The sequence below is a fragment of the Diceros bicornis genome, chromosome 20 (genome assembly GCF_020826845.1).
Source record: "Diceros bicornis minor isolate mBicDic1 chromosome 20, mDicBic1.mat.cur, whole genome shotgun sequence".
NCBI classification, from domain to species: domain Eukaryota; kingdom Metazoa; phylum Chordata; class Mammalia; order Perissodactyla; family Rhinocerotidae; genus Diceros; species Diceros bicornis.
Window position 1 is genome coordinate 26,122,487 of NC_080759.1, and position 144,179 is coordinate 26,266,665.

General features: G+C 36.0%; 1 protein-coding gene across 1 annotated transcript; it reads left to right on the top strand.

The window, feature by feature from the left end:
• Positions 1-28,344: 28,344 nt before the first annotated feature.
• On the top strand, positions 28,345-110,280 carry FGF10 (fibroblast growth factor 10). The gene is made up of 3 exons (XM_058563480.1): positions 28,345-29,380; positions 103,644-103,747; positions 108,611-110,280. Exons 1-3 carry the CDS (start codon positions 29,041-29,043, stop codon positions 108,806-108,808), a joined length of 642 nt encoding a protein of 213 aa, XP_058419463.1. The 5' UTR covers positions 28,345-29,040; the 3' UTR covers positions 108,809-110,280.
• Positions 110,281-144,179: the final 33,899 nt, after the last annotated feature.

Genomic DNA, 144,179 nt, shown 5'->3' on the forward strand with positions numbered 1-144,179 from the left:
GGTCTCAGAAGCTAAAAACAACTTAAATAACTACAGTACTAGAATGTATAAGATTTGGAAGTATGCTTATATTAGTGTGGCAGTTTAAAAAAAATGGTTACATTTCTTTGAAACTCCTTCCATCCAGAGGTAGAGTCTTTGTTCCCCTTTCTTGAATCTGGGAAGCCTTGTAACTGCATGAACAAAGAGAGTGCAACAGAATTGATGCCATGTAACTTCCACAACTAGGTCATAAAAGGCCTTCCAGCTTTTGCTAGGTTTTCTTGGGATGACCAACCTGGGGGAGGCCAACCTTCAACTAAGAAGTGTATGGTGCTCTTCTGAGATTGCCATGCTGGAGAGGCCACATGAAGATGTTAATGTAGACAGTCTCAGCTGAGCCCAACAGTCCCAGCCATCCCTGCCAAGGTGCCAAACAAGTGAATGAAGTCATCTTAGGCTCTAAAGACCAGCCTATTGGCTGAATACACTGCATGACTTTATTTGGTACCATAAGGAGCAGAAGAGCTGAGTTCTGCCTGAATTCCTCACCCGCAGTGCCATGAGATATAATAAAACAGTTGCTTTAAACCATTAAGTTAGGGGATAGTTGATTACACAGAAATATAATTGAAACAACTAGTAATCAGGACAAAGGACTAGAAATTAAGAGCTGAGGCATCTATCTTTTCTCTTGAGGGAAGTGCATGAGCAAAGGCAAATGGAGCTGTATAATATACAATATAGGCTGTGATAAGGCTAAGTCTTCTCTGTAAAAGCCGGCACTGGGGTGATGATAACATCATTGTGTTCTGCTGCCTACCTAATAGCTCCGTAAAAGGGAGGCACTTCAGAAAACACATGAGAAGGGCTGCTTGATTTTCTGTCCAATACCTGATCTATCCGCAATCATCCTATATCTACCTAGTTACAATGCAAGAAATTCAGAGTAATCCTAGACTGGCCCCTTTCTTTCAATGAGCACAGTAAATCCTGTTGAGCCTACCTTTAAAACATGCCTCAAATCCATCCACTTCTCAGCATCTCTACCATCACCACCCCAGGTCACCATCATTTCTTGTTTGATTTATGGCAATATCCTCATAACTGGTTACTTCACTTGATCTCAGATCCTTTCCCTGCTCTGCTTAAAATTTTCCTTTTCTTTCTTTCTTTACAATATCCTCACCATGGCCTATAAGGTCTTGACTGATCTGGTCCCTATCAACATTTGTAATCATATATCAAGCAGCTCCACTGTTCATATGCCATGTTCTAGCCACACCAGTCTTTTCCAAGTTCATTGAACTTCCCAAACTTTTCCTTGTCACAGTGGGTTTATGCTTGCTGTTTTTGGTCTAGAACATTCTTCTCATGTCTAACTCCTTCTCATTTTCACATTTCCTGATATTCTCTGTTAAAAAGCCATTTTTATGTCCCTCATAATACTAATTTAAACATCTATCATCTTACTTATTAATCTTTATGCTGTTTTCCCTATTGACAAAAAAACCCAGGCAGAGACAGAGATGTCATCTGTCCTAATCCACCACTGTATCACCAGTACACCATGCCATAGACAGAACAGATGCCCAATGAATATTTTTGAATACCAGAGTAGTTGAATGAGTACTTCAAGTTCTGACACTTTACTACATCTGTAAATAATAGAGTGATCTGAATAGAGCCTAGAATTAGCTAAGAGCACAGATTCTATTGCAGAGTGCTGATCTACTTAGCTAGAGCATTCTCGATAAATGTTTTCAGTTGTCATCAACACAGCTCTCCTTCATCTATTAATTCAAGCATTTGTTGAATGTCTGCTTTGTGCCTGATTATAGGAAAGCATAATACAATGCACACATGCCTCACCAATCTATGACACATCTTAGGTCACAGTAATATTAGTACTTGAATATTGCTGTTTCCAACTTCCCATCTGCTCATTTAGGAACTCAAATGCCTTGACCTCCCCAGTGCTTCAGCAACAAGAAGGGTCTTACCTGCACTCCAATATCAGTTGGGACTGTAACTCCCCACTGTTCTCTATTACTCCCTGCTCCACCTTCATCACTGCTGGTCTGGTTACCTCACACAAGCCTCTGGTCCCATTGAGGTGTGTCTGCTTACCTTTGCATTTGCAACATTAATGCTCTCAATGCTAACAGTACCGCAATATGTCAGCAGTCTTTGCAATGTTCCATTCCACTACATTAAGCTCAATAGGGAGAGGATAGGGCTCCATAGCAGGATAGATTGGGCATCTGTATTAGTAAGAGCAGACTCACAATTATACCAAGTAGACTCAAAACTGTAAAAGGCTCAAAACAATAGAAGTGTTCTTGATCATGTGACAGTACCAGGTAGGAGAACAGGTTGGTGGGGCAGCCATCTCCCATACAGTCATTTAGGGACCTAGACTGATGAAGATTCTACTATCTTCAGCATGTGGCTTCCAAAGTTCCCTTTGGAATGTATAATACAGAGGTCTCCATTATAGGTAGCATGAAGGAGAAAAGAGCATGGAGTAGCACCAGGTGGGATTCTTACGAGCCAGGCTTGGAAGTAGCACTATCACTTTCTATCATATTCTATGGGATAGAACTCTGTCACATGGTAATACCTAATGACAAGGACGGCTGGGAGATGTGATACCTACCTGGGAAGTCACCTTCCAGTAATAATTCATGAACTTGTGAAGGATAATAAGTTACGCCTGCCACAGCCCACAGTGTTTCAGAACATAACAGACAGCTCTTCCACTCCACACTGAAAGCCCGTCATGTCCCCAGGATCTACACATGCTTCTAGGGTAGTTAGATCGGGACTGGTTTCAGGACTGGGCACCACACCATACCCAGACCTACTATTCCACTCTTATCTTTAGTTCATGTGACTGAATCTAAAAACTTATGCAAGAGTTCAAGGTTCTCCTAGTACCTTGGCTTTTCGAGCTTTCTATTGAACCATGTTACATATGTATGCTTAACATTTTGGACAAAGTACAGTTTTCCAAAATTCCATTCAGGAACTCAAGAATTTCCACTCCCCCAGGGAACTCCTCAACCCTCAAAAACGTCACTGGGAGCAAATATACATTTTTTGGTAATCGTGTTGCTTAAAACTATCCTCCAGTCATACATCATACCTCATCTCCAATCCTTCTGGGATCCTTGTTAGGAATTTGAGATGAGCCTGAATATTGGTTGGAATTTATGTAGTCATAGGAGCTAAAGAAAGAATTCTAAACGAGAAGTAAAATTTGAGCAAAGACTGACAAGAATTAATTAATTCATTTATTCATTCATCAAATATGTATAGCTCTGAGGTTCAGAGAAAGAAAATGACTTTCCAATTTATAAACCAGATACAATATTCTTTACATAGACTATAATCTGCCTTATGGTAGGTGCTATTTGTTATTTTCTTTGTCACCTTCATAGAATCGATTACAAAGCCTATTATTTGACTAAAAATTTAAATGTACATCTTAGAGTTCAAAAATAATCCTTGGATGCTTTATACTCTGATTTCAGTGATGAAGATCTTCTCTTAACATCAAGATCAGAAGTAAAATTAGAATAAAAGCAAATAGATTATAGGTATTTTCAAGATGAATTCCAGAGACAACCAAAAATAATGCTGAAAATAAGGATAATATATTTTAGAATTGTAACCATAAGCTAGAGTCCAAGGTTCATGAAACTCAGTCTTCAGAACGCTAGTTAAGCAATGACAATTGGGAAAGTCAATAAGCAGCAACTCGCCAATCCTCTTCTCTAAAGGAAAGCCTGGACAGGCTGGAGTTTGAGGGGCTGCCTCAGAAGGTAGAAGTGCCTCTTGCTTGCATCTGTGGATAATGGCATCAGAGTTCAAATACCACTTGTGTTCCAAGAAGAGATGCCAAAGGTCAATTTGCAGAAATGTGTCCAAATGTACTGTCAAACCAAAGAAGCCTGAGCGTCAAAAGCCAAGGCAGCCAAGAATCCAGGCAAGGCTATACCAAGATACAATGCATCAGAATTAGAAACTGGGAGGTAATGACTAAGATCTAATGCCTTTGGCTATCCTTGTTCTAGGTGGGATATAAGGCAGAAAAAACCAGTATACAGTCATGCTTCACTTAACAACGGCAATATGATCTGAGAAACGTGTTGTTAGGCAACTTTCTCGTTTTGTGAACATCATAGAGTATAGTGAAGGGGAACAAAATTCCACCCCAAAAAGTGTCTCTTTAACATAAGGATTAATTTGTTCCCTCCCCTTTAACTGCCTAAAAGAATTCAGATAAAAAAATATATTTCAGAACCGAGCAATTACCTTAGCATAACATGAATTAGGTGGTAGACAGGGAGGAACCTAGAAAAGCCTGTTTGTTGGGCTCCCCTCTGTGTGTTTCTGTTTGTGTGTGGCCAAACACTTGTTTTCCAAATGTATGCTCATTTTCACCTACCTGTGAATTGCCTTCCTTCCCTTTGAAGTCCCTGACTCTCTTCACCCCCAACATCTTCTTTTGTTTTTAGCTGAGGATGGTATTTAAGGGGAGGGCTTCACCCATTTTGGTGAGTTACTCAGTTTTCCTGAGTTTCTCCCATGTATATATGTTATTAAACTTTTGTTTGTTTTTCTCCTGTTAATCTGTCTCATGTCAATTTAATTCTTAGACCAGCCAGAAGGACTTAGGATAGAGGAAAATTTCTTCCTACCTGACAATACTTACACAGACTTAGATGACATGACCCACTATACGCCTAGGCTGTATGATACTAATCTCATGGGATCACTGTCATATATGCGGTCCATTGTTGACTGAAACACCGTTATGTGGTATATGACTGTTTTTAAAGGACCTAGGGACCTAGGAGGGAGCAGACAGCAAGCAAATTGGCTTTAAAAATTAGCTAGGTAGAAATTAATTGGTAGAAATTAATTCTACCAGAGAAGATTTCTAAGAATGTGAAATAAGTGGTAACAAATGTAACTTGATTTTAAAAAAGCTGATAGCTCTTGGCTCTTGCTAAACATATTCTTTATTGACTCAATTTTCAAATAGAGTTTTGAATTTTAACCACTAAATTCATTGGTGGAGAATAAGCAATTATTAACAGTAGATTTATATAAAAATCTAAGAACCTCAGCAGAACACTAAGCCATTAATCTCCTTCGGAATTAATTTAATTAGTTGTCACCTAGCAAAGCAGAAGGCTAAAGAGTGAAGGTTTGATTATGACAGGGTGAAAATTTAATAGCAGTATTTTTGGGGTGTAACTTGCTTAGACGGGGTTTCCCCGAAACAGACTTAGGTACAAGAATTCACGCGCAAGTGATTTATGAAGAAAGTGCTCCCACGAAAAACCAGTAAGGGAGAGGGAAAAGCAGGACAGGGAGAGGAAAAGCCGAACAAGAACGCAATTTCAGTAAAGCCCTTTGCCCTTGGAGGAGGGCTGCAACTTGATTCCACCAGGGACCTCCGGAGTGTTGACCATACCTCTGAGTTACCCTGTCCCAGGGCAAGAGAGCTGCCTTTCACACCCTTGCATTGCACCAGACCAACATCAGCTATGAGTCACCCTGAGCAGACAGATATACCAGGCACTTCTAGCTCTTTTCACTGGCGAGCGAAGGGAGTTCTCTTTTGAACAGTCCTAGGACAGGCTGTGGGAGCAGAAGTGCAACAAACTTAGGGTCAGGACTCAGTGAAAGAGTGAGAGGCATCTGAGGGAAACCGGGCAGAAGATGGATAAAGGTGGTGGTGTTACAGGTGATTTTAGTTTATGTATATAAACTTTATTCCATCAAAAATATTTTTTACACGACAATATGATCAAACACTCTTTAATAAGAAGCAGTATTTATCACAACTGAAGCAACGTAAGGATATAAAAAGGGAAAAAAAAAATCTAAATCTCCCACAAATCCTCCATTTCTCTTCCCTCAAGTCATTAACGTTAAAATTGTTAGTTGTTTATTCTTAACATCTTTACCTATATTTATATAAAGATATGGACATGTATGTAAGATTTGTTTTTGTTTATTAAAAATGGCTACAGTATACACAGCGCTTGTTATCTTTCCTTGCCCACTTAACAATATTACGTGGCCATTCTTCCAGATAAATATATATATATATATTCAACTCATTTTCAAATAAGAGAAAATATTTGATATATGGATAACTCAAAATGTATTAAACTATTTCCCAATGAATGATGAACGTTAAAGATGATTCTTTTTCTATGTCACTATAAGTAATGCTACACTAAAAAATCTCGTACCTATGTCGTTATATGCCAGTGTTTTATTTCTAAAGGATAGATACCAAAAAGTGGAATTTCTGGGTCAAAGAATATATAGATTTCTAATTTTAAACGGTAAAGAGAAATTCAATTGATGATCTTGCTTCCTATTTTTCTAAGAAAATAGAAGCAACCGGAAGAAAAGAACCTTCACAAGCTGGCTCGAACAAGTTCACCACTTGCCAGGCTCTGTATCACGTTCCATGTCCTCTCTCCCATCGCAAGTGAACTGTACATTTTCCTCTCTAAATCCAGTCTCTCTGTCCATATACATATCTCATTCCTTGCCTACTTAAGGGCATTTTTACTCCAGCAATTCTCTCCTCTTTCTCTCTCTCCTACACGAACTCAATTTTTCCATTTTCTCAAGACAAAAAATCTTAGTGCCATCCTCGACTATTCTTTTTCTCTCATGCCACACACAAATCAGCAAATCAGGTTGATTATAGTTTACTATATATCCCGGATATAACTACATCTCACCACATTTAATGTTACAATATTTGGTCCAAGCTATCATTTTTTTCCTGGATTATGGCCCTAGCTACCAACATGAGCTCTCTGTTTCCACCTTTGTTCTCTTAAAATCTATTCTCAACACAGTAGCCAGAGTAATTCTTTTTAACATAAGAGAGATCAAGCCACTCTTCTGCTTAAAAATTCCAATGGTTCCCTGCTTCTCTCAGAGTAAAAACCAAAGTTCTTACACACATGCACCCCCAGCCGCTACATAACCTGCCAACCCCGACTCTCTACCTCTCTGACCTGAACACTCTTTCATGTGCTTCTTTTCCTTTCATTTATCTTGTTTTGTAAAATGTCTGCTCAAATATTTTGCCCAGTTTTAATTGGCTTATTTGTCTTTCCTTATTGAGTTGTAGTGTTTCTTTATATATCCTAAATACCACTTCTTTGTCAGATGTATATTTTGTGTACATTTTCTCTCCGTCTGTGGTTTGCCTATTCATTTCTTTAATTGTGTATTTGGATAAGCATAAATTTTAATTTTTGAAAGTACAATTTATCAATTTTTATAGTTATTGTCTTCCGTAAGCTTAGAAACTTTTGCTTATGCACACTTCATGAGAAAGTTCTCCTATATTTTTTTCTAAAAGCTTGATGATTTAAGCTTTTGCATTTAGGTCAATAACCTATCTTGAATTAATTTTTGCATGTGATGTGAGGTAAGGGCTAAGCTGCTTCTGTTTTGAATTAATAAATTTTATCTTTAGAGCAGTTTTAGGTTCACAGCAAAATTGAGCAGAAAGTACAGAGAGTTCCTGTCAGTCAGAGGACTATGCAACAGTTAGCAATCTCAGGGCAGGACTGCAAATACTTCTGCACGTTGCTTCTTGGTATCAGAGTCACCAACGAAAACAACGCAGCCAAGCACTGGATGGAATAATGCTTTACTTACATAGCAGAGAAACAGATCAAGATCAGCTTCAATATTGGGTGTGGGTATCCCCTGGCCAACAGGTCTCTCTCCCCAGCCACTGCAGGACAATTAGCTTATTCACATCTCTCTCTAGCCACAGTAGAAGGAACACTGACACCTCCCCCATGGAGTCTGAAATGTATGAGACTGCATTTCTCAACAGCTCCCATATACTCCCTGTGCCCACATATGCAAAACTCTTCTCCACTATCAACATCCTGGCACATTTATTACAATTGATGAACCTACATTGACACATGGTTATCACCCAAAGTATATAGTTTACATTAGGATTCATTCTTGAGTGTTGTACATTCTATGGGGCTTGACAAATAATGACATGTATCCACCATTATATTATTGTACAATAGTTTCACTACTGTAAAAATCCTCTGTGCTCTGCCTTTTCATCCCTCCCTCCACCTAAAGCCTGGTGACCACTAATTTTTTTACTGTCTCCATAGTTTTGCCTTTTCCAGAATGTCATATAGCTGGAATCACACAGTATGTAGCCATTTTGGATTGGCTTCATTCCTTAGTAATATGCATCTGAAGTACCGTCATGTCTTATCATGGCTTGATATAGCTCATTACTTTTTAGTGCTGAATAATATTCCACTGTCTGGATGTACCAAGTTTATTTATCCACTCACTACTGAAGTACACCTTGGTTGCTTGGAAGTTTTTGCAATTATGAATAAAACTGCTATAAACATCCATTGTATGTTTTTTTGTGGACATAAGTTTTCAATTCATGTGAGTAAATACCAAGGAGCATGATTGCTGGATCACATGGTAAGAGTATGTTTAGTTTTGTAAGAAACTGCCAAACTGTCTTCCAAAGTGGCTATACCATTGTGCATTCTTACCAACAATAAATGAGAGTTCCTGTTGCTCCACATCTTCATCAGCATTTGGTGTTGTTTGGGGTCCTGGATTTTGGTCATTTGAATAGATGTGTCATGATATTTCTTTGTTGTTTTAATTTTCAATTCCCTAATAACGTATGATGCTGAACAAGTTTTCATATACTTACTTCCCCTCCGTATATCTTCTTTGGTAAGGTGTCTGTTAAAGTCTTTTGCTCATTTTTTAATCAGGTTGTTCATCTTCTTACTGCTGGGTTTTAAGAGTTCTTTGTTTATTTTGATAACAGTCCTTAATCAGATGTGTCTTTGGCAAATATTTTCTTAAAGTCTGTACTTATCTATTCACTCTCTTGACATTGTTTTTTGCAGAGCAGAAGTTTGTAATTTTCATGAAGTCCAGCTTATCTATTATTTCTTTCACAGATCATGCCTTTGGTGTTGTTTCTAAAAACTCATTGCGGGGGCTGGCCTGATGGCGCAAGCGGTTAAGTGCACGTGCTCTGCTGCAGCGGCCCAGGGTTCGCCAGTTCCAATCCTGGGCGCGCACCGAGGCGCCGCTCGTCAAGCCATGCTGTGGTGGCATCCCATATAAAGTGGAGGAAGATGGGGATGGATATTAGCCCAGGGCCAGTCTTCCTCAGCAAAAATAGAGGAGGATTGGCAGATGTTAGCTCAGGGCGGATCTTCCTCACAAAAAAATAAACAAATAATAAAATAAAACAAAAACTCATTGAGATATCCAAGGTCATCTAAGTTTTCTCCTATGTTATTGTCTAGGAGCTTTATGGGGCTTTTTTGTTTTACATTTAGGTCTATGATGCATTTTGAGTTAATTTTCATGAAAGCGTAAAGTCTGGGTCTAGATTCATTTTTTTCACGTTGACTATCCAGTTGTTCCAGCACCCTTTGTTGTAAAGACTATCTTTGCCCCATGTATTGTCTTTGCTCCTCTGATCAGTTGACTATATTTATGTGGGTCTACCTGTGGGTTCTTTATTCTGTTTCACGTACCTATTTGTCTATTCTTTCACCAATACCACATTGTCTTTATTACTGCTAGCTTTATAATAAGTCTTGAAGTCAGATGGTGTCAGTCCTCCAACTTTGTTCTTCTCCTTCAATATTGTGTTAGCTATCCTGGGTCTTTTGTCTCTGTCTATAAACTTTAGGACTAGTTTGTTAATATTCGCAAAATAACTTGCTGAGATTTTGATTGGGATTGCATGGAATTATTATTAGATCACGTTAGGAAAACTGACATCTTGACAATATTTAGTCTTCCTATCCATGAACATGGAATATTTATCCACTTATTTTGTTCTTTGATTTCATTCATCAGAGTTTTGTAGACCTCACGTAACTCTTGTACATATTTTGTTATATTTATAGCTAAGTATTTCATTTTTGAGGATTCTAGTGTAAATTTGTTTTTAATTTCAAATTTCACTTGTTCTTTACTGGTATATAGGAAAGCAATTGACCCAGAATATGATCTGTTTTGGTGAATGTTCCATGTGAGCTTGAGAAGATTATTTAGTCTGCTGTTGTTGTATTAAATAGTTTATAGATGTCAATTATATCCAGTTGATTGATGGTGCTGTTGAGTTTGACTATGTCCTTATTGATTTTCTGTCTACTAGATCTGTCCATTTCTGATAGAGTGTTTTTAAAGTCTCTCAAATATAATAGTGGATTCATTTATTTCTCCTTGCAGTTCTATCAGTTTTTGCCTCAAGTAGTTTGATGGTCTGTTGTTAGGTGCATACACATTAAGGATTGTAATGTCTTCTTGAAGTATTGAACCTTTTATCATTATGTAATGCCCTTCTTTATCTCTGATAACTTTCCTCGCTTTGAAGTATTCTCTGTTGGAAATTAATATAGCTACTCCTGCTTTCTTTTGATTAGTGTTACCATGAGAGAACTTTCTCCATCCACTTACTTTTAATCTATATGTGTCTTTATATTTAAAGTGGGTTTCTTGTAGACAAAATATTGTGTGTTTTGTTTTATGATCCACTCTGACAATCTGTCTTTCAATCGGTGCATTTAGGCTATTGACATTTAAGGTGACATTGATGTAGTTGGATTAATATCTACCATATTTGTTAGTTTTTATTTGTTGCCCTGTTCTTTGTTCCTATTTTTGTCATCCATACTATTTCAGATCTTTTGTTGTTTTAATTGAGTATTTTATATGATTCCATTTTCTCTCCTTTCTCAGCATATCAATTATACTTATTTTTTTTACTTTTTTAGTGTTTTCCCTATAATTCGCAATATACATTTACAACTAATCCAAGTCCACTTTCAAATAACACTATAGCACTTCAAAGGTAGTGCAAGTACCTTATATTAACAAAATATTCTTAATTCCTCCCTCCTGTCCCTTATATCATTGCTGTCATTCATTTCCCTTATAAATAAACATACATTAGCATATATATTCATACATACATAATCAAATACATTGTTGCTATTATTATTTTGGACAAACTGTTATCTGTTATATCAAGAAAAAGAAAAATGGTTTCATCTATCTTCACTTACTCATTCTCTAATGTTTTTCCCTTTTTTATGTACAGCCTACATCATTTTCCTTCTCTCTGAGAACTTCTTTTACCGTTTCTTGCAAGACAGATTTACTGGCAACAAATTCCCTCAATTTTTGTTTGTCTGAAAACGTGTATTTCTCCTTTACTTTTGAAGAGTAATTTTTCAGGGTACAGAATTTTACGCTGGTAGCTTTATCTCTCTCTCAACATTTTAAATATTTCATTTTATTCTCTTCTTGCTTATATGGTTTCTAAGGAGATGTCAGATGTTAATTCTTACTTTTTCTCCTCTACAGGTAAGATATTTTTCCTCTCTGGCATCTCTCAAGATTTTTTTTTTTTCTATCTTTGCTTTTCTGAAGTTTGAATATAATATACCTAGGTGTAGATTCTTTGGTTTTTCTTCTGATTGTTGTTCTTTGAGCTTCCTGAATCTGTGGTTTGGTATCTGACATTAATTGGGGGAAATTTTCAGTCATGATTGCTTCAAGTATTACTTCTGTTCCTTTCTTTGTTTTTTCTTTTTTATGCGTATGTTACATCTTTTGTAGTTTTCCTATAGTTCTTAGATATTTTGTTCTGTTTTTTCATTATTTTTTCTCTTTGGATTTTAGTTTTGGAAATTTTTATTGTTACATTGTCAAGCTCAGCAATTCTTTCCTCAGCCATGTCCAGTCTACTAATGAGCCCATCAAAGGCACTCTTCATTTCTGTTACAATGTTTTTGTTCTCTAGCATTTATTTTTGATTCTTTCTTAGAATTTCCATTTCTCTGCTTACATTATCCATCTGTTCTTGCCTATTTTCTACTTTTTTTCATAAAATCCCTTAGCATATTAATCAGTTTGTTTGCTTTTTAATTCCTTGTCTGATAATTCTAACATTCCTGCCATATCTAACTCTGGTTCTAATGCTTGTTCAGTCTCTTCAAACTGTTTTTTGCCTTTTAGTATGCCTTGTAATTTTGTGTTGGAAGGCATGATGTACTCACTAAAAAGAACTATGATAAATAGACCTTTAGTAATATAGTGGTAAGGTGGGGGTGGGGAAGAGAAGCATTTTATAGCCCTATGATTACATCTGAGTCTTTTGGTGAATCTACGCTCCTAGACTATGAACTTCACCATTGCTTCTCAATTCCTCACCACCTGCCTTTAGGTGGGACAAGATGGTTAGAGGCAGCTAGATTTGGGTAATTTTTCTTCCCCTACATGAAAAGCTAGAGCTGGCTGGAGTTGGATCTATCCTTTCCTCTGGTTAGATTAGTTTCTGATAAAACCTAGAAGGTTTGGCTCTGGTAAAATAGTTTTCCTGAGAGAAGGTCTCTTTAAGAAGAACAGAATGCTCCGAGATATTTCAAAATGGTTCCCTTTTCCCTCCCCCTGTGGAAGCATAAGAAGATTTTTCTTCAATATTCACTGTGGGGACCCAGTAGATCTCCTAGAAGTAAATTTCACAGAAGTGTAGGCACTTTCTTATAATGGGTCCCCATGGAGTTTTAAACTCTCATAGTCATCCACACTGGGCCTCCAGTAATTCGTCCATTACATTCCTATTTCTGTACCCTGGCACTGGTTCCTGTGGAGATTTCTGCTCACGGATTTCTGCTCTGTAAGTTGTGATTCTCTGTATCTGCCTGTCTCTCCAGTGGTTTAACCTGTGACCTCACTTCTCTGACAGATCTAAGAAGAGTTGTTGATTTTTTAGTTTGGTCAGCTTTTTACTTATTAGGATAGAGTGGTGACTCCTAAGCTACATACATGCTGGACTGGAAACCTTCAATCTCAAGTTTCTTTTTATTTTTAATCTGGGTGCCCAGTTATTACAACATCATTTGTTGAAAATATTTCTCTTTACCACTGGATTGCTTAGGAAACTTTGTTGAAAATCAAATCACTCTACAAGTATGGATCTGTTTCTGAGATTACTAGTCTTGTTCCATTGTCATTCTTTTTGTCCGTCCCATGCTGTCTTGATTATGCAGAATTATAGTAAGCCTTTAAATCTTCAAATTTTGTTCTTGAAAAGTGCTTTAAATATTTTAGGTTTTTTGCATTGCTATATACATTTTAGAACCATTTGTACATTTTTACAAATAAATCTGCTAAGATTATGATTGGGATTGCATTGAATCTATAGATCAATTTTCAGAGAAGTAACATCTTAAAAATACTAAGTATTCCAATTCATGAACATGGTGTATCTCTCCATCTATATAGGTCTTCTTAATTTCTCTCAAGAATGTTTTGTAGTTTTTAGTGCAGAGGTCTCATACATCTACGGTTTAATTTACCCATAAGTACCATATATGTTATGACATGATTGCAAATGACTTTTTTTTTTTAATTTTCCAATTGTTTACTTCTAGTATGTAAAAATACAATAGGTTTTTTTATATTAGCCTTGTATCCTGCATCAGAGTCAAATTTAGTTATTATTTCTAGTATTTTTGGAGATCCCTTAGGATTCTCTATGTAAACAATTATATCACCTATAAATTAAAGGCAATTTTATTTCTTCCTTTCTGATCTATGTATCTTAACATTTTTATTTCTTATCTTATTCCAATGACTAGAACTTCCAACCAATGTTGAATAGAGGTGGTGACCATGGGTATTTTTGCCTTGTTTCCAATATCTGAGGGATGATGTTTAATATTTTATCAATGTGTATGATGTTAGCTGTAGATTTTTCCACATGTCTTTTATCAGGTTAAGGAAATCTCTGTTTATTCCTAGGTTGCTGAGAATTTTTATCATATATGGGTGCTGAATTTTCTCAAATGCTTTCTCTGTGTTTATTGAAATGATCATATAACTTTTCTCCTTTATTCTGTTAATTTAGTGATTTACATAGATTTATTTTAAGTAGTAAAACAAACTGGGATTCCTAAGATAAGTCCTGCTTAGTCAAAATTTAACATGCTTTTTATGCTAATACTTTATTAGTTATTTTTGTGTCTATATTCACAGTGGAAACTGGTTTCTAGTTTCCTTTTTTTGTAATGCATTAGTCATACTTTCTATTAGTCTCATAACATAATTTGGGAGCAATTTGTTCTTTTTTACATGAAATGTTTAGTGTAATATTGGGGTTATTTCTTCAATAATGTTTCTTAGAATTCATCAGTGAAATCACCTGGGCCTGTAGTTTACTTTGTGGTGGTAAAATTTTCTGTAACAATTTAATTCTCTAAGAGATATAGGGCCATTGTTCATATGAGTTTGGGAGACACTGAGCTTCTGTGAATCTATAAATTTGTGTCTTTCACAATTTTGACCACTATTTCTTCTCCTCCTGCTTCTCTTCTTCTTGTCACAAACCTGGGCTGCCAAAGAGGAGTGCGCTGAACTTAACCACTAGGCCCTGGGTTAGTGGTTAAGTGGGGGCAAGACCCCTCTTTTGAATGTCTTTTCTCTCTCTGCTTAGACTTCTTACCTTTTTAGTCATGTGAGCATATTTTTCTTTACCTTAATTTACCTCATTGAGTACAACTCCTTAAAAATCCTTCTATGCTAATTCCAACATTTGGGTCATCTTAGTATCTGCTGATTAACCTTTCTTTTGTGAAAGGGTCACATTTTCCTGATCCTTCACAGGTTGAGTGAATTTGGGTTATACACTGGACATTGTGAATGATGTGCTGTGGATTCTGTTACATTCTTCTGACTGGTTAATTTGATTGGATTCAAAGTAAAAATTCTTCAGTAGCTCAAATCTCAGCTCAGTTATTTTATTTTTACCTAGGATCTGTTGCATACATGCATGTTTCAGTGGTTAGCCAGATAATTATGCAGAGCTTATACAGAAAAACTGGAGCCCCCATTCTCTGGCTCTCTGCTTTCCAGAATTGTCCCTAACTTTCCAATGGTCAAGCTCATCAGATGGGCATTTTGGTGTTTCAGACCAGAAAGCCTGCGATTTTCCATCAGAGATGCAGTCATCCCACACGGTTGCTGACTGTATCTTGCTCCTCCCACACAAACTCTGCAGCAGTTCCAGGGACTACATCTACATATGACAATGGCTGGCATAAGAAAAGAAACACCTCTTTTCGTTTATCAGTAAGGTTGCCAGAAGCCTTCCCTTATGCCAGAACTATGTCACATAGTTCTAAAAACAATCCTAAAAACAATCACTAGCAAAAACAATGGTATATTATGCTTGGTTCAGTGAATTATATGGCCTTGAGGAGGAGGGTGGGTTCACCAAATAAATTAGAGACTCTGTCACAAAGGGAAAGGCTGGTCATAGTTCTTACACAGGCAGCCAATAGTGTCTACTACATAAATCTCTGCATTGCAAAATACCAGGAGACACTTTTCACATAGACTAACACAGAAATAATGGGCCCTCAGAATTATGCAATGTGGTGCTGTAAAAATTAATTACTAGATACTTTTACAAAATAGGACTGGGTAATCCATGAAGTAAAAATTAGCTTTATTTCCATCTAACTGCAGAGCCACTAAAGTGGAGTGAGATGAGTGCTGGTTAAGAATTTAAGGAGTGGACACCCTAAGCATGGCTATACAAGGAACAAGGAGAGCCTTCTATGGGGCAGTATATAGAGTAGTATACAATCATATTGAGAAAATATATGGACAAAGGGAAATCATTAGACAAAATTTTCTGAAAAGTCTATGGTAAGTTTAAAAAAAAAAAAGCAAATAAAGTGTATTAAAAATGAGAAACACCAGGTGATGATAAAAGCAAACTTCTCTATCTAAAGACATATTCCTAGAGGAGTACAGGATCAAAATAGGCAGGGCTGAATTCAGTTAGTTCAAGAGTGAGATTGATATTGAAAATTAAGTCATCTTTCCACACAAAAGGAAGGAACCCCAAGGAACATTGCCTTGGGATAAACTCCTAGAAATTACCTGGTGAAAGATTATATCATTTTTCTGCTCATTCGTGTAGTTTTTTGATAGTTTCTCATCAATTAATTCTTGTTGGCTGAGACCTTCCAACTTTCCATCATTCCAGTGTCACTGAGGACTCTCAAATACTACAAATATCAATAAATAATCCAACAAATGGTCTCATCCCATCAGGATTGTCTCTTGATATCTCTTCTTAGTCAAGTACTGTGGACTTGACTTCCAACCTTTTCCTATCCTAAGTACCTAGATTTATCCTAAAGTCTTTTTATAGAAACCTGCATAAAATTTTTTAAAAATCTATTTAGTCAGAGTTTCCTTTATCCATATTTGCATTTAGTCTATATTGCTCACTCTATTACTTACTTTCTAACAGTAACAACAACTTTACATTCTGTTTGCTGTAAAGGATTGGTTAGTGAAAAGAATATTGGAAAGGTGGGGCACACAGCTTCTACAGGTTCTGTTACTAATTAGCTGAATAATCCTGGGCAAACAATTTTTCCTATGTGGACCATAGTTGCCTCAGTTGCAACCGTAGGGAGAAAAAATGAAAATAGAGTTTAGTATTAGATGGACCTTTCAGTTCTTTCATTCCACGATTCTATGAAATAATTCAAGTGATAAGATCAGGCTTTCAATGTTAAACACCATCTGTTTTTATTATTGCCATAGTGCAATGCTAGTAAAATACATCTTTCATTATTCTGGGTCTCATAGGTTAGAGAATTTTACAGTAAAAGGAATCTATCCCTTTGCCTAAATATTAGCCCTATTAGTGTCAGAACCAAAAATATCATCTAGGTTTCCTAACTTCCAGGTTTAGTGTTCTTCCTTCTTTTCCTATTCACTTGAAAATGTAATCATTACAAACTATATAAGCCTGAAAAATATTCTGAATTATTCTTTTCTCCCCACATGAACATTGTAGAAGATACTATTAGTGGAGATAATTAAAACACAGGTTATCAAGCATTTGTCATTTTGCATCTCACTTGCATCCTGGATAGACTCAGAATTCTCTAGCAATATAGAGGTCTCAAAAGTGAAAGCTGAGAAATTATATATTGTCCTATAAGACACAGTTCCATAAATACACATTTGTCAGAAAATAAATCCAGAATAATATTCAGCAGCACAGAACACGCACAACATCTGCTGAGGCAAAGACTGGTTTGAGTTTCAAAGTATTGCCCAATTTAAAACACATTATCTTCCCATTCTATAAATTTTAAGACCTTTTTAAATGAAAAATCATTAAAATCTACTGTTTAAAGATTTCCTCCCTCCCAAACAAAAGCATGTTACTTTTACTAACTTTAATAATATCTATATAATAGTGCTGAAAATAAAACATTATGAGAAAATAGTGGTGATTTATGTAACGGGTCTTAAAATGGTATCACTTTGGGAAAATGTGCATCAGAGGAGCAACCACTCCCTTCTGTCAGGATCCTCCTACCCACGCTTCCAGCCCCTTCCACGGGCAATTCACACACTCTTAGAAGTGAGAATAGTGCCTCACCCACTCCTCTCCACCAAAGAGGAAAGTGCTGGGGCTCAGGCTCTTAGTCTTGCAGCTGCTTTGATGAAAGGCAGGGATCTGGATCAGAGCCCCTTCCATTGGCACGCCAGGGGAGCTGCTCTCTCCATCCCCCTTCACTGGGCCCTAGTAGAAAACAGCTTGTGTGACAAAATATTTCACCTTCCCCTCATCCCTTCTCAATTGTAATTTAGTTCCAGCTTCTCCCCTTTCCTCATGGAAATTGAGGGATATAGAGCTTTCTCTTTCTCATCTACCAACATAGTGTCAGCCACAAATTTCCGATTTTCCTTAACAGTCACTCAGTGGGCTGGCTTTGGAAAATTCACTTGGTAATAAAGACAATTCAAACAGGAAAAAAAGGATTTCCTCCAAATGACAGAAGCAAATGTTTTTAAGACAAAAAATGATGTAAATGCAACTGGCTCCCAAAACTTTATACAACAATTAATTTCTTCCTAAAACATTTATCTGCTGTCATGTGGATACAGCCTTGTGTATTTTCAGTAGGCCTAAAAGGGTGGTGTTTATCAATAAAACATTCCTAAGTACCAAAACTAATTATACTTTACATTGCTAAATCTGGAATTTGCTTTATTTAAAAAAAAAAAATCTGAGGTTTCTATCTTTACCAAATATGTGGCTTCTTTGCTGTCTGTATTTCATTTCCCTTGCTTATTTACTAAAACATAAACTAGTCACTTTTTCCCCCTGGCTTTCCTTAGTTATAATTTTTTTTAACCTCATGTACAATTTTATTTTGGACTTTGATAATGGGAGATCTTGTCCTTAGGTTTACCATGTTTGTTCTAATTTAAAATTTTACTTAATTTAAAAATGCATTAACAAAAATTCAACTGACAAACTCAAAATACGAAAACAGAATTGAAAATGACAGCAGAGATTGTTACCTAAAGTCTAACTCTTAAGTAATGAGTAAATAGGGATTTTTTTCCTCACTGCCCACTTTGTTCTCTAAAAAAATGATTTGGCATCATGCCTCAGGTCTTTAGTGGTCAGATTGGGATCTTCTATTAAGACTCCGCAAGGAACGAAGCTCCAAATGCTCACTGGGAATGTCCTCAAGTAGCTTGAAAAGTTTTTTCTCCACTAATTGTGTAGAATCTATGTGCAGCCATCCAGCCTTACGTTTCTAAGCAAAATACCCAAATTATTTTTCATTTTGGCATAAAACTAGCTCAGGAGTCAGGTCTCTGCCCCAAAGGAAAGAAGGAGAAGGGTAACTTGACACAGAGCACAGCCCCCAAGTTAGGGAAAAAGGCTCTCTTGGCTGTTACTGTTGTAGTATCAGTAATCAAACAGAAGAGGCAGTTGTGCAGAACAAATGTCTGCATTTAGCAAAGGAATAAAGCAGAGAACATGATTGTATTTGAGTATGCATTCAGAACCCAGAACTTTCTGGAAGAAATAATAAATTCAGGCACCTGAAAAAGAAAAATACAGATAGACATCAATGCAGATGTACCACTGTCCTTACCCCTAGATCCTTCCAACACAGATACCCTCAAATTTTGCCAACTGGCATTTCTGAGGTTCAAAGTGCTCGGTCTAGGTACTCAGCACTTTTCCATTCAACAGGATTGTGTCGGAAGATGAGAGTGAGTCCTGGCTCTGCCATTTGAGCAGGTTACTTCACCTTCTTGGACTTCAACGTATACATCCACGGTCAATACTCTTTTCCACTTCCTCCTCTATCTTGTTTGTCGATGACAAAGAACTCACATGTCTATTCATGTAACACTTGAATTTCTTTGATAAATCAAATATTCATAGTTGCCTTCCAATTACAACCGGCTACTTTCCCTGGTCTACTGAGCAATTCTTTTACTAGGGTTTTTTCTATCAGTCTAGAAGTTGACCTCTAAAGCAGACAGAATCCAGCACTAATTCATATAAATAACATTAATCTGTTATAAGTAAATATTGAACTAGCGCAAAAGCTGTTTACATACTTGGAGGAAGGTGGTCAAAAGGTACGAGCTTCCAGTTACAAGATAAAATAAGTACTAGGGATGTAATGTACAACATGATGACTATGGTTAACCCTGCTGTGTGATATACAGGAAAGTTGTTAAGAGGGTAGATCCTGAGAGTTCTCATCACAAGGAGAGATTTTTCTTTTCTTCTCTTTTTATTGTATCTCTATGAGATGATGGGTGTTAACTAAACCTGTTGAGGCAATCATTTAACAATATATGTAAATCAAGCCATCGTGCTGTACACCTTAAAGTTATACAGTAAAGCATGTCAATTATTTCTCAATAAAACTGGAAAAAATATAATGAAAATGGGCCACTTTAAGCTCTTGGCCATCTCCCTAATACATGCTTTGGATATAAAAAAAATGTTTTTCAATCAATTCCAAAGGATCTGACAGGCTTTATTTTTTAATAATCCAAAACAAAACTAGATGTGTAGCAAGAGGTGCCTGCAGAGGTGAGGGATGTGTGTGTGCTTGTGACAGAAATGTGAGAATGAGTAAAGTGACTTGCCACAATTAAGTTTCTAGTTGCACAAAATACGAGATTAAATTGTTTCTCATATATATTTCTCTATTTTTAACCACAGCAAATATAGCTAAAACAGTAAAAACAATACCAGCTAAATAAAAAAATCCAGAAAATATTGCTATGATGTTGCTAGTGCTATAAAGTAGGAAGAATACAACCTAATCTACCCACAAACGAGCATGACTTTGGTTAAAGGCAAAACCGTATTTCTTTCTCACAATTTAGCCAAAGAGATATTTCTAAGTCCTTTCTCCCTCTGCCTATAAAATTTATATATAACAAACCAAAATATCCAGGCCTTCACTGATAACTGAAATAGGAATATGAAAGCCAGAATGCAGCAAGAAGGGGCCATTATAGATTCTTGCAGAAATTAAAAATTTTATAATGATGCATTTTTGAACTGTTATCCTGAGAGCAGTCTCCTCATCCCTCAGCTAGGATTTAAGTGATTTCTTGAGATGTTCTCCTAATTTAGGGATAGCCTAGTATGTTCTCAACCACAAGGACATGCTCTTCTAAATGCACACATTGGAATAAACCCTGAGAATTTTCCAAACAACATGCAAAACGCCCTGGAGATTCTGAAATGTTCTTTTTCTCCCCTCCTGTCCCACAGCCTCAGCAGGGGCCACCGTTGTTCTTGAAAGTATATTACATCCTTTAAGTATGTGAAGTCTGAAATTCCTGCCATTTGCTAGTTTAGGGCTTACGTAGTAGCTTATCACTACTAGTCCGATCATCCTGGACAGCTTGCTTCACCTTCTCAGGCCTTTTTCTTCTTCTTCTTCTTTTTTTTTCCACCTGTAAAGTAAGGGCAGTAGGACTAACAAAGTTCAAGTCTCTTCCGGCTATAAAAGTTCGAAATTTTATCATTGTTCAGGGTGATAAGGTGAGAGGATAAAAGAGAAACCTTTGATCTGAGTTCCATAAAGTCTAGGCTATATTGATCTCTGTCAGAAGTTATCTGTCTGGGAAATTTGTGGAATTGTCTGGACAGTGATCAACCCGCAAAATTATCTGTATATGTATTTCATCTTGGGAGTTGTGATACTATACCCGGTTTTTATGCCTAACTGTACAATTCAAGGCTGCCTGCATCTCTATTTCTAAAGAATTGTCTTTAGGTAAAAACAAAATAGGCTAGAAAATAATACTATTAATTTCCCTCCTTCCTTTCTATGCTAAATTATAAGCAAAGGTCAGTATAACAAATTTACTCACAAAAATTTAATTATTTTAAAGGTTAGTAAAGATTTACATTAGGAAACATTTAAATTTTTCATAGTAAACTGAAAAGAAACAAGCTTTTTTTTTTTTTTGGTGAGGAAGATTGGTCCCAAGCTAATGTCTGTTGCCAATCTTCCTCTTTTTGCTGAGGAAGATTGTCCCTGAGCTAACATCTGTGTCAATCCTCCTCTATACTGTATATGGGATTCTGCCACAGCACGGCTTGATGAGTGGTGCATAGGTCCACAACCGGGATCTGAACCTGTGAAGCCCAGGTCACCCAAGCAGAGCACACAAACTTAACCACTACGCCACTGGGCCAGCCTCCTAAGCAAGCTAATTTTAATATAGAGCTTTTGCTCCAGCTTTCCACAAAAGCATGTCATTTATGAACACAATTTCTACTTTCTTGAATTCTTTTTCTAAAGTCATTTATGTAAATGTATTTTATTGAACATTTAGCAATCAAAATGTTTTACTCTTTGGTTTTGGACCTCAAAATCATTCACTAAATAACAAACTTCTGTAATAATCAATCAAAACTCAATACTAGATTCTGTATTTTTTTAGGACAAACACCATGTATAATTATCTTTTGTACCGCTCAAAGAATATAGCACATCGAGCAAGCACTAGATGGATGATCTACAATGCACTTTATACGAAATTGCACTCTCTTGTGATCTTGCATATATACAAAACCCATTTATATTATGTACTGGTTACTTACTGTAGGAGATGAATACTGCACCGTAGTCGGTTCCTGACTAGGACACAGGATTTACCCCGACTGATTCAGGTGAAGAGACTTAAACAAAGTTACCAGTTACAGAGGTGTAGGTAGGTGAAGGAACAAGCAAGAGATGATGACGGCAGATCAGCAATAGAGAGGAACTGTTAGCACTCCTTGAGCCTAAGGGGCGAGTGGAGGAAATATTGCAGGGACTCCGGTGATAGCTGGAGCCCTGGAGGAGGGGTCACCCAGAAGGAAGTGGGATCTGGAGGGACACAGCCACAGCCAGGAAAGTGACACTGACACAAAGAGGAGGAGGAGAGGAAGAAATACCCAGAGTTCTCTCTCCTTCTGTGCCCTGATCCTCTGAAGATCCTGTTCTTCCACTGACAAAACCAACTGCAAGTCGTCTGCCCAAGTGACACTGGTGATGCACAGATGGCAGCATAGAGCTAAGCAGAGAAGGGCAGAAAGTGGATCTGGGGACCAATCCCAGAAAAGCCAGCACTGAGAATATTGCATTCCTCTAACACAATAATATTTCTGTCAACAGTAATTCACAGATAATAAATCTTCTTTGTCAAAGTCTATTTAACAGAGGCACAATTTGTCAAATAGGGAGAATGGTTATCAGGCCAAATTTTATTTGATAATATGTATGTTTTAATACGAGGCACACAAGACAGCAGATGGATTAGGGAACTCTTACTGGGAAGGAATTAAAATGATAAACTAGAAGGCATAAAATATGCATCCAGGAGTCTGAGAGCAGAAGGAAAGGAGGGCAAGTCAGGTTGAGTTGGCAGAAAGGATGCAGCGAAAATCCTCAGACTGTAGGAGAAACTGTGAGGGATTGTGCCAGAGGCATAAAACAGGAAAAGATCGAGTCTTGATCCTTCATGAAGCCGGAGAACAGAAATCACTGTTTCCTTCGGCTCTTTTGTGGGGAGTAGGACAACCAGAAGGAAATCTCAGGGGCTCTTCTTTCTCCTCCCAAATTTCTGCATTTGCCTTCTGAGTCCTAAGATAACCCTATTTTGTCCATCACTAACAATAAGGTGCCCCAAATCATTCATTCATTCATTTATTCGTTCATTAATGCTCCTTACAAGGTGAGAGCTCTGTCTTATTTATAGGCAAAATCCTGCACCATGCACAGTGCCTAGCTGGCACATATTAGGTATTAATAAACATTAGTTGAATAAAAACCAATTAAGGGAATGGATGAAGAAAGGAACACACTATAAATATCTGTTGTTGTAAGACATTGCAACTTTAAAGAAAACTTTATGACCTGCCAATTAATTCACAACCAAATGACTGATATCAGAATGTTTAAAATTTTGATTTAGGATACAGGACTAAGAAATGTAGAGGGCTTGAAGTGGAAGGAGGCACAGCTCTACAAAGGGACAGCTGAGAGCACAGAAAACAAACAGAACTCTTCAGAGACTTCACAGCTTTGTCAAGGGAAGGTTCTGTTTACCATCAGCTGGGAGGAGACCAACAGCAGCTTTGTGGAAATAGGTTTGCTGTATTTGGTGTCAAGATGCAGAGTTCAGTTTCCAGAAATTTTTGGTGATTTATTGTATGATTTAAACATTCTTATATAGAATTTTTTTTCCTTTTCCCCATGTTGGACATTTTTCCTTCACAATAATAGATCATTAAGTCAGTTTGAAAGCTAGAGAATAGAAAATTTGCCTTAGTTTCAAACTTAGAAAAAATTTGTTTAAGCCAATACCTATGCTTTGAAATATCACACCGCTTTACGTAAATTTAATTTTAGAATACAGAAAGCAGAATCAAATTATAAATCTACTTTTCTAGAAGACGACATAAATTTTTTGGAGGAGAACTTATAGATTCAGATTATATAGAAAAAAATCCTTGAATATTCTGAAAATACATGGTATACATTGCTTTCTAATTGCATTCATTTCACAAGCTTTGGTAAAATAGCCCCCTTTGCCAACTACATATCAATATTTATTTGGCTAATCAACTGGTACATAATAATTCAGCACTAAACTATTTTATTACTTTTCTCTGGCTAATCTCTCGCTGCAAGGATGTATTGGTTTTCCATAAGGGTTTTCCTTCTAACCTCTCTTATCACTTCCACCCTGGCATCTCAGACATATTAGAGTCGTGAGTGATCAATGATAAGCAGAAGACGAGCAGGGAGGGGGACAGAGAAAACAGACAGGACAGGTGTTACAAAAAAATTAGGACAATGGCCTACAGTCTAGCACCTGATTTCTAAACTCTGTTCTACCACTCAGTGACCTGGGTATCAGTTCATTCATCTATAAAATGGATTCATTATTGCTAAGATTCTCACTGGCTTTAAAGTATTGCATTACTCTCTGTGAGGTAAGGCCTCTTTTCCTTTCACTTGAAACCCCTAGTTAAAAAACAATAAGATATCACTACTTTTTTTGCCCCATTTGTCACTGACTATAAGCATCATGTCTACCTGCAATCTGGGAAGATCACAAGCCCCAACAATGCTTTAAAGCTGGCATCTTTCATATCCAGAAGGGAAAGTGGGCTGGGACACATACTCATAAGGGCTGCAGGCTTCAAAAATGAGGCCTGCACATGTCTATTTTGTAGAACACCCTGACTGACTTTTATAATTTTATTTATTTATTTATTTTTCCCCCAAAGCCCCAGTAGACAGTTGTATGTCATAGCTGCACATCCTTCCAGTTGCTGTACGTGGGACGCGGCCTCAGCATGGCTGGAGAAGCGGTGTGTTGGTGCGCACCCGGGATCCGAACCCGGGCCGCCAGCAGCGGAGCGTGCTCACCCAACCGCCAAGCCATGGGGCCGGCCCACCCTGACTGACTTTTGACCTGACTTAGTATTATTTGAAGCAGCTTAGTGACACTGCCAATAACATCACACATAATAGAACACACATCTTGTAACTGAACCACAGATAGTGCCAAGCATAAAGAATCCAGGAAATGCATACTTGAAATGTAAAGTGCTCAAACAGAATAACTAGTGAGGGATCTGGAAGTACATATGAAAACTGCTTCTCTGTGGTTAAATAGCCACCTCTCAGGATTCTTCAATGGCTGCGGCCATGGTCTTGCTTTTTAAAAGCCTCAATAATTTTTCAAGACATCACATTTAACAAAAGGCCACATCTATTTCCTCCAATAAAGATTTAGCCTAATACTACTGGATATGTTTAGGGCATAGAAATAAAGCATGCCTTCCAGAGGTTGGAAGAAAGAGAAAAACAGCATTTAGAATTAGCAGATATCACTCTAATCTGAAGCTTGTACTGTCCTTTTCAGTCGTTGCAGAGAAACAATTAATAAAGGAACCCATTAAGACCTGATTATTGCTGCTAAAAAAGGAAGGTAGAGTTTCAGTCCTTTGAAGTAACTGAGAATGATTCAGTCCTCATTACAGAGATATAATCTACATTCATACATTTATGTTAGTGATTCAAATCTATTGGGAGAGATTGAATTCCGTTAAATAGTGCATCTTTCCTGTGCAACTTTTCTCAGGCTTTCTCGGGCTAACCTAAGAGATGACCTAACAATGCAGAGCAGTGGAGTATTTAGGGGTTCAACTGTGCTAGAAAAGAAAGGCTGTACAGAAAAGAAAAAGAAGAATGAGATATAATCTAAAAAGCTATGTTAGCTTCTCCTCTGGGCTGTTTTGTAAATGCCCTTCCTGTCATCACACTGTACAGAAGAGCAGCAAAAAGGCTCCAGAACTTATAAACACTGCACCTGCTGCAACCAGATTTTAATATGGAAGTTTTGAAGATGTGTTTTTCGCCATTTCAGACAGAATAAAAACACACAATTTCTAACTTAAAGATCTGAATCGTTTCTTCTATTGGAGCAGAAAGTTGATAGATGTGTGTGTATGTTTGTGTGTGTGAGAGAGAGAGGGGGAGAGAGAGAGAGAAAGAGACACCCCCCATCTTGGGGGGGGTGTCTATTGTGAGTTTAAAAAGAATTAAAAAGATCTCAAGCTGGCACTAATAGTGTTGATACCCAGTGTAAAAAAACCTCAAAATAATACTTCCTCTGTTTTGTAACTTTTCACGGCAGAACCTTTATTGTACGGTGTCATCAAACCCAATTAAAAAAAACATGTAGTTTTAACTAGTTGTCAATTCAAACATTTTGGATTCTGCTGAACAATTGGGCTGAAACTCTAGTCCCTTAGAAACACAATACTCTCTTTCAGGCATTTGTCAGCTCAGATATAAAACTCTGAACTAGAAAATTGAAATTAGCACTGTGAGTTCATTTTTAAATACTCACGCTTTAATGAAAGAACAAGACCTGTTTGACGTATGCTGTTTATTTACTTAACTCTCCAGTTAATAGCTACAGAATTAGAGCTAATTATATTAAATTTAAAAATCTACTGTACTATTCACCATATTATCAAAATCTTTTGAATAAGCATTGCAATGGGTTATAAATAATGCAATTAAAATCTTGATTCTAGTATTAAATGGTTCTATTCCAAAGGCTCTGACTGCACAGGAAAATGTAAGAGGATGCATGTAAAGTCATTTTTCAGGTCACTAAACATACATAATCAGGCAATCATTCCTTATGCCCATCTCTAAAGCGAGATTTTTAATTTCTCTGTATTTTCTCCTATTCACAATGAAGATTGAGGTCAAATGTATGTTACAGGGATTCTGGCTTGTATATACACAAGCTGTTCTGATTAGTTCCGTCCAAATTACAGTTGCAGAGGTCAAACTCCCAAGTTCACCTTGAAGTGATTCTCCCTCTTAGAAGAGCAGCCTAAATATTAGGTTGAACCATATGAAATTGCCACTTTCATAGGTCAAAAAGCATAAAATATTGGCAATTTCATATGTTTCAACGTAACAGGAATGTCCAATTGCCTTCCAGAACGTAAATATTTCATACCAATATATCTTTAGGAACTCCTTCCTGTCAAGCTTTCCCTAGTTTAGAGGAATTCTTAAAGAAGTGATGCTCTAGGAACTTTCTCTTACTCAGATTGAAACGGATTATCACAGTTTTTCCTTCTTTGTGCCTCTAAATTCTTGGCAAAGGCTTGCTGGCCAGGGACTTGATTCTGTCTATACCTGGGTTGTGAGCAAGTTTCTAATCGCAATGATGGAGTTGCGAGGTGGTGAGTGAGAGAGAAGGAGAGTAGTAGTGCAGTTATATTATAAAATAGAGCCCTTCAAACATTAAATTTGAAGATGATAGAAAAAAGAAAACGCCCCTTTATGGCAAAGTGCAAAGGAAATTGCACAGAAAAGAAAACAGCAGAATATTCAGCCAAATTATGCGGTTAAATCTTCGCAATCTCAATAAAGCGCGTTCGCTTTGAAGTGCACGCGTGTTTCAGTAAACGACTCATGTTAGCAATTACAGATCGGTCATTTCGGTCCCCAATTTCATTTGCGCCGAGAAAGGCGACTTTTAAGGGTGACGATAAATCTCCCTGAGCTTAAAAGGCGGGGAGGGACAAAGTGTGAACTTTTTACTTCGGCAACGGAAGCGAAAAATCAGTGATTCATTAAAGCAGAGACCTCCGTGGAAGCTGGCAGAAGAGGAGGAAAGGAAACTAATTATGTCTTCTTTTTCTGTGCTCGCTCCGACCAGTTTATAGTCTGCTGCTTTGGAGGGGTTATTCTCAGCATCTTCTGCTTTCTCCCCCAGCCCTCCCCTCCTTCTGAGAGTGAGAGGGGGAGAAAATAAAAGTCAGCCAAGCTCGAGGCTCCAGGTGGCTCTCAAGTACTTCACTGCCAAAAGCAAAAAAAAAAAAAAAAATCCTACGCTGGAAAACAAGTGAGAAAGGGGCTTCCCGGAGGAATCTGGGTCAGGCTGGAAGGCAGCAAAATTCGGAAAGCACGAGGATGCAGCTCGCGCCGGTGGCCAGCGCAGCGAGCACAAGGACGCCTTAGCGGGAGCAGCAATTAGCCGGAGCCGGAGGCGCCGGCGGTGGCGGTGGCTGCGGCTGCGGCAGCGGCGAGGAAGGGACCCGGGGCAGCCCCCGAGCTCCGCGCAGAGGCATCGCACTCTCCTCTCCTCGCTCCCCTGCTCTCCCCCCTCTCGGCCCCCACCCCCTCCCTCTCCCTGGCGTTCCCAGCAGCCGAGGGTTTCAGATGTCCCACCGCCGTTTGACCCCCTCCCCCCGCTTCTCCACCCCTGCAAATGAGGTTTGACCAGCAGAGGCAGAGCCCACCTCTGGCTTAGAATCACTGACATTTAGACTCCAGGCTTCAACCTGTTTACAAGCTGGCTTTCCAAAGGAAGGGGGGGAGGGAAATAGAGCCAAACAAAACACCAACCGCCATCCCCCCCCCAACAAGAAGTGACTTTCTGGAGGCTTCAAATCAACAGGCACCACCAAAAAGAGAAAGCAAGAGAGGGAAGAAAACAACGGCGACCAGGCAGCCGCCTCCAGTTCTGACAACCCCAGAGGGACGCACTTTTAGAACTGGCTAGCAGGCTGGGGCTCTGTGGAGAGGGACCAGAAGGTGCCAACCGCAGAGGGGCGCAGACATCTCCCCCAGCCTCCCACCCCAACCCCTTTGGATTTTGTTCACCGTGCTGTCATCTGTTTTTCAGACCCTTTTTTGCATCTAACATGGTGAAGAAAGGAGTGAAGAATAGAACAAAGTAACTCCTGGGGGAGTGAAGATCGCTCGTGACCAACACCACCACCGCCACCACCAGCTCCTGTTGCTGCGGCCACCCACGTCCACCATCCACAGGGACACTCGAGAGCGCGGGGCAGCGGATCCGAGCAAGGAGCGAGGAGAGGCAGCCGGCCCTTCCGAGGAGTTATGGATGTTGGTGCACTCACTTCTGGCCAAATCCGCGCCCAGAGGGAGCTAACCAGCGGCCGCCACTTCCAGCTGTCTCCTTGCCTCGCACCAGGTCTTACCCTTCCAGTATGTTCCTTCTGATGAGACAATTTCCAGCGCCGAGAGTTTCAGTACAATGTGGAAATGGATACTGACACATTGTGCCTCAGCCTTTCCCCACCTGCCCGGCTGCTGCTGCTGCTTCTTGTTGCTCTTCTTGGTGTCTTCCCTCTCTGTCACCTGCCAAGCCCTTGGTCAGGACATGGTGTCACCAGAGGCCACCAACTCCTCTTCTTCCTCCTCCTCCTCTTCCTCCTCGTTCTCCTCTCCTTCCAGTGCGGGGAGGCACGTGCGGAGCTACAATCACCTCCAAGGAGATGTCCGCTGGAGAAAGCTCTTCTCTTTCACCAAGTACTTTCTCAAGATTGAGAAGAACGGGAAGGTCAGCGGTACCAAGAAGGAGAACTGCCCGTACAGTAAGTAACAAATGCGCGCTCCCCTCCTTCCAATTATCCACCCCCACCCCACACGGGGGGAAAATCTCTTCCAGATGTGGCCAGCTAAATATTTACGTCCCCAACCCCTGTAAAATGATTAAGTGGAATACTTTCACACTAAATCACCCCCCCCCCGCCCCGTATACATTGTGCTGCCGCACCCCCACGGCTCCGCACGCAGCCTCCACACCCCCTACTCCTTGCCACCCTTTCCGCCCTGTCTCTCTGGCTTGTCACTCGCTGGACCAAGCAGGGCGCCCGAGAGTTGTTGCAGTGCGTAGATGCCCCTCTCTGTCTCCATCGCCCTTCCCCATCTCATCCCAAGGTCTCCTTTCCCTCTCTTTTGGAAAAGGCTCAAGTAAACACATTTTATTTCTTTTCGCTGGCAATCTTATTAAGAGTTTTGGGACAGTTTCCTCAAGCTGAAAATAATTATCCGCTGTCAATTTTAGGGGCTTTATGGGAACTTTATTTTTAAAAAGAAAGTCAATTCCACTCGCTCCCCACCCCCATCCCTTTACCCCACCACCTCTCTAGATAGGAGCGAAAACATTTTTCTGGTTTTGATCTTTTTTTGGGGGGTGGGTCCCTCATGTTGGTTTGAGTGATTGCAGTCCATGAAGTTAGCTTTTCAGGCACCACCGCTGCTATTTGTCTTCTGCCTGCCTTCCCTCTTGGTAACATGATGCTCATGTCTGCATTGTCAATAACATATGCGCTGCTTTGTGGTGTCCTGTTGTACTCCTTCTTCTGAAACCTCTCATATTGCAGAGCCATACTACTACAGCATTGTAAACATCTGGGACTGGATTCACACAGACCTCACACAAATTTCATTGTCATCTTTTATTTTCAAAGTAAAAGTCATAAGTCTGTTTCCATGGCTGTAGTTTATCCCATGGGATGAGATTTTTCTCCTCAGTACAAATCATGCCCTGGATCCCTGGATTTCTTTCCTTTTTCCTTTCTCTCTCTCTTTCTTTCTCTCTTTAGCTCTTTCTCTTCCTTCTTTCTTTCTTGCTGGGGTGTGGGCTGGGTAGGAGGAGGGAGAACTAGAAGAGGAGGGGTGGATATTATGTCTCTTCTTGATTCAGTCCAGCAAAGCCAGATTACTCTGTTGGCTTCCTTTCCTAGTTACTTTCAAGTGGTGAGACTTATTCATCCTCTGTTGATTGCTATTTGAAAGGATCCCGAGGCTATGTAACAGGCACACTGAAGACAGTAGACAATGACATTTAAACGTCTTTAATGACCATTTAGCATTATCTCAATGGTACTTCCATGTCACCTTTTAAAGGGACCTTTTTGTGTCAGTTGTTTGGGAATTCCAAGCATATATTTGCCAGCTAACTGAAATACAGGGGTCACACATTTCAAGATTCTTTGGCCCAAAAAGTATCTAGTGCTAATGGGAAAGAGAGTTAACTAGAACTTAGCATTTTCTTTTTAAATAAAGATTTACAAGAATTAAGACTTAGTTTTCTTATTTGGGGACTCACATATATTCAACATTAACTTCTGTTCCTCCTCAGCTGCTGCTGCCATTTACTAAAATTAGCAATATGTTTACAAGTAATACAAATATTTGTAAGAGTATTTTAAAGTATTCCATTTTGTGTTTAATACTACAGATGTTAAATAATCCATTACCCATATTTTTTTCCATGCTGATTCATAGAAAGTGGCTGAAATAATGTCATTTATGATGCAGATTTTTTTGCTTGAAAGTCATTTGTTACCTGAGCTCATTAGATGCTATGTATAGATGTCATGTTTGTTGATTAAAAATTTAATACCTTTGTTCACTTCAAAATAGTTGTGGTGTCATCCAAGTAGGACAATGGGGAAGAAGTGGTGCAAACACTTACAGAAGAATGAGCTCAGAGTTTAAAAAAAATAATTCCCACGGACTGAAATTCTTCTTTGTATTTTTAGTTCATAAAGATAAAGAAATATAATAAAATTTCAGAGTGTTAACCTTGAGCAAACTTTCTTTTTTTTTTTTTGACACTAACTTGATTTTGCTATTGCTCCATTTTAAGTGTCTTTATAATGTGATGCAAGGACTAATCTACAATTAAACTACTATTTTATTTACGCAACTTAAATTACTATTTTCTAAAATAATATTACTGTGCAATTAACTATTTAGTAAAATGATTTCCAGGGTATACATTGAATTACATTTTTATAATAAATTATGTTTTTACAATCATGGTTTTACAATATCTGCAAAGAGAAAAGTATATGATTTTTATTGCATAAAAATGAGTGTGGAAAACTTTCATCCTAACTGTCCAAAATACGTTAATATCCCTTCTATATGATAAAGTATATTAATAGTTCTTGTTAAGATTATAATATAATATATAGTAATGCAATCTTAATCAATGGTTGAAGATGAAAGAGGCAGGGCTTGCTCTGTTCAATAACATCAAACCATAAATAATTTAGGCTTTCCAAGAACATCTGTATCAAGACATAGCAAGTGAAAAGTAGAGGTTGAAAAAGCCTTAATTTCACATGTGGCCAGGTAATCAGAATGCTGCTACAATTTCCAGCTGGACTGATTCAGCTGAACTACATGGTATCATTAAAATACTGTCTAAATGTTGCATAATTACATGTGAACAAACTTCTGCCATGCCTACAGGGTAACCAGCCAGCCAGCCCACCAAATGGTAGCCTGTTAAATATTAGGGTATCTAACCTCTGAAGAGTGTCAGTTCCTTGTCCAAAAACCACATTTCAGTAACATTTTCCTAAACAAGTTATTAATTATTCCAAATACACAAAGCTGTTCTTTTGAGGTTTGCTTATTTGAAGCTTAATTTTCTTTGTTACTTTTGACCCTAGTATTATTGCTGCTAAAATACAGTAACAGCTTACCTAAGAGGTTACATGTTTGTGATGTCCTGGGTAATTAAACAACTGTTTTACTGGCTTTTTGCCAGTAACAATAGGAGAGTAGGGAAATCACCGGTAAGCATTGCAAAATCATTTTTGACTTCTATCTCCAAAGCTGGTTCCCAGAAATTGGATGGTTCTAAAAATATTACATGTGCTGAAGAAAATCTTCTCAATTTGGGTGATTATTATAATTCCTTTTTTTTTTTTAGAGCGGATGTATTTTTTGTTTGCTTCTTTTCCATTATATGAGAGTAGAATAAAGGGAGCGGAGATGAACTATGTTTCTCCTGCTAGAAGTCTGAGAAAGCTTGAATAATTTAGAATAGCTGTGGTGTATCTGTCACTAGATATGCTCAGGCTCATTTAGATTTGTTTTATCATTCTTTACATCTAGAGCTTTGCCCTTGAAACATTACCACTAGGCTCCAGTTCTGGCCTTCTAGCAAGGCTGGATACAGCTGTTAGGTACCCTTACAACTGGGACTGGTGGACTTATTACTGGACGTGAGTAAAACAGCTGTGGGCATCTCTCATGGTAGTCACTGGTAAAAAGGGGGAGTCTAGTGAAAAGAAAATGTGTCTGTAAACTTGAGACAGCCAAGGATGGATATTCTCAAAATGGAAAGCCACAGTGCTTATGAGTCTTTCCGGCAAAGGAGTATGGGAGACAGAGAAATCAGTATGGACTGAATATGTAGTATGTACCCCACTTCTTTAAATATATCTCATTTAACACTCATAATAGTCCTATGACTTAGATATAACTATCCACATTTTTCAAATATGAAAATTAAGCCTGAAAAAAAGTAAAGTACTGAAGGTCCTTCAACTAGAAATTGGCAGAACTGGGATTCAAGCCTAAGTCTATTTGGTTATATCGTTCTTTATTTCTTCTACCTCTCTGCTGCTGGCACCAGTGATACCAATATATTAGAATTAGACACCCCAAAACTCTAAAAACAATTATCCCAAACCTTAATTACTTCTTGCTATGAACACCTATAGTTCTTCAGAACAAAATTGGAACAGTAGTAAAACAGTAAAATGACAGTGCAACAGAAATGAAATATGTTAAAGGTGTCGCTGCAGGTGGCTGGCTACATGGTATCAGACAATGGTAGTGCATTCTCTAGTGAAATATCTCTTTTGATATTATGTTTGGGAATATAATTGCTTATGGACACACAAAATACACAAACATCAATCTCTCTTATTTTAACAGAGGGCATTAGAAATACGTGACTAAGAAAACTCCGTGAATGTCATTATATATAGTAATTGTTTACAGCTGAGGGCCAAATGTTTAATTGTTCCCATGTGTAATAAAATAATTTGATTGTAAATAGCAGTGTGACATTGGGCTGTTGCAGAAACTTCTGATATATGACTCTAAAAAGGGCAAAATTTTAGAGACCTAAAGTGATATAAATATATATTAAGAAAGCTTTAAAATGAGTCTGCAAATCAAAATGGTACTTCACCATGTAAAAATGACAGATTATTGTTTAGGATTAAAGGTTTGCATTATTACTTTTTAATCAGGACTAGAGTTTATTGTAGGAAGTTAAATAAAGTGAGAAAATAATTGTTGGAATTGGAAAATAGGGACTCAAATATTTTTATCGCCAATGAATATACAACAGTTTTCTGGGAAGAAAACCTATATACAACTTATGGCTTCCACTGGTGTCTTATTTAAGTTGTGGTTGTTTCTAGAGTTTGGTTGCATAATTTATAACTGGCAGCATTTAATCATGAGCATTGAGGATTTATGAAGGTGGAAGGCACTGTTTTTAATGTTTACGTGACACTGTCCTGTTACCTTTACTGCATTCCTACCATATGGACCCTCCACTTTGATGGCTTTATCATAAAACCTTTAAAAATGCACAATTACAGAGAGTTTCCTCTTCATAAACCTGATTTATAACCATCTACTAGAAGAAACCCAAGAAAACAGTTAGCAGAAATGACATGCCGATATTGGAGTATGAGACTTCGGAGACACCAATCTCTAGGTCTTGGGTATTTTAGTAATCTATTACTCAAAGGTATAAACCACTCTTTAGAAACAAGTGTTTTCAAAATGATGTTTAAGCACAGAATTTAAAAGAAGAGGAAGAGGAAGATGATGAAGAAGAAGAATCATGTCTTATAGAATGAAGGAAAGCCCATTGTATGCGTATTTTCTTCTACATTTCTACTATCCAATTTAGAGCAAAAAGCCTCATTCCAGTTCATTTCTTTAGTGTTTAATGAACTTATAGTAGAACATGAATGAGCACTTTAAATTCCCACACAATTACCTTAATGTTCAGAGGCAAACCCCATTTATTATCCAAACATCTGACTTTGCACAAGCCAAAATGTTGGAACAAAGTTGACAGCTCATTTGAAATGGAGCTAATGTTCCTCACATTTATGAGCTGCCTATGAATATCTACATCTTTCCTAAGCCTTAAATGTCTGTATGCTTATCCAAAACTATAGTACAAATGGTATTTCTTTATTATGCTTCAGAAGGAAAAGTAATACATGTGTATTAGTTCAAAGTGATTTTAATCTATCTTAACATTAATTTTGTGAACTTTGCAATGAAGAGTAATTCAGATGATGTTTTTAGTGTTACTGTTCCAACATTTGTCAGCATTAATAGTTGATGTTTGCTTAGTGTAAGTAAGCAAAATATTAGCATTTCCCTCCTAGAAATTAAAGTTCTCTTTTAATTTTCCAGTAAGATGGGGCATAAGATTAATGTTTATGTGATTTTAATGTAGTTTTATTACAGTCTAGAAAAGTAATAAATCTCCTTTTGTCTTAAGTCCATTATGCAGACATATCTTAATTTTTCGTGATACATTACAATGATTTAAGATCATTTACGTTTGCCATTTGACCAATCATGTCTATTACTTGATTTTGCAGATTAAAAATATTTACTTTTCATAATCGGCACTCTGTTTTCACTGCCTGTTACCTTTACCTGTGCCAGTCAGGCAGTATAACAAGTGATAACCTAGAAATGTGCCTTTAAAATAAGTGAAAGAAAATATACCTGCATCTTGGGAAGCCACTGGTGACACTCTGATACTAAATTAATAAATACAAAATGTTGATGCTTTACAGAATCAGTTTAAAACCAAGTATTTAATTAGTACAGATTTTAGGCAAATAGAACGTTTCAAGATATCTAACAGACAGCTGGGTCATCCACAAAATAATGGCCTTAAAGGCTCGCTTGCTTTTAAATCAGGTCAGTTGTGTTCTTTCTTTGAACACTGTGTTCTAATTGGAACAATAAATCAAAGAAGACACTCAGAGTAGATTCCCATGTAAGGTGGACAACGGACAGTGCCTGTTTACTGCTGCTAACACGTGCTTCCAATTACCGTGTGATAGATTCATAGTGCTGGCAGTAAAGCATTGCCTCATTTTATAGTTCACCTAATAATTCTTCAACCTAAATCTGTCCACCTTTACCTATATCTAATCTGTCAGTATGCGTGTTATCATTAATGAGGAATTTTCAAATGTTTGGCATGCTTCCTACAACGAATGATGACAGTGAGATATGAATGAATCATTTAATTAATCACAATAGAAGAGGTCAAGTATTGATTAAGTTGGTGTATCTCCAACTTCAAGGGATTATCAACCGAATATAACCTAATATTTTTACTACAACTATAACTTAATTATGAATAGTATGGCGTAACTGCAACTCAGTTCTAAATAGGAATGGTTAACTGCAAAATTAACGACTTTTTTAACAAGGCATTTTTCTATAATCATTATTATTTTCTTTCAAGGACCTTGTGTTAACGTGCTTTACTGATAAATGTATGTGTTAGCTCATCCTTAACCTTGTTTGAGACATTGCCTCTGTTTGAGGATAACTTGACATATTCATAGAGTCTTTACAATTCAAGGCCCATCAATTTCTTTCTAATATTTCTGTCTTGAGGCATTTATACTTCTGAAATATCAGCCATCTGTGACAAACTTGCCTCTGAGGCATTGTGAATCTCTAATACTCTATCACCTCTTCACCACTCCATTATTTTCTTTTCCTTTTCTTGTTTTCTTCTTCTTTTTTTTTTCCTTTTCCCTGGTTTCTAAACCCCTTACATACCATGGAGGCCAGGGAAAGTCATCTATTATCATTGCTTAGCATCCCATGTTACGTTTATAGCCAGCAGCTGAGACCTTTTTGAATGTGTAGCATCCAAAACAGATAGTTTATATTCTATGCATAAAAGTCTTCAGCAATGTAAATTCAACATACTCCATCAGGAGCCTCTCCTCATTTTGAATCTCCAGTGAATTCTCCCTTGTCCCAGCACTCAGGCCAGTTTCTTATAACTTTGCCTTTAGTGAAGTGGGCAAACCACAGATAAACACCATCTGAGAATGGATGTTGATTGTCTAGCTACTAAGTCATCTTTCTGCACTTTTCCTCCAGGTTAAATATTCTGTTCCCAATAACTCTCACTGCAGGTTCATGTAACCTTTCTTTTAAATTGTTTTAGGACATGCAACACTTACTAGCTCTTTATCATTTTCCTTACCTTTTTCCTGTTGTCTGGACTCCTATGAGAAAGAAAGTGAAGACGAATTAGGAGATCAAATAATTATTTATCTTCTACTTTAGTCGTCATTTATTTCAAAGAAGATGAATACTAATTTGGAGACCTTTAATATTTTCAATTTGCAGAATTTCACTTAGATTATAAAGCTTCTCTGAACCCCCCTGTTAAGTGTAGCTCTTTAAAATGAAACCCATGTTCTCATTAATGCTGGTTATCACTGGAGAAAATGTAAAATATACACACATGTATATTACAGGCTGACCAAATATAGAAAAACACATATCTTTATTAGAAAGATACTGAGTCACAGACAGAAGTTAGAATATGAATTAACAGCATACGTATGTTCACATACTTCTTTCAAGGAAAAACCTTTTGGCACTGATTACTGAATTAAATTTATTTTTATTATATGCAGAATCTGATGATCTACATATGTTAAATTGACAATTAAAAGCCAAGCTTCTTTTTACAATTGGTTTCAAATTATATAGATATAGATATATTTCCAAAGCCTGGATAGCTTTGATTTATTGATAGAATTATTAAAAGAAAAATTAGTATTCTGTAACACAGGGAAGATGGTAACACATGATACTAATTTACATACTATTTATGATCTAAAGTGAGATACATTTACAATGTTATTAATATCAACAATTACTAACTTAGTAAACCAGATTTCTAGGGCATTTTTTGGAACATCTCTGTAGAAGGATATGATTCCACAAATGTGAAGAAAAAAGTGCTAGGGATGTTAATCAGATTATGGTATAAAAACTTGGCGAACAAAACTACAGAAGTGCTTTAAAGCTGAAGCAAGAGAGATGGTAAAGCACGTATAATTAGAATGTTTGAAGCTAGAGGAAAAGCAGAAGAGGCCACAGAGCATTTAGACACAGACTGCGAAAAGAGGAGGAGATGCTTTGCTGGAGTGATGAAGACATGGGGTTTGAACTCCAGGAAAGAGATCAAACTAATGAGTAACACTGCAAAAGGGCTGACATGACAAGAAAGGTGTGGGGGAAATATAACCCAAGGCCTGGCATTTGACTGGATGTTAAATTAACTGAAATGAGAACCTGTGATCTACAAGGAATCTCAAAGAAGTAATCGCAGACACAGTATCAAAGTAAGGAAGGCTTATCCAAGTCCCTGCTACACAGGCAGGAGGATGGAGAGATTAGAAGTATGGGCTTTGATTAAAAGTGGTTACAAGTATGGACCTGGATTGAAAGTGAGCTTTGAAGCCACAGAAGTGGCTGCAGTTCACGTCCCAAACTGACAGACAATAGTCCTTGACTTGGGCAAGTTGTCATCAGTAAAAAGAGGATATTAACAATACTTACCTCTTTCCTACATGGTAAAGATTAAATGAGATCACTCATTCATTCAACAGAGATTTATTGAGTGCCTGCTTTGTGTCAGATACTGTGTGACACTTAAATACAGTGCTGAAAAAAGAGGCGGTTTGGCTCTCACAAAGCTTCACTCTACAGACAGTGTCAAAAAAAACCCAAACAACTAAACAAAGAGATATATGATGAAAAATTGGGGTGAATACTAGGGAGGAAATAAGTAGGGTACTTTAACAGAAAACAATTGGGAACCACTCTAAACTTCATGGCTAGAGAAGCTTTTCAAAGTGGGGAGATGAGAGGAAGTGAACAGCGTGGGGAGAGTTTGGTGCCTCCTCCAAGAAGTATAGGAAAGTCATACCAGAGCCTGGGAGTTGTTAAGAAATTTAGAGAAGTCGGAGTTAATGCATGTAACAGCTTAACAGCACCTGGCATAAGAAGTCCTCATCAAATGGGTATTATATAAAGAAAAAGTAAAAATGATGCTTCCCCTTGTTTCAGGGGAAAACATCAGGAAAGCAACTAACATTTTTAGATGAAGTGGGAATTAAAAGTATTGGAATTAAAGAAAGAGGCAGGAATGAGGAATATATCTGTCATTTCTTAAGAAGCAAAATGTTAGAATATCTGAAATTCATAATGTTCGGAAGTTTTGGGGAAAGGGCAAAAGTCTGGTTCATTAAGAGAATACTAGGAGATATTTTAAAATTGAAGATAGCTTGAGGAGAAAGCGAAGAGCTGAAAATAAAGAACAGAAGATATCAAGTGTATCCAAAGACACAACTATAAAAGAGAACAAAAGAAAGAAAGAAAAAAAAAAATAGGGGCAAAACAGGTAACTGGAGAATGGAAGAAGACAGATTATTGCATAAAAGGCAAAAAAAGAAAAGTGACTCCATTTTTAAATATTTCAAAACAAATCTTATCTTTCAAGTCATGATATGGTTTTGAACCAGGATTATCACAGATGCTCAGCTCTCAGTAAACTCTGTAGTTAAGTTTCTTGTTTCTCGTCCCATGACTGTGACCTTTTTGGCTCATACCCTCAAAGGGTTTGCAATCTAGAGATAGACACAGGAGATCTTCACAGGGAGTTAGAAGATGATATAAGGCAGTTTACACTAAATGCCAAAGATGCAGGGCAGAACTAAAGTAAACAGAAACTTGTAACTGAGGGAGGGATGATTGACATGGGGAGGGTCACACTGAGGATAAGGGACTCCGGCTAGACATGGACTTAGATAAAAAGAGAGGAGTAAGAATATCCTAAAAGAAGGCATGGCAGCATGTGGGCACAGAACTTTCCATGAAGTTTTCAGGAAACAATGGGTAGAACAAAGGGGTAGAGCAGAGTTTACAGACTGAGAGGTATCTTATGAAATACAAAGCAAAATATACCAGAATGTGCTGTGAGGTGAAAGGGAAGTATGTACATATCCTTACATTTGAGGACTTAAATTTTCTGCTAAAACATTACATTAACACAGTTTTTATTTAAAATCAGCCTTCTTTTTTTATAGCTTTTACTTTTGGAAGTAAAGAAACAACAAAGAGAAAGCAGAGAAATATTTGAAAAGGGTATAAACTAGAGTATAATTGACATAACCTAAGTATATTAAAATTGTAGTTAGATCAGCAAAAGCAAACAAAAACAGAATTCATTTTATACTAGGGACATGAAAAAGTAGTTCTTCTGGTCTACACCAATGCCATCATCTTTAGCATTCCCGATTGGCTAAATGACCATTACTTAAAAATTTAAAATAGTCTCTATTGCAGAAGTTCTTAACATACACACATCACTGGGAAGGGGTTTTGTAATTTCCCAGCAGATTCCCAAAGAAAACTACTGAGGCGTCAATGTTACTCGTTCCAGTTGTGTATTTTTTCTTGTCATTCCTGTTCTAAATTGTCTTAGATTTACTTGGTATAGGTGATTAAGAAAAGAAACAAAGTAGACTACAGCTCTTTTTCTTGCAAAAGAGTAGACTTAAGTATTTTTAAAATAAACTAGGAGCAGGATACAGACAGCATCTATGCAACTGCACCCACTATTAAGACCATGAGCTTTGGAGACAAACTTCTTGATGTAGAGTCTGGGTGCTAAAGCTGCGTAGCTGTGTAGGCTTGGACAAGTTACTCCCTGGGTCTTGATCTCTGCAAGTGTTAAGTGAGGATAATAATATCATTATTGATGATGGAAGGAAGAGTTTGTAAATTTACAAATGAAACTATAAATGTAAAGTTCTCAATATAGAGCCTGGCACATTTCAAGAGCTCAAAAATGTTAGCTCTCACTGCTGTTCTATGCTATGGCTACTGTGTTGTTTTTAATTATCCCATTTTCTAAAAAGATCTCCAAGTCATGGGATAAGAAAACTAGACAGAAAATTGACATCATATCACCTTACTTTAACTTCTAGTTTATAAAGCATTTTAAAGTTTTCATCAATTGATTCTGCAAAAAAATTGTGCGGAGTAGGTAAAATAGTCATTGTTATACCCCTCATACTATATTTATAGGAGAAAATTTAGTCTAAAAGTTATAGTGGCAGACTGAAGTTATATAGTTAGCATAAGTGAGTCGGGATTCAAACCTAGGCCAGTCTCAGCTAGGGTGACCTTCTGTCTTGGTTTGCCTGGGACAGTCTCAGTACCCACCTCTTGTTCTGGCATATTATTAATAGCACCCTATTCACCCTCAAAGTATCCTGTTACAAAATCACTCTAATCTGAGCCAGTCTAGTCTGTGTAAGGCACAAATATATACCAGCCAGTTCCTGTTAAATATTTGTTTCTTCCCATTGTCCTCAGAATAATTCCTTTGCATGTCATGTAAGGCCCTCATGGTTTGTTCCCTACTGACCTCCCCCCTCATCTTATTTCTTACTATATTCCCCATTATAACACACTGAGTTGATTTTAGTTCCAGAACATGCCTTGTCCCCTCATGTGCAGCCTTTGCACACACTATTAAGTCTGGCAGGAGTGATTGTCCTGCCCTGATCCCCTTTCTTTCTGGTTCCAGTTAGATGTCATCTCTAGGAAGCCTTGCTGTCCACTCTATTGTCCCCACAAAACCTGCACTCCCTAAACACCTTGTATCTATTATTTTAACACAGTCTCACACTTGATTAATTTACCCATCTAGTTTCCTCATACACAGAAAGCTTGTTGAGGGTGAGGACTGTATGAATCACACTGACCTTTGCACTGGAAGCCCTTCATACAGCTTCTGGCATATAATGAGTCATTCTATATATTTCTTAGGTAAATTGCTGTTTTTAACTGCGTGTCCTTGATCCAAGTCACTTAGACTCTCTTTGGTTCAGTTACCTGGTCTGGAAAGTGTGATTAATATACTATCTAGCTGAAAAAATGTGGTTGGGGTAAATTATCTTTTAAAATTCCATTCAGTTCTAAGTTCTACAATTCTGAGAACTTAGAAAATAAATTAGGGCCATCATTACTTAACTGAATGTTAAATTCTTAAATTTACACAAACTTCTGAATGGAAATATTGTACGACACTTGAAATGGATTGTTTCCCATATTTCTCCAATTTGCCCAAGGTTATTATTGACTATGTTCAGTGGAGTTAAATAATGACTTTACTCCCTTTTAAAATTGATGCTGGTTATGAGATAGTTATTTATGGTTTCAGAGTTGTATTTGGGTTTTGGGGTAATTTGGTGACAATTAAGAAATGAACAAGTCTTGGTAATTCATTTAGAGAAGAAGAATTATGTACTGCAAAGAGTGGGAGTAAAGGGATATGGTTCATAGTCTCGACTATGTCAAAACATTTGCTGTGCAATCTTCGGCAGGTCATTTACTTTATCTTGGCCTTAGAGACTTAATCTGGGAAATGAGTGTATTGAACTAAATTATTATTAAAATATTTTTGTTCAATACACTCATTTCCTAGATTAACGACCAGATTCCAGGAGCCTACGTATATTAGGAGATAATAACTTTAGTATGTTGAATAATAGCCACCAAAAGATATCAAATCCTAATCCCTAGAGACTGTGAACATTACTTTACGTGCTAAAATTTTTGCAGATGTGACTAAATTAAGGATCTTGAGATGAGGAAATTATTCTGCATTATCCAGGTGGGCCCTAAATGCTTTCACTTGTTCTTGTTATAAGAGAGAGACAGAGGGAGATGAGGCACACACAGAAGGCAGAAGGCAATTTGATGATGGAAGCAGAGAAAGAGAGACGTAAAGATACAATGCTTTGGCTTTGAAGACAGATGAAGGAGCCATGAGCCAAGGAATGTGGCTATAGAAGCTGGAAGGAGAAACAGATTCTTCCCCCACAACCTATGGAAGGAGTTGGCCCTGTTGATACCTTGATCTGGGCCCAGGGAAACTAATATTGGGCTTATGCCCTCCAGAACTATGAGAGAATAAATTTCTATTGTTTTAAGATATCAACTTTGTGGTAACTTGTTACAGTAGCCACAGAAAACTAATACAGATTTTGATACCTCAGAGTAGGGTGCTGCTCTAACAAATCCCTAAAAATGTGGAAGTGGCTTTGGAATTGGATAATGGATATATGCTGGAAGAATTTTGAGTCACATGTAAGAAAAAGCTTAGATCGCCTCAAACAGACTTCCGGGAGAAATGTGAACATTAAAGATACTCTGGAGAGGCTCAGAGGGAAGTGAAGAGCACAGTAGAGAAAGCCTATGTCATCTTAGAGAACACATATATCTTCATAAACAGAATGTTTGTAGAAATCTGCATATTAAAACTGCTTCTGATGAGAGCTAGAGGAAACAGGGAGCATGTTATTGGAAACTGGAGGAAAGGCAATCCCTGTCATATGGTGGCAGACACTTAGCTGAACTGTGTCTCATAGTTGTGTGGAAGACAAAACTTATAAGTGGTGAATTTGGAAATTTAGATGAGGACATTTCCAAGAAAAGTGTTGAAGGTATAGCCTGGTTTCTTCTTGCTACTTATAGTAAAATGTGAGAGGAAAGAGATAAAGTGAAGAAAGAACTGTTAAGCAAAATAAAACCAGCACATGATGATTTGGGAAATTCTCAGCCTACCCAGATTGCAAAAGATGCTAAATTAGGAGATTCACTATTAGAAAACATGCTCTAACAGAGGTTGGATTGGTGGTTACCGGGGCTGGGGGGGAGGGCGAAAGGGATGATTAGGCACATATGTGTGGTGATGGATTGTAATTAGTACGCGGGTGGTGAACATGATGTAATCTATGCAGAAATAGAAGTATAATGATGTACACTTGAAATTTGTACAATGTTATTATAAACCAAGGTTACCACAATAAAAAAATTAATTAATTAAAATTTGTTTTTAAAAAAAAAGAAAGTATGCTCTAAAGAAAAAGCCAAGGGTGTGACTAGCCTTAAACTAGTGCTAAAGAGATTAGGCATGGGATTTATGGGTTCCCTCAGCCATCTCAACAGAAGCTAGAAATAAAGATTATCAAAGAAAGACCTGAGGAAGACTCTCTTACCTACTGACGTGAATGCCTATGACATACACAGGAGACCCACAAAGTTTTTGAGACTGTTATATCAGCAGAAACACTGCCAGATTTGACTGAAAGAGACAGAGAAAAGAAAAAATGAAGGAAAGTTGTCAGACTCCCAAAATTCTACAGGCTGATAAAACTATTCAGCTGCAAACACACGCTAGCTTTCAAGAAAAAGGAAGGATCACTGTGAAGGCAGAGCCTTGGGTACAGCATGCAGAACTGCAGCTGCAGAAGCAGAGACCCTAACCATGGGCCCAGAGGCAGGACCCTCAAGCCACAGAGGACTATTTCCAAGTCTTGAAACCTAATGAAATTTGCCCTGCTGGATTTTGAAAATTGGTTGGAACTGGTGACTTTTTTCTTCCTTCAGTTTTTCCCTTTTTGTAATACGAATGTCTATAACTATTGTACTGTGGCTGTCACATCATTATGTTTTGGGAACAGATACCTTATTTTCTGGTTTTACAGATCCAGAGATATAGAGCAATTTTGTCTCAAGATGGATTATTTCCAGAATCTCACTCATACTTGATTTAAATTATTTAGATGGTGGGACTAGGGATTTTTGGGCTGATAAATAGATAAGATTTTGGACTAGAGTTTATGTTTATGTGTGGAAACTTTTGAGGTTGTTGGGATGGTGTGAATGTACTTTATATATGGGATCGATGTGAATTTTGGGGGTCCAGAAGGTGGGCTATAGTATGCTAAGTAATGACCATCCAAAGATATCAGGTCCTGATTCTTGGAACCTGTGAATGTTATCTAAATAGTAAAGTTTTGCAGATGTGATTAAATTAAGGATCTTGAGATAAGGTGATTATCTTGGATTATCCAAGTGGGCCCTAAATACCATTACAAATGTCTTTATAAAATGCAGGGGAAGGGAAACTAGACATACACACAGAAGGCAGAGAGTGATTTGACGATGGAAGAAGACAGAGATATTGGAAGATGCTATACTGTTGGCTTTGAAGATAGAGGAAGGGCCATGAGCCCAGGAATGTGGCTCAAGAAGCTGGAAAAGGCAAGGAATGGTTTCTCCCTGAAAGAGCCTTCAGAGGGAAGGTGGCCCTGCCAACATCTTAATTTCAACCCAGTGAAACTGATATTGGACTTCTGTCCCCCAGAATTATGAGGGAATAAATTTCTGTTGCTTTAAGTCACCAACTTTGTGGTAATTTGTTGCAGCTCTAGGAAACTGATACAGTAACTTATGACAGCTTTATGTAGCCCAAATTAAGGATAATTTGACAAAAACAGAATCTTATCATAGAAAGCACTAAGCATGGACCCAAATAGATGTGTATTCAAATACTTTGTCCGCCTCTTATTAATTGTGTGGCTGAGATAGATCTATGAGCTTCTGATTCTTCATCTAATCAATGAAGATTAAAATAATTTCTGTAAAAATATCTAGCAAAGTATCAGGCTCATAATGGAACCTCAAATTTTAGTTGATTCTAAATTAATGTTTAAATGACTATGTATTTATAAAACATTGTTTAAAAAATAAAGTTTATTTGCACTTAGTACTTTGACTGCTGGGCACTACAAGAGCAAAGAAAGGGCTTTTATTGTTTGACGCAGAACCTGGCTATAAAGGTGATTTGTTTTTTCCATTGGGTTATAAATTCAGTCTGGATTAAAGGGTATTTGTTCTCTTTCTCCTCACTGGTCCAAGAGCCACTCTCCTGAAGGTGCATGCTAAACCTAGGGGAACCTTACTTAAAGAGGCCCCTTTATAGTTAAGGGTGATAGAAGATCTATTTAATAAATGGATCATTAGTATAATTTAAAAGTAAGCAAGTGGTACTTTCTGAAATATTTCAATATTTAAATATGTTGGAATTACTGTACATTTGCTGCCTTTAAAACTATACTCTGCATCGTCTATCCTCTTTCACTATGGATAGAGTTCATATAACATCCTGTGTGTAAGCCTCTCATGTCTCAAAATGTTTCCATAATAGTGCGATTCTCCTAAAATTTATTATTATAACTGTTTATATCACCTGAGTTTTTAAGGCCTGGAAAAAAGCATAATTCTAAAACTGGCATTTCCTCTTAGAGAAAATTAATTTCTCTCACAGTCATAGGGGGTATAAGGTTGTGGATAGTAGATAAATGTTTTGTTGTCATGTCTTAGGGTAATGGTGCTTTTTCCAAGTGGAGGCCAACAATAGCATCTCCTAATTGAGAGGGTTATGGAGCTCACTCCTTTTTCTCCTTAACTCATTGTTGACTGAGTCCTGGGGCTGTAGTAGTTTGAGAAAAGAGGTAATGGTGGTGAGAATGGGATAGGTGAGTGCAATTAGGAATAGGGCTCTGGTGCAAGGGAATGAGGTAAAAGATCTGACCCAGGACTACCTTGAGCACAGTGAGAATGCTAGAGTGAAGATCAATCTTACCAGCCCTAGTGGTATTCACAGATTTTTACTTATAGTCTCAGAAACCAGGCAAATGGCATAGGTCCAACCAAATCTACAGGAGGCTTCTGAAACTTTCTTAGCAATAGAATAGCCATAGAGATAGTTGTGAGTTCTGGTTTGAGATCTAGCCCCTACCCATTTCTCTTAATAAAAATAAGATTCCTTCTAATAAATACTTAGAAAAGAGGTTTGGAGCAAAAGGAGAAAGAGGCCAGATTTAGAATAGTAATAATAATAGGCAATGCTAGGTATTTCTCGAAGTTGGGCCTCTGGACCACGTGATCAGAATGAACTAGGGTGCTTGCTTAAAATGCAAATTATAAGAGTTTTATTCCAGAAATACTGCATGAGGGAAGAGGGGAAAGATAAGAGGTGTATGCACAGGAATTTGACCTTGAATAAACAGTCCAAGCAATTCTTAATGCCAACAAACCTCTAAGAAACAATAAACTTACCGGTGACACTAAGTTAAGTGTGGAGGTGGTGGGATGAAAGGCCAAAGATGTTTTGAGCTTGGGATAATCTGAAAAATTTGGCAGAATGAATTTTATGCACATATTGCATATTTGCACATTTTCTATTTTTGCACATATTCTGGGAAAGGAGAAAGTGCCAGTATATTCCGTAAAGAAGAAGTCATTTTTAAAGTTAAAACACATGCTAAAGTTTAAATTCTCCTTGGTTGGTGGAAGATTTTCCGATAAATCTGAGATTAGGTCAGTGTTCAACTCACTATTGTAAGTATATGAGCTGTGTGTGAGCTAACTGGGGTGAGGGGAGAGAAGAAGCGATACCCATCGAAAGCTGGCTGTTTTCTCACCATGTCAGAGTGCTCTGCCACTGCTATTTATGAGGAAGAGCTGAGGATGCTACACCAAATGACAGTTGTGTAAACAAACTTTTAGAGATTCAGGGCTCCTCCCTACTTGTTTTTTTTTTTGTTTTTTTAAACCACAGGAATTTCTGCATAAGCGCCTCTAATCCCAAGAGTGTTGACAGGAACCTAGCCCTCCAAGTGATCACTTGAGCTTGTAGCACAGCTTCCAAAGCTGGAAACCTGAAAAAGCCATATTGATGAGATTCTATAGTTTCCTCAGGAACAATGTTTTGAACTCACGCATCTCCTTAATGTCTTATGCATTATTGAGAGGAATTCCTCTTTTTTTTTTTGTAAGGAAGATCAGCCCTGAGCTAACATCCATACTAATCCTCCTCTTTTTGCTGAGGAAGACTGGCCCTGAGCTAACATCTATTGCCAATCCTCCTCCTTTTTTTTGCCCCAAAGCCCCAGTACATAGTTGTATGTTATAGTTGCACATCCTTCTAGTTGCTGTATGTGGGATGGCGCATCAGCACGGCCTGACAAGCGGTGCGTCGGTGCGCACCTGGGATCCGAACCCGGGCGGCCACTTAACCGGAGCGCACGCACTTAACCGCTAAGCCACGGGGCCGGCCCCCAGGAATTCCTCTTTATTGTGAAGAATTCTTTCTTTCAGCTGTGGCAGTTATTTTTCTTTCAGTTCCTGTATATGACCCTTTTTTTAGGTGATTGAGACTGACACTACTATAAAGGCTGTGACTGTGTCCACCTTAAGTGTTCCATAAGTGTGCAAATTATAGGCTCCTTCCTCGTGTCAGTGACATTTCTTTATACCTACAAAAGACACCTCGACCCAAATTTACAGCCCATATAACTCATGGAATGTCTCCTGCAAAGTCACAGGGAATATGAATCTGGAAATGTTAATCAAGAATTGACAACACTTAGCACACCCTCTAATGCATCACTTTTTTTTTCTCTACACATTGTTTTTTCTTTTTATATATTTTTTCTTTGTCCTGAAGACTTCAAAGTCATTTAAGAAGATTAATCAGAATACGTTCAGCTGAGCTTAGCAGTAAGTAACCGCTGACATTGGTCATAATTTATTAGTCTGAGATGGTTATTGTACTGACCAACCTAAAGTAGTGTGGTTGGGTTTTTCACAATCCAAAAAGAGTTCATGGGGTTTGAAATTATTTGTTATATCCTGTTGTGCTATATGAGGCACTTGGCTGAAGGCATTTTTGTCCTAATGTTTTGTGCTCTAAAGAAGGTGTCAAATTATTTCAACTATTAAAGAACCTGAAATTGAACACTGCTGACTTTATTCACCAGAAGAATGCCATCCATCAATTGTCATATTATTTTCCCTTCTGGTGACAATGATTATAGAATAAAATAATGCTGTTCTAGACCTTCCTACCATCCCATGTCCTTACTCAATGTCTGATACTTTAATTGAATTAACAAAGTTTTCGTCTAGTAACAGTGATATTTTGTGATGCACTAGAGCTGGATACTAGAACAATAAAAATTAGAACTTGGAAGAAATTATCTTATTAAACTTATTCTTATTTTATATTAAAATAAATGAAACATTCAGATATTCCTAAAATCTCTTAGATTGACTATGTAAAAAAATCCTTGTTTTCCTATGTTGATCATGGAAAATGTTTTGAGGCAGTTCAGTTTTAATCAACGTATGGGTTCCTCATGTGCCATTTTTTTTTTATCATTTTGGACATCAGCAGAATCCACTGAATAAACAAGTAAAGGTTTCTTTAATAAACAATATAACAAGGATTTTATTAGGCAGCATTGAATGATTGATGCAAACTGGGTGACTGGTCTCAAGTACTGATATCTAGCTCCATGGTTTTAGATACTGTTTCAGCACTATTTTTAGAATGGGATAAAACAATAATAACAACTATTGGTACTGAATGCTTAGTTAGTCCTAAATACTTCACATGTACTGATTAAACTTCAGACAACCCTAGAGTATGGATACTAGTGTCATCTTAATTTACAGATAGGAAAATCTGAAGCCACTAAGAGACTGAGTAACTTAACTGGAGTCTTACACTTAACAAGTGGTGGAGCTGGGATTTGAACCTAGGTAGAGTGGCTCCAATTCACATGCACTTAATCACTATAATATTGTGCCCTTCAATAAGATACAGCATACAACTAGTCTAATTTGAAATCTTAAGTCAGACAGAGGCAAACTGGTCACTATGGTATATCCGCAAATTAAATTTTATGGGTGAAGGACCCTTACTTAGTACTCTATGATTTCTTGACTTGATTTTGCCTACATAAAAACTGAAGAATATCTCTTCTTGCCATCTACAAATTTGTACCTGCAGCTACAAAAATTTGGCTCTTGATCCCTTTTGTCTTGATACTCACAATGACTAAGAAAGAAACAGATCAAAAAATACGTGTACTTTTCCAATAATAACCTTCTTAAAGAATGATAAACTGGAAATGTTTTCCAAATAGAGTTTTGTAGTATGCATTCATTTTTCTGTCAATTCTTTCAGCTTGAAATTCTTTATGTCACTTATTTAATATCAAAGATGATATTTTTGACCTAATCACACTGAGGAGAAAAAATTTATTCTGTTTTCTTGCAGTTTGGTAAATATTTGTCTTAGTGCCAAACTGCCCAAAGATATACTCTTTCTCTAAGAAAGCAAAATTTTAAGAGAAGTTTACTTAGAATTGCTGATCTTTTCCCTTTTATTTAAGGTCCCCAAGTTCTCAAGTTCATGACTTGAGGTATTCTCTTTATTAAAGAAAGTCATTCATATTAAACTCCTATATCTACAAGTAGCCAGTTTTAAATCCAAAGGAGAACCTAAAAATGATGCAAATATTGTATCAAATAAAAGATTTATTTCCCTATCTCAACAAATGTCTTTCCGAATGAATTTCAACCAAACTAACCTAGAATCAGCTTTAGGCATACCTCATGCTAATGGTAGATTTGCTTTCTGCTTTTGAAGGCGAATTGATATTCACAAATCATATGTCACAAGCCACTAAAAGTGTCAGAATCCCACAGCAGGCCCTTGGTGGCTTGTTAATCTCTCCTGTTTAAAGGAAACAGACTAATTCACTTAAATATAATGAAAGCCATGCCTGCTCCAGCCCAGTCCCTCAAAGAGTGTCAGCTCATGTAAGTCCTGCCTTCTTTCTTCACCTCCTTCTTTCCTGTCTCTGACAATTAAACATGAAGCTAAGAGGCAATGACTTCCTTAATGTTGCCATGTCTGAGTTATTTCAGATGTCACATATGTACAAAATGTAGAATGCATTTCTTTTTGCACTGAAAATATATACAAGGAGGTATCCCTGCCCACTTCTCACCATTGTTCTCAACAAAGCATAAAAGATAAACCAGATTGTTAAATGGAGGACCAGATGTATATATAACCTTTTGCCCTCATTATTCTAATTGGCTTTCATTAGTGGGAGGGAGGGAAAAATAAAATAGCATGAAATAGGAAATAATTGATACAGAGGTGTGAGAGGGAACTTGTAGAGTGGATTGGCTAAAATCTGGAAATATCACGATCAGAATGATAGAAGGACAGTTTTCAAAAGGATCAAATCAAAGATTATTGGTATTATGTTAATAGGAAGGAGGGAAGGAATTTACCTTAATTCTATGCACGCAGAAATTGTCCAACTGTGGTCAACCATGCCCAAGCTACACTATTTTTAACATTTCTCATATTTACATCTATTGTTGTACTTTGAAGGAAGAGCCAAATGTTCTCGGACTCTTCTTGCTCAAATACATACAACCCACACACTTTTGGCTAATTATGTTTGTAGTTAGTTTCCCCCTTCTAACTTTGCGTATTTTTCCCTTTTAATAGCATTATGTGTTTGTGGTTCTCCATGCTGAAACCAGCTGCAACACGTAGTGAGGTTAGATCTTCCTATCAAATACCTTAGTGACAAAGGAAGAACTCTGGGACTGGGATGAAAACTTCCCAGGATGAAACAGGTTTTTACTTTTAACCTATGTCTTAATCAAGGCTTAGAGTCATAGGAGTGAAAATCTGGAGTTAGGACATTTAGGGGGAAAAACAATTTTCATTGCAAGCATACTGTACATGTTAGTCATGGCTCAGTGGAAAAGGAATTTTATGGAGCAAGAAGGGGGAGGTGCAAGAAGACAGTTTTGAGTTTCCTTCCAAACGTATTTTTAAAATAGCATTACAGAATCAGGATTTATGAAGAAAGGAAGACAATAATGAAAAGAAAGCTTTTCCTTTGGCAAATTATTTGAGGACTGAATTGACCACCAGGAAAGGGGCATGAAGTGACCAAGAGGAGACGATTGATTGAAGAGCTCTCAAATGTGATAATGTCTGGAAACCTACAAGACAACCTGCCAGAGCCTGTTGACAGCTGATCTTGGGGAGTAAAGTCTGAGTGGAGGTTGTAGGTATGCAAGGAGCTTTTAGAGGTCATTTAGGTCATCTCTAGTCTCTCTTCACAAAACATACTCTTTGTCATTTTAGATGTCTCACACCCACACTGATATTTGACAATAATCACCATAATTGGAGAATCTACAGTACTCATTAACAGCCAATTCTAGTGTTTAGATATAATATCTGGATATATGTTAAAATTTTTAACTGAAACCTCTGGTTCTCTAATTTTACCTCATTTTGTCTTGGTTTTTCTCATGAGAAATAATTCAGTGTAAATAACCTACATCAAATCTTTACATTTTCCATTTCTTTCTTTCTTCTTCAGTTCTTATGTTAACGCATTATAGTTTTCAGTGTACAGGTCATTCATCTCATTGGTTAAATTTATTCCTAAGTGTTCTATTGGTTTTGATGCTATTGTTAATGGGATTGTTTTCTTCATTTCTTTTTCAGATAGTTGGTTGTTAGTGTATAGAAACGCAACTCATTTTGTATGTTGATTTTGTATCTTGCAACTTTACATTTTTCACGTAAAAACCATCCACAGAAATTATAATGCCATATTTCTACCTTGATTTCCTTGACTCAAGAGGATTCATATTATGATTGAATTCATTTGGATACTTTATTTGGTTTACAGGATACTTTTACACATATGATCTTATTTGGTTTTCACAGCAGCTCTTTCACTGAGGCAGGGTAAGTGGTAATATCTTCATTACATATATGACAAAATTAATCATATTACACATAAACTAGAATTCTCTTCCTCTGATTTCTAATTAATAATCTTTCCACTGCACTGTTATATTTCTCCTGGATCAGGGTTTCCTTAGCCACAGCACTATTGACATTTTTGATCAGATAATTCTTTGTTGTGGGAGGCTGCCCTGTGCATTGTGGGATGTTTAGCAGTATCCCTGGTCTCTACCCACTAGAGGCCAGTAACACCCTCTCCCAGCTGTGACAACAAAAAATTGTCATTGTCATAGGCCATTGGCTGAGAGATTGACAACCTGATCATGTCTGGAGAATAACTGTATCCAATTACTGTCAGGTATCATGAAATTCCCTAAATGTAAGATGTGTATCTTTCTATTAATATACATAGGATTGTTGAGTTGTCACCTTTTTTATAACAAGGGTGCCTGCCCTCTCATAGAGGATATAATCTAGTAACGTCCCTTAATATTTCTAGGGCCTTTAGTTTCCCATCATAAAGTAATTTTACATCTTTCCTTTAGAAGGAGTCACAATAAGAAATATTTATTTTCTTTTTTTTCTTAAAAGTTTAAATTGCCAGAGGAGAAAATATAACTTAGAAGAGTTTGGAAGTCTCTTAGCTACCTAAGCCTTGGTCTATAGCTAATGTCTGAGCTCTGAAATCTTCTTTCTTTTTTGTAGTACTCTCTGAAGCTGCGAGCTTCTAAAATATACAGTGAATTCTACAATGCAATTCAAATATAAGAAAGTTGTGTTCATTACTTGCTAATTGGTTGTGCCATTACCACGTGATCCAGGGCCATCTTACTTTGTAGTTGGGGGTATATGAAAGAGCTGGAGAGAGAAAGAGGAAAAAATTTATCTGGGGAAACCAAGAAAATAACTAATGTGAACAAAAAGAGTAATTAAGATTTCCCCTGGACCAAAAGTGTATATGAAATTATGAGTGATTTCAAATGGATATGCAAACAGTGACACTCTACTTTTTAAGTTAATAATAAATTTCCTAATGACATAGAACAGATACCGGGTTGCTAAAAATTACTTTGTTCATGTTGTAAAAAGAGTCTCATTAATCAATGAAGAAAGATATTGTCAGTGACCTTATTGGAAAATCACATGTAAAGTGGACAAATCCTTCATGCTATATTTTCACTTTTCAACAAATATATCTTTTTTGGTGCTTCTTGGGTGTATAAGACAATTCATGTGAAACCCCAAACTGTGCAAAACTTGCTTGGTCCAGATTCTGACAGAAAATTTATAGCAGTCAATCTTTATTTGAAATGTCTTTAAACCTTCCAATCTATATATTTTTTTAATTGCTATTGATTTCAAGAATACCTAATGGCTGAATCTTGCTGGTTCACTGTAAGTACTGATTTTATTTCCTTATGAAAGGTTAAATACACACTTCATTACTTTTTTTTATCTAAGTGTCCTGGTGACGTTCACAATTAGCTATTAAAAGAGAAATATGTTGAATTAAGATTCACCAGTTATTTTAATGCAAGTTTTCATTTCAAGAGCCATTATCTTTTGTATTACAAGTTGAAAACAATATCAATACTGCATTAAATGATGGACATCTAGAGATCTAAGGCAAGTGAAAGAAAACATTTTTATAATATGTAATTTTTAAGTAAATTATATTCATCTAATGTTTTTCCCCAAAATGAACTCCAGGAAAATTGATATTGTCATGGAATATTGGAAAAGTTACAGAGCATACTTATTGAGGAGTACATTAATTATTCAACAAATATTTATTGAGTACCTACACATTCTGGGCCCTGTGAAATATTTTGGGGACAATAAAATTAGTCATTGTTGTCTCCCACATGGAGCTCACAGTCTAGAACCAGAGACAGACACATAAACACATGATTATATAGTACAGTAGGTGCAAAAGAACAGTGCAGTGGAGGCACAAAAAGAGGAAAGAGTTAACCTTGCCTCAATCTGAGTGTTTTAGGTGGGAAGACTCAGAGATGAGTGATGTCATTTCAAGTGTCTCCAGGGGGAGTCTCTTCAGCAGAGGAGAAAGTATATAGAATATCTCCAAGAGATTAGGAACGTTGTGAGTAGAGGGAGAGTAGCACATAGAAGGGTAAATAGGATTGGAACAATGTGTCATATTTAGGGAAACAAAAGAGACTTTACTTAGTATTTATTCTCTAGCACACAGTATCCATTGATACTCTATGATATCTCTACATAGTAGAGAGAATATGACAAAATGCATACAGGACCAGCTACTGTGAATAATGTTAGTGTCGTCAAATATGAGGAAATATAAGAGTAGCTACTATGCTGTATGCTGGGTTATAGAAGCTTTACACATGTCTTCGTTAATTCTATAAAAAATAGTATGGAACAGGTGATATTTTTCCATTTTTAAGAAGAATCAAGGGACAATTTGTTGAAGTTGACAAGGACAGGGAGTAGCAGAGCCCTGATGCCAAGCTAAGTCTGCTTGAATCCGATCATTATGGAATATTGTCCCTCTTCTATGTGTATTATCTGGTTTAGTAAGATTTTTTAGGAAGTATAGTCTCCTCAAGGGACCTTCAGGAATGGAAGCAGAAGGCATAAAGGCCCAGGATTTGTTTGGACAAAATAAATACAGATCACCTTTCTGGTAAAGGGAACAATTGAGAGAGTGGTAGGAGGCGGCTTTGTGTGTATGTGTATTTAAGAGAGAGACTTTTTACAAATGCAGACAAAAGGGAATGAGAAATGTTATCTAGGTGCTTAGGAAATGGAGACTACAAAACTGCTGAACGGACAAAATCAGCGAAGATTTCAAGCAAATGTGCAGAAAATATCAAATGCAGATTTATTAAGTGCAACATAATAATGAGTTTGTAAGGCCCAAAGAATCTGTAGAAGCCCAATGTTTCTAAGTCTTGACAGACTGCACAAGACAGACTTCTCTCTCCTCCCTGGCTCAGCTCCTAAACAGAGCTATTATCTGGAGAGATAATTCCAGATGCTGTGACCCCTTCCAAATGCTTATTTGATGATCAGTCATCTGGAGTGGAACTCTTACTCTCCATTGGGTTGTCAGAGTGATGCACCAAGTTTTGCTCTCCTAATTAACACTATGGCTCATCTCCATGGACCCAGTAGTTCTTGGAGACTGTCAGAATTCTCAAATCTATGACATTGTCCCTGGGGAGGAGAGGGATGGGTGGACCCCATGAGTGGCCTTCAAATGCCTCAGCATTAAAATAGAAGTCTCTCATGAGTGCCTGAAAAATCTCAGCTGTTATTTCTCCAACTTAAAAATTTTTTGAACTCAGAAAGCAATAAACTACAAGCTAAGAAGGCCCAGAGAACTTCTGTGGGATGGCAGAAGCCGTTTTTAGCTGAACTAGCAAACTCTCTGATTGTCATCATTCCAGTCAAGATTTCAACACTGAAGAAGAATCTTGACACAGTTGCCTCTGCAAGGCAATTCTTTCCATTTAAAATTTTTATTATCGCTCATAAGTGCATGGAGTACCATTTAATATAGGCATTTCAGGGCACTTTGGTTTGTGTTCTATATTGAGTCAATGAGATAACCAGGGCATTCAGTCAGAGAAAGTTTAAGTTAATAAAATTAGGAATTCACGCATGTTTTCATCAGCAGCAAGCCTCCTTAGAACATCCAAATCTTGAAATATCATTAAGACAAAATATTTTCTAGATAAAGTCATGCCCTTAATATTATTTGACAATTAGTCAATTGGTGATGGGTTTGCTAGAGGTGTCATGCTACTTTCAGTGGTAGTGATGATAATGATTGTCATTATGTGCTGCAAACATTCATTAAGTACTTGCAGGCATGACATAAAGAGGCATATGATTCCAGCCTCCAAGCTTAAGAGTCTTGCAATCTGATTTAGGAGATGAGGTTGATAATGTAAAGATAAGTACCTAAAAAGCTCCTAATTATTGACTACAAATGGAATGGCATATAAAATCAATACAGAGACAGACACGAAGAAACCATAGGGGTAAACACTTGAGAGATGTTCTTTGAAGGAAGTATGCAATCTAGAGAAGTGGCTGAGAGGGCAAGGAATTCACGGTGGTGCCCATAGCCTAATTAGAAATGTGGCTAGTATGTGCAAGGATCTAGGACCAGATGCTTATGGCAGAATGAATGGTTGCCATAGGTCAGGGAGTGTGGGATATTAGCAGGAAAAGCTAAATGGGCATATCAAAAGCCATCAGAAAATCTCAAATGTCCGGCGAAGTAGAAGAGTTCAATTAACACATTAAATGGCTTACCCATCAAAACTACTTTTCTTGATGGAGTGTATTTTAAAGAATTAAATGAAATTTGTTTTAATTAAAGATGACTCTTATGTGATTAAGATAATATCATTTTTTAGTGGAATAATGAATTGTAACATTCGGACTTCAAAATTCTCCAAACGTGTCTTGGCAAACATCATTCCATGAAGTCATGATATGTCATTATGAGCCAAAGCACTGCATGAACACTGGCCCCTGCAAAGCCTTTTTGTGGTTTTCAGAACTGTGAGGATTGCGATGATTTGAAGGGCAACTCTTAGGGTTTGCAAAAGGGTACAGGTATTCCAAAAGGGTTGTTCAGACCAGGAAGGTAGCATTTTCTAAACAATCACGGGGCTAAACATAGATCACATATTTTCAAGATGAAATTAGATTTTCCAGTCCGATCAAATTAGATGGCCATTACCTCTCCAGCACAATCTACCTTGGGAACTAAGGGACAAAGTAATCAACCATTAAAGAGTATCAACCATGTGTAAATGGTTTACGTGTGCTGTTGTATACTGAAAAGTCCAATGAACCCTCCCTCTGATTCAGTCTGCAGGATTGGCCCAAAAGAGGTTTATCTAATCCAGACTTCCCCTCTCCCCGGTAATGTAGAAGGTTTTGTGATTTTCCTGGAAAGCTGCACAACGACAAATGCCAGGTAGAATAATTAAGGGTTAATTTCCCTGGGAGATCCAGAATATTATATGTCAGTGTCTTTGACTGTGGATCTGATTTTTGCAATACTATCTATTCAATGTATGCGAATATAATTTTTCCTTACAAAATCCCCTATGTAAAAAATATGAAAGTTCAAAGCACACCTAATAGCAGGAAGAAAACCCTCAAGACTTCACAAGCACATAAATTAAATATAAGCACTCCTCAACGTACCATGGATGGTTCAAAAGAAGTACAAGATGGTATCCCACCTTTACAAGACTTCGAATCTTGTTAGGAGGCTCCCATTGGGGTATAAGACTGCACATAAACATCTACTGAAAGACTTGAACCTTTGTGCATACCGAGGATTGGAGGTTTGTTCCTGGGTATATTGCATCACCCAGAAAACAAATGTACAGTAACTGCAGAGAGTCTTTCTCAGAGAATATCATTCTGAAATTTTCTATTTTGAGAGACTAATCCTATTAATGATATAATTTCTATTTTTTCTTGGCTTTTAAAATAGATATATCAATTTAAGATACAATGTACTAACTTTTAGTGTTGTCATGGGTAGAGCATGTACCATTAAAACTGATGTGGGGAGATAATATGCAACACATGGTTTCTTACTGTCTATAGGTCTGGCTTTAATCACAGATTCTTCATGAAATGTTGCAATCCTGGGGTGAGCTAGCTGTGAGATTCTTCTAGGGTACAGGCTGGGCTAGGGCTTATAGGTGAAACTGCATTACGAGGCTACTGAGGTTAATTATGTCTGAAAGTTTCCAGTACAATCCACATCAGTTGACACTCTGTGCACACTACATAAACAATCTGGAGGGAGTCCTTTATTAGCAGAGCAAGAAAGCAGCTAGCTGTCTGTGTTCTATAATGTCCTTTTGTTTTTGTTTGAGCTTCTGACTCAAATAGGCCTTCTGTTTGCTTAATGTACGCTTAATCAAATGTGTGCTTATTAAGCCAAATAATTAAGAGCAAAGAGGATCAAAATCTTGAATATAAATTCTCTATCTTAAGGAACAGTTCTTAATTTAAGATTATGTGCCCCAGGACAGCAGTCCACTGCACCCCAGGGAAGGAAAGCATCGTAGTGTTTACCCAGAACTTGAAAGTACATGGTATAGTGTTGGTAGCCTTTCCGACCTGCGGAAGTTTTATAAAGAAGTTAGCCAACAGAGCATAGGTTAAAGATCTCCCTTGAGTGTGTTGCGCCTTATCTATTGGAACTTCTGCCTTGTAGATGCCTCCTACTTCTCAGTGAGTCACAATCCTCTTATCTGTAACACTCTTCAATTCTTAAACAAAGGTAGGGTAGAAAAACACTGGTGGCCCAATAGTCTAAGCCGACCTGGAAATGCCTTTGCCTTCCATCAAGTCTCCTGAGTTTGAAGTCACTCAGCCTCTGAAGTACACCAGTTCCACTTTTCCTCACATGGGCTCTGCTTCATCATCTTGTTTTTTGGTGGGTATGGTGCGTTCTGGAGGAGTTAGAGGGAAATGTTTAATTTTTATATGTCTTCTTAAGTACCTTCATGGCAGAAAAGATTAGGAAGCTTTAGGGTAAAGCTTGACTATGACCATAAGTAAAAAGGCACTGTACTTAGCTATAAAGAGAAACCTATAGTCACCAAGACATTGAGAAAGCAGGAGAATTTTGCCCCAGATTGGCATCTTTGTCGTTAAACTACTTAAGCACCTTACAAAGAAAAGCAAAATAGAATAATGGTTAAAAGCAAAGACACTGCATCCTGATACTGAATTTGAATTCTGGCTTCACCCCTGAACAAGGTATGTGACCTCAGGCAAGTTACTGAACCTCAGGTGCTTGTTATCTCTCAGGAAAATGGAATACTAATAGTATCTCACTCCGGGCTGTTAGATGATTAAATGACTTGAGATGTGTCACCTGGTAAGTGTTAAAACAAAATTTCAACTGGAAATTCTCAATTCCGTCCATTTCTCTGATATCAAGCTCATGTTAGTCATTTACATATAGATCAATTTTTATATCTGTAAACTAATGAGAAAAGAAACACACAAATTGCAAGATATCTAAGTTTTTGCCCTATCTCAGTACTGGTGAGCTATGTGACTGTGCGATTATTTGATCTTTCCGGGTTCAGGTTTCCTTAGCTGTAAAAAGAGGAGGTTGAAGTAGGTTACTTCTATGGCCCCTTTCAGTTCTAACATCCAATTACTCCAACTCTAGAGTTTTGTTGTTGCCAAGCCAAAATAACTCATCATGTTTCCAAATTGCATTAGAATGTTTGTTTTTTCATAAAATCTTAGGAAATTACAGGTAGTGTTAGTGATCTAAATGGCATCCCTCACCTACACACACGTATATATATTTTCTTTGTAACAATCCTTTTTGGAAAACTTTGCCAGTTGGAGCAGGAAGAAGTGAAACATTAGATTTTTGAAAGCAAAGTATATTGCGGGGAAAGGGTTATAAGGTCACCCAGTTAGTCTGAAGTGTGTAATTCTTTTCCCTCTCACCTCATTCTTGCTTCTTCAGAGTAGCGGTTGAGTAATATTGCATGAGTTTGATAAGGCTCTCTTGCCCTTCCTAACAACTAAAACCATCCTGGACACCTTTTCATGGACACTCCCTCCATTAAAGCATCAGAGAACTTTGGAACTCTTTTAAAAATAGCAGATAAATTAATGATTTTCTTAAGCAATTCTTTTCACCAGAAGAGTCTGACTGAGAACTAGTGGATAATGCCATATAAGATCCTTATACTGAATAAAGACAGAGCATTTCTGTCTCCAGAAACATGCTCAGAATATATCCCTGGGACATTGATATTAGAAAAGGAACAGATACAAACTCCACTGCATTTGGCTGCCAGTAAAGAGCTCGTTTTGTTTACATTATTACTCTCCCAAGTAGACAGGATGAGATTGTCATTATCCAAATGTTGTACAGTGTTTTCCAACTCAGTTCTTGAGCTAAAGTAAGAGATTGCCAAAAATCATGTTTACAACATTGAATGCATTGTGTAATAAAGTGTTAGGTAGATCAGCTAATAAAATTACTTATTTTAGACTGAAATCTAAGTTGAATTGGGGTCTAATTCTCTTCCCTAAAGAGGACAAAGAGAGTTGATTTTCCAATAAACTGAAATATACCCAAGTTTTTCTTTATAATAGGGAGTGAGATCCTTTATCTGGATATTGCCCATGGGAACCAATCTTTTTCAGTGGGAGAAGTTGGCCAATCTCAACTAAATTGCTAATGGTCATCTATCTAATTGATTTGGATTCTCAAATTTGTGAAAATGAAGTTGGAGAAGAATATTACTTATTGTCCTCATTGGCTGACCTACGGACTCTGAGCCGAAATGGAGTTGGTGAAAGTTTAGGAATGGAGCTAAAATTAAACCTTTAGATTCCCATCATTTATTTCCTAGGGGAGATTGTAACAACTTCACCTCCCACCCTTTCCTGACAGTGAGAGTTGGATGATCAGCATTGCCTTGTTAAAGCATTAGTGGATCAGGCTTCTTGGGAAAAGTAGTGATGTGCTTTGAATATTTGGCCCAAAGTACCACTTAGGATAATTTATCTCAATTTATTCTACTTATAAAATGCAGATTAGGAAAACTGAATCATGATGCTTTAAATATAAATGCACCCTGTTCTCAAACTAGCCATGCGGAGTTATATATGTCTTCTCTTCTATGCTAGATTGTACTTGCCAAAGAATTGCAGAAAAATATGGACCACTGGATTCTGCTTGTATTTCTGATATCTTTGTACACTAACACTTAATTAGTTATCCTTTGTTTTGAGCTCAGGAAACTGAGATGCATGTTAGTTCTCTACTTTCTTAATAAATAGTACCATTTTATTGCAGACTGTAAATATATATTTACAGTAAATTTTTACTGTAAATATTTACAGTATTTACTGTAAATATATATTTACAGTCTGCAATATCCACACTTTGGAGTCCTCAGCAAGCTTCCTGTTCTACTTGAGTCTATTCATATTAGATCTGTATAAGCTTTCTCTTTCTATTCAATCTTTTATCATGTCCACAACAAAGACATTATCCCATGTAGAAAGGAAATACACTTTGACTTTTCTCTAAATACCCCCTTTATAAGATCATTTGTAATATTTGGTTGGGGCCGCATACATCAGAGTGTTTTGGTAAGATGAGGCTTTACACGTGCTGAAGAGTCCAGGAGACAATGGCTATGCTTCCTGAAGCAATTGTCTTTTTCCCTACCCCATTTTTCCAACTCTAAATACAAGCAAAATAAATGTTCTTGTAAGTTCTATTTTCCTTTTCATGCCATTGAGACCATAGTTCTGCACTCTATGGACACATAATTTAGAGCCTAGGTGTATGCAAAAAGGATGAAGTCACTGCCTTTTTAAGATCTGAGTTTACATCAACACTGTCTCGCCAGATACAAAGTCTAATGGATGGAAAAGGGAACTGGTATTACAACGACAGTAGTGAATCATGAAGGCTAATAAAACCAAGATCCGACCAAAGCAGCATCTGGGAGTGAGGTTTTAAGGAGCAGGCAGGAATGTGCACTAATTATCAGATTGTTAATATGTTACATGTGTTTTAGAAAGGAGATGGTGTGGCTCAGGGCAGGCAGTAGCTGAACCAGGAGCCCTGGGTTTTATCCATCACAGATTTGGTATTAAAACACCAGCTGCTTTATAACTTTTCTAATGGAACAAATTCCCATCATGACCTGCTGCTACAACCAAACATACAACCACTTTCAGAGATTTTAACATTTATTTGAGGACCAGGGTCTCTTTGGACACCTGAACAGGAGGGAAAGTTTTGATAAATCGGTTAGGTGATGTTTATGGTTCTGCCATGACAATGAACAAAATTTGGGGGCTCTCAAGGTCTTCAGATGCGATTAGATTTAAGACTAAATTAATTGACTTCTAACCCTTTTTTAAGGGCTTTTTTTGGTAATTGTAAGGGCTTTTTTTTTTTTTTAATGTAATTGCCCTTTAGTATGAGGTAGTCGGAAAGTTAGGGGAGATATATTAAATATAGTATAGATTATATTATATTTATATTTAATAAGCACTTCTAATTAAAAATATACTTTCCTTTTAGCCAATCTGAGAAATGCCATTAATTACAATATTAAGGCAACATATATGCTAGACAAAAACATTTTAGTAAGCACTGAGAACATAGACATTTAACATGTTACTCATTCTCTAATTTCCAATTAAGAGTTTTACTTGATAAGGAGATTTAAATGTTACTAGAGATGCAACTTAAGAATGTTGTATGTTCTTTGTTAAGCAGTCTGTTTCTTTGTATTCTCCTGAGAAAAGGGGACTTGCTAACATCCAAAAGGTAATGTAGATCCAACATACTCTAATTCACCTAAATTAAGAATCCCAGAGAGTTATACCTTGTTATTACCATTTTACTGTATACTTTGGTCTATTACTTGGTTGTATTGCTGCCAGTATGAGAGACGAAAATAGAGGAAAAAAATCTTCAAATTGCTTCTGAAATAAGTGCATTTGTTCCAATTTCATTTCATTTCAGAAATGGAAACATATGAGCTAGCTGAATAAACGAGAAGTGCTCTTTCAAGGTTAGCTGTATTCTAGCAAGGACAAGAGCCTTTTTCTTCATGAGAAATGACTGAGTTTTCTCCACCCAATGATACCTTAGTAGACAGTTCACTTAATCATAAAGCTAATGGGAAGACATTATAGAGCCTCCACAAATTTCCTTGCTTCTCAGCTTCTTCTGCTGAAGAAAAATTTTCCAGATACATCCAGTTTTACTCACAGAATCTTCCAATTTAGAAGGTATCTAAGAAGCTCTCATTATCATATTTGGAAAGTACCCTCAGGATTTCTTTTTTTTCTTTTCTTTTTTTATTATTTCTACCTAATTATCAAAGGATTTGAGGCAATTTAAAATAAAATACAAATGCAAAACAAAACCACTAAAATAAGAAAATAAGAATAGGAATTATATAATACGGGTTTAGTTGCAATAGTTTTATTAGAAACTATGCTAGGGGTTGCTATTAAGCATAATATTTAGCTCTAAGCTTATTGAAACATAAAGAAAAAAGAGAAAGCGGAACAAAGAATATACTTGTGCAAGAAAAGCAAGACAAAACAAACAAAACAAAAAACTAACAACAGAGAGGTTACTCTCTGAATTCAAATTAAAACAGTTCTTAATTGTTAGCAAATTCACACCTTAAGGTAAAAAAAAAGATATAAAATCAATAAATATTTAACTCTAGATTGTATATGTGTGAGTGTGTGTGTGTTTTAGTGTGAAGAAAGGAACACACCAATTGTGCATCATTTGGTACAAATTGTTAGGTTGAATCATCTGCTATTGGCTATCTTCCTCCAAATCTTATCTGCAAAAATGGAAATTTACATGGTTCAATCCAGTATCTCCAAATACCGAACTATTAATAATAGCAAAATATCAATAGAAATGTTAGTATAGAAATTAGTCAATGGTAACCTGAAAGCCTTCCTTCTTTCCCTGAGAAGATAAGGTTCCAAGGATGAGCTGGCCTGGAAAGCATGTATGTCTGGTTTTCAGAAGGAGAGCATACACTGAAGAATATTTCTCTACTTAATTAAGCACACACAGTATTTGTGATCATCTAACTTAAGTTTTACTTATAGTTCTTAAATCTTCAGAGATTTTTCTGTTTTTAAATATTTGGAAAAACACTTTAAAAACAAGTTAGAGCATACCAAATGGGATAAATCAGAGAACATAACCTGTCTTTTATCAAGCATAGCCTTGAAGAATCAAGAATATGAGAACAAATCACTGACATTTTATCTATTACCTATCTGTCTATCTATCTATCTATCATTGGATGATAAATTAAGCCACTCCTTTGTGTAGGAAAATGGATAGATACCATCATGTCTTTAAAGCATGCTTTGTGCAGCTGCTTAGTGTATCTTTGATAAGATAAATAGGAAACTTATATCATGAATTATTATCTTCTCTCGAAAGAGAGAGAATAAGAGTATTTAAAATCCAAGAGAATTCAAATTTCAACATGGGCTAAACTGAGTTAGGTTATTTTTATTAATTTAACAATGCCAGAGTAGACAATCTGACCTGAGAAGATTAATTTCAACAAATGGATGTTTACCTATTTTAAGTACGTCTTAAATTCTTAGACAAGTGCAATATAGCACATATAACAATTTCCTTTGGGCTTTATTTTCTAAACCACCTAATGATGTGAATATAAACAAGTTATCTCAACATGGAAGTTACTAAAATCAGCATTCTACTAAAGTAAATAACTGCACTGCCATCTAAAGCTTGAATGAAAACCAAGAATGACCATAGTGATTTCACAAGCTCTTTGCTAAACCCAGATACTGATTTTTTTCATGTAATGAAACATGGATAGAATAAAAATATTCTTCTTTCATTGGTAAAAATTCTTATTGATCATTTTAAACTGAATATATTGCTTAAATTACATATATAAAATATATATAATTTAAAAGCATATATATCATGTGTACTCACTTATGTGTTACATATGTGTGTATGTTATGCATATATATGTTTATATATACACACATATAATTTTCTTATCGCTAATAGTATTGCATGTCCATTGTTAGAAATATGTAAGATAAAGAGGTTTTAAAATAGTAATTACTCATAATTCCACTACCCAGAAGTGACTGCTGTTCTCTTTTGGTCAATTGCTTTCATTCCTTTCTCTGTAGCTATGATTATATAATTCTATATTATGCAGATACTTGTAGTGGATATCAAATGATTCATAGTATATTTTATCCTGGCTATAGTTGGTTTTTCTCATGGGCACTTTTAGATTGTTAAAAATATTCATAAATATTAGTTTAAGACTTCTATAAGATTCTGACTTACAGCTATATCATAGTTTACTTAACCATTTACGTATAAGATATACTTATTATATATATTTAGGAAATATATATGTATATCATTAATTAAAATATTCAAAATAATCCTGTTAGTTTAATATTCTTGTTATCCCAATCTTCCAGGTGAGACTTAGATTTTCCACAGCTAGTAGATGACAAAACTGGGATTTGAACCCACATCTGTTCCACACTCTGTGCTCTTAATCACTCAACTTCACTGTCTTCAAATGATGTGCTAGAAGCCAACTTTTTAGGTCAAAGGGTATTCAAATCTTTAAAGTTATTGACACATATTCCCAAAGAGTTTTTCAGTTTTTTCTAAAGATATTTAACCAGAGAACAATTAGAATATCAAACTATTTTCAAAACCAAGTATGAGTCAAATTGATATGACATATACACCTAGGCCAAGTCTAACTTAATTCCAAAATAAAGAAATTACACTCCAGCAAGGGAAATAAAATGACATTGCCAAAAGTAATGCTATATATATATATATACACACACATACATATATATATATATATATACATACAGATACATATATATATATATATATACACACACACATACATACACACACATATGATTCTTCTTAGGGAAGAATTGCCATTGTTAAAAAATTAAGGCCATGAAGACGTGATCTGTAAAGTGTGGTGAAAAAGATGAGATAGCTAGATTGCTTTGCGGGTTAACTTGGAAATCTGGCTGCTCATTATTCACAATAGCCAAGACGTGGAAGCAACCTAAGTGCCCATCAAGGGATGAATGGATAAAGAAGCTGTGGTATATATACACAATGGTATACTACTCAGCCATAAGAAACGATGAAATCCAGCCATTTGTGACAACATGGATGGACATTGAGGGTATTATGCAAAGTGAAATAAGTCAGAGGGAGAAGGTCAGATACCATATGATTTCCCTCATTAAGTAGTAGATAATAACAACAACAAACAAACACATAGAGACAGAGATTGGATTGGTGGTTACCAGAGGGGAGGGGGGAGGGAGGAGGGCAAAAGGAATAATTCAGCACAAGTGTGTGGTGATGGGTTGTAGTTAGTATTTGGGTGGTGAACATGATGTAATCTATGCAGAAATAGAAGTATAATGGTGTACACCTGAAACTTATACAATATTATAAACGAATGTTACTGCAATAAACAAAAAATTAAAAAAAAAAAAGAAATCTAGCTGCTGGGTAAGTAGCAAAACAGAAGAGAAGCTTGAAGAAATGAAAGAGGAGCTGAAACAAAATAGAAGGAGGCAAAAAACTGTGGCGATAAACAGATAATTTGAAATTTGGTCATAATGGAAAGTGGGAGGGGACATGCAATGTGATCAAAGTTTTCCAGAAAATAAGCACATCCTTTACTTAATCTTAAATTATTTACACTGCAGTGGCCTGTGTCCCCTCCCTAGTTGCAAATGTTAAGCGAAGCCCGCTACCTACACAAATGCCTTGAATGAGTTTAGGGGAGAAACATTGCAGAAAAGAAGCTCTGTTTCACAAAGAAACCAGTGTAGAACATAAAGAAGATTCATGCAAAGTAAGACTGGAATTTTAGTGGACAGACAAGTTTAGTGCAAGCAAGCATTTACAGCTAGAGATGATGAAAAGAAGCATAAATCTACTACAACCTCCTGGCATCCTCCCCAAGTAGGATTGCCAGATAAAATGCAAGACTCCCAGTTAAATATGGATTTCAGATGAACAGCAAATGATTTTTAGTATAAATGTGTCCAGAATATTGTATGGGATATATATGTACACTAAAAAAAGTCATTTGTTGTTTATCTGAAATTCAAATTTAATTGGACATCTGTATTTTTATTCATTAAATCTGGTAACCTACTCCTAAGAATCTCCAGAGATAATGGGAAGGATTGCAGGTTCCACCTTATCTGGGGTGGCAGTGATAGAAATTTGTGCTAAATTTTCTTTACAACTCAGAAGATCATGCAAATATGAATATGCATAGTTAGTGTCAGAATGATCATAAAATCCAGATCCCATGTTAAATGCCTGCTATGATCTGAATGAGTCCCCTCAAAATTCATATGTTGAAAGCCTCAGAGCTGATGGTATTAGTAGGTGGGGCCTTTGGGAGGTGATTAAGTCACAAGGGTGGAGCTCTCATGAATGAGATTAGTACTCTTACAAAAGAGATCCCAGAGAGCTCCCTGGCCCCTTCCATTGTGTAAGGATACAATGAGAAGTCTATAACCTGGAAGAGGGCTCTTACTTGGCCACACTAGCACTCTGATCTCAGACTTCCAGCCTCTAGAACTGTGAGCAACACATTTCTGCTGTTTATAAGCCACCCAGCTTGTGGTATGTGGTTATAGCAGCCCGACCAGACCAAGACAGAGCCCTTCTTCTGTCCATTCTTCTGTTCCATTATGGCAGGACTATTCCATTAGTAAGTTTTATTGTGCTGGCTTTGTTTAACGCTTATAGAATATTTCATCCTACTATTGGTTTCATAAAAGAAAATTATACTTTTAATAACTGACTGCTGGCCCACCTTTGAATGCACAACTTTTCAGAACAGTTAAGATATTTCCTTAAAGAAATACTACAAGTCTAGCAAGGCCGTATTAACCACTTCATCCATGGTACAGCTAGAAGGCCAGTGAATCCTTGGGATCTTCTGTTAACCATTCTCTTATTTGTGAAATATTTTCACTCAGACAGGTTCTATTTAAATTTTAACCAAATTATATCATACTTAAGAAAAATAATACAATGTAGAATGGTTATATGGAAGACTCTTCTATTTACCTTCTAAATTCAATAAAAATATAATATGACCCCAACATAAATAAAATCCTATTATCTGGACACTAAAAATAATTGTTCTATAAAAGAAAAATGGAAGAAAAGAAAAGAAATTGTTTTTCTTTAGAAACAATAATAGCCTTAAGCCAGAGTCACTGGGTACCATCCATCAGTACCCTCCCTCAGTACAAGGGAACCCTGCTATCAGGACAGGAGCTAAGTTTAATTAACAGTTATTGATGGAGCACTTACTATGTGCTACATCTAGACCTTTTGCATTGTGCTAAGGCTACAAAGTATGTCACAGTCTCTGAAACCAAGTAGAACATATTATATATAGCAAAGTATAGGCGAGTTAAAAAAGGTGTACAAAAAAAAAGTGATTCTCGGCAAGAGAAGGAAGATTTGCTATGGGTGAAACATCTTACAGAGCATTCCTTTGGGTTTTTGAAGGATACACAAGGGTTTGCCGAACACGAAAAGGAAGTATCATTCAACCAGCCTAAGATGTGTGAAAACTGCAAATACTTCAGTATTTCTTGAGTGTAAGATATGAGGTAGGAGAGCCAGCTAGGCAGAAGTCATCATATCATTAAAGGATGCTCATGTTTCTTCATGATGGTGACATAAACACTAAAGTAATTTAAGCAGGAGCATGTCACTTGATCACATATGTAACTCAAGGTGATCACTTTGACAATGACACAAAGGAGAGATTTGAATGAGGCAGAAGTGGTCCGAGGGATTCTAGGGAAGATGGTCTCATTAACAGTCTGAAACAGAGATATTATGAAATAGACCTGACCTCAGCCAGAATCAGAGGGATGGATTCATCTGTTCATTCACTTGTCCATTTTTTCTGCAAATATTTATTGAGTACCTACTCTGGGCTGGGCTCTCTTCTAGGCACTGAGTATATAGAAGCAAACAGACAAAAATGTCCCTGCCCTATGAAGTTTACACTGTAGAGAAGAGAAATAAATTTCAAAAGTAGATTAATAAACTTTTTAATATGATTTTAAATTTTATTTTTATAAAAAATAGAATAAGGTGCTGTGCTAGAACTGCACTATTCAATATGGTAGCCACTAGCAACATGTAGCTATTTCAATTTAGATTAGTTAATGAAAAGTAAATAAAAGTATTTAATTTCTTAACATCACTGGCCACATTTTACGTGCTCAATAATTACATATTGGAAGGCTAGATTATTGAACATTTCTGTTACTGCGGAAAGTTCAGGATAGAGCTAATTTAAGACAGATTCTTTGTATAATATTTACTTATGAGGAGATGATATTTGTACTGAGACCTGAATGATCGGATAGAGTCTGCCATGTCAAAATCAATAAATAAAGGTCAGGCAGAGGATATGAGTGCAAGAGTCCTGAAGAATGAAATCAATGTGTTCAAGAAAGGGAAAGAAGGGCAGTGGGGTTGGAGAATGGTTTGTGAATGAGAGAGTGGTGGGAGAAGTTTAAAAAGTAGATTGTGGCTCTCTTTGCCACGGTACGAGTATGACATTTATTCTCACTTAATAGGAAGCCAATGAAGGGATTCATTTAGATGAATGACATGATGTAATTTATGTTTTTCAAAAAAATCACTTTGACTTTTTGGAGACAAGGGACAGCAGGAGGGAAAAAATAAAGCATGCAGGTGGGAAAAAAATGATAGCTTTGGATAACACTAACAATAGAGCTGTAGAGAAGTGGTCAAGTCAAGACGCGTTTTGGGGGTAGAACAAACAAATCTTCATGTTTGACTGTAAATGGAGGTGGGAGGTGAAGAAGTTAGAGACAGAGTGAACGGTATTGTATTGTACTGAGATGAAGAAATCTGTGGGGATGAGAAATAGCTTTGGGAGGAAAAATCAGTTGTTTAATTTTGGATATTAAGATCACTATTAAAATTGAAGTGCCCCTGGCAGGTAGTTAGATGTTTATGAGCTTAGGGAAGAAGTCAGGGCTGAAGATGTATGTTTGGGCATCATCATCATGTGTATGGAATTTGAAGTCATGAAACTGAGAGATCCTTGTGGAGATAGTATAGAACACCTGGGTGTGAGTCCAAAGTCAACCCAATATCTCCACATTGAATAGAGCAAGGGGAGAAGATAGAAGAATGATTTAGAAAGAGTGACAGAGGGATGGGGGAAAAATCCAGAGACTATGATATCTCAGAAGACAAGTGAGAAAATGTGTGGAAGTGTGGAGGAACAGTCATTTCAAATGCCACTGAGAGGAGGGGTAAGACGAGAAGAGATCATTAGAATTTAGCAACATGTGGATTGTTGGTGCCTGATGAAACAGGGCCAAGTGGAAGCTCAATTTTACTGCCCTGAGGAAGAGGATGAAAAGAGTGAAAATGGGGGGATACGGACAACTTATGTTTTGCTGAGAAGGGGATGGGAAAAAGTGGAGAGAAATCTGGAAGGTTGTTTTTAAGAGGAGAGAGAAACATATAGCAGGGAAGGATTCTGTATTTGGGCAGAAATTGATGATGGTCACTATCATTCACTTGAGCTAAGACGAGTGGAAGTTTAATAATAACAGGACATTTTAATGTATTAATATTCTTATAAACAGAAGAGTAAAACATCTGGTTGAAATCTGATGTTCTCAGGAAATACAATCTTGGTTCAGTTTCATTTTACTTATTTTTTACCCAACGTATCTTCAAATCAAATCTTCTCAATTTCTCATTCTAGCATTCATTATTTTTCAATTAAACAAGTGATATACTGTCGGTGATTCTCAACCTTTTGGCATTCGAAAACCATATTTAAGGTTAATATTTTGCAGACTCCCGCATGGAATCATTATACTTACATAATGATAAAAAGCTAGTATGGGTGCTTTAAAATAAATTTCATCACTACAAAACAGCCACATGTATCTGAAAAATAGTGTATATGTGTGAGCCATGATGCTTATGCGGGTTGTAGACAATATGTAATGTGACCATTGGTCACAGTAACTGAAATCCTTTAGGCACCTAAGGCCACAGATTTCAGGTCCGAATAGAATATGAAGAGGGGGGAGGCAACCAATAATTGTATATACTACTGCAGCCTGAATCAGGGAAGTTAGTAGGAATATACAAGTGCTTTTATCCAAATTCAAAAAGTTATTTTTCAAACAAAATCCTTTGAAAGTCAAAAAACTTCCTTTCCTTTACTGACCCCTAGAAACCACTGACCCACTACATACCATAAAATCAGAACAATGCTGAAACTTACTGTTTTTATTTTAAAAACTTACTGTTATTATTAGCAAATGTTTCAAAGAAAATCATCTTGAAGGAAAACTTGTACTGTCTCAATCCTAGCTATTGGAAGTACAAAATATCCATCCCTAGAAGCAGAAGTGGGTCAGGAAGTCTGTAAAAAAATCAGGAAAACCCTAATTTTGGTAAAAAGAAAAAAGTTTAACTTTTGCTGAGATTATAACTCAGCTTAAATCTGACATTTTTGCTGTGTTTGTTTTAAATTTAGTAAACAAAAACATTCTTTTAATCTTTTTAAAATTTTCAAATGATATATCCTGTGGTTTTACAGCAACCTAGTAGAAGTACAATTGCTCCAAATGCTATTTTCCTAAGAATTTGTTTTTGATTGAACATGGTGTCATCATCTGCCTGAACCCATGCAGGGATGAAGTTTGGTTAAGCCTCAAACCTGGACTTTGACAATGGAATGCACTGAAGTTCTTGGGCTGGGAACGCTTGCCTCAGCCTTGGAGCTGATAGCTTTTCTGTGTTGTCATGCCCGTCTGTCTCATTGTTCTCCATGGAGGTCCCTTTGCTTGCTCTCTGTCCAGATTTCTGACCATCTGACTTGGCTTGTCCTGTTGGTCCCTATGTCTGGATTCACATCTGTCCATCTCTCCGATTCCTTAATCATAGCCTCGTCCTGATCTGTCTGCATTTGCAGACATCACTGAACCACTCTAAGAAGAAACATTCCTCAACCTAAATTACTAAAGTATCTCAAAGTGTGTAACTGATTCTTTGTTTAATGTACATGAACTTTAATGTGGGCAAGCTTATGAAGAATTTCATAGTATTTTCATTTCCTTTACTCTAACGGTCCCTTAGCTCCCTTCTTCTGCCTGTGTTTTACTAGAGTGCTTGACCTAGGGCTGGCAGTCAGTAAATACTTCGAATAATGGATTCTGTTTTGTCCATAAAACCTTCCATAACTTTTTTTTTTTTTGTGAGGAAGATCAGCCCTGAGCTAACATCCGTGCTAATCCTCCTCTTTTTGCTGAGGAAGACAGGCTCTGAGCTAACATCTATTGCCAACCTTCCTCCTTTTTTTCCCCCAAAGCCCCAGTAGATAGTTGTATGTCACAGTTGCACATCCTTCGAGTTGCTGTATGTGGGACGCGGCCTCAGCACGGCCGGAGAAGCGGTGCGTCGGTGCGCACCCGGGATCTGAACCCGGGCTGTCAGCAGCGGAGTGCGCGCACTTAACCGCTAAGCCCCGGGGCCGGCCCTCCATAACTTTCTTAATCCAAAATCTTTGTTCCTTTGAACTCCTGTGGGTTATTGTTCATACTACTTCTTTTGCAACGTATATGTTAGAGATGGATTTGTGACATCTCTATCTAACGTTTATTAACCTTTCACAAATTGTTTTGCCCTTGACAGAATGTGCCTAATACAGTGTTTGGTGAATTTTAGTGGCTGCATTACGAGTAAGGTATAGATGCTAGAGTGTGCCTTCCACTTGTATCCTGAAGTAAATAATACATATGTGGCACTTGACAAGTGGCCATTGATTTGTCTGTGATGCTTATGAAGATCAAATTTAAGACTAAAATAATATAATTTTATAGAGGAGAGAACTAATTAAGGAATAAATAGCAGTAGGTGGTATAGACTGAAAATATAAATTCACTAACTTCCAAATACGATTAAATTCACAAATATTAAAGGTGCGATGGGATTATTAAGGGACACATACCTAGTTTTTAAAGCTTATGTTAGAAAAGACAATGCTGCCTCCCAGCTCTGCCTCCATTATCATCAAAAGGTATTTCGGCAAAGCCTACTGGATTATTTAGACTATAGAAATAAGAATAGCCATTATTTGTTGAACACTTTCCATGCATTAAATAATTTATTCGTTATATAAATCCTGGGAAGTAGGGCTGTTCAATAGCACCCAGAATAATAAAAGGCAGGCCTGGGTTCAGGTCTGTCTGATTTTAAACTCAATGATCAATCCACTGTCCCATGATTTCTCTCCAGTCACTTCAAGTCACATTCAGGAATGTTTCTGTTCCTACGTTTATGTCCTACAATTGCAGTGCCGAGCAAAACTGACAGTTCCCTAGTTGATTTAGGTCTTCAGATAATGGTGTGACATCTCTTCCAAGATGATTCACTTATAATAGGGGTGGTTTGTGGACATTATACAGCTTTCATTGTTTTGCCCGATGTCCTGAGTTTTAAAGTAACTCACCTACTTGTAAACTCTAATAAGTTTTATGTCCTTGTTTTCTAATGATGGGGGGGGTTGTGGAAATAGCTCAGACTATCTATCTATCTATCTGAATATGAAAAATAATGAACCATATATGTTGAACATATTATGTTTCACTGTGTTCAGTAAATCAGATCCATGACCTAATGAAGTACATAGAACTGAATGATGTAGTTTTATTTTAAATCCTTGCTCCTTTGTAAGAATTCTTTAAAAGCTACATCTAACCAATTTTTATCTAACCCAGCATTTATTACATATATCAAATTGCTAATAAGACATGTTCAATGAATCTGCATAATACAAATAGGAAAGAAGCAAATTCCATTATAAAACCTTACACTATAGTATTTAGATTAACAGATATTTATTGCCATTTACTTCACCAAGAACTCACATGCAAACTTTTACTCTGAAACCTAAAGATCAGACAGACCTCAGAAATGCTGAAAAATAAGAACAAAGAAAGAGTTGATTAGAATAAATTTTTCTCTTATTAGATGGACAGTATATTTCAGATCATCATATAAACCCATCCTTAATTTGGGGCGCTTCTGATGTTAATTTCTAGGATTTATATACGGAAGTGGATTTTTTTCTTCCTAGGCTGATTCTACATTTGACTTCCACATCTTTTTTTCCTTTTGGGTAAAGAAGAAAGCATAAAATCCTAATTCTCTTTTCTTATTTTTCTTTCTGAATTTACCCAAAGTGGTAGATTCTAAAAAATAGAAAGAGGACTAGCTGGGTATCAAAAATAGCTATTGCATTGGATCTTAAATTCTCAAAAGGCATTCTCTTTCAGAATTTCATGGTTGGTAACACTCTTAAGTCGTAAAGTGAGAGCTACAGGCTAGCAATCATTTATGTTAATATGGTCAGAATAACGAAAAGTAAAACTATCACATTGACAAAAGACAATACCTGTAGCCATCATGATAAAGAAACATTTAACTGTGTCCTGGGATTAACACTTCTTGTCTTAATGCCCGCATATGCCATGTTCTTAAACTTTCAAACTTTTATTATGTCTCATAATATTTTAATATTAGGTTAGTGCTGGGTGTTAAACGAGAGCATAAAGAAGCTAAAAAGATGGGCACTTTATGGGTACAAGGGGAGATTTTAAAAGTTTATGACTCTCACTCAAGTTTATAACTCTCAGGCAGTTCTTGAAGGGATTGGGAAGGAAGCATGCCCAAGGAATGGGCCACTTTCACTTCATCTTCCTAATCCTACATTGATGCATACTCCTGCTTTTTCCCTCCACCTACTATTTGGTCTCATCTGCCACTATCGTTTTTTTATATATCCCTCTCTTTTTTATTGCCACTCCTCCTTAACCATCCAAAGTGGTAGACATGTATAAAGTGGAAAGACTCATAGTCACTTTGGCAATAGCGGCGGTTGTTGAGTGGGGAAAAGATATGACTACATTCTAAAATTCCTCACGCCTAGCCTCCCATAAATTCTGATTTCTTACCCTTTTTTTTTGCCTTTTTAACCAAATAGTGGAGAAAGAAATTTAAAGTTAAGGGAAATGAACAAGGTTGCACCTTATTTTAAAGAGGTGTGTAAGAATGGAGATCTAAGTCTTTAGAAGCAAGAGATGAGTGTTGATAGGAGCAGAAAAAGAATGGGGGCGGCGGGCCTGAAGTGGTAGTCCTTTGTTCAAGATAATAAGGAGCCTGTAAGAGGGGGAGAATTCACTCAAAAGTGAGAAGGTGAGGAGCTGAAGAGCAAAGAGCAGAAAGCAAGATGTTAAAGATAGAGGTCAAATGGCCAGAGGAAACCTTTAAGATAAGAGGACACCATTCAAAGAATCTCAAAGTGGAAAAAGAAGAAATAAGTGGAAATTTCTCAGCATGGGCCTAATGGGTTACTGTTTCACATATAGGGTGTTAATAGGAGGTTATCACTGCATTTTAGATAATTAGCAAATACACAACATGGAAAATTCTTTTGCTAGGACAGAACATAGCCCATTCATATAAAGAAGGATAATTTCCCTTATAAGAAGGCTTATACTAAATTTTTATTTTTATCTTGTGTTTTGTTTTTCTATTTTCCTCAACCCCACATTTCTTTAATATAAAGACAGTATCATTATTCGTACATTTAAAAGTTAAACACCAAGTAAATTACAACGTACGTAACATTTTTGAGGGGTAGGTTAATCTACACTTACTTGCATTATTGAATTCTAAAATGATTTAACTATTCTGATCACCTCTTTACAACATTTAGAACCAAAGATGTGCAGGCTTCAAATAAAAATAATTAAATAAAATTTTTAAATGTTCTTTGTGCTTGGATTTTAATCTGTGTTTTGAGCAGATTAGGTATTTTGGAAATTTTTTAAAAACCCTCTTTAAATAATATTCATTGTTTGCTTTGAGTACTTTTAGAAAGGAAAATAGTAAAAGGAAAGGGGCTTTTTAAAATTAAATATACTTGGTCCTAAAGGAATAGGAAATTAGATTCATTGGTTTGGTTTTACACGAACATCTATCCACATTCTAATTGACATTATTACCATGCTTTAAATTCATTATTAAGTAGCTGGTTAGATAATCTCAATCTAAATATAGCTTGCTTTCCTACATTAATACTCTATGTTATCTTCTTACATTCCTCACTGAATAGCAATAAAATGTCTCTATTATTTGTCTTTGATACTTGAAACAGAACATAGAAATCACTAATGGCGAAGGAAAATGAATAGAGTACTTTAACTCAGCTGTCGGGGCATTTCTGATAAATAAAGTTATAGACAAACTTTACATTGTAATTCAAAGCTGGGGAAAGGCTTTTGTTACAACTTAGCCTCTTCATAATAAACGTTTCTTTGAACTTGTGCTGCAGTGAGGGAAGGCAAAGGGAAAGCTTTGCTGATCTTTTAGACACTTCAAAGTCTTAGGAAGCTAAACATGCTGGGCAGATGCTTTTGTCAATCTGAATGGTATCGGTACCCCATCTTCCTATGGAGAAGTGGCATTTGTCTCCTCTGAATGGCAGACAGGAGTTCCCGTCACTGCAGGAACTCTAGGAGGTTCCCACAGATCTTCATAATTTCTATTGGTTTTAGCATCCCTCAACTTTGATTATTGTCATCTGTTCTGCAAATCAATTTTGTACTTGGGGAAAAAAACTTCTAAATACTGGTTGTAGAAAATATAGAAGATTATAAAGAAAAATAAAAATCGCCAATAAAGTTATCACTTGGAAATAATCACTGTTATTTTAGATTATCTTCCTCCTTTCTGAATAGATAACTATATGCGATATGCAAGATATATATATATATATATATGTTGAATTGTAGCTTTTATAGAATTGTGATCATTCAGTATCATATTTAAAGCCTACATTTTAGCAGTTCCTCAAATCATTAAATAATGTATTTCTAATATTTTTCTAATATATTTTCTATATTGCTAGTGGAAATATAACAATCATATGTTAGAATAATAATTTATTTAACACATACTTTTAGTTGGACATTTAGATCATTTTTAGTTTATCTGTATTGGACATAATGATTTCAATATACTTTTAATACATAAATCTGTTTTTGGCATCTCTGACCATTTCTCAGCATAGATTTCTAAAAGTGAAATTATTTGGTTAATAGTTGTAACAGTTTCAAGGCTATCCTAGCAAATTGCTTTAAAAATGTCCAATTTATAGGCTTATCAGCAATTTACCAAACCCATACCAACACTGGCTATTGTCAGTTCTTTTCATCTTAGCCAATTTGGTAAGGAAAGTATTTTATCTTGTTTTAATTTGGACTTCTCTTACTAATTAAGGGATTAAATATTTTGTATGCCTAAAACATGAATTTTCCTTCTTTTGAATTGTATTTTTATGTCCCTTGCCCAATTTTCTGTTGAGTTTTAATTTTTCTTTTTTTATTGATCTATGTATGTTCTTAATAGACTGGGGTTACTTCCCGTGTTGAATTTGTGGTCAAAAATATTCTCTCTTTTTGTTTATTATCTACTTTGATGTACAAAATCATTCATTTTTTTATATTAAAATCTATCATTTTCACTTTGAGATTATGTCCTTGTGTTTTATGTTTTCTCAACCTGAGACTAGATTATCTCCCTGTATTTTTACTTCTGATTATATTGTGGTATTGTTTTTCAAAGATAATGCTCTCATTAACTTGGAGTTTATTATTGATTTGAGAAAAGAGTCCAATCACTCTCATTTTTTGCCCAAATAGGTAATTGCTCAGCACCCTATGATGAATCTATTTCTGATTTTTCATGCTATCTTAATAATAAACAATATTTGACACACTAAATAATTATTTTTTATTTATTTACACTGTGCCTAGTTCCAAATTAATTTAAAAAGCATGTAAAAATAAAGGATAAAGGAAAGATAAAACAAATAAAGTGAAGCAAAGAAAAAGTAATAATTGAAGCTGCATATGGATTCAAGAATGAGTTAACACAAATTTTCTAACATCAAATGTTACACGTACACTAGGAATGGACCATAAATAGTGTTTCTTAGGTTTTCAAGCAACTATTGAGAAGAGGCAAATTTAGTGTGTTATGCGATTCAGGATTTGCAGGTATAAAAAATTAATGCTCTTAAAAATCACAAACTATCTCCTCAATGAAACCATAAAGACACAAAGTGTAATATAGTGAAATATATTCTTTACTATATTTTTATAATAAATAGAGCAACACTAAAAAAAGAAATTTGTTTTGTACTAACATACTATTTTCAAGCCCATGACTTTGGCTTTCTGATGAGTTTAATTCAAGTACAGTTCAAAAAATCATATTTATAAGAATGGATTCCATATCCCTCATAATTTTTGATACTCATACAAATTTTTGAAAGATATTGAGTAGCTGTAAATTCAAGAATATTCAACCTGAGAAGTCCTTGGGGTGCCAACTAATATATGCAACCAGTTGCGGGCAGAACAAGGATTAACAATTTGAAGAGTTAGGATAGAACTGACATCTTGAGCAAATTGAGGAGTGCTAAAGGGTCGTGTCATGTTTCTGAATAGAAGTCCGCTCTCTCTCTGTTTGAAGGAAATTTTTATATGGAGGATAATTAGTGTCTGAGCTATCTGTTCCATCCATCAATCTTTGTGTGTCACTATCATATTGTTTAAATTATTATATCTGTATAATACATTTTATTATCTGAGAATAAAATGTTTTCCTCAAAATTACATATTTTTAAAGGTGAAATTTGACTATTCTTAACTATTTATTTTTCCCAATGAAATAAAAGGCTCCTTTACCAAGTTAAAATGTTGAAATTGTGATTGAAATTGCATCAAGCACATAATAAATGAAAAACTGAAATGTTTATAATATTCACATCTCTTTATATTATTCTTTTATATCTCTCAAAATTTTATGTTTCTTTCTTTAAATGCTGCATGTTTTGCTTATGATTATTTCTTGTTTTTTCTTATGATTTATAAAGGGATTATTTTCATTTTATTTTCTAATAGTGGTTAGCATATAGAAAAACTATTCATTCATTTCGAATATCTTGTGTTTAACTAATTTAAAGATCTACTAAGGTTTTCAGTAGATTTTTTTGGTGTTTTAGTTAGGTAATCCTATCACTCAAAAGTAATGACAGTATGGCTTCCTCTTTACATATTCGTCTTTATTTAACGTTGTATTGCATTGACCTGAACTTCTTGGTTAATGTTAAATACTAGTTGTGACATGGGTGTAGTTTACCTAATATTAAACTGTATTTGAATTGCTAGGTAAAACTCACTTGATCATAACAGCATCTTCCTATACTGCACTATTGAATTTGATTAATTAGTATTTTATTTAGGATTCAATGGTAATTTTCTTTTTATGTTATCTTTATCATATTTCAGTGTCAGAGGTATGCTTTTTTTTATTGGGATCATTAATACAGCATGGGCTCACCTGTTTTAGAAAATTTAATAACATTCACAAGTATAACCATTAGATCCTAGAGCCATTTTTAGGATTGGAGAAATTATTTTATAATAGTAATGGTAGTAATGGTGGTATTCTATCTTATTTAACCATAATTTAACTGAGAAATTTCTCAGTTTGAGTCAGGTAATGAAGAATAGGTTCTAAGGATATTTGAGGGTCACCTTTGGTGTTGAAGTCATTATCATTCTTAACATTCACTAATTATATTATGATATTTTTAATATTCAAGCATGTGAAGAGTTAATGAGTTATTAAAATGGGTATGCATATGCAATATAGCATATTCTATAAAATTTGTTTACAGAATTTTTTTCCATTTTCACAATCTGTACTTTTCCAACATGTATAGTGAATAGGAAGGAATACAGTAAATTAAAGCTAGACATATAGGCAAACTCAGCATATAGCTTAACTACTGTGTGAATTTGTACACAGGTCTTGTTTTCTATGATTAGCTTCCATGTATTAAAATGAATTAAAATATTGATCTAAATAAATAGGACTTCATTGATCTCTACTAATAATGCTCAAGTTGTAAATCAATGAATAAATTTAGCATGCCAGAAATTATATTTGGCAAGTACTTTTATGATCATAAAATCAGAGTGTTTTTTCCCAATAAAATTCCCAAGAAGACTTTTGTTTAAATTTTCTTTTATTTTGATAGTGTCTTTAACATGAAAAGAGATTTTTTATTATATACTAATGTGTGTAATACTAGCTATGAACAGAATTGGAGATACAGTCAAAATTGAAGGTTTTCAATTATCAAAATTTCTTGATTCCAAAAAAGAAATCTGGAGACTTTTCCAGCCTAATAGTGCGTGCTTAAGGGAAGGTGAAGTAAGTCATTTCTTCTCATCATAAGAAAAGATGAATAAGTGTCTCTTGGTGAGTGACTGTTGTTATGAATGAGCATTGTTATGTTGTGATCCACATATTCCCACCTGTAGGCATAAATCCATATAACTTATGGTTAGCAAAAGACAAGCTATTCAGATTTCTTTTACTTATTCTCTTGCTGTTATTCACCATTCCTTATGCTGAAGTTAAATTCTGGTTCTGGCATTATGCAGAAGAGGTTAAATTAAACCAAACATAGATTTATTTTTTTAAAAATCTTGTAGCATTAATAGGGGGAAATGTTCAAGTGAGAATGATTAGGAGAGAGAGAGAAAAGTTCTTCTGTGCTATAGGGACTTTTCTCTTGCTCAGTTATGAATTTCCGCCTTATGATCAGTTTCCACTGAACCTTCCCCGGGTTTGTTTATTACTGTATCTTTGTTTTCCAGCCAACTGAGCAATGTCAGGCATCAGCTCTCTTGTTCTCCTGTCATTACCATCTCAGGTAGAAGCTACTCTGCATAGCATTGTTTCTCTAGAGATAGTGGAAAGAATATTAGGCTGGCATTGAGAAAACCTGGGCTAAACCCCAGTTGTATAAAAGCTAGGTAATTCATTTAACTATTGTGTACATCCATTCTGTCCAATCCAAACTACTAACATTCTTTGATATGACCCCTAAAGGCACTCTATTGATAAGCTTCTAAGGCATTTCTGAATTCAGCTTTTCTTGTATGAACTGACCATATTCCCCTGTGTAGTTGGGATGAAAAGGTGACATATTTTAGTGAGTTCGGAGAAAACTTATGTTGATACTGGGTTTCAAGAAATCTTTGTAGAAAAGGCCTAGGAATATTCCAAACACACTGGAGGAAAGAACTAGAAGGATCAGTATTTTTCAAATTGATTCTCACACTAAAGTACAGTGATAATCTGGTAAAATGGGAGACGATGGAAAGCCTTAAGTTATAGACATAACGATAAGGCATTTATATCCGCATTCAGAAAAATTATTTGGGGCATCACAAAGTTTCAAGAAGGCTGAGGCTTGCAGGAAGCAGAAGGCTGGCAAGATAAATTTGGAGTAACATTTACTATTATTATAAGGAAGTGGTACCCTTTGTAGTTGTAGGAGCAAAAGAGATGAGAATCACCTCCTGCACCATGTGACTATTTGTTTCTGAGAAGAAACAGAGTGAGGCCCAGAAGAGTTAGTTTAAGAGAAGGAAAGCTCTGATGAAGGAGTAGAGTAGGAAACTGGATAGGAAATGCAGATGAGAGTGTTAGGCTCTGCCTGCCCTCCTGCTGCTGGCTCCTCCCTCTTCCTATAGTCACACTCTCCACACGCAGAATACAAATGTAGAGATAGTGGGATCTAGACACACATCATTTATTATTTAAACTGGCAGCCTCAGCATCATCTCCTTGCATTGCACTAAAGAGGCAGCTGTTGAGAATATGCAAATCAAATCACACAGCAGGAAAGGACCTCCTTCTTCTGTTAGTCAACTGGAATTAACATTTTGAAAACCAGTGAAATGCAACATAATCTAGTGGTTAAGAGCCTGCACATGTCGTATTTGATGTTACATGATAGTTTGGACCTTGACTCAGCACTTTCAATTTCAACTTCCTTCTGTATATAATGGGGTATATAATGGGGCCATCAAGGTAATGACCATGGTGTTCTTAGCACAGTGTCAAGTATATGATGATACCCCATAAATTGGAGCTATTATTAATCTCCTATAAGTTTTGTTACACTTTATCGTAGTTTATGTTCATTTTCTCTCTTCCCCTCTGTGAAATGAACTCATGACAAAACACCACTGTTGTCTTCCTTGTTTAGGTCTATACCCTTAGTACCTAGCACAGTACTTAGACTACTCTGCTGTCTGGAAAGAAATCTCACTATGCAAGAATTCAGTGCAATATGTACTCATTGGTCCATCAACACAGCTTACTTCTGTAATAAATTACACAAATATGATGCATATTTTCTGTCTAGACTTATTTTAAAGTGTTTTTACATAATTATAAAATTGTAAAATCCCGATTTAGGTTCAGCTAGTTCTATTTTTTGTAGTCCTATCTGTTAATTAAAATTTACTAAAATATAAAATATTAGAGGGACACTATATAAGTCCAAATGCACATAATGTCATATTAAGCCTAGACTTAGAAACTTTCTCGAGATGGCCAGTGATCAAGAGCAATGTGGCTTTGCCACATGAGCCTTTCAATCTGGTAGATTTATTTCCTCCTCTCTCCTTCTCCTCTTCCTTCTTCTTCTTATCCTCCTGCCCTTCTCTCTCTTCCTCCTGTCTTCTTCTTCCTCTTCATCTTCTACTGACTAGAAACATACTTCTTAGCACACGCTGGATATGTTTTCTTCCTTACTTGAACCAATTAAGTACCAAAAAACACTAATCACTTAAACTCTTGCTACTCAAAGTATGGTCCTAGGACCAGCAGCATTGAAATTACTTGGGAGTTTGAAATGCAGAAGCTGAGACCCCCACCTCAGGAGATTTGTATAAAGTTTGAGAACTGCTGTCTTAACCAATCTTGCGTATGATCTAGGGAAGAGATGGTTTCACCCACTAGAGGACAGTAGGGCATGTGCACCACTAGGCATTGCATTCATCTCCCAAGTGTGATCAAAAGTTCTTTTAAAAACCACCCGCAGTTGCCAAAGGGATAATATGCTTAGTTCCTTTAAAGGAAAAACAACAAGTCAAACCAGGTTACATGGAGAAATTCAACATGTGAGATTAATGAAACAAGCAGTTCCATGGCACTAGCATAGTATAAAATCAGGTGCCAAATCCTAAATTGTAATTTTGGCTCTTATTCATAGATCATAGAATTGTAAAGCTGGAAAAGGCTTTGATAATCACCTCTGGGGCAACCTCCTTATTTTATAGATGAGGAAGGAGACTTTCAGAGGTTAACTAGCACTTCCAAATTTGTGCAGCTCTTGATTTGCCAAGCCAAAGCTGGAAATACTGTCAACAGTCTCCCTACCAAGAGTAAAAAGAGATTTTAACAAGACATTAAGTCTACTTCTGTAGTATTCCATGGTAAAGTGGAGTTCATACTTGTGCTTTATACAATGGTGGGTTTAATACTGATAGCTGTTGTTTCTTAAGAATGGGGGGATAGAAAGGGAGGCATTGGTAGTTTGTTTTTTTCTTCAGTTATTTATGTTCAGCTGCACTATCATCATAACACAGCCTATATGTCTCCAGCTCCAGCCCCAAAGTGTAAATATCAACCAATCACTAAGTACTGAGTAACCATAATATTCATGGCACTGTTTCACATTCCTTTTAGCATGATGCTAGCATGATATCTGCTCTTAGTGGTCTGTGGTTATGTGTGTTATAACAGCCTGGCTGGTAACTGCTTTTAATTCTCAACCCCATATGTTTTTTGCATGCAAAATGGGGTCAACAACATTGTGTCAGACCGAACAACATTGTGTCAGACCGGACAACATAGAAGGTAATGAAACCCGAGCTGGTGGATCATCATTCATCTAAGAAGCTGGCAAGGCTTTACAAAGAAAGGAACCCTAATTGCACATGCGACAGCCTCAGTACGACTTCCTCACATTTCTTCAAAATGACCTTTTAAAGACTGTTTTAAATGTTGAAACTTTTTTAGAAAACATTGAACCAAACATGAAAATTTCATGAGAAAAATTTCTGTATCTCCAATTAAAGGCACAAAGAGCCACATTTTCAATTTCTTTTTTTAATTTTTTTCTCTTACTTATCAAGGCAGTTATTTAATAAAAACTAAAATCACATAAAATTAGTGGGCATAAGTATTTGGATGTTGATGGATATAACGCAAGCAGTTCCTCAGAGAGACTCCCAGCTTTTGAACAAAGCTCCATGATGAAAAATGTGGTGAAGCAAAGTCTTGATGGAGTGACCCCAGCAACAAAGAACCTCCTAAAATAAGTGCATAAATTTTTTAAGGAATGTCTAATCTTGCTTAATTTCTACCTTGACAAAGAAATTTAAATCTAGTTCCCAAATAAATTTTTCAAAGAATCACTTCTCATTTACCCATCTCACCCGTTATCTTTAGCTACAGTGTATAAATGTCATAATCGTCATAATTGTACTAGCCATAACTGTTTATGTTACCCATAAACTCACTTTTAATTATGAAGAATATGAGTGCAAAATACAGTTGCTAACACTGAATCAGAGTCTCAAGTAAAGGATCGAAGTAGATTTTTTTCTATTTTAAACTAAATAGACAATAATCTTAGCAAAAGATGATGTCTGATCAATTGAGCTAGTAATCCATAATCTATAAACAATTTAAACGGTGATTTTGATTTTCCTAAGGGATAGACCAGATTATATACTATTTAGATAGGGTATGTGTTTTCTGTACCACAACAACAGCACAACAACCATAAAGAAAAACAGTAGCATTTAAGAAACTTTATATTTAGCATTCACATAAAAATGTATATGTATTTATTTTAGGAGAGTAATATTACCATTTGAAATTACTTTACCTATTTCATCTGGGAATATCCCTTCTTTCTTTCCCCATTATAATAAAAGAGCAGCTCTCCCATATTGCCAGTAATATTAGTGGCATAGTCATGTTTATATCTCAAATACGCTTTTAATTTTCTGAAGCAGAGGTGAAGTGCTGGTGATATCTTAGTGTTTTGAGGTAGCTAATGCCAAAAGGCTTGGACCTGATCTTAAACTGAATATTTCCCAGATGTGTGGTAGGCTGACATGTGGAACAACTAACAGAAACCAACTTCCTATCCATGTTAGACCTACTTAGGTGAATTTTAAGTAAGGATTAATTAGACAATGAGACTTTATAAGCAGTCAGCTTCACAGTTCCCAATGATAAAAGCTGGGGACTTGCTCAGTTGTGACATAAGCCATATGTTGAGAAAGAAAAGTATCAACTGTCTCCTTGCATCTTGTTTATAATGCCCTTTTAGCCAACTTTGTTTTGAAAATCCAATACTTTTGGGAATGTTGAGAAAGCTATTAAAGGATTAAAGAACTTACAGTTTTTGAGTATCAGATAGATATTGAAGTAGCAAAAATATATGCAAAACATAAATATATAATAACGTATTATTTATAAATATATATTTATATAAATATATATAACTATAATATATAAATATAAAAGGTCAGCTTAAGAATAAGAAGAGGAAACTGCTATTAATGTGGCTTATTCTAGACCAGCTTTGTACTGCAGATACCCTGGGGACACTAAGGCTCTGAAACTCCATGTCTCCATGGGAAGCCAGGATGCCTATTTTAGGAAGAGGAATTTGGTGCAAATTCACAGTTGTTTGTCAAGATTCAGTAGAGACTAAAGATGAATTGGAACAAGATCTTGCCGATTATCCATTCTTAAGGGTTCGGTGCTTTCGCTTGACAAGATTTTGCCACCTAAAACAGCTGTTTTGTGTTGGAGACTAGATGGTAATTTTGCCAGAACTGCTTAGAATGCCTGAGCCATAAATGTCAAAACAAATGTTTCTGATTTTAGGTATGTGCTCATTTTGTGATATTTTTCATTTAAATTATCATGTGGATATGGGTGCTGGTTTAGGTTGGAGGTGTTGATGAAGTTGAAGACAGTGCTGTCAAGTTAAAAGCCTATCATCAAAATATGTCAGCTAATTAGGAACTAAGAGATCTGATTCAACAAGCATAATGAAAACTAGACTTGGCAAAGTGGAAAGAAAGGAAATAGATGAGATGTATCCATTTGCTGATAGTAAGAGCAAAATCTTCACCAGTAATATCAATTCTTCAAATATGTCATGTTATTCTGGAAATAATTTTCCAGAATAGGAAATAAATTTCCAGAAAGGAAATAATTTTCCAGAATAGGAAATTAATTTCCAGAAAGGAAATAATTTTCCAGAATAGGAAATTAATTTCCAGAAAGGAAATAATTTTCCAGAATAGGAAATAAATTTCCAGAAAGGAAATAATTTTCCAGAATAGGAAATAAATTTCCAGAAAGGAAATAATTTTCCAGAATAGGAAATAAATTTCCAGAAAGGAAATAATTTTCCAGAATAGGAAATTAATTTCCAGAAAGGAAATAATTTTCCTTATGTAATTTTCTTCTTCTTAGACTTTTCAAAAGTATTTATTAACATAGGTGAGATTGTCAGGTTATAGTAAAGAATAAGAGAAATGTACAGAATCTGTCTGAGAAAGTATCTTGCAAAGAAAATAACTGATTATATATTTTTTTCTGCCTATAATAAATTTGCCAGAAAATTTTTTCTACCAAAAGAGTTAGTTTGTCAATATTTTGCTTCAATTTAAAAGTCAAAAGTATCTCTGACTTTCTAATGTGATTACCTTACATAGTGGTTAGCTAGCAAGGGCAATTGAAAAAAGAAAACTATCAGGTTCCAATGAATAGTGCACTCTTCGCTCTACAAGAATGCTAGAATTTTTGGAGGGGTTGAATGAAGGTGAAAGGAAAAAACCATGAAAACAATTTTCAAGTACAGCCATTTAACAGTAGAGTGTGCACATCCCTTGAAGTTTGTGAGTGGGAAGACAGCTAAGAAAGTGTCTCTGAAGCTCTTTTTTTTGGAAATCAAGTTTGTGTAACTGGACAAGACATGTGGCACAAGTCTGTGAGATTAGATCACATAGTCTAGTACCGCAAACATAATTATTAGCGGCTGTTTTTGTCGACTGGCAGGTTAGAGAAACAATAAAAAGAGGAGTTGATGATGATGAAAGAGGAAGGGCGTGAAATGGTCGTACTCTTCCCAGTAGCTTTTAAGTCTGGACATAAAGAAAAGACTTTGTCATCCTCTCCAAACTTAAAGTGTTGACTGAGAAGGCAAAGAGGGATGAGAAGGCTGTTTGTTGGCTAGAGGAATAGAGATAGGATCTCCCACCATGTCAGAAAGCTGTTAAGCACTCAAGATGAAAACATCCATCAGGGTTTTAGAGTCAACAAGCAATCGTTTATATTTGGACCTTTGCAGCAGACCTCATTACCTTAACATCCCTGAACAAGTTTCTGAGGCAAAGAACGTCCAGGGTGTGGACTGAGATACTGGACTTTGTGGTCAGGGCAAATTTTTTAACCTTTTTAAACAGATTCTTATGACTGTACTTCTATGTAAGAAAAGGGAACAAAGGGGGCCAGCCTGTGGCGTAGCGGTTAAGTGCGTGCGCTCCCCTTCAGCAGCCCGGGGTTCGCAGGTTCGGATCTTGGGCATGGACAGACACACCGCTTGGCAAGCCGTGCTGCAGCAGCACCCCATATAAAGTAGAGGAAGATGGGCATGGATGTTAGCTCAGGGATAATCTTCCTCACCAAAAAAAAAAAAAGAAAGAAAAAGAAAAGGGAATAAAGTGGTTCTTGGCTTTTATTGTGGTTGAAGCAAGTGGAATTTAGTAGGAAAAGATGGATCAGAAGAATTCTGGGTTTAGGCTTGGAACTCCATTTTATTCTTTCTCTTCCTATAACATGCAAGTGACAGTGGCTCTTCTTATGCTCAGTAGGTGGCTTTCATACACAGAAAGCATCAAATATTTGTCAATGTGATTTTCATAGGGTTACACTTGGTAATCAGTTCCTCAGGCTACCTGTTCATTACTTTGAGGTGAATGTACATACACAAAATAATGTTAAGAATCAGTCTCCAGGTTAGAAATCACGCTTAAGATGGAAGACAAATTGGGGCAGTGGTGGGGGGAGGGTGATGTGCTCCTCTATATTCCTTCTACTCTGGAAGGTGAAGATGAAACGGCTTCTGATTTTACCCCACTGAGTACTCTGGGTAGAGTTGGCACGCTCAAATAAGAAGGAATAACTGCCAATGGAGAATAGCTTTCCTATCCTCTTTCCAGAGGAAAATAAGTTTGGCAAAGTTGAAACAGGTACTTTGCACATTAATTTCTTCATGTAAATTAATTAATTTGTTCCATGATTATATATTGGGCACCTGCTATGGGTTAGGTGCTGGTAGCACAGATGTGACCCATAGGGAGAAATAGAAGAGTCACCCTTTCAATAAACTAAGGGCAGGCTGAGTCTCTTCTCATCTCCAGACAAATTCACTTTCTTTCTTCACCATGGTTCTCACTTCTGCCAACTGATCAAAAGATCCAAGTTTTGAAAGAATCTGAAATCTGCATACTGCACATTTCTCCTTGAAGTGAAAATATGCCTAGTTCTTATATCAATGCCTCGAGAAATAAGTTCAGCTGCACATACCTATAACCTAGCCATTAGTAAAAATTGCTTAACAGAGTTCTATTCCTTCATTCTGTTTCCATAACCTGCCATAGTTTAATCAAGCTTTTTAAGCTTTTTAAGGGCACGTCTATTTTTATTTATTTCTATTTGGTTAGATTTTTTAATTTTTTAAATTGTTTTTCTAATTGGTTTGTATAACACAGATGTACATATTTCTATTCTATCTATCTATTTAATAAAAGTGACTAAGAAATGCATGCTATATTATGGGTCCTGAATTTTTGAGTCCTGTTTTGATAAAATATGGAGGATTCAAATATATTCCCTTCTAAAATTAAATTATGACACTAAATTGACATCTATTTGGAGATCATTTGAAAAGATTCGTTTACGAAAACAAGTAAATATGGTTTACTTTGAATCTTACCCAAGAGTAATCTACACTGAAATATTTCAATATTTGTACTAAATTATATTACAATCACAGTTTTTTTCTGACCTTCTAAAATTAGTAGGAGAGGAGGAAATATTTGCAATAGAAATTTAATAGTATGAAACTATCAAATGTTGCTCATTCTTCTTTATAGATGTTTCCATTAATTTATTAATGTGACATTAATAATAAAGCCAACCACTTTATCTAGAGCTGTATTTTGCCATTTTGATGGCAATTTGACAAATTATTTTCAAATTGGTTTGGTCCTTTTTAGCTTTTTTCCCTATCCCATGTCTATGAACCAAAATTTTAATCACCATAAATTATTATAAATTAGGTATTTTATTTCAGTTGAATTTAATAATTATTTGATAATACTTTACAAACTAGTCATAAATTGAGCAAGTCAGTTCAAATTCCTTCTTGCAATTGATTATATGTATTAAATAATTTTAAGAGAGTCTTTCTTTTGGGGGAAATGCTTTCAGATTTTGACAAATAAAAGTAAATGGAAACATTTCTTCAAAATATAATAGGTGGAGTTTTATCCAGCTGAACTGAGGTATACTACAAAGAAGTTTAAGATAACTTTTCTTTGAATATTGTTCTTTTTTCCCCCAATTTTTAAAAGTTTTAACAATTTTGGATAAAATTTAATTGAGTAAAATGAGACATTTGCAGTTAGCATGGTTTGGATATGTATTTTAATGCAAGATATACAGTAAAGTCAGTCCAAAAATTTTATTTCTTTCAGTGTTTCTTCTCTGTTAACTTATAGTTTTTGGTTTCCTCTTTATCATTTTTCCTGTAATCTGGATCCCAGAAATAATATCTTATATGCATGAGAACTCAAGTTCATAGTAGTTCTAATCTATCTTCCTCTCTTAAATGCTAAACTTTCAGCATGTTTTATTCAGAACAGTTTACTATGACTCGCACCAAGATGAGTATGAAATAACACTTGTCTGAAATATATATATATATTTCTCCACTTATTTGCCTCTCAATAATTTTCAGAGCTCTCCTAAGCATTCCTGTTGATTATTTGGGACCACAGCCTACAGATAGTAGTGTTCCGTTGTCCATTAGTTTTCACTCTCAAACTTAGATCAGATAGGTCCCGTTTTCTTTCTCAAGAGCATACTATTTTAAACCAATTTAAGCATTGGCTTTTAAATAAGATGTGATATTGAGATAGTTCCTGGTTTTTGTGTACCACGGGAAAACAGATATAATGTGTCAGGTAGAACTCATCTTGTAAATTCTTTATAGACAGCTTGTTAACTCAAGACTTAATGAAACAACAAAAATATTCAGTGAAACTTTAAAAACTATACGTAACATTCCATTTCCCATGTATAATTACAAAAAACAATAAAGGATATATGTTGGATCTCATATCAATCCTTAGTTGCGTCTCACTAAAGGAGGAGTAATACTCTCCCACCACATGTGGTTAAGGTAGTAATATCTGTTCTTAGAACATCTCTTCATAGCCCAACGTTGCTTTTCCCAAGTTGTCTATCCTAGAATGTCTGACTCTTACACTGAGTTTTAATCTTTGTTTTTATACTGTCTCAAAATACTATTTTTAAGTACCAGGAAAGCCCTTTACATTGATTTCTATGAAAATACTCCATCCAATGTACTCTGCAAAAATACTGGCTGTACACTTTACTAGTGATCAGAAATGAATGTGTGATGCTGTCTTCTTCTGTTTTCAACCTAAGAGATTGTTTTCCTTGCCAGCTGTGTGTTGTTACAATGACAGGGCATTTCCTTGGACTTTGGGGATAAAGAATCACTTCCACCTTGGTGTATGGCCAAAAAAGGGCAATCTTTAGTCCAGAGGGCCATGACCTTCTTGAATATTTTGATTAAACTTCCCCCTTTCAGTAGAAGCCAGAATTCCTTATTGCAATGTCATGAGTTACAGAAATGTATAGTTTTATGTATAGCAAATGAATCAATGTTTAGTTTGGAAAGTATATATAAACAGGTGAATTGTTATTTTGCACTATCAGGTAAAAATACACATACCAATAGTCGTATTTATATTTCTTATCAAGTATTATAATTACCCATAACCAGCCCTGGTGGTCCAGCGGTTAAGATTCGGTGCTCTCATCAGCAGTGACCAGATTTGTTTCCAGGTCTATGACATCACCTGTCTGTCGCTTGTCATACTGTGGCAGCTGTGTGTTGCTGTGATGCTGAAAGCTATGCCACTGATATTTCAAATACCAGTAGGGTCACCCATAGTGGACAGGTTTCAACAGAGCTTCCAGACTAAGAGAGGACAAGAAGGACCTGGCCATCCACTTCTGAAAATATTGGCCATGAAAACCCCATGAATAGCAGCAGAGAGTTGTCTGATATAGTGCTAGAAGGTGAGAGGATGGCACAAAAAGACGGGGAAGGGTTCCGCTTTGCTGTGCACAGGGTCCCTAGGAGTCAGAATCAACTGGACGGCACTAACAAAAAATTATAATTACCCACTATATAAGTATCTATGTAAAGAATCTTTGAAAGCATTAGGAAGTTAATTTTATGTTATTCCATACCATGTTGAAAGCGTGGCAAATTTATAATATACATGTTCAAAGTGAGCCTTGATCTTGAACCCTAAAACTTGTTCTACATTAAATATTTGAAACTACTTAGGGTTGTTCATGCTTAGCTAATTTGTGAACACTTCAATGCATCAAGGAAGACTTTTTCTTCCCAGAAACCCAACATCAAGATGTGCTCTAGTGACCCATTTTATCCTTTCCATTAAATTGAGGAGAAAAGATATTCTGTATTATATTTAGTTGTATTAAAGAAATTCATAAAAGCTTTAGTAAATGTGGTAGATATTTTATAGGAATATCTTTAGGATTAGTATCTATATTGACATGGTGATCATTTAGTGAAATATGCCATGAAGTAATTACTCTAACCCCTTATGTTGGCTTTTAAATTTTTCTTCCTTTATCAATAAAATGCAAGGGTCAAGTTCAACTAGGATGAATTGTTTCTGTGTAACGAACAAGATAAATTAGTCTAGAGAAAATTAAGTAGATATAAAATCTTTGCCTAGCTGCCAGCAGGCTCTAAGTAATCTTCTAGAGGTGCTTGGATAAGTCCTTTGATGTCTCTGGGTCTCCTGGTATCATCTATTACAGGAGAGAATCGAAGATGAACCAATCTCTAGATTTTGTCGAGCTCTTCTCCGACTCTACAATTTGCTAAGACCTAGCTTTCTCTTAAGCCTTAAATGATCTGAACTTTTCTCACTAAAAAAAATGAGGCTAGGGAGCTGGCCCCATGGCATAGTGATTCAGTTTGTTGCGCTCCACCTCGGTGGCCTGGGTTCACGGGTTCAGCTCCTGGGCACGGGCCTAGGAGCTGAACCATGCTGTGGCAGCAACCCACATACGAATAGAGGAAAATTGGCATGGATATTAGCTCAGGGCTAATCTTCCCCAAGCGAAAAAAGAAGATTGGTGACAGATGTTAGCTCAGGGCGAATCTTCCTCAGCAAAAATAAAATAAGACTAGATTTTCTTATTTATAATTTTAGTTGATTTTGAGGCTTTGAAATCTGTGCTTTAAATTGGACTAATCAGAAGCTTTGATTGAACATCGAATAGCTCTCAAAGTAATCTATAATGACTTACTTTTTAGGAGGGGGAATTATTACAATTGATATGCTTATCGATGCCTCCTTATTATAATAGATTTAATTTAGGGAGTTGGCTGATTTTTACTAGAGCATAACACGTTTTTAGTATTATTTTGCATTCCCTATAGATTTTTCCAGCAGCAATAACATTGCAGTGACTGTCTCTTATTTTTACATGATTAGTGTTTAAAACTCTTCCTGTACAGAATGGCAGACTTTCCTTTCCTCCAAAGCTCAGTGAGGAGACACAAGCTACGTTAAGATTCCCACAGGCTTTTTCCCCAAATATGAAATGCAGGAGATTTAATAAGAAGAGGGCCAAAGTGGGGTGTGGCCAGGATACCCTGGCAAGAAACTAGGATTTCTAACTTTCTAGAATTTTTTTGAAGAATTGATTTATTTACTAAAAAAAAAAAAAAGGAGAAAAAAGGTAAAACTAATAAATAGCTTTATAAAACTTTATATGCAAATATATTTTCTTTTCTTTTTTTTTTTTTGTGAGGAAGATCAGCCCTGAGCTAACATCCATGCCAATCCTCCTCTTTTAGCAGAGGAAGACGGGCCCTGAGCTAACATCTGTGCCCATCTTCCTCCACTTTATGTGGGACACCGCCATAGCATGGCCTGACAAGTGGTGCTGCACTTAACCACTATGCCACAGGGCCGGCCCCTACAAATATATTTTCTAACACAGAAATAAGCTTATCTTTCAGGAAGAAATATTTTCAGTAATTACTCTCTGCCTTGCTCATGGCCTTATTACCATTTAAATGAATTGTGCTGGCCTTTTTTGAGGATATCTTCAGTCTCTCTTTCTAAACTCTTATGTTTTATGCTATTTTCCACCATTTATACCATTGTAACATGGGATCCAGTGTCAATTATCTTGGGTCACAACAAATGATCCAAACACGTATTTCCAGTATTTTTTTTTTTCTTGCATTGCTGGTAGCTGGGAGTGGTGGTAGGGTTACTATCTCCAGGAGCACACAGATTTTCTAGGTCTTTATGTCATGCAAAATTAGCTATGCAATCTTCTCTCATTTTCCAAGTTAGCTAAATTTATATCAGCACTCACTGTGGACAATTCTCAAAAATTCCAAATAAAGTCTCATCCTTAGAAATATGTCATTTATGTCTCACAGTGAATATAGCCTAAGAACACAGAATGTAATGTTTGAAAACATGGCACTGTTCTAATATTGATAAATAATTATCTATTTCCTGATGTAATTCAATAAGGTTAAATGGACAAAAAAAAAATCTCTGCTGGTGAGGAAAAAAAATAGAAAGAATGCTGAGTTTACTAAACCTATTGATCTAGCACAGTGTCATGAAAAGACACATTAGATGACCATCTGCAAATCTTTGTTGACTAATGATCAACATGGAAGACCCCAGAGTCACATTTCATTGCAATAAAAAGGCAGTAGGAAATTAATCTTTAACACACATTAACAATTAATTTACAACTGGAGAATATTGTCCCTCGATTGTGTCGTTAGTTTCTGATACTGTTAATGTTAGGTCAATGACAATGGTTAAATTACATACTGATTAAATATAGACTTAAATTGAGAAGAGTTTTAGAATTTGCCACTGTACTCATCAACAAGGCCAGGCTAATCACTGTGTTTGTCCTCTGACTTGAAGTACCAAGAAAGAATGCAAAGGTCATTTTGGTCTTTAGCAAATTGGGAAAGATATATCTTCTTATATAGAGATGGTTAGGATTTTCTGCTAAAGCAGGTCTTGTTTCTGTCTGAAATTCTAAATGCGTGTCAAGGGTATCTGAAAGAACTGTGGCTGATAGAGAAACTAAATAGCTCCATTGCATTATGTTGAAAAGTCAGCCAGAGTTTGTAATAGTACAAAGTGGACGAGACCTAAATTAATGATTAGCCCACCTCAGTCTCCTCCTTTTAAAGGTGGTGAGATCATTCTAGAGCAAGTATATGCCGCCTTTAACTCTGGGTAGAATGTGGGGGATCAAGTGAATCCCTACTGATTTGTAGCAATTTCTTGGCCATCAGTATAACTTTAAGGGGGCCATATAGTCCTTTAATTCTTGGAGTGTCAACACAATTAAACCTATGAGAATGCCTATAAATACTTAAAGGATTAGTCGAAGTCATGTAAGTTTCCACCAACATTTCCACACTTTTATTAAGGAGAAGAAAATAAAAATTCTGATAACCTTATTGCAAACTCTTTAAAAAACTGACTATAGACAACAATGTAGTATATTTGTAAACAAATTCCAAATCCACATATCACAGTTATGCAGATGCTGAGTCCCACACCTATCACAAACAAGCAAAAGAAAAACCCAGTACTTCTTTCTCATTCTTTAAAAATTTTTCTTTAATGTTAAATGGCTACCATTATTTGTGTCTATTCATGTTTGTGGTTCTGCTTCTCTGCACGTGTTTCTGTCAATCTTTTTTTATATCAAAGGTCTGCTCTGTCTCTGAATTGTAGTGCCTAGGACAGTATGTGGTCCTTGGACCGGTAGAATCAGCATTGCCTGGGAAATTGCTAGAAACTCAAATTCTCTGGCCCCACTCTAGATCTACTAAATCAAAAATCCAGCAATCTGTGTTTAAACAAGCCTTCCAGATGATTCTGATGCATGCTCAAGTTTGAGAACCACTGGGATAGAAGATTAGTTAATTTGCCACCATTCTGATACAGCAGACAGTAAATACCAATTCAATACTCACTGTCTGTGACGCTATGCAATCCTGTGAGCTGTAGGAAATTAGCCCGTATTTGCTAAGGAGGAAGCCAAGACTCAGGGAGTACAATTGATTTATCCAAGGTCACACAGGTAGTGAAGTAGCAGAGCTGAGATGTTAAGCCAAGTTCTTCTACTCTTTTTGAGTTACCACTTTTATTTTCCTCTCATTTACACCTAAGTTCTTCCATTAATTTCCTCACATGAGATGTGACTTTGCTGTTCCCTTTAAAATACTTCTGTTTGTGTGTGTGTGTGAGCATGTGTGTGTGTGAGAGAGAGAGAGATGGGGGTGGAGAGAAACGAGATGGGAAAATAAGCAGGCAACACAAAAAATAAAATTAACCTCACAAATGTTGCTATTGTTCCAATTATTCTCAAAATACAGCAATTACTTAAGTACATTTTAACATTCTTTCAAGATAGTTAAGCTAGAGTCTAGATACACTTTTTGAAATTGTTGAATCAAGCAAATATGCAATCCTAAACAGGTCTAAAGCATGTGGGCCCTGAAGCTAAAAGATACTAACATTGCTCTGTTATCCCTCAGCTAGGTGCTTTCCTTTACCACTTGTCAAAAATCCATTCTCTTCTCCCTTTTTGCATTCACCGCAAGTGGATTATTTTGCTTGGTACATGCTACCCGTGAATTTGGTGACAGTTTTCTGCTCTATAACCTCCATGAGCTTTTTTTGATCTCACGTAATTGTCAAACAAACCAAAAAACCCAGTACCAGGTACTTGTTAAAGATGACAAGACAGATTTTTTTCAGACTACTACAGTAAGAGAGAGAGATTCCAGTATTAACTGAGCTCAACTCCATCTACAACAAAGATGACTGAGATTTTTAAGGGAGAACAGATACAGAACCAAAAGGAATTATGGGGAAGTGCAAATGGGGGGACAGAAAAAGAGACTAGAGGCTACGTGGAAGTGAAAAATTACAGAAGGGGTAAGTGGAGAATTACTGACAATGGCTTGGCAAGATAGGTTGGAACAATGTATGATCTGCAGTTTGACAGCATTGCATTTTCTTAAGTAAAGACTCAGCACAGGGGCTGGCGTCACCTTTAGAGACACAGCCTACTGCAGCTGGAAACCAGGCTAAAGTTTGGTCAAGTCCCTCAGCATAGTGTTCAGGAAGGTCTTTTGTGCCATGTGGGAGTTCAACAGTTCACATAATGTGTTGAGGCTTCACTTAATTTAGCCCTCTTTGACTTTAAAGAGAGGTGAAAACACTGTTATTTGAAATATTTCTAATTATTAGGATGGAAATTATTTAGATATTGAAAACTGCTATGTATTTATTCCGGACGTGATCACATAAACCTAGAATCTTTTGGACTTCCTAGGTGTAAAGTAGCATTTTACTGCCAAGAACTGTAAGTGGAATCATGTTTTCAACAAATTCAAGGGTGTAAATGAACTAACTACTATCTGTGATAATAATTGCTGTGTAATTTTTTCAACACCATTGTTTATGAAGCAAAATTATAACCCATTAGAGCATTTGCAAATTATCTATTATAATTTTTACAACATAGGAAAAATCACTGTTTGTTTTACCATAAACATAAAATTAGATATTTTTATGTCTATGTTTGTTTTATCATAGATTTAAAAATATCTAATTTTATGTTTATGATAAAACAAATGTAGTTTGTTCTAGACATAAAGCTAGATATTTTTATGTTTCCCCCAGAATTTTAACATCACATTTGTGTCGATGTCTACTCTCTGGAATACAACTGAGAGCCTATCAAAAAAAGATGCTAGGATTTCTACACAAAACCTCATGCCCTGTACTCAGAAAAGAACATCGCCAAACCTCGCTCATATTTTTAACTAAATTCTAACACTACATATTAGTTTATCAGCTTGTTTTAAATACATACTCAGGAGCTCCTGAGAGCATTTCACAGCAGAAAAATCATCAGAGCTAATGTTGATGACCCTGAATCATCAAGAAAAACACTAAATTTTGATTAGTAATCTCCATACATAAATAAGGAAATGAATGAACTTGAAGATTTAGGTGCCAAATTATTTTTTTAAATAAATAAATTCTGACTGCTGTAAAACTTTAGTTACTTAGAAAATTAACCTATATGGAAGTTAATTCCTTTGTGTGACTAAATGATATGCTTCTCTAAAATACTTTTGAAATAGAACAAGTGTTTGCTGGAATATGGAGTAAAGTATTTAAAATGAGTAAAACTATCTTTATCATTGCCTTTCTTATTTTGCCATTTTCAACTTTATTCAACAAAGCCTTTATTCAACAAAGCCATGTAGTGGAAAGAGAATGGGCTTTGGATCCAAACACCAAATCTACCATATTCTAGTGAGTCTACATTCACCAATTTACTTAATTTTTCCCAGGCTCGGTTTCAACATTTATAGAACATAATGCTTACCTGATATATTTTGTGAAGATTAACTGAGATATGAATAAGGTGTAAAAGTGTATGACATATGAGAGTCACTCTGTATCAGTTCTTGATTTTGGTGGTACATACTGTCTTTAAATTGATTTTACCCCAAATAGAGTTTTCCTTCACCAAGAATGTTGCCCTGACTAGGGACCTCACATACCTACAGCCTTTCTGATCCATGTTCAAGACCCCTTTTCTCAGCTTTAGTAATGAATAGTTGCAGAGCCATACATATATTATTTAGAAAATTTAAAGTAGTTTCAGATTTATAATCATTTACCTGTAAGTAATAATAAGTATTTCTATTTTGTAATTTGCTGACTTTTCCTTTGAAACATACAATATTTTGACATTTCCTTTCACTTTCATTTTATTTAGTTGTGAAATTATTCACTCATGTCAAGGTTTTACAAATATGACTCTACTGTCAAAAGAAAAAAATTTCTGTATTTAATATATCCAGTTTTCCTTTACTCAGCCAGTTGGACTGATCACTCATTGATTCATTTATTCATTCAATGAATATATATTGAGCACGTATTATGAGCTACTCACTGTTCTAAAAAAAAAAAAAAGAAGAAGACCATTGCGATTGCTACGGTTCTTTGAGAAAGATACACAATTAAGGAGATAAGACCTACAGTGATTCTGAACTGAAGACCACATTTGGGGCCGTTTAGCCCCACATTCTTGGGAATGGCCACAAAATCTCTGAAGTATATAGTGTAAATGTGATAACAACCCCATGAAGCTCCATATGTCTTTCTATATTAGGATATACTAGATCTATTTGGGACACTGACAACAGTTGATGAGAAAGAGAGAGACTTAGTTTAGAGAGGCTAGTATTTGTGTATTACATTATACTAATCATAATGTGTTACAGCACATTGACTAAAACTATCAAACTATAGCATTATAATCTATTTTGAGTTAAAATGCTTTGAGAAAAATAACAGACGTGACTGAATTGAATTCATAAGGCTCTGACATCTATTGAGCTGCTTTCAAGTTTCACAATACATTTTTTGAAAAGTACATTCCTCACCCAGGAAAGCACCATTGCTGCTCAATGAGGCAGAACCCTTACTTTTACAGAGAGGGGCCCCCACAAAGTGCAGTTGGTGGGGAGAGCCAACTGTGGCTCAAGCTCACACTGAGCTCTTTTCCCTTCTCCATGCCTTTCTTTACTCATTCACTTTCCTCTGCCTAGAATATTCCTCTCAACTTTCCAAATTCCCACCTATTAAAATCCTGCCCCTTAAAGGTTCACCTCAAACACCAGCCATCTTCTTCAGGATGACTTCTTTATCTCCCATATGGCACTTAATGTATTTTCTTTGTGTTGTAATTACTTTAACCATTTGTGTCCTCATCCTACTCAGTTTTAAAACTCCTTGAGGGTAATGACTGTGTCTTGTTCGTCTTTGCATCCTCCACAGTGAGAGCTAATACAAACCCTGCACATTGGTGCTTAATACATGTTAGCAGAATTAATTTACTCACATATTCTCTAGGATTCCTTTATTTATTCATGTTCAGTTTATCAAAAAGAGGATAATAGGATTTTGCATTTATTTTTTTATGTCTGGCTTTCCCCCTGTCTATATCCATTCTATTAAAGTTTTACTTTCCTTTTACTTTCTCCCATTGTGTCCATGAAGATATATTTAAGGAGAAAATTACCATCCAGGCCAATAGCTTGTTAATTCCAATAGCCCAAAAAGAGAGGTAATCTTGGTCCAACCTGATTGCTGGGGAAAAAATAGGTCAGGTGCTTCTCTTCTGGAGAAGGATGAGAAGCATAAAGTGGGAAAGTTACTTATGAATGGCCACCTCCTCAGATTAACTACTCAATGATTTGTCAAAACATGTCATGCCCTGCAAGTTAAAAGAAAAGATGATTTACATGAAAATTGTGACTTCTAGGTCATTTCCATTTGGAGTTCATCAGTTTGCAAAGTCCTCCCCATTACTATGGTGATGATGCATATGGTAGAATTTGCCCATTAATAGAAGCTGATTTTTGTCACAGTCACTTTTGTAATGTTGATTATCAAATTTTATTTTTTAGGATTTCAAATATAATTCAAAATAAACTTTAAAGATTGCTATTATTAACTTAAAGGAATTTGCTAGATATTGGCTTTTTCTAATATGTTCTTGAAAAAGTTATCTATTTTTAGTTAAAATTTCCTATTTGCCAAAATCCTAAGAGTCTGTACAAAAGGCTGATAACTTGAGTCTGACTTTATTTGCCAGCCTCACTTCTCACAACTTCCTGCCTTGTTCTTTGTGCTCAGTTGGTAAACCAAACATACAATTTTTCTGAAAACACAATACTGTTTCACCTTAATGTCTTTGCTCATGTCTTCCTACCTACCCCCTGGACGCTTCTTACTCAACCTTCAAAACTCAATTCAGGTCTCATCTCCAATAATAAGTCTGCCTTGGAGCCCCAGCCAACAAAAACCATGTTTATCTTTGTCTCCCTTGTCTTACATTTTAGCACTTACTATCACTTAATATGTTTTGTTGTAATTTTCTGTGTATTTGTCTTTTATTTCCAATAGAACATAGGTTTTGCAAGAGGAGAGCCATAACGTGACTTTATAGTCCCATTTCCTAAAAGAGTGCCCTTCTCCTCATAGGTCTTCACACGTGTTTGAATTAAACTGTCCAAAAGCCCTTGAGTAGATTTACAACACCATCTGGGATATTCACCTTTTGAGAGACATCAAAACTGATATGGTTGCAAGTTAATAATTAAATTTCACTACAAGAATATGTCTTTAAATTTATAAGATATCTGAATTTTATGAATAGGAAATATAATTGTTGTTTCCTTTTATTGATGATATAATTTTCAAGTGTTAGTTTCTTTGAGCAACAAAACAGTGTTTTATAACTTTTAATTTTGAGATAATTGTAAATTCACATAAGTTGTAAGAAATACAGAGACATCTCTTATGCTCTTCACTTATTTTCTCCTAAGAGTCTATCCTTCAGTGGCCGTTTAATTTTGCATCAAAGTATACACGTATAGAACTATAATTTATTAATCTAACAACTGTCAAAATTCTGGTGTCTCTTTCCAAAAGTACTTTTATAGGCAAACTTGATTATCCTCATCAAAAACCAGAGAACACTGGAGAGATTCTTCATGAAAAATAGAGAAGCCCTATAGACTCAAGTTCCTCAGAAAGTCACTCTTACATTTGCAGATGTGTATGATAAAAGCCGTCATTGTCCATCACCCACAAGATTATCAAATTATGACTTACTGACATATGATGTATCCAAAAAATTATTTTCATAATTTGAAAGAACCTTAAATAATTCAGGTCTTCCCTCTTTCTATTTTAAAGCATATGGAACTTTTTCAAGCTAGCCTTAAGTAGTTGCAGAGTGGCAAAAATGGTTAATTGATTGATGGATTCTTTGAATATTGAGTTTCTATTTTGTGCAAAGCAGAAAGAAACCCAGGAGTTTCGGAACTAAGTATGATCTACCATGTGCAGGCCCTCTCAGAAATAATTGGCCAAGGATTTGGTAATATTTATACCACAACGTTTTTCCTTTTGCCAACTCAGTCTGTTGCTATAGCTTAATCCCACTACTTTTCGTTCACCTTCAAAAATTTTGGTTTATTCTTTCCTAAAATAATCCTTCACTCCTTTTCATTCTAACAATTTCCGGTTATAAAAGCATGCATAGGGAACACCTTGCAATTTACTGACAGTGTTTACTTGCCTCTTGGGCAGGCAAAGGAAATAGCAACCTAAATATTTTGCTCCAGATTTCTACCGCCTGCCTTGCTCTATGTCTTCTGCTTGTGACATAAATAAAGTATATTAGATTTCCTTCTCTGACACTCAGACATTATCCTCTGTGGCATGCCTGTTAAAGACTATTATCTTGATGAGTCATTTTGTCAGATGGTTTTCCAACAGGGCTCCTTGTGGGAATGGGAAAAAGGGGGAAGATACGATGGAGAGGCAAAATAGTCAGAGATTGAGAGCAAGAGCATGAAAGCCAGAGGCTTAGGTCCATCATTACTGACCTATGTCACTGTGTCACCTTGTGTGTGAGTTACATAATCTCAGTATCCTCTATTTTTTCATTTGTAATTGAGACTAGTCATACCTCCTTAGAGAACTGTTGTGAGAATTAAAGAAATAAACTGCAAGAAAGCACTTTTTAAAATATGCAAATAAATGTGTGTGTATGCGTTTGTACCTTGAAAGCAACTACCAGCATAAGGAAAAGGGATGTTAAAAATAAAGACAATGTCTTCTTCACCCTTCACAATCTTTCCTTGGTTTGAGCTTGCCAATTGAGCTCTATCTCACGCTATTAAAGAGGGGGTGTGCTGTGTTAGGTCAGAGGCTTTCTACAGGACATGCACAGAATGGTCCATGGCATGTAGCTCTGGCACAAGTCTGTCTGGTTATGTCAACTTCACAATGAGGGAACTCAAGCATTTCTATTGACCTCCACGTGGCTCATCAACCTGTGAAGGAGAGGGAGGAACAAAGGCATTCATATCTTGAGAACAAGTGACTCTTTTCCTATGGGAAGAGTATAGACATTCAATTTGTTGACCGCATTTAGGCTGGTATATCTTATGATAGGTAATACATGATGAATGATAACATATGATCATCTTCCAGATTTAATGGGCTAAGCCAGTGGGAATTTGTATGTTCTGTTCACGATTTAGACAGCTTGTTGAAGAGGAAGTTCCAAAATCTAGAATTATTGGAGGAAAACTTCCCTCTAATAATAATAATTAAGGAGGCACTAAGCACTAGGCAAGGTCTAATTATTTTATATGTATATCTGACTTAATTCTCACAAGACTATAGGGAGGTACTATTATGTTGCCCAATTTACAAATGAAATTAGGATATAGGCATTTCAGTGGCTTCTCCTGCCATCATTCATCAATAAATGCAAAGCCGGGATTCTAACCCACACAGTCTGGATCCAGAGGTCTTTGCTAATCACAACCCTGCTAGTCTACTCTGAGAAAGCTTTCCCAAGAGTTACAAAATAAGTAGTTTTGGTACCTGAGGTCTTCTTAATCTAAAATAGGTGGGCAGTTTTGAGTAGAATATCAAATACCTTCCTTATAATTACCTACAAACTTTTCAGAGAAAATTATCTTTAGATGCACCAATCAAGACTTGTGTATTAGGGGAAAATGTCTCTTGTCTATCAGTTATTAATTCCTTCAGTTCTCTATTCTTTCTAGAAAAAAAAAAAACCACTTTAACAATACTGACAGATTTTCTCCCAACCCAAAGTAGTGATTCTGCTATTTTAAAGACAATGTGGATGTTGGGATCAGTCTGTCTGTATCTCAGAATGTCAACACATTTGCCAAAAATGAATTTATCAGTTAAATGTAGCCAAGAGATTTAGTTTATCTAAGTGTCCTACAAAGAAGAAATAGTTTACCACTGTTTTTACAGATTGAGGTAAATCTGACATATTATTGACATATGCTATAGATTTAATTTAATACCATAGTACAGATGTGTGCTCTGATAAGCTTTTGTGAAATCTAGGCTAAGATGAGTAGAGTTGTTTCCATATTTATGGGGTTGAAAATGCAGTGTTAGCAAAGGAAGCATTTTAATTAAAACAATATTTTTCCCTATATACTCAGAGTAAAATGCAAGGAATTCTTTTAAAGACTTACTACTTGTTTCCATATAGTTGCTGGGTTTTTAGGCAAATTGAAAGAGGTTGAGGGTTTTTTCCCCAAGGTTTTTAATCTTTTGATTTCAGAACCATCAAAAAATAAACTCAATAGTTTCTTCTGATTTTTCCTTCTTTCAACTAAATTTATGTGACTTTAAGTTTAGCCTTTTTTAATTGTATGTTTTAGGTATCTTGGAAATAACTTCAGTGGAAATAGGAGTTGTTGCCGTCAAAGCCATTAACAGCAACTATTATTTAGCCATGAACAAGAAGGGGAAACTCTATGGTTCAGTAAGTATTCTACTTTTATTTTCAAAATCCACTGCAGTAAATCATTACCACAGTTTTGGAATGTTTTCCCCCAGACATAGAATAGCTTTGTTATCATTCTACTGCTAGTAAATAGAGCCACAGTGAGCTGGTCACCAGAGTTTCAAGAGCTGACAAGGCAGCTCTTCCAACTCTGTAATCTCCTCTGTTGTTCACCCGTTAGTCTACCACACAGGCTGTTGCTGGCATTCGTCAGTCAATGCTAATGTTCTGAGCTAACTGGTCAGACTCTCACGGAAGCATCTGGTCCTATTGGCATGGGCGCTGCAGACAGCTTGGAGAAGAATCATTGCGAACAAAGATCTAGAACTGAGTAGAAGACCACATACTGTGTGTGTGTTACAGTTAAAGCTAAAACAGGGGCTTGAGTGTTTTGTATTCTGTTAAAATCTGAAATGGAGAGACGTATCAAGAAATTCATCATTTTGCATGCCATTCAAACTCCAGAATTTTATTTACCCAGACAATAGTAATTAATTCAGTTACAGAGCTGGTATCAAGCCAGCTTTGGTACGTACATCCCTGTGTTCCACATCAAGTACTAAGGAATGTCACTTTAAAATGTGAAAATAAACTTATTTTGTTGATTAGCATAAGGATTATTGCAGTGCCTGCCTAGAGCCAGCAGCTCTCAAACTCGAGTGTCAGAATCACTGGGAGGATTTATTAAAACACGCTCCCAGATTTTCTGATTCAGTAAGTCTGTGGTGGGGTCTAAGAATTTGCATTCTAACAAGGTCCTAGGTGTTCCTGATGCTACTGATTTGGTAAACACAATTTGAGAATCATTGCAAATTGATCCCATCATTGGTCTGGATATAGAATAACATTGCATTTCATTTATATCAGGTCCAGATATAATTGGGGAGCCAGGCATACTTTGGGTCAGTCCCTTTGGCTAGGGTAAATGCTTTTGGGGTGGGGGTGTGGGGTCAGAGAAATTTTAGTTAAATTTTTTCATTATACATTGCTCTATTAATGAGCCTAGAAGATAATGGACCATTTTAAAAGGTGGTTCCATTTAGGGGTTCACAGCATTATCACTTTTGAGGCATTTTTATTTTTCTTTTCAATGAACATGGCCAGGTCCCTCCTTAATCTACTATATCAGAATTACTGGGTAAAAGGACCAGGTGTATAGTCTTTGAAGAGATACTGATACACACATACAGTCAAAACCAATGCTTTAAAGAAAAGCCAGCTAAAATGAATTTAGATTGAGGAAGAAAAATGTAAAAATTTTAATTGCAATGAAAGATTGAAATAATTTTTAATTAATAAAGTATACTTATTTAAAAAGATGACATCAAGGATAAATGCATAACTTTCAAATGAACTGTCATAAAACTGTCTAATACTTTTCCTCCCATTCCCCCACTTTTTTCACTTTCCCAACATAGCTCATGTATTGTGCCTATGTACTTCTTGAGCTCTAAGGTTGGTGACTTATTTCATTCTATCTCTACATCTAAAGTAGACACCCAGTTGCTTTCTATCACATCACCCCATTTTAATTATGTGCATCGCACTTACTAGATATTTCTCTCATTAATGTGTTTGTTGTTGACTATCTTCTCAAAGTAGATTGTGAACTTCAAAAGAACAGGATCTGCCTTGTCCCCCACCATTTCCTCAGCACTTAGAACCATACAATGCACAGAGTTGTGCAATGCATAAAGATAACTACCTCTCCAAATAGCTCAACCCATCACAGACTATGCTCTCACTTCCAGCCTGTCTCAGAAAGAAGCCCATACTCTAACCATAGTGCACTGGTTTTGCAATTTTGCATTACCACCAGGAAGAGGAAAAAATTATGGCTTGTTCAAATTAAATGAAAAATCTACTCAAATTGAATGTCCTGCTCAGGGTGGAATAGAACTAGAATCTTTGCTTTTAAAGGGTATACCATCAAAATTCCTGAGTATGACCTAATATAACTCTGTACATCAGGTGACAGCTCTTGTAATTCCTATCTTTATTATTTTTCAGGTAATTTTTATTGATTCCATAAGCCTTCTTGAAAATAGCAATTAGGCGAACACCCAGAGTGATTGATTAAACCAGCTCTATATTCTATTCTCTCTTGAATAGATTCCCCTATTCCCTTTTGGGAAATATTTCTCTCTCTTATATTTCATTATTCATTCTCTGAACAATGCATCTATTGTATACTGACTTTTCTCCTGACTGATGGAATTAAGTAAATTATAAAGCTGAATTTAAATAGGACAAGCTGTCATAGGGCATGATTTAAGGACCAAAGAAATTTCACAGGTATCCTGAGAAAAATCTAAAACCTTTTTCTAAATTACCAAAACTCTACTGTTGAGAACTGGCTTTAGCCTAGATTTTTTTAAAAAACTTTAATACTTATGATTTTCCTAAATGCTGTAAACAACATAGATTCCTAGGCTCCTCCTCCAGAGATTTTGATACAATTGAGCTATGGTCTAAATATTAAAACATCTGAGAGGAGAAGTCTGGTACAGGTGTACCTCACCTTAAGTAACACTGCTCTATAAATTCATTTTGGGGAGGAAAAATAAGCATCTACTCCTACTTTTCTATACACAGTTCTATTTTAAATATAAAATCATCTAAAATAACCTCGGTCCTCCCATAGTCTCTAAACTGCACCTCCTTTATTGAAATGAATATAATTATCCATGTAAAAATCATCTCTGCTTTGAAAACCATAGTTTTAGATAAAGATGAATAAATAGAAAAAAATAAACCATATTAAGGATTTAATTTCTTTTCTAATGTAAAATTTTTGTTATATCAAAATCCTTACGTTAAATAATTTACCTTTTTCTTCTTACTTGCAACCAAATAAGTCATCATTTGAATGTGACATATGAATATTACTTTATAAAAGAGAAGCACATAGGATAAATAAATTCCAGGAAATAAGGTTTAAACTGGTAACATTACCATAAAATATACCTGCTTATGATGGTTCTGATAATGTATGAAATTCTGATCTAGCCTGCAGAAATCTGGATATTTAAATGTACACACATTCAGAAATTAGGAATTTAGCAGAAATTTCAAAAAGGCCCAAGGTAAGAGAAACTGTTTGAACTGGCCAGTAGAGGCCTCAACTGAAAGATGCCTACAATGCCCTTGGTTTGGATAGAGAAGATAGACCCAAAAGAGTCAAAGCTCCGATTCCTTAGCTCCTAACTGCTTTAAGGGAAGAGGGACATTTCTGAAGCCAGAATCTTGATACCAGTGAGGTTGCTCCTCTTTGTTATTAACTCCAGAGTGAGATCTTGGATTTATGGAGTTAATGGGACATCAGTCCTCATCCCAAAAGATCCCCTTGAAAATACTTCGTTATTTATCTTCTACTTTTGAGTGAGATCATACGGTATTTGACTTTCTCCCTCTGACTTAGTTTGCTTAGCAAAATACCCTCAATGTCCATCCATGTTGTCAGAAATGGCTGCATTTCATTATTTCTTATGGCTGAGTAGTATTCCATTGTGTATATATACCACATCTTCTTTATCCATTCGTCCTTTGATGGGCACCTAGGTTGCTTAGAAGCCTTGGCTATTGTGGAAAAGGCTGTAATGAACATAGGGGTGCATGTATCTTTATGCATTCATGTTTTCATACTCTTTGGATAAATACCCAGCAGTAGAATAGCTGGATCGTATGGTAGTTCTATTCTTAATTTTTTGAGGAATCTCCATACTGTTTTCCATAGTGGCTGCTCGCACTCATAAGTAGAAGCTAAAAACAACAACAACAATCACATAGAGACAGAGATTAGATTAGTGGTTACCATAGGGGAAGGGAGGAGGGAGTGAGGGTGAAAGAGATGATTAGGCACATGTGTGTGGTGATGGATTGTAATTGTCTTTGGGTGGTGAACATGATGCAGAAATTTAAATATAATGATGTATACCTGAAATATATATAATGTTATAAACCAATGTTGCTGCAATAAAAAAAAAATAGAATAAAGTGGTATAAAACATAAAAAAGAAAAAAATACTTGGTCACTTGAAACAAAACCAAAGGACTACGACTATAAAGTGGAATTTCCCAGGATCAAAGTCTTCAAGTTTATACAACAGAGGCAGTGCTAGTCACCAAGTTTAGAATTTCTTTGATATGGTAATTCACAAAGCAAGGTTGTTCCATGTTCTCATTTTCAATCATTCCTAGACCTCAGAGTAAAATTTATCAAAATTCCAAGTTATGGAAAATTGTAAACAATTTACAAAATTGAGAAATCTGGTATTTGGGAGAGGAAGACATCCCTGACTCCTACCCCCAGAGCCTCTTGGCTACCTAGAACTATTATGGTTTTCCTATAAAATCTGCTTCTTATCAATGTGTGTATATTTATTGTGGATTTATACATAAAGTTTGCAAACTTGATGACCCATCTTTTTCCTGTAATTCTATTTTTTTCTTGGGACCCTGGTTATTACTCTGAAAAAAAAGTATTATAATACTATTCTTTATAATTGGCTCATCAAATATTGTTAGTGGAATGTTTTCATCTTGACAATCATTGTAGGCATTTAAACCATGTCATATTTAAAGCACATCAAATTTTTAAAAAGGCCCCAAAATGTGGTTGTAATGATCAATTAAAATGAATCATGTGCTTGAAATGTAGAATCTGTTTCATGGTTATGACTTTTACTCTTCTATTATTAAAATTGTGTATTAGGTGCACAACTTACGTATAAATGGCAACAACAAACAAAATCCTTGAATTGGAGTTCTCTGGATGGTGGGTGTCAAATGGAATCAAGGATCATCACCATAGAAATAAAAGATTTTGTTTTTCCCTTGCAGAAAGAATTTAACAATGACTGTAAGCTGAAGGAGAGGATAGAGGAAAATGGATACAATACCTATGCATCCTTTAACTGGCAGCACAACGGGAGGCAAATGTATGTGGCGTTGAATGGAAAAGGAGCTCCCAGGAGAGGACAGAAAACACGAAGGAAAAACACCTCAGCTCATTTTCTTCCAATGGTGGTACACTCATAGAGGAAGGCAGTGTTTGTGGATGCAGTTGAACCAAAGGCTCCTGTGCCAGGAATAGTTGGTATCCTTCATGAAGACAGTAGCTCAATGGCGAAGATACATTGCAGATATCTGCTTGCTTGAAAGAAAGGAAGTCTTTGAAAGTTTTTGTACTCACTGCTGACATATGATGTTCTTTTCATTAGTTCTGTGTCATGCCTTAAAATTGAGGTACAGGCAGATCAAATGGCATGGAAGTTATGCCTAAGCGAACAACATTGTAGCTGGGTTTTGGGTTAAGTTTTGGTTTATGTTTTTGTTTTTCAACCTCTGAGATAGAACTTAAAAGACACAGAACAATCTGTTGAACGATCTTTGGGAAAGTTATTTATGGCATACGAACTCATATCAAAGACTTTCATTGCTCATTCAAGCCTAATGATTCAATGAGCAGTCAGACACGCAAGCATTTACTGGAAAGCACTTGGGTCATATATGCACCACCAAAGGAGTTTTGGGTGTGGCATCGTGGAAGAATTGGATAGGATTAAAAAATGTAAACATGTTAGTGTAAAACTATTCTAACAAAACAAATAGTATGATATGCTTGTGCATTCTGCCTTCATCCCTCTCTATTTCTTTCTAAGTTATTTATTTAATAGGATGTTAAATATCTTTTGGGGTTTTAAAGAGTATCCTCAGCAGCTACCCTCTAATTGACCTTTTCTTTTTCTTCAGCACACTACATGCATGTTCATGACAAAGTGTTTTTAAAACTTGGCAAACACCTCAAGAATAGGAGGCGAGATTAGGGAAGCAGTGTGAGTGCCCCACGTGCTAGCTGTTGACTTAATTTGCACTTCTGCAATAGAACCGTCAACAATAAATATGGCAGTGCTGTGCCCTGGCTTGAGTGAGAGATGTCTGCCATCATTTAAAAACATACATCACTCCTAAGGCTTCCTTTCCTAAGAAATAGATCAGAAGGCCAAATTCTTCTCTTTCAATACATCACTGGGTCTCCAAGAATTTACTAAAAGAAGGAAAAATAATTGTTAAACACATCTTAGTAGCCTAGCCTCATTATTTACTAACGGTTTTTTGCCATATGTCACAGTGGTAAGTGATGAAGAGGCTGTGTGCATATATAAGAACGCTTTATAAGTCCCACAGAGAGCATCTCCCCCAAAGGAATTATCAAGGAATTTGTATGAAGTACAACCCTCCCAGGGGCTTAAACTGAGCAAATATATCCTGGTATATGTGTAACCATATACTGAAACCTGTTCAAGCTGTATGATGTAGTCTTTACAAAACCAAATAAAACTTATTTTCTGTAAATGTCAAGAGCTTTGGAAGTTTACATAGTAGAACCATATCGAAATTCATTTTGTTAGAGCAGGTATAGAAAACAGTACATAGAGTGTACCAGTCATCTTCATATTGTATTCCACTAAATAAATACATAAGCCTTATTTGCAGTGTCTGTAGTGATAAAAAAAATATAGAAAAATACTATGTGTTCTAAATACTTTAAGTGATAACTATAAGATTATATTGACGCTGCGGTTTTATCTTCATATTTCTTGTTTTGAAAAGGTCTGTTTATTTTTATTGTTTGGACACAGTATTTTGGTACAAGGAAAAAACTCACTAAATGTGTCTTTTTACTCAAGTTTAACCTTAGACAGGCTGGTGTTTTGTGATCCTCTCTTATAACTTAATTGTGTCAATGCTTAACCAGCACTTCCAGTTAATTTGTTATTTAAGAATTAGCTCTATTAAGAAACTTTCCCATAAAGTAATCCCATAAAAGGTCATATTTTTCTCATTCCTTAAAAAAAGGTGAGATTTCAAAAGAAATGCATTTGAGGCAGAGTGTTTTGGCTTATGGCTAAAGTTGCATTTTGTGGTACGTGGCTTCCAACTTGCTTTTTGACAAATGAGATTCAAAAATGTTTAATTTTTGTGGTTGGAATCTGTATGTTAAAATTTAATTGGTAACTGAGTCTGAGAGCTATAATGTAATGCATTCCTATCAGAACTAGATTATCTTTGTTCTTTTATTTTCAAATAATAATTGCACCTGACACATGAACATGGACCACCCACAACCAAAATCAAATGTTTGGTGAAACAAATACAGTCTTAGATGACCACGGTAACAGCAAATAGGGCACAAACTGGATTCGTGTTTCACATAGCCATTAGATTACCAAAGAGACTATGTGTAAACAGTCATCATTGTAGTACTCAAAACACTGAAACAGCTTCTAGCAAAATGTATCAAAGCTTGCAGAAGCCAAAAATAGAAAACATCTCCCTCATCCTCCCCCCAACCCCAAACACACACATGAACGGAGATAAAGACAGAAAGAGTTTGGTAAGTAGTAATGAAATTCTCTTGCATTTAAAAATGGCATCTTTGCTGGATATTGAGATAGAATTCTGGTCTCCTTTGCAGCTGGACTGTGCTACTGAAGGAAAAGCAATTCCAGCCCTGAAAGTTGTATGTTAAAAAAAAAAACCTTCACAATTTGGGGAGCTCTGCCTTTGTGGGAAGTGTGGGCCCTGGCCACAGTGTCAAAGTGTGTCAGTCACAAATGTGTGCCCATCTAAGTGTTGGTTCCAAGGAGACTCTTCATAAAGATATAGAATCCCTCCCTCCTTCCTACCTCCCAAAAGGCTGAACAGTGTATAGTATGTTACATTTAAATAAATCAATAAAAATGCGGGGAAAAGAAAATAAAAATATTGTCTTTGTTTGTTTTATTAACCTAAAACTGTACCTGGTAATAAAGAGAGACGCTCCAGTGTTGTATGCATGGCAGGATGTGGTGAAATGCCCCGCAGCCCTAAACAACAACAGAAAAAAAAAATCACTCAAATATTTGTAAGATTTCTTTAATGTTTTACACGTGTGAGTCAGCTATCCTTACTCTAATAGCAACCAAATGCTTTTGATTTTTCCTAAGTATTCAGGTCCACCTAGTTTACACAGTGGATAAAGAAGGATGAATTGAAAACAAGGATGGCTTGTGAAACAATGAAAGACTTTTGGAAGAAAGCCAGGAGGCTGCAAAATCTGATTTCAAGGGGGTAGAGTAAGCCAATGAATTTTATTTGAAAAGCAGAGAGAAAACAATATATAATAATGCAAGTTGGGTCTAGGGCCCAAGCAAGGTTATGGACACTATTTAAATAGATCAGCATTAATGCTGCACAATTCTAATAATTTTAATGTTGTTACTTCCGAGTTTATGATTATACAGCAAAGGTAAAATTTACCTTTTCCTTACCAGTGAAGTCCAAACTTTATTTAAACAAAGATATCTGTAGGAAGCCATGAAACACTTTAGAGAAGGTATCTAGTGCATTAGAAGTAGCATATTTATATGCAAACAAATACCACGTTGAATAAGAATTCTTGTCTATTTTGCTAGACAGGACTTTTGCAACTTTAACTAAACTGTAAGAAAAAAACGAGGAATATTTTGCAAGGATATTGGAAAGAAAAGGGCAACTCTGTGTTCCACCAGAACTGGGACACAAAGCAAGTGAGAGCTGCTTTCTCTCAGGCACTCATTTCCTTCATCTCTGATTGGCTTTATTTCCTTGACTACTGTTTGCCTCTAATTTACTTCTTTCCCACTCCAAAACCCAAAATCTCTTTTTCTCAAGATCCTAAAATGGAAACATCGTAGGTACAACTCTTATTGGCCAGGTTTGGATAACATACCAACCTCTAGAGCAATCGGTATGACAAAGGATATGGGCATTGTGATTGGCCGAGCTTCAGTCACATGACCACAGAGTGCTAATTTTGGCAGTCCACACAATAGGAACTAGTGAAGAACATTGTACCAAAGAAAGAGCAGTGCTGGGCAGATGCAAAAACAAATTGGTTCTTAGCTACATCTATTTAAATTAGACTACTAATTTAAATCTGGCTATATTCAGGGCCTTACTCTTGGCTTACTCTTGGCTTTAAAATAAAACAAAACAATTACAATCTTTCCCTTTTAACCTCTCCCATTTTTCACTAATTCTAATTAGCCTTCACTTATTTGTTCAAATCAGAGATGTCTCAAGATCTTTCTTCTTTTATGCATTTTTTTAACGGGTTCCCTGTAATTCTGCAAACTTGATAGAATGATAATTGGGATGAACCCAATTTTTCACTGCATAAAAAGATGGTCCTTCTATTAAGTGTCAACCTATATCACAACACAACATTATAAGTATTTCTTTAAGGTTATCCCAAGAATATGTACTAGTATTTTCAAATATATCAACATGTAGAAAAAAAATCTGGAACTCAAATGCCATTCGTTTTTGAAAAATTATAAAAGAAAAAAGAAAAAACTTTGTCTTTTACTATGTCTTGTATACATTCAGTAGGAGACAGAAGAAAACTTTAGAACACTCATTTCTCTTTTCTTTTGCTGATTAGAAAATAAAACACAAAATGCCCTTGCAAGTGAATAATCTACTTCAGTAGATTATTACTAACACCATGTATTAGTTAAAATGGAATAATCATGATCAAACTAATGAGATCAAAGGAATTGGTCTCATTCCTAAGTGGTTAATAATGCACCTTTCCATGTGGCTGCTCCGTGGTAGCAGCTAAGGGCAACAATTCCATACTCAAAGAGGAAAGCCATATGCCAACTTATATGCATGTGGCATGTATTATCTTACACGTTTTTATTATCATCCACAAAAGAGCCTATGTTCATTTTTTAATATAGTCAATTGCATCCTCTAGAGATGAGCACAGCAAATGAAGAATCAAAACATCCCATGTTCCTCATTACAACTGTAAATTTAACATATGCCTTCCTACAACTTAGGCAGTGACCCCAGCTGTGGACTCACCAACTACAGTAAGGCCTTAACCCTTCTAAAGTTTGGTTTTAATTACCTTATATGCATCTTAAATGCCTAAATAATCTTACAGTTTTCTAAATTATTTAGTTATCATTTCTGTGGTCAAAGCTGCTGACAATGCAAATATTCTCAGGGAGGTCTTTCAAGGAGAAGTAAATTAAAATCAGTGTTTCATGAGGTATTATGAATCAAAAAAGACTGCTTTTTGTGGTTACAAAAAGCATTCAAGGGGCCGGCCTGGTGGCGCAAGCGGCTAAGTGCACGCGCTCCGCTGCGGCGGCCCGGGGTTCGCTGGTTCGGATCCCGGGCGCGCACCGACGCACTGCTTGGTAAGCCATGCTGTGGCGGCGTCCCATATAAAGTGGAGGAAGATGGGCACCGATGTTAGCCCAGGGCCGTCTTCCTCAGCAAAAAAAAAAAAAAAAAAGAGGAAGATTGGCAGATGTTAGCTCAGGGCTGATCTCCTCACCAAAAAAAAAAAAAAAAAAAAAAAAAAAGCATTCAAGTTACGGGTCACTTATCAATTCAATTCAACATTAAAAATATTTTAACACCTGGAATTTAAACACCAGACTTTTTAATAGCCATTTTTTTCTAGTGACATGATCAATATGTTCAGATATCCATGGTATTTAAGGCAATATCTATAAAAATGGTATAAGAAAAATATCTGGTTTTAGGGACCTTTCCAACTGAGAAAAACAAAAAAGAAACACTGGAAAATGGCATTGCATGTAAGTAAGGATACAAACAATATCTTATTTCGTTTCCCAATAAATTGAATATTGGATGTAAAATGCATTTTACAGTGCAAGCTTACCCTCATGCAGGAAACAAATGAAACTAAATAGTATTTTTTTAAACAGTATTAATATTTTTAAGTCAGTATCAGTAACTATTCCTCCTCATCTTAACCTAGGACAGTTCTGTATTCCATCCTCCAAGATCTCCTAAGAAATAGCCATATCAGCATATTTCAACTGCCATAGTTTCTCTTTCTCCTCATTTTTAACCCCAGGTGATACTAAATAGCTATATGAAATCTATTTCCTTATTACACTGACAAGAAAAAGAGACTTGATTTAGACCACTACCTTCTTCAGCTGCTTCAAATGAATCAAGACTCCACGGTAATGTTAATAGAGATTGTTGGAGGCAGTTAACATGAGGTATTTGGGATTATTGTTACCTTTGCCTTTAGATGTTTTTTTTTAACATGTTTCTCTCCATGCATATAAATATCCTATAGTGATAAAATTAATGGTTCCTAATCATTTAAATTATTCATTCTTACTATTGGGAAAAAAATAAAAACAAAATTTAAACATAGGGCCTGTTACGGGTTGAAGTCCTAACCCCAGTACCTTAGAATGTGGCCTTATTTGGAGATAGGGTCCTTGCAGATGTAATTAGTTAAGATGAGGTCAAACTAGAGAAGTGTGGATCCTTAATCCAATATGACCGGTGTCCTGATAAAAAGAGGAAATTTGGACACAGACATGCACACAGGGAGAATGCCATATGATCATGAAGGCAGAGATTGGAGTAATGAATCTGCAAGCCAAGCAACATCAATGATTGCCAGCAAACTACCAGAAGCTATTCTCCCTCCTAGGCTTCAGAAGAAACCAACCCTGTAGATACTTTGATTTCAGAATTCTAGCCTTCAGTACAGTGAGACAATGAAATTGTGTTGTTTAATATACCCAGTGTACAGTACTTTGTTATGGTAACCCTGGGAAAGTAATACAGAGTCTATAACATAAGACCCACAGAACTCATAGTTAGGGGATTGTCTGACACGTCTGGAATCATAATGCTTTCATGTCAATACAACAGAATTGTTGGACACCAACCTTCATATTGAACAACCTTAACAAACCCCTAAGCCATGTCACTGCAAAGTCCAATGTACAGTTTTGTTCAATAAATATTTACTTAACCCATAGATTTTTGCAGTATACCCACAATCGTGTCATACTTTTCCCCAAAAGTTTACTGTGTAGTTTGCCCAATGACCCTAAATATGTTAGATTAAAATAACTACATTTGACCTAAGTCTCATAGCAAGTTAGATGACTTTGATGTAGGCCAGAAAATTTAGTAAGGAATAGACATCCTATTGGGAGTTCTTATTTTTTTAAATCGTAACCTTCCCGGTTTGCTACAGGAACAACAAAAAATAAAATGAAACTAGTACATACAAATATAAATTTACTTATAGTAGCCTCTATGAATTGCTGATAATTTATAACAATTTTTATGAATGACCACATCTCTTAATAATGATTTTTATGCAAAAATATTTGGAATTAGACTATAATTAGTAGACATGACTATACAATAATGGAATTGGCTAATATATCAAAATTTATGCCTCTAAATGAATATTGTCCACTTCAGAGTAGCACATTAGAAGACTATATTTGTATTAATAATATTCTTCATCTTAGAAATTAGATGTTCTCTTCACCAGCTCCTACCTCCTTCCAAGGCATATTATGATCCAAGTGACCTTCCATTCCATCGCATCTGTGCCAGTTTACACCAGGAATAGGTGTCTGGACTCACGCTGATTTACAAGCCTAGCTTCCATCTTTTTAGTGTTAATTTTCCCAGTGGAATTACAGAATAAACTTTGGAATCCAAATACATTACTGAATTGGTTCCTACGATCCTACTGTGTGCAACCACAAGACGGGTAGCTAATAAGGGTCCTCCTTCTCCAGAAACTTTAGTAAATCTATTCAGAACCAACAACGTATAAAACAATGGAATGCTACATTATATACCAAAAAACTATAAGGATTTTTTGTAAATATAGACATATTTGCCAAACCTTCTCTCCTAATTTGCTTTGATCCTTCTCTGATCATTTACTGGTGAAGCCAATAATATCCAGGATTCCTACAGTGCTAGGTATTTAATCCTCCCTTCTTTACCACCTCAACTTCATCTTCTATTGTACAAACAAAGCAAGGAGCCAGCTCGCAGCCTTCAACAAAATAGACCTCTGCTACAGAAATAAAATTACTCTGGGAGAACTCAATACTAAGTCAACGCTGCACGTAACCACAGGAGCACTCAACATCCAAAATATCACAGATTGGTTCTGGGACACGACATAGTCCTGTCACCAGAAAACTTGTTCAAGATTTGTCTCCTATATCAGATGCAGCAAATTAGTTGAAATATTGATCTCTACCATTCCACTTTTATATCCAAATTTTATAACATAAAATTGAGGTTCATTTTCTTTCTCAGAGCTCATTGCTAAGTAATGAATGCAGGTCTCCTGACTCCAAAATCGCTCTTCTCTCCACTATATGAGCACTCTACCAAAAAAAAAAAAATGTTTTTTCAAACTTTCAGAAATGTAATTCTAGGGATAATGAAGGTGTTTCATTTTAATGACACATCTTTCTTTATGGTTACTTTTTTGGGAGGAGTAGCATGTACTTTTGAATCAGAGAGATACCATTTTTAACCCTGGCTCTGCCACTTTCTAGCAGTGTAAACTTGGAAAGCTACCTCACTTAAGATAAAAATGAATAAACAAAAAACTTGGATAATATTTCCTAAGACTTATGTTTGTTAATTGTTTTGTATGGTGACAGGCAGCAATAAGAGCTCAATACATCGTGATTCTCTGCCCTCTTTTGGGTCATTTCTGAACATTTATAAAAAATGTCCTAGTGTGACAAAATAATGACTGAGTCACCTTCAAAATCTCCACACTCAAGAGATTTCTTCATTATACAGATTTCAGGTTTAATTTGTGTATTCTTTCTTTATTCTCCAGAAAACCTTTTTCTGACCATCGACTGGACCATCACTGCTTATTAAAATCATGCTTCCCTCAGCACCATAAATTACTGGGCTCTGGGTCAGCTCATGAGGAGGTCCTTTGTTTCTGAACCACAATTTCCACCCCTGAAAAGATGAACTTTCTGAGGCATCAGAACAAAGAAGCCAGAGGTAATATAAAAAGTATCTAGGTACAGACCCAGCTTTATTACTTCACATATGGAGGTGACGTTGTCTGTGGAAAGTTTAGTTTAAGAACCAAGAGGGACTGATGTTTTAAAATATTCCCTTGAAAGGAAGGGTACATACTATGAGTATAAGGGTTCCTGGAAAAGTTATACATGTCTTGGCATCTCAAAGGGTTAGCAATATATCAGCCTTTTTTTCCAAAACTAATACAAAGTCTCACTGTCATAGAAAGGGAAAATGATACCTGTCTGATCCACAGGGAATAAGGGGCACAAAAAAACAGACAAAAATATCTTGCATATTCTGCACTACATAGCCTCCTATTTTCTGTTAAATTTTTAATCCCTTAGTAAATAAATTGGGAAATGAGGAAGAATGTGCCTATCATCTTTGTTTCCAAGAAAACAATTCAGTTTTTAGAATCCTGCACAGTAAGTGAGTGGCAAGCTACCCAGGTCCCATTCCCAGGACCTAGACACTCATTCCCTACTGGCTGAAGACAAGTTGCATGACCCCCACTGTGGAAGCTGTCCAATGACAGCTCAATGTCAAGTATAAAAGCCTTGCCCCCTTGCTCAATTGGGGATAATTCAATGGGCCACCCCCTGTGGGATCAGCTGAGACATTTGTTGTGACTTCATCTCAGATCCACGTTTTCCTGTCTGCTGCCCAACCCTGTTTCCTTCACCCCTCACAGTGTTCCAAGAGCACTCCTCCAGTAAACTTCCTACATGCAAATCTCCACCCCAGAGTCTGTTTCCTCTGGAACTAGATCTAAGATATCCTGTAAGTACAGTTTGTTTTTAAGGTGGGGACAATTTGACAAAACTACAGGAAACCAGCTACCCCTTCTTCTAAGGGATGGTTGCCTCAGTTTTAACTTAAATTGCATGCGAGTTGAATTAAGTCCACTGGAGAAACCTGAGGACACATAACACTCCTTAAGAACAAATTAAGCAGCAGTTTTTAGGTCTAGTTTGGAGAAAACCAACAGCATAGAGGGACTAAAAATGATAATTGTCTAAAATCTTTCTCTTTTTGTTTTATGAAAGAACCAGCAGAGAGAATCTATGATAGACATAGTTCTGTTGTGGAAAACCTAAAGGTTAGAAGAGTACACTCAGACATTTCAAAAAGAACATTCCAAACAGCTTCTGAGACCTGTCTAACTATTTGTATTTTTATAAAGAAAATCATTGATAATAATTTGCTATTGTTTTTTTCTAATGTGCTATGTTGAAATTCCATTACCGGGAACCTCAAATGTCATTATCCAGGACAATTACCTATTATTATTTTGGAAATGGAGCTTAATTTTAGGTTTCCAATTCCAAGTCCCCAGTGGGAACTAAATGTCACAGAACAAAATATCACGCAATGAGATCCGATACTAAAATACGTGACAGTAACCAGATGTTTCTCTAACAATTACCACATAGCAAAAGCCAGTCAAAGAAATGAGGTACAACACTTCTCACAAGTCAAAGGGCATCCACGTTGTTATTTAGCATGTTGGTATTTGCCAGTTTACATTCTGATGAGTACATCTTGGATGCCTCTGAAGAAATACAGAATAAAATGCAAAGTAGGGTTATTTCTATGAAAGATATTTTTAAAGAAACTATTCAAATAGGACAACTCATAGTATCAACAATAAAATCCAGGTTCTCATTAAAATATGAAGTAGAGAGAAATAGGTTCTTAATTATTCTTCTAAAAACCTCCTCATTGTCGTTCCTGCCCTCACACCCTTCCCAATTAACTACTTTGCTGTTTGTGAGACATGAGGCAAAAAAAAGAGAAATGGGACTTAAGAGATGGATGTTCAGCTCAGAGATGAAGAAGCTAAATTAGAACTGACCAAAGAACAAGAATACCAACTCCTCTGCACGTCGGATACTATTTATGACCAGATCACTGAGTCTTAGTCCTTGGATTGGTTCCTCAACTTCAACATCAAATTGCCAATTTCAGGGGGCATAATATTTGTTTCAGAACAGATATCCCCTTAGCCTCTTGATATCTAGTTTTAACACCACAGTAAAGTTACGGTGGCCAGTAGTGAAATCAAAGATGAAAAACAGAAACACTCTTCAGACCCAAAGGGGATGCTCAAACCTCCATGAGACAAGGGTAAGTATTTGTTTAGCGAATTAGAGGAAATATTTCAATAATCAAAAGTCAGAAATAGATATAAGGATTACAAAGCCTTTTAATGTAAAAATAAACCTAGATTAAAATGAATCTTAGAGGTAGTCACATAGTATAACTAACAGTTTGACCCAAGAAAACTTATAATAATATATTTTTAATTCACCTCATACGTGTGATGTTTCCTTCTGGAGGCTCTAAAATATTCTATGAACTAGTACATTTTAATATTAATATGTGTGAGTTTAACATAAACTAGGATAACAATTTTGGAAGTATTTTAAGTTCTAAAGTGTATCCTTTAATTTTTTCAAAGACCACACTCTTCATTGTATCTAAGATATCACTGGGCGGCTAAATACAATATACTATAGACATCTTGTTTTCTTTAATTCTGAGTCTGTTAATAAATATTAAAATATAAAAGTATATAGTGTCCCTCTTTTGCCATTTTTATAAAAATAATCTTTGATGAAATGTGCGTTTGTCTTCGGTAGCCTCAGCATGCAGGACACCGAAACAGGTGGCCGAGTCAATTTGGAGAGAAAAAGGACAAGATCTGCTTCTCTGTGATTTTGTGCAAATTTTTATCTGGTACATTTGTTTTAATTGCTGCTTCACATTCCATTTTATAAAACGATCACAACTTATTTACCCATCCTCAAACTGATGCACGTATAGGTTGTTTCTAAATTTTTATAACCACTGACACAGTAAATGTCTTGTACAAGGCCTTTTGTGTACAAGATCAAAAGGCCTCCTCAGTCTGTTACTAGCGATGGACTCCTGGTTTTGAGCATCTTTGAACTTTCACACATATTGTCAAGTTTCTCTCCAAAGTGACTCCAAAAAATTTTTTTAATTTTAACATGGTTTGTGTTTTCATGTCATTTTAAAGAAATTCTTCCCCATCTTAATGTTGTAAAGCTTTTCTCTTATAAATATTTCTAAAAGTTTGAACATTTCTTTCATATTTAGATTTTCACTTCATGTCGAATTCATTTTTGTTGTAGTGTAGGATATGGATAAAATTTATTCTCTTCAATATGGATAGCCAATGGTATCCATATTGACTTGTAGGTCCACCTCTGACATATATGTAGGATGACTGTATATATTTTTTCATCCAAACCAAAAAGATTTTGAAATTGAAAGGGACATTATTAATAATTATGCTCAGACAACAGGCATAAGCATGAATAGAGCCAGGCAAACTGGGACATACAGTCTTTTTAATTATAAATCCAATTCAAATACATGTGCGGGTCTATTTTTTGACTGCTTAAGTCTCCTTTGTTAAAACTTTTATCTATTTCTATAGCCACAACACACAGTTTTAATGATTAAAGCTTTATGATGTCGGATAGTTTCGGGAAAGTTTTAACAAAATTTTAAGAAAGATAAAATCTTATAGGGTAAAAACTATTTCATATAAAGTTCAGATTGGGAAGTGATCTTTGTAGCACAGAACACTGAGAATGATTAGTATGCATATTATATCAAGAACTCCTACAACTTTCTAAGAAAATAAAACAATAAGAGACCACTTCACACCCATCAAAATAAGAAATACTGGAAATTCTGATAACACTAAGTATTGGAGAAGATTTGGTGAAATGGGAAATCTCATTTGCTGCTGGTCTCTTTGCAGTCAGAGGAGAAAAAGAGAATGATCTACTCAACTCCTTCCTCATCAAAAATGTTCCAAAATGCTTCGTGGCCCTTTTCTATTCTATATGAGTTTTCAGATCACCTTGTCTTGTTCCTCGAAAAATTGTTTTGGTTCATCTGGGTGGTTTTTCTGCTCTCGACTGACTACATAACAGCTTGCTTGCCTAGGAGAGTACTAAAATGAATTTAAATTAATTAAAATGTTGCTTTATTGCATGGAGGGGTCAATGTGCTTTACTATCCTAAGGGATAAACATACCATAGAACGTTCGGTGACAAGACAGCCTTAGCAGCAAGATGCTAGGGGCCGTGTGTTGTGAGGAAGGGAGTTCAGTTGCCTCAAGTTGTCCTCTAGCATCACAATGGTCATTATTTTTTAAACTTTTAACTTAAACTTTTGAGATACTTGTAGATTCACATACAGTTGTAAAAATAAAATAATACAGAGACATCCTGTATATCCTTTACCTAATTTTCCCCCATGGTAACATCTTGCAAAATTATAGCACAATATCACAACGAGGATATTGGGATTAATAGAGTCAACAGAAAGAGTATTTTCATTGCCACAAGCATCTCTCACATTGCGCTTTTCGAGTCATCTGCTGCTGTCCCATCTCCACCCTCTCCTTAAATGCCAGGCAACCACTAATCTGTTCTCTATTTCCATAATTTTGTCATTTCATGAGTGCTTTATAATGAAATCATACAGCATGTAACCTTTTGGAAGAGGAGAAGAGGAGAAGCAAGGAGAGGCAAGAGGAGGGAAGAGAATGAAAAGAGAAATAGGAAGCATCATTTTGGGATTTTGATCCAATTGTTCAAAATGCATAGCTTAATTAGGGGAAACGAATTTTTTCCAATCGTCATCTTCTCTTGTTTAAACAAGCTTTCTTCCTTTTCTTGTATATTTGTTTCCTCCTTTTAAATTACATCCCTGCCAATTGTCCGGATGAATTTGGTGAAGGAAAGACTCTGAAACTAAACTCAAGAAGCAGAGCCTTCTCAGCCGTACTTCTAAGTCATGGTAGAACAGCAACTATTCCAAGGAATGTGCTGGTTCCTTTTTTTTCCCGTGTATAAGCATGTACTCTAGACTCAGGTATTGAGTATCTCTTTCTTGCTAATTCTCTGAACACGTCTTTTATGGTTCTCCTCCATGCTCACTCTCCAGCACGTTTGTTCTCACCGCTTCTCAAACCTGCAGGCATGAGGGCACCTCAGGACTTTTGTGCTTGCTGGTCCTACTCTGCGGGACTCTGTACTTTTTTATCTATGGCTCAGTCACTCATTTCCAACAAGTCTGCTTAAAGGTCACTTTCCAGAAAGGCCTTTCCTGACCATTCTATATAAAATATTTTCTTACATGGATTCACTTTTCTGCATGACACAATAATATCTAACATATATTTATTTCTTTAATCTCCACTGGAATTTAAGATCCATAAGGGCAGATTCTTTTTTCTGTTGCTCCTAGCTAGCTAGCTCCTAGCATGTAGTCAGCAAGCAAATATTTGTTGAGTGAATGAATAAATACATGAAGTTAAGAATTTGCATGCCCTTAGACTGCTTGTATATCCCTAGCGATTGGGCAAGAGGAGATCTTACAGCTGCATATTTTTAAGGTAGGGAAATTCAGAGGAAAATCTTGAAAACAATCACAGAATTAATGGCAAAACAAAGGAAAGAATCCAAGCTTCAGGATCCAAAGCTTAAACTCTATCCCTCACCCCCATGAAGGTTCTGGCAATTCCCTACTTTTGCATTATTATCTAAATTTTGTTTTATTATCTGCAATTCTTGCTTCTGGTAAACACTCTGGAAATTTCTGATAGAGCTTTTTTTAATGTAAAATTTATAGCAAGAGTTGGCTTCCTCAAATCAGGTATAAATTACCTCAAGAATAAGCCTTCTCCATAGTATTTTGGCATTTCCCCTCTCGGCTCCAGGCAGATCCCAGAAGAAGAAAGGTGTTCCAAAGGGAAAAGCAACAGGAAGGAGAAATTAACCAAACTCCTGAAGCCTCCAAAAGAGTGGTTTCAAGTTTCATTTGCATTTTGGTGTGAATTAGTCATAAGAGGTGAAGGGGAAGGGTTATTATTTTATTCAGTCTATGCATTCACGTTTGAGATATTTCTCTGTTAAGCTATTCTTGGAGTTTCTGTATTTTAATTTCTCCTGTTTCTTGCTGACAATTCATTTTTAACAAGGTTCTCCTTCACGTATATTTAGAGAATTTACTTAGCAGAAGCCAGAACACATTTAACATAATCAGGATGGACCTAATTAAACAGGGGACAGATGTCTATCTTTCCATAATACATGGAAATCTCGTAAGATTTCTTTTTAATTGAGCATGAAATGTGCAACAGATTTGTTGCCACCTATGTGGAATTACAGATTCAAGAATAAATATATATGATGGTGTACACACACATAGACAATAGTTTTTCAAGATTCAGGAAAATAAAAAATATACACCTTTAGAGGTCAGCCTAAAACCAAACTTGCCAGCCAAGTTTGAGAAAGAACTCTATTCCATTCCTTCCAGTAATATAAAAGTTTATTGTACAATGACGAAAATCGTTATCATTTCTTACTTCTTCTCATTATTGCCCCCTCCACACACACACCCACGGTAAAGTAACACAATACATTTTCTCATAATCTATTTCATAGGCCTCTTAAAGAAGTAGCCTTGACAATCTCAGCGTAGTGGAGAGAAAGTGGACGTTGGAGCCTAACATCCCTGTATTCAAATCCTGGGTCAGGCATTTGTTAGCTGAATGTAATGTCCCTTTACTTATGGTAAAATAATTCTTTCCTTGAAAGTTGTTATAAAGATTTGAAACAATACATGTAATTGTCCCAGCACAGCTCCTGGCTTACGGAAAAAGATCGATAAATGCAAAACAAGTTGAACTCTGACAAGAAAACCTAAAAGATTTCTTAACGATATTTGTTTCCAATGAAAAATTGATTTGCCCACTAAATTTTCCAAACACATACACCTTATAGAATGTTCACATTGAAAGGGATCTTAGAGATCAACCAGTTCAACCCTCTCATTTTAGAGATGATGAAACAGAGGCCCTGAGAAATTAAGTGAAGGAGGGGACAAGACCTCAGGCAGCCTGGCTTCAAAGCAATAAGAGAAAGTTCATAGAAAACTGAAATTCGTAATTCTATGACCTATTGCCTTCTTTTTCTGTTGTTCTTCCTTCCATCTCTTTTCATATGGATATTTCTTCTCACATGTTGGAATTATAGCCTAATTATAATTTTACAGTTTTTTAACAAGTCTATGATTTAAGAAGTGAGGGAAAGAGAAATGGAGCTGAAGAAACACAGAAAAGGAATATCTTGTTTGGGGATTTACTGTTGTTTATAGTCTTAAATTCTGGACGGCCAATTGTCTTCGCATTTATACTCACAGCTGGAATTTTCTTCTTCTTTATATTAGAGTAAAAGACCACTAGGATCTAATATCACAGTCCTCACACAGGGGTGGTGGACAGGGTGTGATGTGTGTGTGTCGATTGTGAAAAAGTTTCTTTGGTAATTCTTCATCTCCCCACCCCCCACTGCAATCACTAGATTAATTCAAAAGTGGGATGTACCAGCCACAAAATGATCTGTGTGCTGCATGAAAAATTTTGTGGTATATTTTAAGTGAAAAAGGAGAACAGAAACTAAGTGTTCCTAATATCTAACAAACACACAGACAGTGTTGACCTCTCCAAGTCCTTTTCTCCAATGGCCATGAGCGCACACAGTAGGTGAGGTGCCCTGAGGGAAGAGAAAAGTGGGCAGTGAGACCCTCAAGGTTTGTTTGCTTTTAGCATTTTAGCGGGCGGTGGAATTCCTTTACATGTGGCCAATTAAGTGGATTTACAGGTTATATTATCTAGTTTTAGTTAAACTAATGCTAACAAGATGCACAAGGGCTTTAAAAGATTTCTCAAATATTCCGAATAAAGATAACATTAGAAGCACAAGCGAATGACTAGAAATTAGCCAAAGTGGCTCTTTATCTCCTTCAACAAGCTTTAGTTGCATTACAAGGTTCAAAAGAGTAACCGTGCATCCCAAGCTGATGTGGTAAGCTCGCACGTAGTTTTGAAAAAACAATCTATTTCTGCAAAATAAAGTTTTATCAAGAGCCTGAAAATAAAGCTTTTGTTAAAAAAAAAAATACACTCATTGCATGGTGAGAGTAATTTGAAAATAGAGGTTTGGAAATGTTTCTATTGTTACATGATTTCATGTTGAAAATTATATACATTCATTACTTAGAAAAATTTAAATATCTGTGCCTGTGTACACACATGTGCAACATCCATAGGTACACACATGCATGAATCCTTTTTCCTAATTCCATTTTCACTATTTTTATTTTCATAGCTTTGCCCCTAAAACAGTCCTCCTCTTTACATTTTGTTTAAAATTTGAAGATACACAGCAAAATGTTCTTCCTTCCTGTAACCACATTATGAGGCTTAAGGATTTTATAACAAAGTGACTGTCAGTCAAAATACAATTTAATAAAATAATGTGTGAGGGGCCAGCCCAGTGGCGTAGTGGTTAAGTTCATGCACTCCGCTTTGGCGGCCCGGGGTTCGCAGGTTCAGATCCCAGGTGCGGACCTATCCACCACTCGTCAAGCCAAGCTGTGGCAGGCGTCCCACATATAAAGTAGAGGAAGATTGGCACAGATGTCAGCCCAGGGCCAATGTTCTTCACCAAAAAGAGGAGGATTGGCAACAGATGTTAGCTCAGGGCTAATCTTCCTCACCAAGAAAAAAATGTGTGAGCATTTGTATATATTCTAGACTCTTTGCTAAAGGCTGTGAGGTTGTAGAAATTTAGGCCTTATGATCTTTGTCTTTGACACGGTAGCAGTATAAAAGGAATTGTAGACAAGTAGATAAATAATCTTGCACCGGGTATAATGTGACAAATAATATAATAAAGACATATTGCAGAAAAGGCTGGGTAAATTCTGAAAGAGAATCATGGAGAAAGACTATTTGAATTTGGCTATTAAAAACAGGGTAAGATTTGAACAGGTGAATATTAGATGAGGAGGAGGAGGAAGGCAAAAAGCAGAATAAATAGCACCATCAAAGGAAGGAGCAGCAGGATACTAAGGGACGGGACCATTGCCATCATCAATGCCTTGTTTGTTGCAACAGGTTTTATCACATATGGTTGCATACCTAAGCAACTTATTATTTAGTTAACCTCGCTTTTGAACTTTATATGAAAGGAACCAAAGCACATGTACTTTCTGTTACTTTTTTCCCAAATTTGGTTTGAGACACATCCGTGTTGATGAGTTGGCTAAAGTTAATTCATATTCAATGTTGTGTAGTTTTATAAAAATATCACTAATTATTTATTTATTCTAGTATTAAAGGATCTAGGTTTTGTTTGCTTATTTTTGTCTTTTGGTTTTTGCTGCTTTAAACACATCTAGAATACACACACACCTAAGAACAGAATTGCTAGAATGTGTGCATTTACTTTACAAGGAGAAGTGAAATGGTTTTTCACAGTGATGGTAATTAGTAACACTCCCATGGTGTTCCCATTACAACACATCTTCACCAACACTTTGTATTTTCAGAACTTTTAAAAAATATTTTTAGTAACCAGGTGGCATAAAATGGTAACTTTTATTTCCATGATCATTAGTAAAGATGAGCGTTTCATATGTTTATAGGTCATTCTCGGCATAAAGTCTGCCCTCAATAACTATTTCTTAAATGAATAAATAATCAAACAATATTATGTGAGTTCTATCAAACTGTCAATAGTGTTACAGCAAGATCCTATTATTTTTTTTAGGGTACCAAGAATTTTTAAAACCAAACTAATGTTATTTGGAAAATGTTGCTATGTATCTTTTAGGGTTGTAGTTGAATCAGTAGAAACAAAGTAGAATGGTTTTCTTATTTAACTCCAATTTTTCTTATCATTTGCACCAGATCTATAAGAATAGTTGCTTTCCATTAGAGTAGTGCCCAGATAACATTAGCTTGCTCTTAAATTTCTTAAACTATTTGATAAGTAATCTAACATTAGATTTACTAATCTTTATGTAACAAATCTATAGCTGCAGATCAATGAATTTGTTTTTTTCCTGAGGAAGAGTCACCTTGAGCTAACATCTGTTGTCAATCTTTCTCTATTTTGTATGTGAGGTGCTGTCACAGCAGGGCCACTGACAGACGGGTGGTATAGTTCTGTGCCCGGGAACCAAACCCGGGCCGCCAAAGCAGAGCGTGCCGAACTTTACCACTAGGCCACTGGAGCAGGCCGCTAGATCACATGAATTTTTATAAATCATGACCATAGATCAGTTGTAATTACCTGTTCTATATCCACTTTAGAAAACTCCCTAATGTTATGTTAAATCAAACCTAGGTTCCAGTTGTAGTGAACTTATTTCAGGTTGCTGAATGTGCCAGGACCTTCGTTGCCTCCAGGTCTTTAAACAGCAGTTCTTTCTGTCCTCTACTGGAACCCACCTTTCAGGTTCTGGGTCCATGATTTCCTTAGACTCTACATATAAAAAACTATTTTTTCAATATCGATGTTAAACTACTGTGGTAGATCCTTGCAACTACTTCCTCCTTCCCTTTTTCACACAATCATATTCTACTTTTATCATCTTTCTTCATTACTCTTTGAACGGATAAAAATCATGTAGAAAGCTGTTGGTTTGAATTTATATTTTTAAAATAATCTTTACATGTTTTAACAATATCCACAGAGTCCAAGAAGCCAATGGATATTTTTGTAATTCAAGATATATTTTAAAATAATATTAACGGTGTAGTCATCAGAATCTTTTGTTTGCTCTTTACATCTTTAACATTTGGGAACAGTTATATTCTTGCCATTACAAATTTTATATATATTTTTAAGATGACAATTTTAAGAAATATATATTCATTATTTGAATGAATCCCATTTGGGTTTTTCTGCCATACTTAATGCATATAGTTTAAATAAAAAAGGAAACACGTTTAATTCACCATTGCAATAAAAGCTGCAAAAATAAATAGTAATTTCCAAAAAGAAATGAAAGAATCAAGTCAACAGAATTATACTGGCACCAAATTAAATATTTTTAATTATCCAGGTATGGTCATATTATTCTTTACATTGCAAATGAAGCTTCTCTTTTGAGACCAATTTTCATTGTGGGTCCTTCCTCTCCGTAAAATGTGAATTTGAGAGCGTTTCTTAGAGCTTCCCATTTTGTTTTGATTTTCTTTTGCTTCTCCTTGATGTGCCATTTTCCGTATTTTAGACATTATTATACATCTGCATCTATAGAGTTTAATATTAGAAATATGCCATTTTGAAAGTGTTTGTATGTATATATTATTTTCAACTTTATGCTCTGAACATTTTTCTAGGCATAAAAGAAAGATCAGTTCTGCACACCAGAGGTAGAAATATTTCACTTTCATCCTCCTACTCCCAACATTCAAATTCTTCCCCTAGACCATAAGGAAGGCTGGAAAACCTCTTGGTACTTCATTGCCTGCTTACTCTTGGAGAGGATGTTTCCTATCACTTCACATAATTATTGGGGTTGCCCTGTTGAAGACACTAGCCATTCTACGTGAGGAGTTGCTACTAGGGTTTCAATTCTGTTCCAAGAACAACAAGGTTCACCCTCACGCCCCAACTTTCTTCCATGGTGAATAACTTAGGTATTTTGAAAACATAGTGTATTAACCCATGAGCAAAGGGACATTAAAGGAAACAGAGGCAATGATATAGCTCTCTCTGGCCCTGAGTACTTAATGTGAGGTGCTAATGTGTTGCTTTGATGGTTTCTTCAAATTGACTGTCCTCATATCCTCTTTTCAAAATACTAACCCATTTGATATCTTCTTTTTGTTTAATCTAGTGAAGCAATCTTTTTAGTCTAATTGTTGTCATTTTTTCAGATTTTTGAATGTTTTGTATTGTACCGCAAATTATTGAATACTACCATTTAAAGCTAGATATGGAATTAGTTATTGATTTTATTTGACATCAATATAGATGTTGAAGAAGGAACAATATTATTTGTACTTTTTCATATTAATTATGTCAATACATTTTATTAGAGACAGTGTTTTGTTACTTCATCATTTGGTCTTCTTTTGTATGCACATATATGTGTAAATTACAGTAATTTACACACATGCATGAGGAAGTAAATCCTACTTGTTGGGCAAAAACCTCATCTTTTGTATTATATAATATTATAATTCTCATTGAAGTAATTTATTTTAAAATATTTCTTGGATTTTTAAGATTTTATTTTACTATGATGATATTTTTCAATTCTGTTAAGGAATTTTACTAATTTTATTGTTTCAAGTTATCAAGTAACTTTGGTGGTTAGCAAATAATTTTGTGTTTTCGCGTTTGTATTGGATAGTACTCTTACCATAGATGAGTAGCCTGTAAAGTGTATTAGAAAATCTCTCAACTATAAGTCATCCCATCATAACTAGGATCTATGGAGGCCAGGGGGAGAGAGAATACCTTTTGCATCTCAATAGCTAGTAGAATAATTAGGACACTTAAGGTTTTGGAATTTCACTGGGTCAATTTCATTCACTAGATAGAATTCATAAATGTCATTTTTCTTGTAACCTCTCTCACATTGTGATATGAAGTGAATACAGTACAGTCTATCTATGACCAATAATTAAGACAATCCACTATTTTAAGGGAGGTGTCAATTGAGCACCTACTGTAGACTTGATAACAAGTATTTTTGTCTTGATTATTAACCACTTCTCTGTTGAGAGTTTCTCTAACCATTTCTATTCAGGAATATGCCTAAATAACCCATTTCTATTTCCTGAAACTGATCTATCCAAGAAACACATAGAGTGGTAGGACTGAGAACAACAAATTGAGAATCTACTGTCTTATCTCAGCCACTAGTTTTTGTTTAATTGCTTGTTTGTTTGTTCCGTTTTGCTTTCTTGACCTTTGTTCCTAGCGAGGGTTAATGCTGTGGAAGAAGTATAAAACAATCTTCTATTTTCATGCAACTATTGGTCTTGTTGGGAAGAAAAGGAATGAAGATTTACGCATGTAAAGCAGAGAACTAAATGTGAATTAGGTCTCAGCCTGATGTTAGCACCCCAACTAGAATGTAAGCGACACGGCAACAGGGACCTTCGCTGTCTTATTCAGCTCTATCCTCAGGGCCTAGGACAGTACCTGCTGCACAGTAGTAACAAACTCTGTGGTCTGGCTTATCATTGACCATGACTTTGCTTGTGAATGTGGCAGCACATGAAAGAGGGAAAGTTCATTTGAGCAGGAGTGCTTGGAAGGCTTCTCATAGCAATCAAGGTCCGAACACTCAAGCTCATCTGGGATTCTTACAGAGCTGTTACCTGAGAACTAATGAACATTTTTAATGATTGATAAACAACTCTCTTCAGCCATACTCCATTAGCTTCCAAATTCTTTACCACATTTGAAAACCATTTCTGATTCTTTTTCTACCAACACTACTACTACTGTAATGTTACCAATAAAGTTTAGATAACTTTTATCATGCTTATTTTTGAAGTATTTCTCCTCATAGTCTTCATATACACAACAATTCTGTTATTTCCTCTTAATATTTTTGAACTCCCTTATCACCAGGTGTCTGACAAGGTGCTGAGAGTATAAATATGAATGAGGCATGGTTCGTTCCTCAAGGACCTCACAATCTAGTATGCTTAAAATATAATTATCATACTCAATAATAAATGCTATAGCAGGAAGCAGAAAAGCCAAATATTATCAGGGACCTACTGTGTTCAAGGCTTAGGATCAAGCAATATGCTACTGCTTTCCATGATCTTGCAAATTAGGTTCTACAATATCCAATTTTACATCTGAGGAGTCTGTATTCACATAGGCAGAATATCTTTCCAAAGCAAGAACTTGTACTCCTGGGATCCACACTTCATTGTGTTGACTACACTAACTTGTATCTCTGGAACCCAAACTCCACCATACTGGTTACACCATAATGTGCTGCCTCTTTCATTGGTCTCTTTACTATCCCTCCTCCTCTTATCCCTTGGCATCCTCTGGCACAAGGTAAAAGAAACATGTTGATTACCTAAGCTTAGATACTCTTTGGTAAGATGTTTTAACATTCTAAAATTTTTTCTCATGATCAATGAAACCTTACAATTTAATATAGTGACCTCATATTCTGTGTTTTAAGAAATGCAAAATTGCTATTGTATTATTGGAGATCTACGGGGCACAACTCAAGCTGATTCAATAGTGTTTTATTGAAGATGCAATTAACTCAACAGGAATATGTTCCCATAGCTATTACAAGACTTCTGGGAATTTAAACACATCCCCTTTGGCCACACAAGAGCCTTCAGTCTGAAGCAATAATATCAGTGATATTTTTCCTTCAAATCTGCTAGTATGGTTCAAATACTTAAATTCATCTGTAAAATCCTGTAAGGATTTACATATTTTTCTATTAGTTTTGTCTGAATTGAGATCACCAGACTGTAGGTTTTTAATAATGCGCTCTGCTAACTAGACCTCCAAACTTAAATTGTGAGTTCAAAACAACCTTATAAAAACTAATAGATGCCATTTATGTGCACTAAGTCTTGCCTCTGATTTTATAAAATTCTTTTTGCAATGGCATCATTCATATAAAAGAAATATGTTTGTTTTAAGTTGTTTTCCTTCTCTTCTCCACAGTTGTGGTAACTATTCACTCCTTATTATTAATATTATAATACAGAAAGAATACTTCTCTGAACAATGGCATGGCTACTGTGGCTGGGAAAACGTGAGAATTTGTTTACAAAGAATTAGCCACCAAAGCAAATAAACTGGTTTTGAACTATACAAGCTACCCACAAAATGTTTCTGGGCTATTTGACCTTCTTTCTCCTTTGGGAAAAAAGAATTCAAGGACATGAATACCAACCACTGATGACATAAAGTTCTTAGACTTTGCTTACTGAATCCTTTCCTGTTTCTGAGCTGATGCTACTCCTCCAGGGGGTGGCAACAATCTGATACAAACCTTCAAGGTCAATCTCACTTTCCGCCAGCTCGAGTATCTTTTCAAGTTCTTTAGACAGAGCAACAGGAGGCTACATATCCTTTTACCTTTCTGGCAACATTTTAGACTTTAAATGCTTTATATGTTTAATTTGGCATTCTTCTCTGAAACAAAGAAGTAGGAAATAAAATTGGCCATGCAATTCAAAGTCACAGACAGTGATAGTCTTAGTGACAACTGTCACCACAGACTCTTTCCCAGACAGTAGAATGAAAGGTAACCTTACTTGTAGGTATAGGAAACTAATTTGAGTATTTAATTGCGTCTGGATTTGAAGATTTCAATTCTTCTGGATTGACTAGTTCTTAGAAATAATTCTATATAATCTCCTTTCACTTTACTTACTACACAATTATTTATGTATCTTGGTTCAGCATCTGACACATACTAAGTTCTCACATATTTGAAGAATGAATGAACAAATGAATAAAATAACATAGGTATAAGGAAATATTTAGGGAAAAATAAAAATCATATCATTATAGAATATATAATGGTCCTCTGAAATAATGATTTAACCAGCAAATGGGTAGCTTTTAGTGTAGCTAACTTTCTACTAGAATAGCGAATGTAGAGATACCAGATGTTTTTACTTAGGTCATTATGGTGGACTGAAAATAATTATTTCCTCTTTTGAGAGCCTTGAGGAATTGTGGCTGAGAAAAAACTTTCAGTGCCTTCTAGCTCTAGTGGGGACACATATAATGATACATCTATTATCAAGGCAGCTTTGGATAAATACCTTGACAGCTTATGAACATGGCAATGTCATATTGTATAATGCATCTTGTAAACCATAGGCTGAAAAATCTGTACTAAAGAGATAGGAACTCCCCACGTTTCAAGTCAGTGATACGGAGAAAATTTAAGTTAAAAGTAAACAAAAGCTAAACCATATCCAGACCACATTTATGCTTTTATTTCAAGTTATTGTCTATTAATAGATTCACCCTGTAAGCAATTCAGAAAGACATTTTTATGAAATGCACAGTGACATGTTCAGTTACAAGAGATCTGAAGGTCTTTTTGACTGACACCTTCAACAGTCCTGGTCAGGAACTCTTCCATTTTCTGTCCTTTTGTTATAACTCATTAAGCATATGTTTTTGGGTGATGGGATACCACGACGCAGACCACATGCCTTTTCTGTCCGCAAATTGTTTGAACTCAACCAAAGCTATTGCTGAAAATAATAGTTCTTGTCAATCTGTGTTGCATATAACAACTGCTGAGTTGTGATTGCATCATCAGAGATTTGAAATAACACTAAGAGTATGTTGAACCATAAGAAGTCCAACCCAATGAATAAATGATTTTCTTTGAAAGGCTCCAAAAACCTAGGTCAAATCCTGACCAAGCTTCTTAATGACATCCTGTACAAGGAAAAATAAGTTAACTTTACCACACTAATGAGTGACCAGTCATTAGTTAAACTCCTTTCTAGGTTTTCAGTTCAATTTTAAATTGTTTGTTACTAGTGTGTACCAATACAGGTGATTTTTGTATTTTGATCTTGTATCCTGTGACTTTGCTAAATTCACTTTTTAGTTCTAGTACCTTTTCTGTAGATTCTTCATAGACAATCATGCCACCTGTGAATAGTTTTATTCCTTTCTCTCCAATCTATACGGCATTTATTTATTTCTTACTTACTTACTTATTTGCCTTATTGCACTGGTTAGAATCTCCAATTTGATATTCAATAGGAGTGATGGTGAGAGTAAGCAGACTTTCCTCTTTCCCAATCATATGGGAAAAGAATTCGGTCTTTACAATTAAGTATTATGTTGGCTCTATTTTTTTCTTTTTGGTAGATATCTTTATTGGGTTGAGAAAGTAAACTTTTATTCCTAGTTTGTCAGGAGTTTTGTCATGAATGGATGTTGAATTTTGTCAAATGCTTCTTCTGTATAAATATGATCATATGGATTTTCTTCTTTAGTTTATTGACATACTGATTACATTGATTTTGAGTGTTTAACCAGCCTGCTTTCCCAGAATAAGTCCCACTCAATCTTGGTGCTGTAATATTTTTTAAAAATTGCTGATTTTAATTTAATGGTATTTAGGTGATGATTTTTGCATCTATGTCCATGAGAAATATCAGCCTATGGTTTTCTTTTCTTGTAATGTCTTTGTCTAGTTTTGTTAAAAGGATAATTCTGTCTTCATAAAATAAATCAAGAAGTGTTCACTCCTCTTCCGTGTTCTGAAAGAGTTTGTGTAGAATTGATATTATTTCTTCCTTGAATGTTTGGTATAAGTTTTTATTATCTTAATCAATTCCACTCAACTAAACATACTTTAAAGTCAACAATTTCACATAAACCAACACCGTTTGCACCAGAAATGCTATGTGACAAATACCTTTTTAAGTAGGAATCCTCAGTGGTTTAAAGATGTCACTTCTCAAATTGACTTTTGGATTTATTTAATTTCAACCTTAATCGTAATAGAGTTTTACAAGGAATTTGACAAGTTGATTCTAAATTCATGTGGAAGAACAAAGAATAATCAAAGTATTGCTAAAGAAAGGATAAGAAGATGTCTGATATTTCCCATAAAATATCAATGTTTATTGTAAAGCAATAATAATTAAGACAATGTGCTATTTGCCTACGATAGAGAAATTGACTAATGTAACTAAATTGAGAGGCCAGAAACAAACCCATACATGTAAGGATATGAGAATGTGAGACAAATGACAAAAATGGATTATAACTCTCTGAGGAAAGAATGAAGCCTTAAAAAAAAAAAAAGAGTTCTGGGACCGCTGATGATAAGACCATATGAGAAAGCTGAAATTTAATTCCTGCCTTATGCTATTTATAAAAATTAATTTCTAATGGATTAAAGACAAATGTGAAAGGAAAACTTTAAAATTTAAGAAACCATAGTAGAATACCTATGACCTTGAAGTAGGAAAGAATGCATTAAATTAGATATAAGAAAAAAAATGCTGACAAAGAAAGTAGATGGATTAATATATTACATTACAGTTAAGAATTTGTTAATCCAAAGATATAAAGTAAGGAAAATACAGACCAAAATTGAGACAAGTTACTTGCAGCACAGAACTAACAAAGGAATAGCATAGCCACAATATTTAAAAGACTATAAATTAATAAGTAAGATAAAAGATAGCCAATAGAAAAATCAGCAAAAATAAGGACATTCCGGGGCTGGCCCGGTGAGTGCACGTGCTCTGCTGCTGCGGCCCAGGGTTCACAGGTTCGGATCCCAGGCGTCCTCCAACGCATGGCTTGTTAAGCCATGCTGTGGCAGCGTCCCATATAAAGTAGAGGAAGATGGGCATGGTTCTTAGCCCAGGGCCAGTCTTCCTTAGCAAAAAAGAGGAGGATTGGCATTGGATGTTAGCTCAGGGCTGGTCCTCCTCACATACACACAAAAAAGAACATTCCACATAAGAGGGAATGTAAACATGAATAAATATAAACGAAAATGCACAGCCTCAGTAGTAATCACATAAATTCAAATTAAGACTACAGTGAGATACCATTTTATATGCACTACATTAGCAAAAACTAAGAAGTATGATACTACCAAGTATTAGTCCATAATGTGAATCACTAGGAACTCACATTACTTGTGGGAAAGTAAAGTGTTATGATCATTTTGGAAAATAATTAGGCACTACCTTGTAAAGTGAAACATTTTTACATGTTAAATAGTAATTCCAGTCCCAGAGAATAGTTTGCACATGTGCACCAGAAAACATGTACACCAGAAAGTGTGTGCAAGAATCTTCAGAGCAGCAATATTATCTATAATTGCAAAACAATGGAAACTGAAATTCCCTTCAGCATCAAAAGAGAAATGAAAAATTGTGTTGTACTCACTCAGGAGAACACTATAGAATGAAGGTACAGCTACATGTCAAAACACAAATGAATCGTACAAATACAATATTGATGAAATAAATAAGTCCTAGAGAACTACGTATAATATGATAAAATTTCATAAAGCTCAATTGTTTAGGGATTGATACATGGTAGAAAAATTATTTTTATGGGAAGGTAATGATAAACAACATTCAAGATAGTGGTTATAGGAGAGCAAGCGATTGTGATAGAAGAGGAGCACATGAGCCTTCAGAGACTTTGGTGTCACACCTTAGCACTTTATTATTATTCTACATAAGTTACTTGTTTTATGTATATATCCTTTGGCCTATATCAATTATACAATTTAACAGTTTTTAAAGATTAAATAAGGTTGTGTGTGTGTGTACTTTTAAAAGCCTTAGCTATTATCACAATATATGATTTAACTCTGTGCAGAGGATGTGCACATGGCCAAATTTCCCAGATTCCCCCAACGCCTTTCACTGAGTGATGGGAGGAAGAGGTTCCTTCTGGGTTAAGGGCTCAATGATAACAATATGGTTCACTCCAGCACTGCGGTATTCTTCTTAAGAGACTCATCCCTCAGCCTGTCTCTAGCTTAGTAGCCTGTGCAGTGTTTCTGCTTTCTATGGTTAAGGCAAAGAAAAAGCTTTATCACCAGGCAATGAGCTCAGTCTTTTTATCTCCCCAACCCTTCCTTCCAAAAGACAAGCAAATAGAAAACCAAATCAGTTAAACACCTTGAAGGTAAACAAGCGCAATGCCTTCCATAATCCTACAACTGATCTACTATCTTCACATTAGGAGAAAATAAAATTTAAAAAAACAGAATAAAGGGGGAAAGGAAAAGAAGCAATACTTGACTACTTGCTGAAATTCTTCTATTTTGACCCTTTGAAGTTCAAGGCACATTTTCAATTTTTGGATAAACTTGTAAAACAACTGGATCTAGATAAAATGACAATATATTCCCTCTTGTGAGATAAATAATTTTTCAAAACTGTCCGGTAGTTTGAGTAGTCTATTGATATCTTCCTGTGGTCAAATTTTTCTAGTAATAAGTATTCTGCAGATCACATATCAAGCGATGTGAAGCAGCCCTTCCCAAGAGATGCTTTTGCTGTCTCTTGCCAAAACAAGTAGAAGCATCCTGGAGCCTATTATACTTCATACTCAAAATTTCCATCCATATCAACTTTATGATTATAGAAATCTTAATGAGTGTATGGTGGTTTCAACAAACTTGGAGAAAATCTTATGAGAATCATTGTGGGATATATCTTTCCTATAAACTTATTGAAGCCGTAACCCACTGGTCCAGTGTTAGAGCAGAAATATAACACAGAGCAATAGGTAAAAGGTAACAACTTACATACTTACATCATTCAAACACTGGTAAGGAGATATACTCCACAGCAACACTTATTTGAAAACTCCCTTTCTTTGCCCATAAGTTTTCCTCATATACTGCTACTACTTTCATGCTAATTTCTCTCTCAAAAAAAGAAAAAAGAAAAAAAATGTGAGAGAGAAAAAATAAGAAAAATTCTTCTCTAAGTCTTGATCAGGCTTGTTCTTCACTTCCTCTTTTTTTCTCTTTCTGTGAGTAGGATTCCCTTAAAAGGGAAGGGGAGAGGAGAAAACTGAGTTCACAAAGCCAGAATCCTCTTCAGTGGTCAGTGGAAGAAGAAGAACTGTGGACAAATTCAAGTTAAAATTTTTTTACTAAAGCTATTTATAAGAATCATTCCACATATTCTTGCAATCTAAGTCTTCTTTACCTAAACCAGTGGTTTTCAAACTTGGCTGTGAATTTGAAATACTTAAGGGGCTCTCATTTCTCCTTCACTATTAAAGGATAATTTGGTTGGATATAGAATTCTAAGTTGGTGAATTTTTCTTTCAACACTTTAAATATTTCATTCCACTTTCTTCCTGCTTGCATCGTTTCTGATGAGAAGTCTGCTGTAATTCTTATCCCGTTTCTCTGCAGGTAAGGTGTTTTATTCCTTCTGGCTCTCGAGATTTTTCTTTGCCTTTGGTTTTCTGCAGTTTGAATAGGATATGCCTAGGTATATATTTTTTGGTATTTATCATGCTTGGTGTTCTCTGAGCTTGTTAGATCTGTGGTGCCTGTCACTAATTTCCTATGTCATTAATTTTGGAAAATTCTAAGCCATTGCTACTTCAAATATTTTTTTTTGGTCCACTCTCTCTTTTCCTTTTGGTATTCCAATTACACATATGTTATACCTTTTGAAATTGTCCCACGGTTCTTAGATGTCTGTTTTGTGCTGCTCATTCTTTTTTCTCTTTGCTTTTCAGTTTGGAAAGTTTCTGTTTTTCCTATATTCAAGCTCACTGATTCTTGCCTTGACAATGTCCAGTCTACTGATTGGCCCATCAAAGGCATTCTTTATTTCTGTTAGAATGTTTTTTATTTCAAGCATTTCTTTTCAATTCTTCACTAGATTTTCCATCTCTCTTTACATTACCCATCTGTTCTTGCATTTTGTTGTTACTTTTTCATTGGAGACCTTATTAACCATAGTTATTTTAAATTCTCTTCCTGATAATTCAGCAATCTATATCATATCTGAGCACAGTTCTGAGGCTTTCTTTGTCTTTTCAGATTGTGTTTTTTGTTGTTGTTTGACACGTCTTACAGTTTTTTGTTGAAAGTTGTGCATGTTGTATCAGACCATAGGAACTGAGGTAAGTAGGCATTTAGTGTTACAATTTAAGCTAATCTGGTTCAGAATTGGGATGTGTTTAATGTTCACTGTAGGCATAGGTGCCAGAGGCTTCAAATTCTTCTACTGTCCTCACCTCTGTCTCCTCTATTTCCTTTGGCTTTCCCTAAGAATTCCATCTGCAAGCCTCTCCATATGAAGTCAAGTGTGAGGGAGGGGAAGCATTATATAATTTTATGACAAAAGCTCAGTTGTTTAGGGGACCTGTGTCTATTGGCTATGTTTCTTAGGTTCCTCCCTACTTAAGTGAGATAGGAAGCCTAGAAGGGAACCAGAGTCTCTGGAAATCTCCTTTCTCAAAATGATTGTCTTTTCCCCTGGAGAGTAGGCCTTTGTTATGGAAAATGCTCTGGGTCAATTTCACAAAAGTTACTTTTCCCTTTCCCCTACCAGAGCCTTGAGGATTCCTTCTTGACCCTTCTCCAAGAGAATCTGGTTAGGTTCCTGAAGATAGAATCCATAAAATTGTGGAGGTCCCCCAGGACTGTGACCCCCAGAAGTATCTCACTCTTAAGCTAGTCTACATTCAGCCTCCAACAATTTGTCAAAATTACCATTTAAGTCTTCCTACCAGTTTATCACTCCAGTGGCTTCTGCTTCAGCTAAGCAGATGTTGGCTGTAACTCTCTAGATTTATCTATTTTTCCACATCTTGGGAGGATGGTTTTCCCTGTGACCTCAGTCTTGCTATAGGTTCAATATTAGCCATTGATTTTTAGTTTGTTCAGATTTTTCTTTTGTTGTAAAGACAGGAATGATGGCTTCCAAGCTCTTTTCATGTCGGAGCTGAAACCAGAAGTCTTAAGGGGCTTTTAAAAATTCAATTGGACTAAGTTGTTGCCAGGAATTTGATTTTTACTCCCCCGAGTGACTGTAATGTGCAACCAGTATTAATAACTACTTCCTTAGATTTTCAGACCTTAAAATAGTTCTAAGTTATGTCACTACTCAAGGTCACCTAATAATGTATAGTGTGAAATACCCTAAATATTTATACTTTTCTTTCTGACAAATGTCACACGGCATATTCTTTAATAGCATTTTTCTATGGTGATCATCCTAAAATTTGAGAGCATGATTGTGGAACCTCTGGGCTTTATCCAGCATGCCAGAATCAATCTGCCACTTTTACTTAATGCCATCATCTACCACCCACCAGAACCTTACTCATATGGGACAAAGAACTGGATCAGTTGCCTTTTCTGTGCTGAGCCCTGCTATTACCCTAGAGAACTTCAAATTTATATTAAAAAATCGTAAGCTCTTGTCTCATAGATCCATGAGTTTCTCAAGTCCTGGGAACTTTAATTCTACTTCTCTTAAATATCCAACCACAACGTTACCCTCTTTATCTTAGCTGACCTCAGTAACAATTAGCACTACTTCTTACCCTGTCCCTGATGATAACATCCTCCTATCACTCTCATAATACTCTTCTGGCATGTCTCCTTTCTCTTTGGCTATTGCTTCTTAGTCTCCTTCATCGGCTTCTCTTCCTCTATTCTCTCCATAATTGTTTTTGTCTTTCAGTGTTCCTCTACTTCCATTCCTCTTTGTGTTCTATACATGGTTCAGATTTCATCTATATTTTTGGCTTCATTTACCATCCATCAGTAAAAGCAAAAAACTGTTCCTCCACTTTCTCTAAGAAAACATGTTTAAAAGTAGATATTTCTACTATTTTGGTTATGTATTTTCTATGTATCGTAAGGTGAAGGTGCATAGTTTGATTATTAATTTTTTTAAATTACACAATACAATAATTTAAAATATATTCTTTTTGTGAAAGTTTCAAATATCCATCAAATTCAAAAGGAGCCTACAACCAAGAAATTATTATGGTCTAGGCAAGTGATATATCATCTCTTACTGCCCCAGTGAAAAAATAGGAGGTAACATTTATAGTTGGAGGAGATTTATAAATTGTCATCAATTACTTGCTATTTTTATTTTCTTTGCAAAGGTCTAATCTCTTAAACTATATAGTAATCTCCTCCCCCTCTGCAGAAAGACTTAGATGTTTCACTTTAGAAAAACTCCCCCCAGAACAATAAACCTCAAACAAGATAGCAACAGGATTCTGGTACCCTAGCACCACCTGCATTTACCAACTGCCCAGATGATTCTGTTATAAACTAAAGTAGCTCAGTCTGGCCCAATGTTGAAGACCTAGTAGTGACTGATAGGTACTTGTTAACTGATTAAATTATTCCTGTACAAAACAGCTGGAAATTTGACTCCACATTTAATACATACAAAAGGATGACAGTTTTCTAATAGGTAAGGAAGTTTTCTTTTCTTGTTGTTTTGTTTTGGTTTGCTTCTGCTTTTATTTCCTGTTCAGCAATTTGACTTTGGATGTAAATAGGATAATTTTCTCACATTAATGAGATCATTATCCCTCAATTTTCTTTGACACATTTACCATAAAATGGGCCTGAAGTTATTATATAAATATATCATCTATAAACCCTCCAAAAGTTCTCATTAGTTTGTAGCATATTTCTCTTTTAATGAAAGAAAAATGATTTATTCGTGGTTATTTAGCATAAGTCATGAGATTATCTGTAATCTAGGACTCTCAATACTCCTCCTTTCCAGGTAATCAGTCACATCTTCATCATTAAACATCATTCAAAATCATGATTTTATCCAGAGAAAATAATTTCAAATATGTGAGAACATAAAGTTTAGATTCTAGCACCAATCATGAGCCAAGTTTCTCCAGAGGACACACACTTTTTGAGAGGAGATGTGACATAGCCTTAAATTTAGCCCTTAAGCCCAGTAATATGTTTAGTGGGCCATTATTTTCACAGTTCCTCTCACTAAGCAGCTTTGCTTTATTTGCTTTACAGGGAACACTTTATCCATCCCATAAAAATCTTTTTTCCCTCCCCTCTTCTTTAAGCAAGAGTTGATGATTAGACATTGAATTTTAATGAGTGTAAGAATATCCTAGTTCCCTGAGATTAGAAGCTTTCATTTGCAAGGTCCCATTCTAGCTTCAGGAAAAATTTTCTAACACTCTCCAGCATAATATATTGCTACTGCTTTGACTTTCATTCACCAAATAACTCCATTAATTACCAGCAACCAGACTTCACTTCCTTGTGATGTTTTGTGCACCTGGTTTGCAGACGGGATGTAGTAACAGAAGCCGACAGCACACCCAGACCGCAGTACAGGCCAGAATGTTGGCTACTCTCAACTAATTTTATGTGTCTGTGGAAAACAGAGCTTTGGATTTCAACCAGCTGAAGTTACTGTTTGCTGTTTTCCTACTCAACACCAACACTGTTCTGCACAAAGTCAGACAATAAAAGTGAATTTTCTAGACGTTGATCAAGTCATCGTTTAGTTTTAGTCCTATTCAAATAACTATGGCTTCATATGCTGAAACAGAAACCATACGGATCAAAGCCTCCCAGTGATTTGGAGACTTGTTGTTGATTTTGCATATTAACAGTTTGGTATCTTTCTGGTAATAATTCACAATAAAGGCGAGGGTTCCTCTGGAAAAACAAACAAAAAATGCCTTAATGTTTTGCATTCTTATTCAACATTTACATCTGTATTAGTTCAGAGAGTTGAAATGTCTACTTAAAATAAGTTTTAAAATGTCTTCGCTTCTGGTGGCATGAGCTGCATGTCTGTAACATGCCCAATAAATATTTGGGGAAAAGAATGATGCCTTGTTTTTATTGTGAAATCAGACTCTCTTCACTCCTATTTCTCTCACATTAACATGATTTGCCGTATTCAGTGGAGGTTTGCTAACAAGGAACTAGCCACAAGAGCTCATCTTTGGGTCTTGCTTCCTTGGGATCTCTCTAATAAACCTTCCAAAGAAAAGTGCTGATAGTCTTCTAGTGAACTGTTTCAAGACAGGGCTCGTAGGCTGTGAGAGGCAAGCTCTCCACAAGAGTGTGGGAAGAGTAAATTGCCCGTTTTGACTCGGCGGGTAACAGTAAGGTAAAGATACAGATGGAGCAAAGAGCATAGTATAGTTTCTCAAAGATTTCCAGCACAGCTGAGTTAAAGTAGATAACTACAGACCCCTTTCAGGTACATTACAAAAATCCTTACACTAGCTTCAGCATCCCAAAACAAACTGCAAAAAGTTGAAGAAACTCTTGAGCTTTACGTGCTGTCTCTGGACCCCGTGGACCTCAATTTGGGGGGGTCTAGGATCACAAAAACCATCCAAAGACTGCCTTCAGGGCCACTATGTGGCATCCCAGGGAAGAGAATCCCCCCATAATAATAACAACACACTATTTGGCCCAAATTTATTTTACTTCCCATAATGTCATCAAGAAAAATGGAATGAGGGTATTCAGGGTGATGGATTTCATGGAAGTCCCAGTGGGAAGCTGGGGACATGATAAAGATCTTTAAAGCTAAAGACAACCGGATATTTAAATTTTTTTTCTCTTTTGTATATATGGCTACTTTATTTTAAAACTAAATAGTTTGTCTCAAAAAAAGATTTAATACTCTATTTTAATTTCTTCTACCTAAAGAAAGAACAGCTATAGAGGTAGAAATGTTGCTTGACTGTACACCAAAATGCAATCTATAGCATTTCATCTAATATTGATTTCATCATTGAAGAAATAATTGGAATTTCTCTTCTAGAGAACAGACTTGGATAGAAATGTCAGAAGATTTCGTTGCTCACTTTATCTTTTAATCTTAGTCTTTGTGGCAATTATTCCCAGAACTTATTGTGGTTTCCTGCACAAAATTATACCCTTAAGCATAGCAGCCTCACATTTACTACAGGAGCAGGGCAATAAAAAGTCAACAGCAGGAAAAAATACGTTTTATGTGTTCAGTTAACTTTACACAGAACTGGAAAATATTGGCAAGTGGCACTTAATTATGTTACTCTAGTTTCTTTAATATATCTCAAAAATTGCCAACCTGAATGG

Bases quoted from the DNA above. Each gene is read 5' to 3' on its own strand.
- FGF10 (XM_058563480.1), top strand. From the start codon at position 29,041: ATGTGGAAATGGATACTGACACATTGTGCCTCAGCCTTTCCCCACCTG. The intron at 29,381-103,643 runs GTAAGTAACAAA...TGTATGTTTTAG, and splicing joins GAAGGAGAACTGCCCGTACA to GTATCTTGGAAATAACTTCA. The intron at 103,748-108,610 runs GTAAGTATTCTA...TTTCCCTTGCAG, and splicing joins AGGGGAAACTCTATGGTTCA to AAAGAATTTAACAATGACTG.